The sequence below is a fragment of the Manacus vitellinus genome, unplaced genomic scaffold, assembly GCF_001715985.3.
Source record: "Manacus vitellinus isolate BGI_N305 unplaced genomic scaffold, ASM171598v3 scaffold_7_pilon, whole genome shotgun sequence".
NCBI lineage: Eukaryota > Metazoa > Chordata > Aves > Passeriformes > Pipridae > Manacus > Manacus vitellinus.
The window spans coordinates 3,940,850-4,056,004 of NW_021940813.1; the positions used below are offsets into that span (position 1 = coordinate 3,940,850).

Consider the following 115,155-nt stretch of genomic DNA (forward strand, 5'->3'; position numbering starts at 1 on the left):
AGACCTCATTGCTCTGCACGACTCCCTGTCGGGAGGGTGTAGCCGGGTCGGGGTCGGGCTCTGCTCCCAGGCAACTAGTGACAGGAGGAGAAGACACAGCCTAAAGCTGTGCCAGGGGAGGTTTAGGTCGGACATTAGACAGAATTAATCCACATAAAGGGTGATCAGACATTGGAGGGGGCTGCCCAGGGAGGCGGTGGAGTCACCGTCCCTGGAGGTGTTCAAGGAAAGACCGGACGTATCACTCAGTGCCACAGTCTGGTCGACACTGTGGTGTTGGGTCACAGGTTGGACTCGACGCTCTCAGAGGTCTTTTCCAACCTAATTAATCCTGCGACTGTGTGCCCGGAGGAGCGGAACCAGGAGCTCCGATACCCCTCACCCAGCCCGGCTCCGTCACTTCACCTTCCCCCAGGCGTGACGTCACCGCGCCGTGACGTCGCGGGCGGGGCGGGGCTCTTTCGCAATCCGTTAGCGCCGGAAGCGGCGCCGCGCGGCAGTGACGTCACCGCTTCCTTCTTTGGGGGGCCGCACCGAGGTAGGAGCGGCCGGCCGCGATCCCGGTCCGATCCGCTTCCATCGGTCGCCCCGCGCCCGGCGGCACGGGGGCTGCGCGACGGGGCACGGGAGCGCAACAGGGACCGGCTGGTCGCTGACGGGGCTGTTCCGTGTTGTCCCGCAGGGCGCCATGGGACGCCGTCATCGCGGGCAGAGGAAAGGCGCGGCTCCGTGTTCGGCACACGTGAAGCACAGGAAGGCCGGCCAAGTCGCGCCGTGGACTTCGCCGAGCGGCACGGATACATCAAGGGCCATCGTCAAGGTACGGGCCGGGCCTCTGCTCCGCTGGCCGGGTTGTCCCTGCCTCCCGGCGTGTCCATGCTCCCGGCGTGTCCCTGCTCCCGGCGTGTCCCTGCTCCCGGCGTGTCCCTGCTCCCGGCGTGTCCCTGCTCCCGGCGTGTCCCTGCTCCCGGCGTGTCCCTGCTCCCGGCGTGTCCCTGCTTCTGGGGTGCCCGTTCCGGGATGCCCATCCCTCTGCTCCTCTTGTGCGGGATCCCAGCCCAGCCCATCTCTCCGCTCCTCCCGAGGGGTATCCAAAGCCTTTCCCGCTCTCCTCAGTGCCCTGCGGCTATTCCTTGTCCTGGCCATACCTTATTCAGGCCGTACCTTATTCAAGCATCTCTCTTTTTGTTAAATTAATCAGGTTCCTCTGGAAGTTAAACTACTTGGGATTTATGGGAGCACCTAGGTAAAGGTGGCAGCACGTAGCCAGCAGTAGGATATTTTTGTTGGAGCTTTGCTAGTGTAGAAATGTCAGATTTTATGTAGGAACATCAGGTTTTCTGTAGGAAATATTGTGGTTTTATGTTGTCTTCAGAATTCCCTGTGCCTGGGAAACACAGGTGGGGAGAGGTGTCCGTGTAGTTGATTTCACATTGAAAACCCCAGTTTGAAATCACTAAGAGGTGTCCATCCTCTTGGTCTCGAGCAGTGGGGGCAGGGCAGTACTTTGGGGTGTGATACAGTGGTTCAGGTGTGCTGCAGGTACTTTTTGGGTGTCAGTGACTGCAAACAGTGCCACAGGTACCTGGTTGGGTGCTCTGAGCATCCCTTCAGCTTTGTAGGGCACCGTCATCTCCAGGCTGTAGAGAGAACTTCATTCACTCTCACTGTAACTAAGGTGGTGATGAAAGGTAGGCAGGGAAGCTTGACTTAAGCAGCAGAAAAAAACATCAGTACTGGGCACCAACAGCATCTGAGCTGTCCTGGAAAACAGGCACATCTAAGAGGTGTGTCACAGTCACTTGTCTGTAAATACATGGTTGTGTGTTTTAATCTCAGTGTACTCCAGGAGCAGAATTGACTTGTTTTTCCAAGAGTAAAAGAAACATTAAGTCATTAAGCCTTGTGCTTCCTGATTTAGGAACTTCTGTAACTTTGTTGTACCTGATATTATAAAGGTTAGAAACACTTTCACTCTCAAAAAAACACATGGAGAAATCCCTGCCTGTGCCCAGCTCTGTCTCTGCCCAGAGGTGACTGGGCAAAGTGAATTTCTCAGTAGGAAAATAAGGAATAAAACTGTTCAGACAGGATTAGTTACAAGCAGCACACTTAACCAGGGTCATTCTTTTGTGATCACACAACAGTTTGGGTTGGGCTGGAAGGGACCTTGAAGACCATCTTGTTCTACCCCTCTGCCATGGGCAGGGACACCTTCCACTATCCCAGGGTGCTCGGAGCCCCATCCAGCCTGGCCTTGAACACTTCCAGGGATGGGCACCCACAACCTCTCTGGGCAGCCTATTCCAATGCAGGACCACCCTCACAGTGAGGAATTTTTCCCTGATGTGTTGATGTGATGCAGATATTGGAGGTTGCATCCTTACAGATGTGAATCTTCAGCTCATTTGTGTCGGGAGGAATCCAGACCCCCTTGAAAAGCGACAGTTATGTTGGAGTACTCATCTCCAGTTTTCCCAGTTGTTTGATTTGTGCAGAACCCATGGCAAAGGCTGTGTCCTGCTCTGAGGCAGCTCTGCATTCCCACAGGACATCATCCATGACCCAGGCCGGGGCGCTCCCCTGGCCAAGATCGCGTTCCGTGATCCGTACCGGTTCAAGAAGCGCACGGAGCTGTTCATCGCCGCCGAGGGCATCCACACCGGCCAGTTCGTGTACTGTGGCAAGAAAGGTGGGTCTCGGGGGGGCTGCCTGGGCAGGGGCAGCACGTTGAGTGTCCCAACACCTTTCTCCACACTGGACATGGAACAGGTGTTCCAGGTCGGACCCTAAAATGTGCCCCGGCCGCTGCCGGAGGCTCCGTGCGGTGCCACCCTCTTGTGCACTGTGTTAAATAGAACTGGAACTCCAAGAACCCAAATGAAGCTGTGGCTGCTCTGGTTGCTCTTTGCAGCTCAGCTGAACATCGGTAATGTCCTGCCTGTGGGCACCATGCCAGAGGGCACCATCGTGTGCTGCCTGGAGGAGAAGCCCGGTGACCGTGGGAAGCTGGCACGTGCCTCTGGGAACTACGCCACAGTCATCTCTCACAACCCTGAAACGAAGAAAACCAGAGTGAAGCTGCCCTCTGGCTCCAAGAAAGTGATTTCTTCTGCAAACAGAGCTGTTGTTGGTAAGGAACAGAGCTATGAACTTGTCTGGTCACTGAGCTGCTTGTCACCGCTAAGGAACCTTTCAAACTGGGTCCCAGTTTGTAACAACCATCTTGAAAAAAAGGGTCATTTGCAAGCTGGACCCAGAGTTACACACCAGCATAGTCTGTGCTCAGGGCCTCCTTGGTTTGTATGTTATACCTGCACTGCCTTTGGGTAGTGGTGACCTAAATTTGGAGGTGGTGTGACCTAGTGAGAGGACAGAACAGTAGATGCTCACTGTCCTCGGGCTGTGGTGGAATTGCTCAGTCTGTAGAATCTGCAGTCCTTGGGGAAAGACTTCTGTGGAAAGTGGCATTGATGCTTTTGGTACAGAGTGAGCCTGCAGGGCAGTGCTGGAGGTGGTGTCAGGTGGGTGGAGTGTTCTGGAAGGTCTGACAAGGAATGACAAGACAACTTCCAAAAAGCAGAGGCTTTACCAGGTTTGTTGTACACCTGACTGACAGCTGAGGTGGCTGCTGGTGTCACTGGCCTGCTTCTGCGTAGAAGACACCTAATTGAGGAATCTGGTGTGTTACTCTGGTAAAATTGACTCAATAAATAATGAAGTTGGTATAAAACTCAGAGTTCTTCATAGCCCCCTGAGCTCTTTTGATTCATGCATTATTTGCAAAATTGTTAATGTTGCACAAGAAATTTGAGCAGTAAAACTGGCAGTGCTTTAAAAACTCTTAAACCTGTGTGAAGGGGTTGAAAAGCAGTATCTAAAGAGTGTGTCCCCTTGCAGAGCCCTCAGTGTGTGGCTGTAGCTCGACTCTGATCTCATTGGCGATGGCTGGAACTTACTGGGTTGAACCCAGCTGGGATGGCTTGAGATTGGTCTTCAGAAACTCAGTCTTAGAACTTGAATGTCATTAGGGATTAGTCTCAAACACTTTATTTTGTTCTCTTACGTGTTCTATTTGCGTGTTGCCATTCCTGCTGTTCCCTCCAGGAATTGTTGCCGGCGGAGGCCGTATTGACAAGCCCATCCTGAAGGCTGGCAGGGCCTACCACAAGTACAAGGCCAAGAGGAACTGCTGGCCACGTGTCCGTGGTGTGGCCATGAACGTGAGTCTGTTTGCAGTCACTGTCCTTCCTTGCACTTTGGAAAGAGTTTGTGTGATGCAGGGGCGAGATAATCACTGCACCACATGAAAAGCGAAGCAGTTAAACTTCCTGTCCCCTTGAGTTACTGCTGTTAGACACCCTTTACTTGTTTCTGTGGTTACATTGCTGGCTTGCCTTCCCTCTCCACAGCCTGTAGAACATCCCTTCGGAGGGGGTAACCACCAGCACATCGGGAAGCCCTCGACCATCCGGAGAGACGCTCCCGCCGGGCGCAAGGTCGGTCTCATCGCTGCCCGTCGCACGGGCAGGCTGAGGGGAACAAAGACTGTGCAGGAGAAGGAGAACTAAACAACCTCTGTGGAGGTTACACAATAAATTCGTCCCAACAGAGCTTGTGTGAAGTTCGTGGTGTCTGCAGCTGCAGTGGGGCTAAAATAGGGATGATAAACAAGTTGTGAGTGGAGATAAAGGGTTTTTTTCCCCCCTTGCCTTGAAGAGCAGGGGGATTCTCTCAGCCAGCGGTTTGTCTGTAAGCTGGTCCTGCAGGCTGGAGTAACACTTGGTGTGGATGCTCTTGTGCCCTGGTGTGATGCTAACACTGGCCTGGTTATGGGGTTGCTTAGGCCTGACAAAGCATTACAGACCAGTCAGGTTATCCCTTGGTTACCTGGCTTAACTTGGGAATTTGGATGAAGTGGTGAAAGGGTGCTCAGCTTCCCAAGTTCATAGTCTCTTTAACATAATGGTTTTCCATTTTTATCTGCTCTGTTTCTTTGGAGGAAAAGCTTGAGAGTTGGAGAACTCCTTACAGAGGGAGTGTTTCAGCTACTATCACTGTAAGGTTTGGGCTTCCTTTTGGAATCATTGGGCTCCAGTCAAATCAAAGATGCTCCCTTTGAGCACAAACTCAGAAGTTTTAAGGTATCACACAACCTGCCCCTTTACTCATCAGTGTTTAGAAAGGGCAGACAGCTTCAAAATTCTCCCCTGTGCAAGCTGTTCATGGTGGGATGTTCCAAGGTGCTGTAGTAACATGGGCAGTAGCACTGAAGTCCCACTGGGAAGCTGTGTTCTCATAAGAACAGCTGTCCTGTGCCAAGTCAGCTTTTTGGAGGGCAGTGAGAGAGAAGTCATGAGGTTTATTGCAAAATGGCTTTATTCACAGCTTTTCTGAACTGGCCTTTGGAGGGGAAAAAAAGTACAAATCTCAAAGCAGCTGAAGCTCATTCACATCTGAGCACAGCTAAAGCCAGGGCTCCCACTGATCTGCAGCAGCTCTGGCTGTGCCACAGGGGTCAGTGCTGAGGGCACTGCAGCCAGACCTCACACATGAGTGACTTACATTGGTGGGAATCCAGTGGAATGCAAAGCAAGAAAAGTAATTTCCTATATCCACCCACAAAACCAATATTGGAGCTCGTCACATGTCTATAGAGAAGGAAATACCCTAGACCACACACCTTGGAAAAAGGCATCAGATCCCCTTTGGGGGAAATAAAAAAAGCAATGACAGGTTTTGTTTCTGTTTATACTCTCCCAATACCATCAGAGTTTGTAAAGTTCACATCTCATGTTTTTGCCACGAGAACAGAAGCTGTTCATGTGCCTGTGTTCTCCTGACATGGACCTAAATATAACATACCCTCCAAACACCACCTGAAGAACAGGTGCACTATTTAATATTCCAGAACAATTTGCATTAAATGACCTAAAGGACTCACAGAAACAATGGTTTCCAACCACGCTTGGACCCCTTAGACTCCATATATTTTCTAGGGAAGGGGGAGATGGTTACTGACACTCGTCACCTCTGCTGCTGATCCCAGGCTCTGACAGCATCCCACAGGTGTTCACAGCCAACAGCCAGGGGATCAGTGCATTAAATCAATGGGTAGGAATAATTGCACAAATAAATAAACTAGCACTTTTTGGTGCTGAGGGCAGCTACAAACATTTAATGTAAATATACAGGATGCAATGTTCAGTCTCTTTAAATTCACAGTGGTATGAGGATTTTGGAGATTTTGGTACAATCACCAAACCCGTGTTGCGAGTAACTATAACAGTACAGTCTCCTGTTACAAACATGAACATGGAACTTAAAAAAGCCACAGTGACACTGGAAAACAACTACAAGATAAACACTCTCTCAGGGCAAAATTCTGTCCCCTAGCACCTCAGTGCTAAAAATGTATGAAAAATAGGAGGGAAGAGCAAATTAGATGAAGTGAATGACTGAAAAATCAGAGGCTTTAAAGAAGCCAACCTAAAATGAAAAATTGAAGTAAACTGAAATATATTTTCCAAAGTGAGGGTCTCATTTAAGCTCCAGCAGGTTACCTGACGGGAAGTTAAAGAGAACTAACAATGCAACAAGAATAATAAAATACCCATAAAAATATACTGTAGAGTTCCTAACAAGCTGGGAGGATCTGTGGAAGTACTGAATGTGAAAATGGGACTGAAGTGAAAGTCGGTCCTTGGCCTCTGCAAGGGCTGAGTGGAGTGTCAGGAGGTTCAGCTGAGCAGGGCAGTGGATCCTTCTGAATCCAGAATTTCTGTAAAAACCAGAAATTCAACAGGACAGGGACACTGCAAAGCAGCAGGGAGCCTTCCTCTACAGCCATGGCTGGTGAGGTGGGCGGATGTCTGAGCTCTACTGAAGAAGCTTCAACACAAAACCACTTTTGCATGTAAATTAGCAACATAAACAATGTTGCATACAAAACACATGGGACCTTAAAGATGATCTAGTTCCAAGCCCCCTGCCACAGGCATAATTGTATAATTGCAATTATACTTTAATTATATATCATACCCAGGAACCTCTGGCTCAAACGAGCAGTTCTCATCAGCGTGACAGAACACAGTTGATTTGCTTATGTAGTTTCTGTCCAGGATACTTCACAGATGAGTGTCTCCATTCCCAGCCCTAATGCTGCACAGAGGACATGAGCTACTACATGAGTGGTCAAATACAGCCGTGCTTATTATCAAAATAATAATAAAAAACTTCATGTAAGGATTAGCATGGTTACAGGGACATCAGAAATCTTGAAATGAAGCCAACTCTGTTTTAAAGACAGATGTGAAGCGTTCCTGCAGAAATTTCAGAGGTTATTTCCAGTATAAGGCTTTGTTTGCTAAAAGAAAAAAATTAAAAAGAAGGAAAAAAAAAAAGATACATACCAGTGAAGCACTAAAAGGTCTTCCTTTAAAAGGGCTTCAAATTCCCACCTACGGAAAGACCAAACAGCATTTTCTTTACACTTTTACACGTATCACAAGATCTTTCACAGTAACAGAACCCTCTCATTAACATCATTATCCCCTTTCAACGCCTCCGCAGCCTGAAGGCTCCTGCGCAGACCAAACATTTCTACCTTGTGCTGAGACTCACACGGCAGGAGCAGGAATTCACCCAGGGATGGGGAAGGATCCCTGCTCCAGGGCTTTCCACAGCACCATCTCCCAGTCCTTCCTGCCCACCCTTGATAAACCAGAAGGGGGGAGCAATTCTGGAGGATCCACAATCTGCCACACCCCTGGTGCAGGGAGGGAGGAAATGCAAAAGGAGATGCAAGGAAGCAGTGTGAGGTAGAAAAAAGTCAGAGCAAACACATCCAGAGAGTTTCTGCAAAAAAGATCAGAGGCAAACCAGCTTCAGCAATAAGATAACGATGCTGTTATGCTGAAGTTACCAGGTAAGTATCTGTCAAATCTAAGGAAAATGCTTTGGGCTGTATTTTCAGCTAATGTAAAAACCACAGGAGCCCAAATTCTGAAAGGTTTCAAGGAGTCTGGTGATCAATAAATCATTATAGCCTCCATAGAAGTTAAATTAAAAAAAAGGCTTTTTTTGTCCTGTGGCATTAACAGTTTCTCAGAGAGATATGTGAGAACAGAAACATTTGTAGGAGTCACTTTGCATTTTTGCTGCCTTCATCAAAAGCTTTCTTCTCCCAGTTTACAACAACCCCCCCCCAACCAGTAGTGACCGGTTGGGATTCATCCAGAGTGTATCCTGAATTCTCATTTTTGCTAACACGTGGATGTCCAAGAATTCACAGGCAGGTCCCCTCAGATGGGTGACACTGACTGAACAGACCCACAAACTCAGGTGTTACAGAATCACAGAACTGTTGGGGTTGGAAGGGACCTCTGGAGATCCTCCAGTCCAGCCCCCCTGCCAAGGCAGGGTCACCTGGAGCAGGTGACACATGACTGTGTCCACGTGGCTTTGGAATGTCTCCAGAGAGGGAGACTCCACGACCTCCCTGGGCAGCTGTTCGAGTGCTCCACCACCCTCAACACAGAGTTCTTCCTCATGTTGAGGTGGAACCTCTTGTGTTACCTGCTTCCATGATGTCTTGTTCAAACAGGTTTATTTAATGTCAGTACTACAAATTCCCAGTAATTTGCATTTTCATTTACAAATCTTCAAGGGCAAACACAGAGAAGCAGAGGTTTCCCATAGCTCTTTCACACCCACCTCACATTCCTTTAGGTGATGGCCTTGGCAGAGCAAAGCAACTGGGCAATGGGCACCTTGTGGAAACAGGGTAAGAGCAGCTCTGCAGCAGCTGCAGCAGCTTCTGCCAGCCTGGAATGTGAGAGGATACCTGTCCCTGGAATAACCCCTCGTTCCGAGGAGAGGCCGGTGCCACTCACGGAAGCCTTTGGCCCTCAGCAGGCATGAAGGTGGGATGATACCCAGGAGCGTTTCCATGCATCCAGCTCTTCTCCAGCCACTACAGCACAATCAAGCTGGTCCTCAGGTGCTACAACAGGTTCAAAGGCAGCAGCAAACCTGGCTACTTTCCCAACTTGAGGACATCCCAGCTATTATTTCCCTGTCTTCATCACAGCGAGTCTCCTCCATCAACAACTTTGTTAGATTGTATTTTAATAAATTCAACACAAGAGGCCTCCACTAGCCCATTCTTCAATTAAGTCCACATTTTATTTATGGTTTGCTGTTGGTACTTCAATAAGATTTATATATACATAATCTAAAACCTACATCAAAACCATGTTGACTGCTCTGAAGACCGAGAGAAGTGACACGATTGAAGTTTTCTTCCACAACTCTATGGTAAGTCTACATTCCCACAGCAGGTTTTTGGTTCAGGTTGCAGAAGTGTTCAGAAAGCCAATGCCAGGTCTCTCTCAGACTCGGAGTGGGAGGGTTACACAGTTCTCTTTCAGCATTTCAGTCTTACACACAACCACAGTAGCAATCAGAAACATTTTTTTATTCTAGATAAACACCTGGGTTGATCTGCAGAACCCTGGCTTTTCACACTCCCACATCCCTCCCTTTCTAAACCCAGCTGGAAACCCAAGTTCCTCCCTACAGTTCCATTATTTGAACATTAGTTGTGAACGGATTTGATGCTACTCCACACGGGAACTGAGGCAGCACGAGAGGCTGAGTAAGGAGTGTTTGTGAGTCCATGTGGTGCCACCTGAAAAATGCCAGTTCCTCCACTTTGATGCAAACACAGGTACCCCAAATGATCCCGTACATCCCCAGGGGAGGCAGGGACTGCCCGTGCCTGCCCAGCAAACAGCCCCACCAGGTCTTTGTGCACCTGTGCTGGCCCGACCCACAGCAGCTCCCGCGCTGCTGGAGCCGCTCCCGGCGGAACAGCCGGCAAAGAACGTCAAGAGGTAGAAAGTATTCACAGAGGCAGCTGGGGAAGCCCCTCACTCAGCCCACTCCCTGTATTTGCTCAGAGGATTCGACTTGGTACAGATCTTAAGAGGAGAAAAAGGATAGAAAATGCTTTACATGCTACTTAATCTCAAGTTCCTGCCAGGAATCAGCTCCTCGGTTCCCGGGGATCCTGTGGTTCAGGACAGTTCACACCGGGAGGGCTCACAAGCTGCTGCCAGTGGGTGTGTGGGGCCAGAGAAAAGCCCATTTCCAGTTCCCCAGGGATTTCACAGAGCATGACCTCTCCCTTCAGGGAAATACTCCCATTTCTGCTATTTCACCTGTCCCTAACCACGCACAGGGGAGGCTGATAGAATTTCTATCACTAAATCCTGAAGACCTAGTCTTCACATTTCTAAGCTTTAGAATTTGCTTCCAGAAGACCTTCTGAGGACTTTAAAGCACCTACCAGATATTTAAATACAATCAAGTATATTAAGTGTCCACATTTTCAATCAGCCTTCTTTTCCAGAGTAGATTCCAGCAAAACCTACTGGTTTTGTTCACCTGTACAAACCAACTGTTCAAGATAGAAAATGAAGGGGGAAAAAAACCCAACCAACTAATCAACTGAAGAAACCCAATAAGCCACAAGCTATTAGAATTCCTGGCTGCCATCAGTAGCACAAAGCTTTCCAATCCCACACAAATTACGAGGAGATTTGAGAGATGACAAAGCCCACCTGGGTCAAGGCTGCTGCTACTGCACAGTAAAAAGCTCTGCTTTGGAGGCTGCCTGGCAAGCATTTTTTTTTTTTTTTTTGCAGCAGCAAACAGCAGGACAACAGGTGTAAGTAAAAGAAAAAAAAGGAGGTAAACAACATCATGGCAAGTGAAGGGATTTGATTCCAAGAAAATACAAAAATATTAAATATAAAAATGACCTTTACAATCCAGAGCGGAAAAATTCTGTAAGAAAGAATCACAAGAAATGATGGACAGGAATTTAGGGGTGGAGGGACAAGAACTGAGCAGCATTTCAATAAATAAAGCTACGAAAAGAAGGCCGATACCTTTAAAAGCTGCACCTACAGAGGTGTCACTACAGCAAGGGAACAGAACTGCTCGCTTAATGGCTCAGGTGAAACCACACTTGGAAAGCATTCTTCCAGCCCTGGGCATTGTATGGAAACAGAAACAGCACATCACAATGGAAATGTGGATTTGGGGAAAAAACCCAAACATTTAAAGGCTTTCCTCTGGTGAGGACTAAACCCATCAGGATGCTGCAGACTGTGCAGCTGACACCACTTTGGGCAACACAAACCAAGTTACTGGGATAGCTGTTGCAAACTTAAGAACAAAAATTAACACTACCAGACATTTTGAATAGTACAGAGACAGAGAAGAAGGGAACGATCTTATTTTTCTATGATTAGATTTTGGACGAATTCACAGACCCTTTTTTCTCTTATTTCCATTCCTCAAGGTTAGCTCATGGTTAAAGACTAGGAGACATTTTTTGCACATTATTTTGACCACTGAAGAATGACCCTGTCACTTCAGAATTGTGCTGATGTGATTAAGGCTATATTAATTCTTCCAAGGAAACAGCCTGTAGGTCAGTTTTATTATCAAAAAGTGGCTCTAAGGAATTCTAAAGCTAAAAAATACGGAATTGGGTATTTAAAAATCCAATGAAAAGTTAGCCCTTATTCAGGAGAGTGTTTTTCTCCTTCAGAAACTCATTCCCTCGTTCTTGTTTTGATTTCACTGTCTGCAAACAAGAGAGAGATCTGTCTTTTGTGCCACCCACTGACTGATCTGGCTTGACCCCTGCAACACGTCACCAACTTCCATTCCTGCAGTGCTTAAATCAACTGAACTTGCACAAATGCTGTTGAAATCCAGGGATCCATCACAACTTGCATTAGAAAATCAGATTACAGGATGAGGATTTCTGAATTTAACGGCTGGAAAATACATCAACACAATTCCACGAACAGCCTACCCTAACACACACTGCAGGAGTGGGACTGAGCAGTTGCTCCAGTAGAAAAGGACAAAGGAATGGCTACTGACACTTTAAAACAGTCACCCCGAGGGAGCTGACTCAGAAATAAAAGGGCATTTATGCTGTGAACCTTACAAAGCTCCACAGTGTGAAAAGTGACAGTGCTGGGGTTGGTTAAAGCCCTTCCAGCCCAGTACAGCTGTCCAGGCTGGAATAGAGGGCAAGTCCCAGTGTAAGTGACTGAACTGACATGACAATCCCCAAAGACCACGAGAAGGCAGGGACATGGACACCCTGGAATGGCACAGAGGGCACACACAGGGAGGTCACTGCTCCAGTGTGCTCTGATCCCAGCTGCAAACCAGGAGAAAGTGCACTGAGCCTAAAAGAGGGGCTTGCTGTTGTCCTCTTCATGAGACCACCTGGAAGAGGATCAGAAACCCTGCAGGAGGAAGCAGCTGGGTTGCTCTGCCCTTGCTTTGTTCCTGCAGCACCACTGTGCAGCACACAGCACGTACAAGACAGCTCCTACTGCTCCCCAGAAAGCCTGTCTTGCCTGGCCCTATAGAAGGCAGGACTTTGTTCCCAAGACCTCATGGCTGTGAAAAAAGTGGTATCATGAACATGATGGAGAGCATAGAAAGTAAGAAGATGGGGAGCCAAAAATTACTGTTGTCCTGATTACACTGTGCTGAAGCTGGGCCATAAAAGGGAAACTCCCTCACCTGTCTTAAGAAATGTGAGATAAGCATCAGCATCTCACCCTCCCAAAAATTAAGGTGTGTGTCTTTGATCACTAGGAGGAATTTGCTTTCAATGTGTATTCGCAAGTGTGAACTAACAAGGTTTAGTTAAGATATTTAAACACTTAATTGGTTACTCTTCAAATTTACTAACATGCCACTTGTTCCCCTAATTTCTACAGTCAGTCTTTAGCTTTCATTTGAAGTTAAATCCATTGCACTGAAAGCCTCCCTGCAATGCCCAGTAACTGCAACTCACACCAACAAAAACATTGAGCCACTTTGCCATGACACAGTTTATCAGCCTTTCTGGCAAAAGACTCAGAGGTAGACAAAATTTATTGAAACCAAAAATGGAGGAAATTGCTACAGCAGCCAATTTTTGCCCATTTTAGCTTTGGCAGAATGGCTAATCTCATTCTCTCCTGGAGCTCAGGAAATATATAGGAAGTTTTGGAACCATAAGTGCTTTTTCATGATACATATGCTAAAACACACAAGCTAGGCACAACAAAGTGGCTGAGAAGGCATAACAGCAATTATGATAACACAAATCTCTCATGTTGTCTGAAGTTTCACTTTGGGGAAAAAAAAAAAAAGAGAAATGTCATTGGGGAATTTATTTTCTTTCTGGCTCCATTTCAGTAAGATACACCAGCTTGAAAAACAGAGAACTCGAATTTTCAGAGCTGGCAGTCAGCAGGGAGAATAATGTAAAAAATTCCAAGTCAAGCAGAGTCCTGTTCTGCTTGTCCATCACCACGAGATCGGGTCCTGCAGGACAAACAAGCTCTGACTGAACCCTGAGCCATCTCCTTGTTGTCAAAGGGTAACACAGGTGCAGGTGACCAACTCTGTGACTGAAACGTAGCACATTTACTGATACGCCAACAGTGACTGAACTCCTTTTATATATGGCTGTACTATTTTTAACACTGACAAGTAGCAAGTGTTAAAAAGCTTATTTTAGTCACTAAACAACCACAATCCAAACGCACAAGAGTAGTAGTAGGGGTTAAGTTTGACCCTTGAGGTCAAACTACACATTAAACCCCATTTAACATCACCTATGGATTCTCAGTTTCTATGTATTCCGTGTTACACTGCCAGGAACACGAGTAATTGCTTTACTATTTATTGGCTCGTTTTATGGAAGACCAGAGATTCCCTAGAAACTGTTCTGAACAGAAAAACAGGACTGAAATTAGTGAGGGGGGAATTAAATCTTTAGGCACTTTGAGGACGACTGCTTTAAAGTGTGTGCCATCACCAACGAGGTATCACCAGGTGTGTCGCCTGAAAATCACCTGCCAAGATGCTGCACCAGTAACATGCATATCAAACTTTTTGCTTGTACAGTATTTGTTAAGTACAATTCAAAACTGTTTTGCCCAGAGTGAAGAAAACATTGCACCTTACACCTGTTCTAAAAGCAGCAGCTGCAGCAAACAAGACGGGCTTATCCTTCTTCACGTCACAAAGATGCACAATATTCTCAATTTGCTGCCTCAAAAAAACAACTGCCACTGCAGCCATTCCCAGTTCAGGGACAGGGGTGGGTACGGCTGAAGAAAGCCACAGCCTTAAAGTGTCACAGGTTTGACATGTCTCTACAATCATTGCACTATTAAAAGCAAACACATTTGGCAAGGCTGAACTAGCACATTATATATTTTACCTATATAGTAAAAAATATGTAATAATTGCCTCTGAGATAGCTTGTTTAACAATTACTGGTCCAAATAAATATGAACTATTTCAACTTGAGAACTCAGGGTAGAATTTTTTTTTAGTTAAAACCTCCAACAAGCATTCCCAAACATAAATGGGAACACTTTATTCAAATTTACTAAGTCCAGGTAAAATGGTGTTACTAAAAAACTATGAAAAAATCTGAATTAATTTTAGCACTAGGAAAAACATGGAAGCATAAAAGTGATCATCACTACACAAGCATATTCAAAAATCTTCTGTGTCCCTCCCTTGTTACACTAAATGCCTAAGAATGCACTTGCAACTGGATTTGCCATTGTTCATTTCAAAACTACAGACCTTTAATTTGATAAGCAGCTTTGTTTCTATCAACTCATTTGTAAAAAACACCATCAAGCTTGTGCTCTTAAATATATATATGTATATATAAAAACATACAAAAAGTACAAGATAAATCACATTAAGAAACTTTTACAGTGTAATTGTCCTGATTATTTTATTCTTAAGGGCCAATTTTTTTTTTTTTGTGCACAGAATCTCAATGTGACTGTTGTTCCAGAATTCAGCATAGTGCCACTGCACAGAATTCACCTTTCTGTGCAGTCCATTAAAAAACAAAACCCCAAAAAACAACACACACCACAGGACAAAACATTCTTCTTAAATCAAATCTATTTGTGAATTCAGCAAAATAATTTCTATAAAATAAAACAGCAAAATATTTAAATAGTATAGGGTGGGCTGTATCTGTTTTGCAGGGGTATTTGGTTTTTAGACAGGTTCCAAAAAAATTACACACATTCAAGTTACCAATTTTCATTTAAATACAGTATTTACTGATGCGTTTCTTTAAGTCTTTAAACAAATGTTTATTCTGGAATAGAGATACCTCAGAATTGTATTTGACTAACCAGTAGTTTCTTTTATCTTTAAACCCTGCTTCTAATGTTAAGATTTTCTGTATAATGGATAAAGAGCTAAGACAATTCTCGCTTTCAAGTAGAACTGTGAACGAGCAGAAAACCAGCAAGTTAACTTGGTGCAGTGGCACTCACAAGTACTCTGTGATTTTGTTGACTTCCACTTCACTGGGATGCAGTAGAAGGAAAGTGTTAGAAATTTATCTAATAAGCTCTACCAAAGAAACAAAACAAGCACACCAAATACAGTCTATTATGCTCCAGGCATCCTGGCATAGCAAATTTTTGCATATTTGTTTTAAATCTTTTAAATTCCTATTACTGAAAACTAAGTGTTCTTTATCCCACCCAGAGAGAGAACTGTCAAACATCAGATGTGAGGAACATATGTGAAACTGAAAACCACTTGTTTGTCACATTTTCCCTCCCCATTTTATAGTCTAGGTGTAAGAAGAAAAAGTTCTGAGCAATACAGTTGTCACATTGGGACAACTGCTGTCACGTTTGTTTTTGTTTTTTTTTTTCCCCTCATTGGCTACACTAACTTGGTGTGAAGCCATGCTAAATGTTACAGCATAACTATAGCTTCAAAGTGATTAACCTAATACCAGAATGAAAAAGGCAATGAAAAAAGATCTAGAAACAATGTTACATCACCAATTTTCCACATCAACCAAATAATTAAAAGGTTACCAGCCATTACGTTGCTCATAGTAAAATCGACTCCAGTGGCAAAGAATTAACATGAAACTATTTTTGTGGTTGACATGGATAGGCTTTTTCATAAAGGAGTTGATCCAACTGCCATGAGGCAGGCAACACTGGTTGCAGAGCGCAGCAGATATATCAAGAAATTATTTTTTTGTTTTTGTAGATCTGTGAGTCTCATCAAGACAAAAAAAAATGTTTCTTGCTCAAGAATTAACAGTCAAACATTAATATACTATATACACCTTTGCCATTTACACATTAGCATCAGGCCATTTATTACAAAACACTATACACTTTCCACTGCAGGCGGGTTATATATTGACAGCAAATTTTCTGCAGATAAGACAGTGAATAGACTCTCCACTCCATGTTGATTAGGAATAGTTTTTCTAGTTTTAAATATTAGCCAGACACAGAGAAAGGTTGGACTGTAAGGCCTGGGTGCACAGTCTTGATGGAGCAAGTTAATTGATTATGTGCATTTCACTAATCTTTTGTCTGAGGCGGGGAAACTTCTTCACTGCCTTCGTAGTTTTCTTGTGCTCGTTGGCCAGTTCGCTGAGGGTTGTTCATATGATGTGCTGCCGGGCCCGTATATGGCTGTCCATGCACGTGGTTATTCTGCAAGAAAACAGAAACAGTTTAAAGGGGCTTTAAACTTGTGGGATGTTTCCTCCCTTGTTTGCTTTCCCCCTTTCCATTCAGACCACTGAACCGTATCCTCAAGCACACCGAACTTCTCCTGTGGCAACGTCAGTATGAACACACATCCCAGCTTCTTCATTCCTCTGATCCACACCTTTCACTTACCTTTCTGATTTACACAGAAGGTAAACAAACATTCAACTGTAAAGGTACAAGATCAGCTGAAATAGCAATCTCAGCTTTTGAATAACAAACAGTTACATGCAAAGCAAAAGTAGCAAGAAAGAAAGAAAAGGAGACGAAGAGAGATTGCCTACGTGCTGCCACATTAAACTGTGCATATATTTTATTAACAGATTCAATCAGCTTGATTTTTTTTCCTAAAACAATGGAAAAAGCATACCTGTATTTATGCAGCACACTTTAATTTTTAAGAGGATAAATTCAACATTACAGAACTGAATGAAATCTAGACCAGCAGTCTTCTGCAGATGCTCTGCCCCAATTTAAGAAGTCATACACAGATCTGGCCAACAAAAACACCTCATTTATCTACTGTTCTGCAGAGTTTGTGGAGAAACTAGGAATATGAGGATTGTGTGTGTTAGTGAGAAATGCCATCTCTTGCAAGAAAGTGAACACATCACACGGATAATGGTGAGGTTACAGAATGTGTCCGAACTTGGGAGCTCAGAAAGGAGTGGGAAAATCTGCATGACTTACCAACTGCTCTGCTGAGAACATCAAGTAAGGAAAGCAAGATGGAGGGGAAAATGGATTTGGGCAGGAAAGGAAATTAAATTAGCAGATTTGGAATATATAAAATGAATTGGAACAAAAAATGGCAACTAAGTGCAGGATCTAGTAATTAGCCAATTCGATAAAAAAAACCCTGGTAAGGATTTTTTTCAGATCTAGCTTTCCACCAGAAAATATTAACAAAGCAGGCATTTAACGTAAAAACAGATTTAGATTTTGTATGTACTTAAGATTTAGACATCATTGTTCATAGCACAAAGCCATTTGCTTTTTTCCAAAAGCCTTCCAATTATCCAAACTGAAATTCAGGCTTTGAGGCTTGATTTTATATTTGAAAACAAGTAAGCAACTCACTAAATATTATCAATGTCAATAAATATGACAGAATCAAATTCAGTCACTGTGATGACATCAGTCCCTCAGGTCTTTCTGTGGATGATTAATCCCTGATCTGATAAAATTCTCATATGGTGTAACTGCTCCTGGCAAAATGGAGATGTACCTTTATCTTTATCCCTCCAAGTGTGATATTTGACAATAATATGCTTCTGGCTAAATGCCTATAATATAAGTTACCACAAATGCTAAAGAAAAAAAAAACAAACCTGAAACTCTGAATAAATGGTTCAACTCAGAGCTTTTACCTGTTGATACTGGGAACCAGGTGAATGGGGATACAGTGGGGCATCTTCAGGTGGAGAAGACTCATGTTCATCTGGGGCATCAGGATCATCTGGTTCCTAAAGTTTGAAAAAACCCATTTAATTTACTTTGGTAAAACATATTACAATTATTCTACCCAGAACAAATCCTATGTGGAAGTGATTGTTTCAGACATGCCTGGAGAAAAATTCCACTCCACAGTGTCACCTACAGCTTGTACTGTACTACATAAAAACTCCCCTGTAAATATACTACTGGAAATACAGACCCATTCATAATCTACTTTAAGTGTTCAATTCCAGTTCCACATTGCTAATTCTCCAAGTGACAGATGCCTACAGAAACACTAATAAAAGCTGAAAAATACACAGGAGTATGTAACTGAAGTCAATAAAAATATAAATCCGCATTTAGAAAACACTTATGAAATCTGTTGCCTCTTCAATGACCAGAGACTGTTGCTAAGCTTAATTGTTTACAGAAGCATTTTACTCAATTTTTTTACTGAAGTCAAATTAATTCTTTACCTCCTCTGGGCAGAGTTCACAAGCCTTTGCAAGAGTCATTCTAGCACTGTGTGACCTCTCTAGGAAGTAGCCATTTGATGTTTCATTGCTCTGTATTGGTGGAGACCAATTATTGTAGGTGTATTGGGGATTGCCAGTGTATGGTCTACGCTCGAGCTCATCTCCAAGCCATTCTACTGCCCAGGTCCATTTTCTCTTCAAATCTCCATTGCTCTGCAGATGGAAAAGAAACAATTCAAAATTATTTCCTTTAATCTTGAAAAGAGAAATAATTTTCCTTTCTTATACATCAGCTATTAGAGAACAGGCCACCAACCCATCTGCTGCTGTTTTGAAAGAGTCCCCAGATATCCTATACTGCACAAAGAAAACTTCAAATTTGAAATGAAGTCTGTGGATTTGCAGCTGCATCACAGAATCATGAGTGTGAATTTAAACAAATTGCTTTCAACCCCATATACTGACTTTCTAATACAGGAAGGTTCAAATGAGTTGTACTTCAAAGTTGCAATTTCATCAAAGTGATAAAAAACGAATAATGGTGGGGTTTGTATAATGGTGGGGTTTGTTTTTTTAATTGTTAAATTTTTTTAATTTTAAAACCCACAGCACTAGGAAAAAGCAGCAAGAAACAGAATGAAAGGTATCACCTGAAGGATCTGGTAAGCTACAGGACAGTTGCTGAAGAGAGCTACCATGCACTTTATACACTGGTAAGCTCTTTTCTGATAATGATTCTTCGAGCGCTGAATGGTGTCAAATAGTCCATCCCTGTCATCTGGGATTCCCTTAAGTGCATTGTGAATCCTACAAAAAATCAAACCAAAACAACAACAACACTTCAAGTGTTAAAGAGTTTCAGTGTTTGAATTAAGGCTCCACTTATATTGTAATTATAAAAGGGGCAGCTTGTGTTCTGACTTCTGGTGTTAGTCAAGAGGTTTTTTTAAAATCAGAAGACAAACTTGACATATCATATATGTAACATTTTTAGCATGTTTGGTAGTATTTAAACTAACAGAACAAGATATATATAAAAATGTAAGTATGATTAATTCTAATCATAGTAATCAACTGTAACTGGTTAATTTTTACTACTTATTTTAAAAGTATACTGCATTTGCAAAACAGTCCTGTTTAACCTTACAGTCCTTACAAAACTGGAACAGTTAAATCCTCAACAGAATGGTTACTTACACTTAGTTATGCTTCTCAAAGATGCACTCTTTTACATGCAGTTCCTCTGAAGAGGAACTGGTACATATTTGTCCCTGGGAAAAAGGGACTGGGGCATTCCCTGGAACTAAGCCCAGTTTCTCTGCCTTCTGCTCTCAAACAGGGGGTAGGGAAATTAACTGCCACCCTGAAACTGTGCAAAAACTGAGAACTGACATATTTTTGGCTCTGAAAAAGAAGTCTCAAAGAGCTACGTTCATGGTAGGAAAAGCAACTGCCCTCTTTCCTCACAGCCCTGGCACAGGCAGTGAATAGACTGCAGGCAGCCGTGAGCCCAGGCTCCATCCAAAAGCCATGACGAGCTCTACTTCAGCTATTTTAACTTAACGGCACTTGGAACATTATTATCCCAAACTAAGCACCTGAACTTGTCAAATCAAGAAAAATTTAAGAGAGTGGGTCTGACGCCAAGGAACAGCAGCAGTGACCTGGCAGTGCCAGAAGAGGAGGAGCACCGAGGGACACACACACTGCCTGAGGTCAGATGATGTTTGTTTTCCAGGAGTTACAAGACCCCATTTACCATGGACAGTTTTGCTGTTTGTTTGGTGGTGGCTTGTTTTTTGTTTGTTCTTTTTAAAGAGAAGACAAAGATCATTTAAACTCTCTGATTATCACAGCAAAACCAAGAACAGCACCAAACCAGTATTTCAGTCAGGGGATGACTGCAGGTGGCCATTTAATACTCCTCTGCTGAAGCCTAACACAATTCCATACAACAGTGCTACTCCTCAGACTGCAGTCTTGAACATGGAGTGATGTACTTTTCCAGGGAAGCCACACTATAACATTCAACACCCTTCACACCCTGTTACTTTAAATGTAGCATTATCCACAACAACCATTTACTGATTTCTCACCTGCAGTTAAACCCTAAAAATATACTATTTTACTTCATATCCACTTAAGTACGTCCATCCTCCAGCATTCTGTGGACTTAAGACACATCCTATGGAAATATTTGTTTATCAAGAAGAAAATATAAGCAAACTGCATGATATGTGCATTACATACACATATACATGCAAAACTGGAAAGCCTGTGTGTAAAGGGTATTTCTGTCACTTTCCTAAACTGTAATTCCTCTAAAGAAAAAGAAGAAATTCCTACAACTCAGTTGTCATGTTCTGGAGTGTGGTTAAGCCAAACCACCACCCTCCCTGACTCCCTTCTAAACTAAGGCCAGGCAACTGATAACATCCTAAAGGAGCAGTCTAATTCCACAGGTTAAGGACAGGAGTCCACTTCCATACCTTCACTGCACACAGCAAGTGTGCTCTTACTTCAAGTATTTTAAATGTCCTATGAGACACAGTTGGAAATTATTTAGTAAATCCAATACTACCTATAACCACTTATTATGAAACAGTGACACTCTGAAATACTGACAGGTAGCATGTTGATGACATTTATTTTGTGTTATCTCACCTATGTCTTTTATGTAAAACTTTTGAAAAATGGACTGTTATCACAAATAGCCAGTATTTACAATAATTACATTTTTTTAATCTCAATTTTGAAAAGCTTTATTCTGTAGACACATAAAAACTAGGTTTCAAATTGGATTAATATATAATATGTTGAAGTTAAAATTCTCTTGAAATGTGACCACACAGAGAAGACTTATGTAGGAATGCTCTGGTCCCACGTTCACACTTTATACATCCCCTGGCATCACTCTTGCAACTGATGTGCTCCTTAGCAAGACCAGGCTGGGATTGTTTCCAAGAATCAATCTAGGCACCAATAAGTTTAGCCTAAACTGCACATTCTTTTCTATATGAAAAATCTTGGCTTTATAGGACTGCGCAGCAAATGTCTCAATAGTAAGGAAGGTCAAGGTGAAAAATAGTACTTATCTCAAAATTTGTGAGAAAAACAAGAAAAAATGCTTCATTTGTGTGTTTTGATTTAGGATTTATTTAAAACAAACCTCTTAAAGGATTAGTAACAGAACCACTGGAAAAACAATCTGTACAAAACAATACTGAATTATAAAAAGACAGGTAAATACTGACCTGTGAGTTTGCCAAGAGTCCTCAATTAACAGGATTTGCAGAAGCAGATCCAAATAAGGTCGAAGCTCATATGTATATGAATATGCAACCTTAAAAAGGGAAAATGCAGAGAATATAAGAAAGCATTTCTTGAAGCACTGCAGTGTACATGGTGCAGTACAAGAATAAAATTAATACGAAGATTAATTCAAGATACAAGACTTTTTCTAAAAAGTGCTGATTGTGGCGGGAATTTGGGGGGTTGTGGTTTTGTTCAATATTTGTTTTGTCTGTAAATATATTAAGTTATGTAAAGGACAAAATGTTTCCTCATGACTTCCTTATACAATTGATCTGGTGCCCCAAGCATGAGATGCTGAAGAAACTACCTTTAAAAATACCTTCAGAAAAGCAAAATTGCAAAATGGCATTTTGCACTGGTATTGCTACTTTTAGGCAATGTATTCAAAGGTTATCTTCAAAGGTTATCCTAAAATGTAAAATATATGGCTAGCAAAATATCAGTAAAGTGATTTTTATTATGATTCTTTCAAGTGCCAAAAAAAAAGAAGACATATTGAAATGTGATGTTTACATGAAAAAAAAAGGGGTGAATAGAAAGATGTCCTAATAGAAGTCAAAAATTTTATTGGGAGTGGAAAAGTGTGACTGACCTCACAGAGATTAGAAAGGAAATATAACACAGACCTTGCTGTGTTATATTTCTTTGCTGAGGTTGAAGCCAAGTATGTTCTGCAAAATTGTAAAAGAGAACCTTAAGAACATACTTGAAATGAATACAAGGGAGATCTTAAAAAATTAGTCTAGCTCTCCAAGTAATTTAAGAAGTTCTTTTATGTATAATGACAGAAAGTCTTTAGGTGATACTCTTGGAATACATAAAGACCACCACGTTCTACTTTCCATCCTTAACACAGCATTCCTGACTCATTAAAGGTTGATTGCTTTCCTAAACTAACAAAAGGACTTCTCTTAGTACTTCAACATGATGTACAGACCTAAGAGTGTAAATACTGTCAGAGGATGCCATCTTAAGGAACATTTATTTATCAAGCACCCGTTCAGTATTCAATACAACACTCACATCTAAGTACAGAATCTTATATCATACACATTTATATTCCCATCTTTCTCCTGGCTTTTTATTTTTACCTGCCAAAGTAGTTCACTGAGGACTGTGGAAGAGAACTGAGGGTTCTCCCAACAGCAGAAACGAAGCAACTTGATGGTCTCTTCAGAGTTGCTGCAATCTTCAATAATTTTCTTCACATAACTAGTTCTCACAAACAGAATGTCTGCTACGTTCTGCTGAAGTGCCATTATAGGCTGAGATAAATTAGGATCACCATAAGGGTTGGCAAGTGGGGGATTACCTAGAACAAACAGTTATTACAGATTAAAAGGTACTGAAGTACTCTCAAGTGTAGTCACTCCAAAATATAAATTGGTGTAACTCATCAAAAACAATAGATGGAGAAAAAGCACAAATCCTCCCTTCACAGATGATTTTCTTTGAAAAAAATATCATATGAAATAACTAATTTTCATGATTGTGAAGCTTGACACTTGCTGCCTGAGAGAGCTACTTCTTCCTCTTTGATAAGATTATGCAGTGACAATCAAAGCAGAACAGCTGGAGACATGTTCATATGCCAGAAGAAAAATCATTAGTTTTCCTCAGTGAAATCCTCTTATCTCCTGAATTTATCTGCTTCAGTGCTTGTGTAACACAGCCCAAACCTGTCATACTTTAAGGACACAACATCTATTTACTCCATAAGACAATGCAAAACTGTTCAGAGGAATATCTATGTCAGAACAGTCCCATCTGAATCTCTGGAGTGTACTGAAGTAATACACTTTCGAAAGAATACAAATTAATGCATCTTATTTAGTAAGCTTTGTTTTGTGTAAGGAAAGACTGTTGATTTGCTCCTGATGTTTCTGAATTTCGCAGTGTTTTGAATTATTGTTTGAAGATGCCCACAGTCCAAGGGAGAACTTCTCTACCTTAATATGCTGAAGCAAAAAATAACTTTATTCTGCAAACGGTAATCATAATTAGTAGCCAGAATGATGTTCAGACAAAGTAAATTTTTTCACTACAATGTCATGAATACAGTGAATATACAATTATTTTTCATAGGTAGAATATCTTTTCAGTGTAAGCTTCATATAGTGCTCTGGAAACAAACCCGATCAAAACTGCCAAATGATTCTGAAGCTTATTATAGCACAGTAAAATTTTCAGTTCATTAATCTCACTACAGCACATTCTAGCCTATTGACTTTATAGCCTGACACATCAAGCTGTAATGAGTTTGCCATTAAATAGCTTCTCTACAGATTCCTAACTAGGTTTTCTAAAATATGCTTAACAGAACATGTACATATACAGGCTATAAAGTCCACATGGCCCAATATTCTGTCACCATTTCTCAAAAATAACTGCACTCTATTCAGCCACTGGAGATATTAATGATTTACACTGTGGTTAATCAATTTCTAGCTGATTCTTTATCTTTCATAAATTAAAGTGCTGACTTCCATTTGTCGTCTTGAGTGTGAACAAGCACCAAATCATATTCAAGAGCTACCCACAACATTGCAACATCTCTTCATGATAAGCATTATTAGCTATCTCAGAGCCTGCTATGGTGGTTTTCCTGTACAGATTACTTTTATAATCTATTTTTCATTGCCTACTTGCAATAAAAGTATCTTTATGCAACTCTTTACAATGTGCTTAAACTATTCTAAAACCATTATTATTTTGTAATCAACAACCTCCTGCTTTATGAATCAGTTATTTTCCTGTATCTTTAAGGAATAAACCATGCAGCATAAAATACAGAACAGATTTCTGTCCTGGGCTTTTTAGTACAGCAAATCAGTTTTGCTTATGAGAAACAAATTTCTGCCTTTAAATGAAAGGAGTTGCTAAAACACAAAAGGAAAACGTTTTTCCAGCTAATCCACTTTACAAATAATAGCTAACTATGCACAAAAAGACATTTACTGATCCAGTCAGTTAATCTAAGGAAAACTTAAAATCCACTGTACCATTGATAGAAGACTGCATCCTCGATGACACGTTGCAGCAACGGATCAGTTGTGACACGACTGTGTACAGCTTCCCCAGTTCAGCATACTGGTATTTAATTGGAGGGCCTGGACCTTCATCCAGAGCCACAAGCATGAAGGTTGCAGGAACATTTAGTTTCAGAAGTTGTGTCTTCTCTGCTACACCTTTACGGGGCAGGGAGAAAGAAAAATACCTTGTTTCTGGCACTGACAATACTTGATTTTTAGAATTTTTTTAAAAGAAAAAGAACCAGTGTTTACACGACTCGCAACTTTTCACTTCATGGGTTTTATTAAACCATCACTTATGCTTTCTGAGGAAAAAATAATTAAATCAATAAAGACGCACACGAAAATTATGTTCAGCTGAAAAATCACACTGAAGCAGAGTTGTAAATTACTATAATTTCTTCACAGTGCTCATTAGCACTTAAGTAACTCACTAGTAGCATCTGTGTTAAGAGCAAAACCTCAGAGAACTCTTTTGGACAATGAATTCATGCTTTTATTTTGAGGGCCAGGATAGGATAAACATCCCCCCCATTGTATGTTATGTTATTTTCCCATCATGTCCTCGACAGATCAATTAGAAATGTTCGAAGTTTGTAACTTGCCATACGCTGCAATAAGTGTAAATAAGCAAAACCAATGAGAAAACCTCCAAAATTAACCAAAATCCAAGCCCACCAGAAAAATCCAAACATAAACCTAGTTTAACTGCATGAATACCTTGCACATACTACACAAGTACTTACCAGGAAATTCCCTATGTCCCTTCTGATCCTATATTGTGTTTCTTATTTTGGTTAAAAGTCACAATTTTCCATACCTTTCCAAGCTTTTTCTTATTCTAAAATATACCTAGACCTTCCCTTCTATCTTTCTGATAAGGAGGAATCCAAGAGCTTTTATTTATGGTATTTTTTTGATTATGCTAGATAGTTTTGTAGTTACATCTTTTGTAGAACTGAGTTCTCACTTTGATGTAATATATTATTTGACTTCTCAAAATGTCAGACAATTTAATCTTTTACAGAGAACTTGGGATGCTGCAGGAAAGATGTTATTGTGGCTTTTAATGAATGAGGTCTACATCAATACAGAAGCCTTCAGGTAACAGTAGTAAGACAAGCACAACTGCTTAGCACTGTATTTCCAGGTTTATCTTTGCAAGTAGATTGTGAAAATTATCAGATCCACACATAAAATTGTATTTTCCCTGGGTTCTGAATGCTCTCCTGCTTGGAGACCTCAACTGTACTGACTGACTATGAAAAACTAGTAAAGAAGAAAAGAGAAGGCAGAGCAGAAGAATTGCATCTTTCTTCTCTGTATTGACTTTAAGTCCACTCTGGGGGTCATGGTGGAACATGCCTGACAGAGAATCCTTTGGTAGACAAAGTATATGAAAGCAACAGATGTTACAGGTGTAATTAGATTAACACAATTGTCCAGATTAATTTTACAGATAGGAAATTAAATTCCTTTTAAAAGTGTCTACCTACTTGGAAGAGCTTACAGAACTCTTGTGTCTGCGTGTGACAATCCCATGTGGGAACTCTGACATAGCTACCTTTGGATTGATACACTTAATTAACACTTTAGCCACAAAGTAATCCAACATTTATAACTTCCTGCAGGAGCTGATAAACAGCAATGGTCAAGGACTTTTTAAAATGTTACCTAACCCCACCCTCTCTCAGAAGGACACAGTCTTATTGCTCCCACCTTCCCATGTTTATCTTCCAAGGATGGCAGGAAGACTAAAGCCCCAAGCTCCAAACTGGAGGAAGACAGACGCTCTAGGGAGCATTTATATGACATATAATGATAACAATCTACTTGAGGATGGAAAACTGGATTCTCCTGCTGTTACACCTCTGTAAATGACCATTAATCAAAAACCAGTTTATTACAGTGCCATGAGTAGAAGTGTGTGCAGTGTCCTTACCTAGATTGGCATACATCACAAACAGGTTGAAATACTGCTGCAAGTGGCGCCCGTGTTCAGATACTTCCCTTCTTAGCAGATTTAGTACCGCTCTCAGTAAATGATCACTTAAACTTAAGTTATCATAAGCCTATTGAAAGAAAAAGTTTTAATGTCAGTGGTTGAACATATCTTTATTTAGTTTATACTTTCTACTACGACAGAAAACAGAACTGGTTTAAAGGTATGGGATCCAGACAAGCTCCAAAATACCAGCAGCTGGTTAATCTTCTGTACCTCACACAAGACAAACAGACACACAGGGAACAAGACTCCCATCACTCAGTACCATGTTAAGTCCAGGAAATTATGCAAGTAGAGAAGCTTTTAGCTGAGTTTTTTCTCCAACAGCAGATAGGCTGAAATAAGAAACACACGTGCAGTTCCACTGTCAACTTCACACACTCAGACAACCAAATCACCCCTACAGGTGTATCTCTAATACTTCATGAAACAAAACACTGCTAAAGCCTATGTAACTTTAACTTAAAACAAATTCTTTAGCTGGATATAGCAGTGATAACATTCTGAGAAGGTAAGTGGAAGTGTACAAATCAGAAGTATCTTGCTGTAGACAGTAAAAACATGATTGAGAAAAGGCTCAAAAAGGTTCATCTTCTAAATTTTAATAGAGTCCAAATAAAAACATTGTTATGACAAGTATTACATTAAGTTATAGGTTTTTTTTTTTGTTTGTCAGTTCTAGGTGTATAAAACTAGGCAACTCATTGCCTACTCCTCCTCAAAGTTACAATTTTAACTGTTGCAGGATACAGGATGAAAACTTAGGGAACTCCTGCAGGTTTTCAGTTATATTATTTTTGTTTGCTTTTTTGTGGGGCTTATTTACTTGTTTAAAATTCTAAATGCAAAGCAAGGGTTCACTTCTCTACACATTACTTTAGTAAAAAAGCCACTATTTCACACTTGCAACTCGAAGTTCTCACTGCTGAGTCTTCACAGAGATTTACAAATGAGGGGAAACTGAACCCCTCTGACAGCATCTCTCTCACAAACTCGTGGAGTTACATCCTGCTGTAGTGCAAAATGGCCTGCAGAGATTTCCAGTCAACACTGATGCATCTACTCCAGAATTTATTTAGCATTAAATGCTTATAAATGAAGAAGTAAGAATAAGTTGAAAAACCTTTTTGTTTGAAGATTAAATACCTGACTGGAAGGTCCAGGAGAGGCAAAAGGTGATGGACATGGTCCGTCTTGCAATGAAAAATGTGCAATAAATACTATAAGTTTTGCAAATGCACCCCTCACTTCTGCACTAGGGCATTCCAGAAGGTACTCAGAGAAGCGGTTTGAAACATTAAAAAGGACATTGTGTGCAAACCAAAAGCGTACATTCTTGCTGTGACGAAGGAGGATGCACAATGCATCATACCTGAAACAGAAAATGGCACAACTGAGATTATGACCACATGTAGATATTAATGAATTTGGCAGATGTGTTCTTTTGCAGAATTTCAAGAAATCACATGTTAAAGGTGATTCCCAAACATTAATGCTTCCAATTACATAAACTGTACTTTCTAGAGTGATGTTCTGTTATGTGCAATCACAAATTAAAGGTACACTCAATTAAAACCTAACATTTAACTGAAGCATTTTACTTCTGTTATCTATAAGAACTAACTAAAGAACCCCCAAACTCCTTACTGCTCAAAGGAGGTCCTATTTTGGCAGCCACTCTTCCCTCTGTACTAGAACTGGGGTAGAGGGTGAGCAGCAGAGAAAACAAGGTGGATTTTATGAGCTGGGTATGAGACAGGTAACTAAATATGCAACCTAACAGGAATTCACACTCTCATTTACAGATCTAAAAAACACACAAGCCAAAAAAACCAATACCCAAAGAGTAAAGTATCTGTTTCAGACAGGGCCTTGCATGAATCTGTCCTCCTTCCTGCAGTAGTATTTGAACTCTTCCTGATGTCTTAAAATAACTGGAGTAACTCAGCTACTCTGGAATCTGCTATTGGAGATATGTATTTGCCCTGTATTACAAAACTACTTACTAGCAGCTGGTAAACTACTGCTCACCATGAATACCAGATTTTCTCTTCAGTTTGACCAGTAGTAACCCACACTTCTCCCTCTAGCACAAAATAACTGAACTTAAAGACTAATATGTTGTGGTGCAGTGAGTATAATTTGTCTTGTTTGTTGTACTATGGCTTTGAATTACAGGCCCTGTAGCAATGTACACAAAGCTCTCTGCTAACAGGGTCTCAGAGACTATACACATTACACAAACAATACAAATATAAGCTGCAACAATAGATTCAAACCAGCTTTGTTCAAAACTACTCAAACAATGAATAAACCATTCTGAATTTGTCAGAAAACATAACCTGTTAGTTTTGTGCTACCGACAGCTTCTAGTCCTTTATTTGTTTTACAAGACATACAAAAGGTAGATTTAAGCTGTGTCTGAAAATGAATTTTGAAGATGGTCACCTCAGGAAGTTTATTTTAAGGTTCAGTTTCTTCCCAGTATTTTCTGTTTAAATTTTCCCCCCTTTTCACGTGCACCTTCACCACACATTTTGTGAAGAGGAGAAAAGAAGACAGACCACATACACTTTTTACTATCATAAGTATCTAAAAGAGATCTTTTAACAGATATCAAACTTCCAAAATTGTAAGTGTTGTTAAAAGACAAGATACCAATCACTAGCAGGGCCACGGACTATTTTCTTTGTATGAAATCCTGTGGTGAAGAGAAATCTAGCAGCAAGCTGAATACTAATCATAGTTATTTCTTCTGCTTCAGGCAACAGATGATCTTGTCCTAAAGAAAAATCAAAATACTCACATGTAGACAAAATAAAAGCAACTTATAATAATGTAACTGATTTTGTCTAACATGGTGTTCCAATTTTAACAAGAAACTTGATCAAAACAGCCTCTATCTTCTATAAGGCATCATTTGAAAATGTAAGCTTTAAGACAGGTACCTGGATGTTAACATATCTCTGATTCTAGAAATTCAGCATCTCACCTTGAGAACTGTTTTCAGCAGAACAGCCCCCAAACTTCAGTAGTTTAACTTGACTTAGTACATAAGCTGAGTAACAGCTGACAGCTTATCAAAGTATTTTTTCCTAAATATTCTGGCAACTTATCCCTTATGAACAACTCAACAGCGGATGTTTAACTGCAGAAGTCCAGGAGGACAGAGTATTCACAGCAGAACACACAAAATTTTCATTGGCTTGACAAAATATTGACCACACGAATCAAAACTCTTCTTGCAAGAAGTTAATCCATAATTATCACAGTAACATACTAACCTGGAGGAGGATTTAGGTAGACACTATTACAAGTAAGCAACTTCTTTATGAACTGGAAATATTCCAGGCTGTACTGCATCCGATTGTGCATGAACTGCACGTTCTGCTTCCTCACACTTCGCTCGATGGCTGATGGCATTTTAATCTGATGGGGTTTAGTGGTGATAGCTATTTCTGAAATATATTTTATTAGTTCATTGTCTTTGTCTATTGTGTCCATACGTTCATAAAAAAGAATGTAAGCGTTCCACCACCTCTTCTGGCGTCTGTAGGACATGCGCTTCATCATGTGATCAAATACTTCTCCCATGTATTCTCCACCAAAACACTGATTTTTCATTTCTTCATCGTCATCCATTTTACACTCTGTCACATCTCCGTCATCAAATTTATACCACCGGTTCTTCTCACCGTCTCCACCGTTCCTCTGGATGATGTAGGAGTAGTAATGTCCGCCGCTGGCCTGGCCGCTGTGCACAAGCACACCCACAAGCCTGTATTTTGTGCTCCCAGAGTGTTCGTTTTCCGACTGTTCATTTTGTATTATCTGATTTTCAGGATTCACGTCATCCCCTTCCAATTTTGCTACACCTGCCACCGTGTAAGGCTCCATGTCCAGTTCTCGTGGAAATTCAAAATAATCATTGAATTTGATTGCACATTCCCTTTCCCAGTCATAATCAAATCGTTTCAACTGGATGGCAAGAACTGGAGGCAACTTCTTAATCAACAAGCGTTTCACTGTATCAACCTAAAAAAGGACACGAGCAGCTCTTTAAGTTTCCATTCATATACTATCACCAAATACCAAATTCAGTAATCAAAGGGTGACTTTTTCCCCCTGAACACGAACTAAGACTGAACTTAGTACAGCTGTAACATCACAGTTGTACACAAATTCAAAACATAAGGAATCATTACCTTTTTGTTGCATTTTTCACAATGATACGCATTTGCACCTTCCAATAAATCTCCTTTGACGTACTGTTCCAAAGAATCAAGAAGGTTTTGGTGATTTCTTATATCTACATTCAGAGTTGTGAAGGATTCCTCACATTCATACCTACCAATGAACAGGCAAATGCATGAGAAAGATAGAAATATGTTCTATTTTCATGTTTTACATGTGCTACAGTGTGAAAGCAGTAAAAAAGGAATTGAACTCTTTTTTATTTCATTCTTCCTACAATTACATTACAATATGTGCACACTGTATTTTTTTCATCTGCACTAACTATAGTTACTTTATGAAGATCATAAAAATGACTTGTATGTCTCAAGTTCACTGAAAAGATCATGGAAGTTGATTTTTTTAGCACATCACATTTTTAAAGCAGCTAAAGTAGCGTGACAGACTCTTGGCAAACCAAGCGAGTAGGAAAGCACAGAGAGCAGAGCAGAGCACTTTTCCATTGCTAATCTTTACAGTCAGGAATTAGACTGATAAACACAAATACTGTATCACATCTAATGACAACAGTTCAAAACAGATTCCAATTAAGCAAACAAACAAACAAAAAGCCTTTGTATTTTCTATCTGAAAAAAAAAATGAATAGCTGTCTTCATAAAATCATTTTGCATATTTATGACTGCCTTTGACGTACTGTGTTCTAATATAACCTTCAAACAAATGTCTAGCAATGAATCAGCAATGCTTGAGAGACAACCAGTTGATACATCTTGGAAATATGTTTTTGTTTTTAAAGATAAAGAAGTGATGAATAAATTAAAAAAGTGGCATCTATTCCAACATAATCCTGAAAGGCTTGTTCCTCTGACATGCAATCAAGCATTCAAGGATGAATAAATAAATATTTAGAGACGCTTCCACCAACAGTAATATACATTCACCTATTAAATAACTTACAAAATACAGAAATGCTGTTAATTTGTCATACCCAAATCCACAGTTTACTTATCATCAGTTTTCTCCTCCCTAAACTACAAGCAGGGTAACATTTTTATTATTAAGTACAATCATGCAAATCCAGTAGAGTTCTAAAAAGACAGGCAATACTTTAGGATAGTACATAATAACAGGAACGACTGGTAATTCTTGTTGCTTCAGATCTGTATTTGCCATTTAATTACCCACTGCATATGAAGTAAAATCAGTGCTTTCATTTATCTTGCAATATTTCAACTTAATTCTAGTCACACATTTTAACCCATGAAACTGAAGATGTGCCACTTATAAATTCTTCTAATTCACACATGAGCTCAACCGAAGCTGAAAGATTACCACAGTATAATCCATTTGTATCATTTTCCCCTGTATTTTAATTGCTAACTGAAGGCTCTAGTAAATAGCAAATTTTCACAATAAAGAGGATTTGCAACAGTAATGTGCAGAGATCTATATTTTTTAAGAACCACACATGATCTGAACAGTAAAGAGGCCAACTGATAGTGAAATGAAATCAAACACAATAATATAAAAGCAACTGCTGAAAAAGAACAAGTTCACCATTAGGTCATCCTGAGTCTTGCATGCCATTTTAATCATCCACCTGAAAAGGGATATATGATGGGATATATAGGGATAGGTGAAAAAGTCTAGGGAATTACAACTTTACAATGTCTGCTTCTATTCCTTCACTAATCACCATCACCAGTGAGCTACAGACTTGCAGTTGGATTTGGTATGAGTGTGTTTTTACATATCCTGTATGAAACTGAAATTCAGTATTCACATTTAAAGTTAAATACAAATACAGCAGAAGCCTTAAGAAAAAGATTAACCTTCTACACCATTCTTCTTAATTACAGGTTACATTGTGAATATGAACAGAGTTTACTCATTGGAACTAAAGACTCACACTTGGGTCAGCTCTAAACACACAGTATGGAAGACTGAAGACAGCGACAGTTGTTGGCCAGGTCTTAAAATTTTCTACATTGCAATTGGTCCCTAAATTGTTTTCACTTTTAACATGAAAAAGCATTATCTTTTTCTGCCCTGATCAATACACAATGCTTCACATACAATCTGCAAGGTAGAAGCAATAATAATTAAGAAGGCACTTGAACACAAATTAAGGCTATAAAAAAATAAGAAATAAAAGTCTATTAGCTTTAAAAAAAAAATCCAACACCCAAATCACACAAAACCCCCACTCTTGACTCTAATCACTTTTATAAGAACACAAACATAGGTGGTTTTCCTGTAAAAAAAAGAGAAAAATCTTAAACACTTACCGATGTGGGCATCCTTGACAAATCTTCTGGTCAGCAAAGGACCCTCCTAAAACTTTACTTAACATTGCTGGATGGCCCAAAGCTTTTAAAGCTTCATCTAAACTGTCCACCAAGGAATTAAAAAATTCTAAAGCATCATGTTGTTCACGTAGATTTACAGGTTCACCCCAAAGTCTGAAAATGAAAGCACAATCTTGTCAAGTATTTTTTGTTTAGTTCTTCAACAACTGCTTTTCTAAAAAAAAATAAAAATATTCAAGCTATTAATCCCTCCTTACTGAGGGAAACTATTTATTGGTTTTTGATGTAGTATATCACCTGTTACTCTGTCCCTAATACTTTCTGGTAAGTAAAAAAAAAAAAGCTTTTGTGTGTAACTTTACACTTAATTCAGTCTCAATATCAATGTCAAGAACTGCCAAAATTCAAAATAACCATCCTGATGTAAACTTTGGTTTATTAACAGACTTTTACAGAATGGTGAGAAGGCAGGGTAACAAATACAATGCTGCACAAGTTCTGCTAATTTACACCTTAGATCACTGTAAATCACATATGCTTTACATCACCACCATTTCTGCTACTGATGCAGTGAACAAACATCAATATTAAATTTTCTACTTACCTAAATTGTTTCCAAAACCCTCTTGGTACATAGTACTGTAGCCTGGAAGCTGCTAAATGACCAAAAATTACTTGGAGATGCCTCAAAACTCCAATATTGTACTCTTTCCTATCTTCTGTTTTACTCAGTGCTGGTTTGTCTTCATACTGATGTGGGTACCCAAACACATCATCTCGTGGGTCAACATTGCTCTGAAAAGCAAAAGAAAATTTGTGCCATTAACACTGATATGTAGCTGGCTCAAAGCTTGTTGTATCTCTTGTTTAATTTGACAATCTAGGATGTTTCATACTCTCAGCTGAAAAATCAAATACTGTCTTTGTATGCATTAACAACGTTCTGGTGGCAGCAATAAGACACGTTCCTTTCCAGTACAGATCCATGAGGAGGAATTCTGCAAACCTTGCTGCTTGGATCTTCTGAACTGCCCCTCTGGTAGTGAGCCTAGTCAAGTAAGAAATATTATGCTATTTTCCCCACTGCTATCAGTGGAAATCAGTGATTGATTAACAACTGAAATTTGCTATAACCTTTTCATCAAAAAAGAGTTACTAGTTAAAGATAAGCCAGTTCTACATAAATAAATTTACCTCATTGTCCTGCTTTTCATCCCCAGACATGTCATCATCTACATCACTGCCTGTGCCTTCAATGGCAAGAATCCCATTCCTGATGGCTGGAATCATGTACAGCTGCTGAATGACAGAATTCATGTAACAAGTGGCACCAGCATTTTTTAGCCCTACAAATCCCTTTGGTGGTCGAGGCCCAACAGGTGGTAGATATTCCCATTCTGTAAGAGCTTCACAAGCTAGAAGAAAAAAGCAGAATATGATAAGGGAACTATTTTGTTATAAAATAAAGAGAATATCAATGCAACATAAAGGGCAGTTGCATAGAATTGTTATTAGTCTGTATCACACTGCAGTTTAATAAAACAAACGTTTCACCAGAAAACTTAACTGCTAAAATCAACACAACTTCTATGAAGGACAATTCTATTTGCAATCTTGACATTATATAATTTTCTTCTATTGCATAACTAAAGAGGTGTCCAGGCAAAAATTCAAGTCTATTTAGATATGAAACAGAAGTCTTTCCTCAATACCACCAAGCTTCTTAGCCGAAGAATTCAGTTGAATGAATCTAGAATATATAATCAATTTATAAGCCTTTAAGAAATTTATAATCCTTTTAAAATCATTTAAAATTATTTCACTTAAGCCTCACTTTCCATTGCCAGGATGGGAAACAGTTTTAGGAAATGCTATCTTTATGACTTGTGAGGGATCTGAGAGAGAAGACTCGGGAGGAAAAAATATGTATCACATCTCTTCAGAGTACATTTATGATCACAATTTCCTAGCTAACCTGTAGCCCTGTAGTTTTAACACAAAAAATTCTGACATAAGAGAGCATGCATGTTTGCAAGCAAACTTGGTATATGAATCACACAGCATGCAGAGTTCATACATGTGTTGTCTCCTCTCTCTGACCACGGAGATGTGGTGTTCTATCGTGCTTACCAAATACTGGAGTAGAAGGAAATGTAATGAAATCCTTCTAATTGTGAAGTGACAAGAAACACACTACTTCCCAATAGAAAAGGGTGAAGAAAAAAGGATGAGGCAGAGGGGAACACCATAAAGCTGCCCTGTTCATTTATTGAGATGGAATTAAAAAGGAAGAGACTGAAAAACCTCAAATGACTCACTGATGGCACCACCTGAGCAAGTAGCACTGCCACTGTGAGGGGTAACGGACAATTCCCTCCTTGGGACACTATTTTTAGTTGCTCACAGTTTGGTTGAACCCTCTGAGTTTAAACATTCTGTTAAATCACACAATGGCTTGGGCTGGAAGGGACTTTTAAAGATCTTTTAGATCCAAACCCCTGTCATGGGCTTCTACCAGACCAGGTTGCTCAGGGCCCCATCTAACCCGGCCTTGAACACTTTCAGGGATGGGGCATCCACAACTTCACTGGGCAACCTACTCCAGCATCTCAGCACTCTCATAGTGAAGAATTTCTTCCTTGTGTCCAACACAAATGTACTCTCTCTCTCTCAGTTTAAAATCATTGCCTCTTGTCCTGTAACTATAGACCCTGGTAGAAAACTCTCTCTTTCTTATAAGTCATGTTTAAGTAATGGAGGCCACAATAAGGTACCTCAGGAGCCTTCTCTTCTCCAGATAGAACAACCCCAGCTCTACCAGCCTTTCCTCCCATATGAGTGTGGGCTTGCTTGGTTTGATGGTGTTTGGATTTTTACTTATTGTTGGTGTTGAGGTTTTTTTTCTTTTTTCCCTTTCCCTGTTAATATTACAGCCAAAATGGTTTCGTTATCCCACTCAGGGCTGGAGAAAATATTCTCCTCTTTGTTCACTTCTAAGAAAGTCTTATATACTTTTTACTGACAACAAAAATCCATGTTAAAGTATGAGCCTTTTGCCATCTTTGTGAAAATTAGCTCAAGTTTCATCTGACTACTAGCTTTTGAAGCACTAATCATTATCATGGCTAGGCTTCGTGAACAAAGATTTGGGGAAGCACTAATATTGGCAAGTTTTTGTATATACTGCAATTGCTATAATCTTTCTCCAGTGAGAAGGAGAAAGCTCCTTCAGTGCAGAGCAGTGCTGAGACAAGGCCAAAACTGAGCAAACAAATGCTTGAAAAAGGACTATGACAACCAGAGAATGAGTTCAGAACTAAAAAGGGAAACAGGACAGTGGACCTGTGTCTGTGTGTGGAAAACGATGACAAATCAGGTGAGCAACCAAGAGACTGGCACTAAAGCTGAGCCAAAGATACCTGATGAGGTTCTGGGATTGGTTAGGCAGAGCCTGAAACGATGAGACAGAAGTAGAAGATACAGACAGAATGAGGTTCCTGGGAGCTGGCATGGACAAAGGGGAGTAGTCAGAGATTGGGACAGGAAGGGTCAGACAGTGTAAGTGGCTGGGGCTGGAATTTGGATGCAACTATGTAATGCAAGTCAGTACATTTACTGCATAAAGAAGGACAATAAAGGCTACACTGACAAACTTTCCTAGATTCTGACATCCTGATTTTGCAACATTAAAAGCAGACACAAACCACAAACTAAAACACTCAGCATTTGCTTCAGTGCATAATAAACAAAACCTATACATGATATATATATTAAAAAGTAGAAAATAGATAATTAAAAGTATTACATACTAGTGATTGCTGTACCTATGTAATACATTTCAGTCAACGTGTCTACTATCTGTTTGAGATTTCGCACACATCCAACTGCTAGTGCAACTAGGAGCTCAAAGCCAGCATTAATAGTAGCTGGTGAACTACAGACTGGTATGGCCTGCTCAGCAGGCAATTCTCCATTTCTCATGTATTGTAGGTAAACATTGGATGCTGGGAAGATGAAATCATCTATCAACTCCTGAAAAAAAAAGAAAATAAATCACCTGTTACCACGGAAATGCACACAATTTTATAAGAGTGTAAGAGTTATTACGTTAAATGAACGTCTGAGAACCAAAGGGGTACTTAAAAAAAAAGTGAGTCAAAATTGAGACCAACACTATAATGAGCTTTTAAATTTAGAACTGAGTAACTCCATTCTAAAGTGGTTCCCTGCAAACTCACCTCCCCACTGCAAGTTAAAAATAAATTTGTACTATTCTTGATTGGTAAAAAATTTCTCTTGCCAAACCAGTATTATCTAAAAAGCTCTCTATCAATTACTGCTGAAAAAAACCAACATTCCTGCTGTATAATATCAGAGGTACAAAGAAAACAAGTCTGATTAAAGAGGTATTCAGATGTGATGCATTTGTTCAAACCTGCTATAAGTATTAATAGCACTAATTAAGAACATGTGCAGAAAAGACAATACGGGGTAATGAAGGAAAACAGTCTTGTATCCAGCTCACTATCCTAGTGTGATGTTTGTCAAGTACTGGAATACAGTAAGAATGAGAAAGCTAAGTACAGTTTATGAACAAAACACGTAATTTTCAAAATTATTTTTAAAGAAAACACTGAATTCCAGAAGCACTTTTATGGATACAGACCACAAGATGTAAAGCTTTCTTTTTACTTACTTTTGGGTAAAAAAAGACCTAACAAAAAAACAAACACCTTTTCTCTCCCCCCTCAAAAAACCCCACCTAAAGACAAAAACCCCTCACTGGTCAAAAAACTTCAACTTACTTTAATGAGATTAGCACCTCCTTTTTCACAACCAATATGGTATTTCTTCTCAGGTGTCTGGAATGCTAACAACTCTTTTGTTACTCCAAGGTGACCCTCTAAAATAGTTTCTTCAACACCTGTTTCCCCTGTTCTTTTTACTTCATCCTGCCAATTTAAGAGAAAGGATACTCCAAGTAACACATTTACCAAGCTTAAAACTGTACTTTACAACAAAGTAGCAAAAAGCTAATTATTGGGAATAAACTGATCCTAAGACTTACCCTAATCCTCTTAAGCCAGTCAATTTCATTATTGAGAAGAACTTCAGCATTGGGTACATTAATATTACTGTTGTAAGCATAGTTAAGAAGATGTCTTAGGAGAGTGAAGTAGTCTCCAGAATGCTTAGCTCTCTCTCTTGCAGTACTCTATGTAAACCAAAAACAAATGATAGAGAATTCATACATTCTTCTACTTACAGTGCAACACCAACACATCTTCCCTAAACCTGGCAGTAAACATGAAAGAAAAGTAATTTTTAACCCTTCAGAAGTTTACAATTGTATTTAGTTGTTAATGAATGAATACTCGACTATTTTAGTAGCAATTTCTATACCTGAGTGGGAAAAAACAAACAGTGAAGTGATCAAATTCAAGAGGGCCACAAGCATGTGGAACAGAAAAGCCCCAGCAGGCCCAGTAAGAGAAGGCATTGACTGTAGGTATCTCTCTAATCTGCTAATGATTTTTACTTGAAGGTCAGCATTCGTTAAAGGTCAAATGCAGATATTAAAGCTTATTATTCACGTTCTTATCAGAAAATACAAAAAAGTCCCCTTTCCCCTCACCTGATTCAAATGGAAATCAACTGTGCTGCTTGCCTGTGGGTCAAAAGGAATCTCTATTTTAGTGACTGCTGCCAATAGCAATTTGTCTTTTCTTGCAGATATTTTCTCCTGTTACTTCACGTTGTACTGAAGCCTTTATCTCTAAAAACTTACCCCTAGAACAGTAAACAGCAGGGTAATGAAGAACAGGAGAGGTCTCTGTCCCATGCAACACCTCGTAGCCATTAAAAAGAATTGCTCCTGTGCCATCTGACGAACAGTTCTGGAAAGCATTTAATAGAAACATTAAATTCAATCTCCCTATCCAAACAGGACATTAAAAAAAAAAAAAGCTTATCTGCTTAATGTCATTTCCTAAAGCTGAACACAATGTAAGAAATGGGAATATTTTAATTATTCACAGCCCATCACATTGTTCCTCCTTGAAGTGAAATTTCAGACATGTGAATTACTATTACAAAACCTGTTCCACAAATCAAATATTTAAAGGTAAAAGAAGCTTGGAAGCATCCAACCATTACAGCTTTGCAAATGCCAGCAAATATTGCATAACACAACAAGCAATTTGCAACCCTAAATAACTCTTTCTTTCTAATCAAGCACCAGTTGTACCCGACAGACAAACCGAACTACCATAGTAAAACTGCTCTTATGTACCACTACAGCATCTCAGCATTTGCTGAGCATCTCTGAAGTGATCAAAATTTATCATTAGTAAGAAAAAAGATGACCCTCCTGAAAATTCAAGTAGTTTTAATTAAAGGAAATTTTCCATCTCAGAACTTAATCTAATCACAGGAATGGATAAATATGTTTTTTACTGCAGCTTAAGACAAATCCTATTCTTTCAAGCTGTAATATCAATTGTCTGAGCATTATGTCTTGTAAAATCTGTTAGGAACAACTCTGCTTGTGTGGGAAGAGACTACACATGAATGCCATGCTTTATGAAAGTATCTCAACATATGAAAAACTGCATTTTGCAGTGTCTGGTGTGGTTGTCGTTGTTTTCTGCCCAGGAGGTCAGTGTGGAAAGCACACCAAAGAATCCCATTCCCTTGAGAGTTCTTTCATGTGTGGTTAACTGTGTTTCAAAGATACACAAGAATGACCTTGAGGTCAGAGCAAAGACACACCTGGCTGAGCACCCCGTCTCTGTTATCAGCCACAAAGGAAAGTGCACAAGAAGGATGAAGATGCAGCAACACTTCTCCAGAATCTTCTCTCTGCTTCTAACAGTTTGTGGTTCAGGAAGACTACCAAAAGCAGTATTTCATAGCCTTCACTGGACAAGTTCATGAAAGAACCCCTCAAACCATTTCCAAACTGAAGGTTTACACTGCTTAAATGTTTTGCTCAAGAAGGTCTTACACAAAGAAATAATGTTCTCTATTTGTTCTCCCTTTGCTACTTCTGATTTTAAGGGTCTCTGTGGTATTCTCCTCCCACCATTTATCTCTCCTCCAATATGAAGTGCCCCCAGCTATTCAGCTGTTCCTCAGATGGAAGTAATTTCAGAGCTTTGATCTCCCTTGTCACCCTTCTCTGATCTTTACAAGTTCTCCTCCACTGCTCTGAGCTGCAGAGGACCATGGGGTGGGGGAGCTCTGTTTTGTTCTGAACAATAACCAACATTTCATGGGACCCCACTGCTGAGCTGACGTTTTCATAGAACTTCTCACACAACTTTATTTTAAGATACGATCCTTCAACTGCTTTGGACACATCACACAGACAGTCCTGAGGTCCATGCATGTAGATGCAGAATGAAATAGATAGAGGTGGCATTTTCCTAAAGTGAGAAATGTGACCTAGCAAACACATACCTCTGAGGAGTATGCACTATTTGAACACAAGTATTATATTTTTGTGAGGCTACAACAATCTAAGAGTTCTTAAGGAATCATGAATGGGAAGCTGCTGCCTAAACACAGGCCTCCCATGCTATATCAGACACAGGACAACAGCACAGAGCTGGCACACAGCACACAAGTTGCAAGATGAACTCACACTCACCCAGTAAAACAGCTGGAGGTCAAGCACCTCCCTCCTCAAGGCAGGCAACCTGAATCCTGTCCTACTGAAAGCTCCAGGACACAGATTTCTGCTTAGTTAACAGAAATCAGCCTCTTCAATAGGTCTAAGGAGCACGTCTTTACACTGGCACACAGAATTTTTATTTATTTGGGCCACAAATAAATAAGCACTTTGCACTGAGCACTTTGCAGAGATCAGTGGAATACTTCTGGGTTCCACAATTATTTAGGACTAACCGTTCAACAATCCACTGTTGACTAAGCCAGTCTTGCATTCAGGGGACACCATTAGAAAATCAATTACCCTGGAGAGGAAGAACAGCTCTAGTATTTAATACCAAACATGCTGCATTGTTTCTCAATGGTTATGCTCTGAGGAAACAGCAAAAGTCTCAATCTCTGAAAAACAAGCAATCCATCTGATCTTTTCCAGAAAGATCCTATTTGTGAGATCTGAACTTGATCATCTTCCTTCTCTTTTATGGTGCATTTTCTCACATGTGTATTTTTGCTCACATTGTTCTCTGATTGAGCTTAGGAGATTAGAGAACAATAGTTGAAAATGGAAGGATATTCAGAATTCTGTCTGGTATTTGCTAAATTTTCTCTCTCTGCAAACATTAATTTGTTTCCGCATTAATTCAGAAGAGGAACTTTTTAGCAACTTAGTTCAATTTCTCCATCTTCAATCACAAGCAGTCTCCTGTTTCTATCATGTTTATGTTATTCTATCATTTAATAATGAAGAGATGCACTACTCTAAATGAGATTATCATATGTATCACAACATTTATGAGCATATGAGAGAAAAGAGCTCAGTGGTAGCTTCTTGTACTGACACAATGAACTATTTTTCCAAACAATAAGTGATACTAGCAAGGTTCAGTGAAACTGAAAATTCAACACCCTACACCAGAGGCTGCAAACTAATAAAGTTTGTGGTATTCTGGTAACATTCCACAGTTTCACCAACGTGTGCAAATTGTTCATTGTAAAGAGATACTCTGATGATCCTTTTGAATATTCCTGAATCTAAGAATTTTCAACCTGTTTATCTAGAAAAGTAAAACTCCAAAACACGGTGCTGAAATTCTGACCCCATTCATCTGAGAGCACCACAAATAATTTGTTCTAAAGCCATCAGTAGCACATTATCAGACACCCATCCATCCAGCCTGACAATATCCTCCTTATGAGTACAAAGAAAATGGGATTGATATTTAGAACAGGTATCCAAATTAGATTTACAGTGCTAAACAATAATTAAGACAGCTGCAGAGAAAAATCACTTAAATAAGAAGTCACTGCTTTGCATTTAGGCTTCATATGAATTTTGAATTGTAAAACAGTAGATGTGATTAAAAAAAAAATCAAAACTTACTTGCTGTGACAGTGCAGCAGTAAATCAATGATAAACGTCTGCCATGCCTTTTCTTTACTGAGTGCATCCAGTGCCGTTGGAATCAAAGCAAAACACAGGGTCATCACCTCCAGTGCTTCACAGCAAACTTGTTCATCTTCTAGGTCTGGTTCATTTCCTGCATTTGTCTGTGAAAACAAACAAGAGTGCACAAAGTGGGTATAGAAAAAAATCCCAAGAAACCCAACTGGCTCCAAGGTATATCCACTAAATACAAACACAAACCACAAATTTGTACACTAAGTGATTATCATTGCCAAGTATTTTATGCACTGCACTCAGATCTGAGTCAAAGCACTGTGTAGGATGACTTGAACTTCCAGTACTGTGCTTCTCAAAGGAGGATTCCAAGTATGAACTGAAGGAGCCAGAAGTTAAATAGGAAGCTTGCAAGCAGAAGTTTCATCAGTTAGTACTGTTGGAGTTGTTTGTTGGTTTGTATCTGGGGGTTTCTTTGGTTTTCTTTTCTTCTGCTTTTTTTTAATACTCAGAACATGGAGTGTAAAGCATGGAAAACAGTTACTACTTAAGCACAGAAAGGCTACAGTGCTTTATAATCCATCATTAAATCCAGTTTTACAAGGCTTTGACACTCACAGCTTATTTGACCAAAAGCTTCTTAATACTACTAGAATTTATTCATCACTATTTTTCAGAAACATGAGAGAGCTGAACCAAATTTCAAACATAGCTGTGTGGTGATTTTTGAAGTAGAAAGTAATATTATTGCTAATGGGTACAGAAAATCAAGTGAGTTGATTTTGGTACATTTCTCCAAAATAAATACTCTTAAGAATAATGGCAAGCCCTCTCCTCCACCTAAAAGTAATTATCTTCAAGAAGTTCTGAAGAAACTGAATGTGAGCAGGTCTCCATTCACCATTTATAAATCATGCAGGTTAGTAACATTTACTAAAGGCATTAATTATTTGTTTTATATGTGGGAAGGCATCAAGATTAAGTAGGCAGAAAGAAGGGATTGCAACGCAGGAAAGAGAATTAATTGTGAACAGGCCAAAGGATGCCTCAGTCTGGTAACAAACACTACTTAGTCTTTGCACAGCAGCTAAAAAATCAGAGACAGTCACCACACTGCAGTGGGAGGATGTGGTCACTCTGACACAGCTCAAGATCCTAAAGCAAACAGAGGTGCTTCCAACAAGTTCAGGATTGCACCTGCTCTGCACTGCCCCCTGTTCAAAAAGGACAGTTATTTCTGCATTGCTGCAGGGCTCCAGGAGAACAGCAAAGTGCATTTTGTACTCAGGGAAGTACTTCCCTACACTCAGGCACCAGGAGCTGAGGGGTCTGTCCAAGTAGCACATCTGGAGTATTTCTGGTGTCCAGGATCCTTCTCTGAGCTAATGAGGCAAAGGCAGTTGGACACCACTGGTAGCTGCAAAAAGTCATCTTCAGCCACAGAGAGGATTCTCACACCAGAACTTTTGGAGGCAGGAGGCAGAAGAGACTCCATACAAGTTATGCTCTCAAAATAATTTAACTGGGCTTTAAAGTTTAATTCAATTCACCAGTTAAGTTCAGAAGCTTCTTTAGGTGCTCAGCATTCTTTCAGAAGTCATTCTTGATGGCGCTAGTCTGAAATGCCTCTTAAAAAAATAATTTCCCATTGCAGTCTTTGATGTTTTCAGGAATCCTGACATGTCATTCTTGATTCCACAAAAATGAGTCTGCTTTTGTTCTTAAACTAACATTTAATGATAAATCTCTATTCCACACACTTAGTAAAATACTTCTAGGACCTATGAGTTAAAGTCTAACGTTTAGTGGTTAACTTAGGAAACTGAAAGCATTTTCCTTAAAATACTTTTTCCTCTAAAAGCCATCAGTATATTCAATCTTTATAAAACCATCATAAAAGTTACTTCCTGTCATCTATAAGCAAACACAATTCTCTTAAAATAAGAATGTGACCTTTCTTCCATGATGTTCCTCTATTTCCAGGATACTTTCCTCTTTTTTATGTTACACTAGCGAAGAGTACCTTCTCCTCCTTCTTATTACCTCTGCAGTTTCTTCCTCTTTTTAATTTCAAATTTTTCCCTTCAATTTTTATTCCCCTTTTGCCTAGCATAAACCAAATGCAGCTGCCATTTATCAAAAATGTCCATATAAGTGTCAATAAGAATAAATAAAACAAAAAACCAAACAGAAAACCCATAAAATCCTTTGGAGGATGACTGCTTTCAAAGTAATTTTACCAGAACTTAACTGCCAGAAAAATGTTAGAAAAGCACACTTAGCTTTATTTTCTTTCAGGTGTATTTTCTCCAGTGCACTGCTGTTCTTAAAACATCATATGTGTAGATACAAGAGCATATGTTTGTGTGCTTGGACTGTCACACTAATGAAACCATGTTTTATATGCCAGTTTATCACCTAAAAACCCCCAAAGCCCCAATTTATTTAGTGAAGAAGTCATGCTCACAGCAATAGAAGCAGAAGCCACAATACCACTACGTGAGGTAAATGTAAAGGTGTTGCATTTTGCTGAAGTAAATGTTCTTCTGACTGATCACCTAAGCACAGCAGCTAATCCTCCAAGAATAAAGCCCCCTTACAGATTCCTTTCTTTTCTGCTCTTAGACAAGCATTGACAAGTCCTAAACATGATTTTTTTAAGATGAACAAGAGAAGATGCTCAGAGAACAAAAAGATACTTTTTAAAAAATCACTGTCAAAATACATATTACTATTTCCTGTAACTGTAAACAACATTACACACAAAGTGTGTGATACTGCACCGATGCATAACCCCCAACTCCAAACTATGTGTGTAAACCATGTGTGAAACCATCAAGATGTTTTACATATCTACCTAATAAAAAGAAAAAGGTCATACAGGATTAGCAATTAATTTTTTTCCAGTGCTAGTTTCACATAAATTAGCTCTTGGTTTTCATTCTAGACAACACATATGTGTTAAATCAGCTTTTGGAGAACAGACCTTTTAAGTTTGAAGACCAGAAAAACTAGTATTGCAAGAAATACTTATTCCTTATTTAGATACAGAATCTAACTGGGCTGAAAGCATGTTAGAGCAGCTTACAGAACTGGTGCACTTTTGAACTGACACCAGATTGAAGCTACAATTAAACAGTTACTGAGAAAAGTAATCTGGAATAGAACAAACTGTGGTATGACAAAAACCTATACTGAACTCTGAAATATATCAACACCAGGGTATACACACCTAAAAGCTCAACACCCTAAGCCTGATGTGGTCAACAGACTCTTTTATAAACAAATGAACAGTTTCACAAAAAAGCAGTTACTTAGGAATTCTTACCTTTTCATAGATTTTACTAATTTCCTCATTTGAGCTGAAAACCAGCTGAACTGACCCACAGCCTGATGCCCAGACAATTTTTTGTACTGCCCTGATAACACAGATATCAGGGATGTATTTTGAAGCCTGAAAAAAAGAGAGAAATAAACCAAAGCAACATTAGAATGCAGCTGCAAATAACATTACTGTGGAGTCCAAATTCTCACAAATGAATTTTATAGAAAATTTAACACTTAAAATTTCAAAATTTAATAAATGCTGCTTTAAATAGAAAAAAGAGAGATGATGTATCTTGAAAATATTTGTACTCCATTTAAATAAAATTTCATTTTTTAACAGAAAGTAGGATTCTGATACTGACTAAGGTTTAGCAGAAACTACCAAATTCAATGCTGAATTTCTCAATTTGGGAAAAAACCCCAAGAAACCACCAAACATGCATCTGGAAGGCAGCCAGCCTCTTAAGCAATGCAGAAACTTATTTCAGGGTTTTTCCTCCTCATGGTATTTATTGTGCTGGCTGATAGCAAGCTCCACAAACTGACGCTTATAAAGTATGTGATCATGATATAAAGGGACTGTTCTACATTTAAGATATACAGGTTTTAACGTTAATAAAAACACAGCTCATGCATCTTATGAATGCAGAATCACTCTTCAGTATTTCGTGCATGGACTGAGTTAGCACCAATAGCTTTTACTGATATACAGACATTACAAAACATACTACAACTTACTATTTATAGTTTGCATCAACTTTAAAAAACAACACAAAACACAGCCAAGGTCTGTATTCTACGTAGAACTGTCCAAAAACTAGGCAACCTCTAAAAGCAGATGGCAGACAGTTCTCAAAAATGTCAAGTTCCATATTTCTAATGTTCAGACTTAATAAAAAAGGGAGGCTGAACTACTAAGCTCTCTGCATCAGGAAACCTGAACAGTGTCCATTTGTGTACTGATACGAACATTATCTGGAGTTACAAGAAAAGTAACAGGTATTTCATCTTTGTCACAAGCTAAGCAACCTCAGAGCAACAGCATCACAAGAAAAGTAACAGGGGTGTTTTTTTATCTCATTGGAGTTTTAAAATCTTCAAGTATCAACATTTTTAAAAAACGTGAAAGATTCCTTTCTCTGCAGTAGTCTTCTCTCTGGCCTGTGGAAATCATGTTGGATTTATTTTTTAAAAAACTGTGTGGACAGTTAAAAAGAGTCAGTCTTTTGGATGGAACATCAAAACATGAAAAAGAGAAAGAAAAAACCTTTCAAAGGCAAACTGTGATACATATGAAATTTAGATCTACAGCAGTTTTCATAATACCAGAAATTTGCAAATAAAACTTTAACAGCAATACTGTTAAAGAAATTCAGCCTTTGTTTGCTTTGACATGCCTGGTGAAAGAAAAATAATGTATTTATTTATTAGAAGTCCTCCAGGAAAGACAAAGGCACAATTAAAAAACTTGCTTCATACCTCACCTCAAAAGACATTTCTTCTATGGAAGCAGTTTAATTAAATTGAGTTCAACTGGCTGATTTCAGGTACAGATGCAACACCACCACTGATCTAAGGCAGATGGGTCAGCCTTGCAGTCTAGTACATGGTGCTTTCCTTACACACAGTCCTTTGTTCTGCAGGGATAGTGCCCTTTTCAACACCAAGATGATCATACAGGCTACTTCTACCTAGATACCTCAGAAATGTTTTGGAGATGGTTTTGCAGATGTGCTATACAGTACAGAAACACCATCTTCACTGCTTCCACACTGGGAGGGACCCAATGCACTGTGGAAGAGGAAGTTACAGCAGTTCTGATTTCAGCTTCTGCTGATTTCAGCAGAATTCACTAATATATGTTATTCACTGACTCATGATTCCACATCTAAACAGGGTTTGGCCATACCATATGGATAAGACTATTACATTTTCAAAGCACATTCTTTAACACTGCTGAGGTCCACAATCCAACTTCTCACTTGCAACATTAATCCATTTTCAATATATATAGATACACTGGCAAGGATTTGAGACTTTAATCTCTCAGCATTTAAAAATAATGCTCAATACTTTAAACTTCCCTTCCCCTTTCTGTTTTTCTCCTCAGGAACAGAGTGTTACTCAGAAACCAAAACAGAGAAGACCAAAAAAAGAAGAAAGTATCACAAAAAGTGTTTTCAAAATACCCATTAACTTCTTTAAATCTATTACATCCATTTTCTAAAGTTCTGATCTAAGGATAACAATATTCACAATCCATTAAAGAGCTTGTTCAGAAACTGCCTCTTCACTAAAGCCTCTTTATGGTATTAGACACCAAATTTCATTATGCATATGGAAACAAAGAAATACTTTTAATTAATAGCTTATTGAATCATATGAAGACTACCTAAAATGTTTCATGAAATTTTAAAAGGAAAATCCATGTTTTATAATGCAATAAATTTAAGGATTAAAAAAAGAGGAAAAATGCTATAGGAAAAAAGGTGAAAGAGAAAGGAATTCACCAACCTCATCAGATATTTGCTGTGCAAGACGTATTGCTACATTTCTTAGCATGCATTCTGAAGTTGGATTAGGAATGTTTTGTAGGGCATTTTGTAGCACCACTGCCTGGTCATGCGTAGCCTGGTTTATCTGGAAGAAAGTACTTCTTATACTTACTTTTACATAGGGAAAAAAGCAAAAAGATATGAAGATCTAAAGTTACTTGGAAAGGTTTGGCAGAAGTATGCAAGATCGTGGAAGGAAAACTACTTACAGAATCTGCAAACACCAAGATAAATCTCATTTTCAAACAGATATCACATTTGAAGACACTTTATGCTGCAGTGTATGATCACAGAGTACAAGCAGTTAAGAGGAGAGGCACTTGCTCAAAATTTATTAGGTTTGGAAGCTTGTTTATTGATCAGATTACTGATCAAGGTTATTCATAACAGAATGTTTACAGTTACGCCTCCTTCCCTTTCTGTTGATGTAGGAAAGAAAGGGTTTGGTTAAACAATTGGCTCTCCCTCTGGATTAGGTAATAGTGTCCAGACAGTACATGGTTACAGTGTTCATTATACTGAAGTACATTTTAAACATCTGAGTTAGAGCACTACTGAAGAATTCTGTTCTGAATTATCCCTCCACTTTTTCTATGGTATTTCCATAACAAAACAGTAGCAAGACAAGTTTTTATCTTTTCTGTATTGGTTTGAGCATACAGTTCCCTCTCCCTGGGCTGCAAGACCTTCACAGTTATGACAGTTCAAATCTGAAACAGTTGTTTCCTTCTCACAGACAAACAAAAGACTGTGGGCTGTGGTTACAAGCTAAAACTTCTTCAACAAAAGAGTTTCTTCATTTTCTCTGTACCATTTCATTCAAAAAAGCCACCTCAAATGCTGCTCAAAAGACACACTACTGTGAAGTTGCTGTGTAACACCTGCCTTTGATCACACCCCTTGCTTTGTCAGCTTCACTAGGACAGTTGATTTAGGGAGCAAAATTACAGAACCCCCACCAAAGACTAAAAGAGCTTCCACAGTCAATTAATTATTGGAAGCAGGCTGGAAGTGATCAACCACAATATACATGGGACAAATCAAGTTCAGAATACTGTGTTTGACAATGTTTTTAATTCCACCTTCTATGAAAACAAGGAAGAAAAAAGTAAAAATTTAAAAGGCACTAGTGATAGCAACAGACTGATAACTGAAAGACTGCAGACACATAACCCTGGCTACCTCATTTCTCTCAAGTACTGATGGAAAGCCAAGACAGAAAGCTACGCTTTGGTACTTATGCTTTAGATAAGGCAGATGAAAGTTATTAACAAATCTCACCTCCATTCCAAGGTGTAAACTTGTTGGTGCTGCAGCAATAACAAAAAATATCAAAGTCCTTCAAACAGGACGATGATGACAGCAAGAATAACCATGTTTGTTCCAACAAATCAGTTAATATTATTAAGTTAGATGTTTGCAACACCAAACAGTGAATGCCAGTAATCATGGACAAATGCTACTACCTCTTAAGTAGTCAGCATAAATATATTTTAAACAGTACTTCAAGACTCAAATGATGATATCTGTGTTCCAAACTACCTTTTAAATAATTGTTGTAAGAAATTATTATGTTGTGAGGGCAGTAAAACTTACTCATTTAAACAGAACAAAGGACAGAGTGGCAAACGTGTCTGCTTTAAGATGTTTCTGTTATATTCTAATATGAGACATGAAAAGAGATCTTCACCTCTGGAAAAAAGAATTAATCATGTATCTTCCAAGAGATGTAGCTAACCATAATGGATATTTATTTTTCAGACCTAAGGGGAATGTACTTGTCTGCTTCAGAGATGGATCTTAGTCAATACTGTGGAATAAAGTACATTGAAGTGGGACTCTCTATGTATTCTTGAGTACAGACTGAGAGCTCAAGCAACTATTTGGGATGGAACCTCACAAAAGGCAAAAAAAAATAGCTAAATAGCTGGAATACTTGTGAAGCAAATGTCCAAGACAAACAGCAGCAAAGTTTACTTTTTGGGCTCTATGCTGTCCATCTACTGTAAGAGGACACAAATAAAACCTTGACCCAGAACATATTTGTCTAGATATACAAAAACTAACCTGCCATACTAAATATCCATAAAATCTACTACAGACATGTGAGATCACAGTTCAGAATACCTGTGTCAGACTTTTCCCTTTCTAACTGAGAAATCCTAGGGTAGGACACCTTTCAGCCATCAGCACTTAACTTTGCAATGTACCTAAACTGTTCTCTGCAAGAATCTTCTACAAACAACACTCAGAATTAGGACTAGCAATCCAAAGACTTGTCTTTATGTAGACAAAGGGCTGGCATGACTCAACATCAGTTCTGTTCGTTTCTGCTCTAATAGATACAAGAAATTCAGAGGCACATCCTTCAATAGACTCAGCAGCTCAAAAGAATCAGAATTCTTTTTGTGAACTGAATTTATGGGATAATGTACTTAGAAATTAAAAGTTACCTGGCACTGACAATCATGCAAACCACTGAAAATCACATACAGAGCAAGTGCATCTCACACTAACTTTTTATAGTCACAAAGAAACAGGATTCTTTTAGCAAGTTGATCTCTTTTTTAAACAACATTATCTGAAAGTAACAGGAGTTCTTGGCATGCAATGCACTCAAAGAATAGACTGTTAATGAAGAGTGGAGAGAAGTTGCTGCAGACAACATAAAAACCAGAGCCCTTTGCAGGAAGGAAGGTTCATATTACCGGTGAAATTGTACTTGTGCCTTCCACAACTGGCTGACAAGCTTCTGCCACAGCCCGAACGTGGCCATATCCAATGGCTGTTAGCAACAATTTGGCTATTTTCAGAGCGTTAAGGTAGGCACCCCTTCGAGTTTCCATATCTGCATTTGGTAGGAAGTTATTTCTGGTCAGCATGCTCAACACAAGAGGCAAACCCCCACTTTTTAAGAAGTTGTATTGGAAGTCACTGGCATCTTCTCCCAGGGGTGCACTGGCAGGCATTAACAAGGCATAAACTACCTGTAGAACAAAATACAGAGTTAACTAACAGCAATGCCCCAGCTTGGATATAGATACTGAACATGAGAATATGTAGGAACACTACTTAAACAATGCTTTTGACAGCATTGGTCATACACATGTTTATTCCAGTAAATTGTTAAGTACTTTTGATTGCTAATTTCAAACCAGAACTTGATCTTAGACTTGTATAACATTACAGAAAGGACTGCCACAGGGAGAGCTAAAGATTTTTAAAGAACAGGCAAAGCATCACAAACCTCTGTTAGGTACAGCACTTGTGAGGCAGAAGGACCAAAGAATAGCGAATCAAGGGATGGACTAAGGCTGCTTTCCCCAAGCTTTGCGTGATCTAAACAAATAGCTCTTAGTTTCTCAACTGTAGTGTTATCTGCAATAAAAACACGACTTGTAAGTGTTTTGTAACAAAACTACTCCACAAAAAGCCAGTACTATTTACAAATATAAATCTGAAAAGTTTTAAGTGTATCAGAACAGTTGCAAAAGGCTACAGACAACATCAGACTATGAAGTGTTCTGCAATGATTATTACAGTCAAAAGTGATCCTGTTAAAGCAGTGCTACAAAATCATTTCAGAATACAATACTTCTCCCCATTTTCACTGCACTGTGGCACTGAACCCCAATACCAACGGTAAACTATGCAACTTGATATAGCAGAGAAGAAAGAACTATTTGGGAAAACATTTAGAGTCCTAATTAGGATCAGTCATGAATTGTAATATCAATAAATTACCAGAAAGTAGAAAATATTCCCCTATCTTCATTTTTCTATAAAATGAAGGCAAGAAATTATTATAGAGGATATTACAAGATAAAAAAAGGATAAAATTAAGTTTTACCTGGTGGCATGAGCTTCATTAGAACACGAGCTCCATCTCTAAGGGGTGGCATATTTAGGCTACTGCCCAGGTCTGCAACTTGCCAAAGAAAAGAGATGTACCGAGGATGCAGTGACATGATCTTAAAATAAGCAAATTTTAAAAAAAACCACACATTAAAATTCCTAGTTAGAGACAAAGTATAAGAAAAAATGCATTTAAACTGCTAATTTCAGAATAAGCTTACCACTCCAGGCAAACAGCTTTCAACTTCTGGATTTGGCCCATCGCTGTAGTGATTGCCGTGGTTGCCCGGAGAACCAGTTGAAGAGTCAGAAGAACTATCTGGACTTGAGGGCATATTAGAATTTATCTGTGTGAGCTTAGCCGTAATTAGCTGAAAAACACAATCACAGTTTTAATACCATGCATAAATTAAGATTCCTTATTAAATAAGCACCTGATATCATGTTAATGGCACAATACAAGGAGGAAGAATGGAACTATTTCACAAGAATAAGTGATCCTGTGCACGGTACTTTTCAAGCATTTACAAAAGGGAAGCAACATCTGAATTGAGGTAAATAATCAGCCTGCAACACTCACCGTTTTGTCTTTGAGGTTCAGCTGCCCAATGAGTTTTCTGTCATCTGCAGGGTCCACCAGCTCCCCACCAATGAACAGCTCCACTTTCGTGTGTGCACTGTTGGCTTTGATGCGGTTGAGGATGCAACGCCGCACTTGGCCAATGGTGTCGTTCGTGTGAGACCAAATGTCCAAATCTTCCACCTGTCGGCCTTGGTTGGGAAAACGAACTACCAGGGTGATATGTTTACCACGGAAAGCTCTGAAAATAAACACACCAGAAAAAGTTATTTTTGCCCTCATGAAAGAGATTCTTTTCCCTGCTGTATTTTGTGTTGCAGGTATTTCAACACTGAATCTTTGCGTATGATGATATTCTCCAGCATGAGATTTTGTGAAGGCCCCAGCAACTATGCAAACAATACACACAGAATCTTTCAAGAAGCCAAACTTGGCACAAGTATGTTAATCATATGGTCAAACTTACAGTCAGGTTACGAACATCAACAGAAATTTTAGAATTCTCTTATAAAGTTTAGATCTTTTCTCTGTCTAGCAACTTCCTGACCAAAATGTGCAAAGATCAATCAGACTGGCAACGACATTTTGTTCTTTTAGCAAAGCAACTCAGCTTTGCTTTTAAATACACTAAGATCAGAAAAGGCCTTTAGGTCACCAAGTGTTAATGACTTCTGTCAAAAGCTGTTAGAAGTTTTACATTAGAATTCCAATTTTTAAAATCACAATTACTAAAAAAACAATAAAATTGAAAGGGATCAAAAAAGGAAGAAACAGTTTCACATTAGCAGTGATCACACTTCCCACAATGGCAGGGAGCTCATTAGGAAAGATGTGCCCAGATAAGCCCAACAAAATAATCCCATGCAACAAAAAAGAAAAAACTCCTCAGAAAGCTCCTTGCTAACAAGGCCTCTGAAAGATTAGTCTAATCAAACAAGCAGCCCATATAAAAAAAGATGCACCCATAATGAACAAGAGAACTTCGTTAGGACTAATCAATCAATCAACAAATACAATAAAAAAGCTGTAGGAACACTGCAAATTTACTGACACACCATGAAGAAACAGCAAAGGGCATTTAAAATAAGGGATGACAAACCCCTACCATGTCTAAAAATATTTTAGTTTTATCATAAATCTATAGCAATCATAGTGTATTCCTGATGTACTTTTGAGGCTTTCTTCCCACAGAGAGCAACTATTAACAGTGGAACATTTAAACAGTTTTCTGTTCTGCTTTTCTCTCCTCTCTCAGGAAATATTTTGCTTATGAACATCTACACAACACTGGATTTAAGTGTTTGCTTTTTCTTTATACCAAAGACAAAGTTAAGGAAGAGAGTGAGGATTCAAGCTGAGTTTTCATTGAAGGACAAATACAAGAAGAGTGAAGGTATACAGAAAATAAATATACTTCAAGGTACTGTTTTCTTCTTCCCCCTCTTATGAGGAACTTACACAGACTATTTCCCTTAGAAATAATCCCAAATTTAGGCTTGCAAAGTAAGATAAAAGATCTCTGTAAACAACTATGGAGGGTGAAAATATACATTGACATGTTTTTTGTAAAACAGGAATACGAAAAACAAAGCTTTGACGATGCTAATGTAAAGAACAGTATTGCTTTTAAGTAATTATCTGAAAACAGAACTATATCCAAAACAATCGAGCATCAAGGTACATTGTGCTAGTTAAAGAACAAAACACCAGCACAACAGGTTTACTCTCAGGTCTGCTGTCCCTTTCATGTATATCTGTATTTGCCTGATCTTTCAAATTAATTTTTTTAAAATACAGTTTCATGTATTAAAAAAGAAAATGGAATTCTGAAACTCTGTAAATACCATTCCCTGAATAGAAACCCTTTAGAATGCAAAAATCACAAAGCTATTAGTAATGTTTTAGTTTAACAAAAATCAAAATCACAATACTGCTTTTTCACACATACCTTGACATAGGTAGAATAGTTCTCTCTTCATGGTAATCACTGTCACATTCGTTTATATATTCTCTTAAAACAGTCAACACTCTCACCATCCGTATTGCTTCTTGTCTTGCACAATTTATACTGTCTTTATCTCCATCCAACACACATAAAGTATCATAGGAGGCTTTTAGACGATCGAAACAGGACTGAATGAAGTCTTCATGAATCACTACCTAATTACATTAAGAAATTGGTGCAATTACAAGAAATATTAAAAATCATCTTTTCAGAAGGAAAATTCAATGGTAGAAGTAAAAAAAAATCCCCCAAACCAAACCATTTAACCAAATCAACAACCACTGATAAAACAGCTCTAATTTATTGTGGCTTCAAAAATCTTACATGTCATCAGCAGCTGTAACTGTACAGTGCAAACTTGCATGTAAATAGAAAAAGTGGAAGTTTGGACAAAGAACACTCAACTGGACTTTCACTTCATCATTTTCTCAGACTGCTAATGAATCTTTAGCTGACTATCTAGTACAGGTTGACTTACTTAACACTAAGACTGAACAAAGAACATTTGCAAATCCTCAGAACAACTACCCCGGCCCCAGCCTCCAAAACCACATAACCAAGTTCCAGATACACTCATTTCCTGCACAAACTCAGAAACGGATTTTGAGCTAGATTCAGCAGAGTGGCAGCTGTAGCAGCTCTCTTCGTTCTGCCTGGTATCTAACATTTTATATCTGACATCTAACATCCTTGCTCCTGACCTAGACTGACACATAACCTAGAGAATCACTGTAAAAAATCTGCAGTGTCTCCAGGTAAGTCTGCAACCAAAACACGAACAGTCACAGCTACTGCAGCAAACCACAGTCCAGCAGCCACTTTCCTTAGAGGCAGCTCAGGAACAGAGGAGTTGCCAGCACACTGAATACTTGTGTGCATGTTGAGTCAATCCAACACTTCTGGAATTGTCAGATCTAACCATGCACAGATCGATGCACGGTTAGTAAGCCCAGACCTATTGCAAGAGAGAAGGCTCCAGCCATCTGCCACTGCAGTCAGATACTGCTTGAATGGCTGTAAATGCACCACCTGGAGCAGCTGTGCTGGATCTGGCAAACAGGCAGCTTTGAAGACTCTGTGTTTTTGAGGACAAGTATGAAAATTGAAGTCTTAAGAAATACAACCGGCAAGCTATCAACTGGAGATTGTCCAGAGGATTGACAGGAAGCTGAACATGAGCCAGCAGTGTGCCCAGGTGGCCAAGAAGGTCAATGGCATTCTGGCCTGTATCAGAAGCAGCACAGCAGCAGGTCCAGGGAAGTGATTCTTCCCCTGTATTCAGCGCTGGTGAGGCCACACCTGGAGTGCTGTGTCCAGTTCTGGGCCCCTCAGTTCAGGAAGGACATTGAGGTGCTGGAGTAGGTCCAGAGAAGAGCAACAAGGCTGGTGAAGGGACTCGAGCACAAGTCCTGTGAAGAGAGGCTGAGGGAGCTGGGGTTGTTCAGCCTGGAGGAGGCTCAGGGGAGATCTCATCACTCTCTACAACTCCCTGAAAGGAGGTTGTAGCCAGGTGGGGCTACAGGTCTTCCAGGCAACCAGCAGTAGGATAGGAGGGCACAGTCTTAAGCTGTGCCAGAGGAGGTTTAGGTTGAATAGTAGGAAAAAAATTTTTACAGAGAGAGTAATCAGACATTGGAATGGGCTGCCCAGGGAGGGGGTGGATTCACCATCCCTGGAGGTTTTTAAGAGAAGACTGGATGTGGCATCAGTGCCATGGTCTGGTAACCACGGCAGTGTTGGATCAAGGGTTGGACTTGATGATCTCGGAGGTCTTTTCCAACCTGGTTGATTCTATGATCCCTCCACCAAATCTGTGCAATCATTAAATCATACAATGTTTGTGTCAGAAGGAACCTCAATTATCAACTAGTTAAGATCCCCCATGCCATAGGCACACTTTCCACTAGACCAGGTTGCTCAAAGCTCCATCCAACCTGGCCTTCAACACTTCCAGCAATGGGGCAGCCACAACTTCTTTGTGCCAGTGATCCTCACAGGGAAGAATTTCTTCCAAATATCCAATTTAACCCTACCCTCTTTTCAGTTTAGAGCCATTTCTCCTTGCCCTATCACTACATGCCCTTGTCAAGAAGTCCCTCTCCAGCTCTGTTGCAGCCCCCTTTAGGTACTAGAAGGTTGCTCTAAGGTGTCCCCAGAGCCTTCTCTTCTCCAGGCTGAAAAACGCCAGGTCTCTGTCTGTCTTCACAGAAGAGTAGCTCCAGACTTCTGATCATCTTCGTGGCCTTCTCTGAACTCAATCCAACAGATCCATACCCTTCTTATGTTAGAGACCTCAGGGCTGGATGCAGCACTCCAGGTGGGGTCTCATGAGAGCAGAGCAGAAGGGCAGAATCCCCTCTCTGCTTTGGATGCAGCCTAGGACATGTTTGGCTTTCTGGCCTGTGAGTGCACATCAACAGCTCATGTTGAGCTTCTCATTCCCCAGTGCCCCCAAGTCCTTCCCCTCAGGGCTGCTCTCAATCCATTCTCCTCCCAGCCTGTACTTGTGCCTGGGATTGCTCTGACCCCTGTGCAGCGCAGGACCTTCTACTCGGCCTTGTCCAACTTCAGAAGGTTTTCACAGGCCCACCTCAAGCCTGTCAAAGACCCTTGGATGACATCCCTTCTTCTGACCTCACAGAAATTCATTCTCTCTTCTCTGCCCACTGAAATGCAGCTCCCAGCAAATATTAAGGCAGGGAGATAATATCTGATTTGCTAGAGCTCAGCTTGACCATTATATAGGGAAACTGTGACCCTTTGTAAGGGACATGACAGAAAAAAGAGATTACATTAGCTTATGACAACACTCCACAGACCCAGCCAGGGAACATGCTGGTATAAATAAGTGCCACAACTGAAAGTTCCACAAAAGGTCTTCCTAAGTATATGACATTAATTGTTTTCTGAGTAGAAGGGTCAAATACAACAGACAAAGTTAACATGAAAAATTTATCAGAGTTCAGTCTCCAAATACGAGAAAAAACTCTTTAATTCTGCATCTGACCAGAAACTGATGGCTGGACTCAGGAGTATACTCTGCAAAACACGAAAACTATTCTCTGTTTTCGAATCTTTCAACTATGAAAATATCACAAATTGAATTTTATTACTGTTTTTCTATCATATTTCAGTTTTCTTGTTGCTTTTTTTTTTACCTGATTAACTTGTAACCTTGGGCCAAGATTAGTATAGATCTCTTTAAGAAGGTCTATTGCTCTGTTGGCGATGTCATCATTTCCCTGAATCACAACCTAGCATAATTTAAAAAAAAAAACACAAAAAGCATTAGAAATCTTAAAACTTGCTGGTATAAAATTTAAGAACATAACTACTACATAAGTATCTTTACACAACAGTATGTTTAATGATTTTATCAGGTGAAAGTGATTAAAATGTTTAGATACAAAAAATAAAACAACTTACACTAAAAGTAATTATATAAAAATCATGGTTAAGAATTAGCTAGTTTTAAAGGAGTTCAGACCAAAAAAAAAAAAGCTGATGTTTTATAAACAGAATAGAATTAGTGTTTATATATTCATCTTCACATAATATTCCAATTTTCTCTACTTTCAGAGAATAAGAAAACTATTTTTTCAGGTGCTTGAACAGCCTGCATCACCAAAGAGAATTTTCAAATATGTAAATGGCTGTGAGAGGGTGGAAGGGGAACAGGCAAATGAATTCTGCTTCTTATGTGATAATCTAAATTTTAATTACTAGTTACCAGGTCTGAAGCAGGTTTTACAGACAAACCCTGCAGGATACTGAGCTGAAGCTTAATGAGTTTTGTCACGCTGACCAGAGTAAGGTGATTCCCAACACTAAAACATGCTATCATTATGTGGGAACTCTGTTCACAAACAGCGTGAATTTATTTGTATACAAATTGTGATCTATTTTGGTTTTAACTATTATCACCAGGATTAAAATACCTAATCCTTCAAAAAGCCACAACCAAAATTACTGCAGACAGCTGCTGTACATGTTTTACAAAAACACAGCCATGATAATCATGCCACAGTGCACCACTGTGGGTTTTAACACAGCTCTTGAGAACCAGGAACACTCTGAAAAAATTACACAACAGATTAGATACTGATGTTTTTCCCCAACAGACTTGGCAAGCTTCAGAAAGCAACAACCTTCTTATTGAAAAGGAAGATTTTATATGTATAAACAGGTGGCTATATAGAACCTGTGGATCCTGCATAACAACCATGTTTAGGCAACAGGTTGTGGTTATAAGAGAAAGAATCAGACCAGTGGTCAATGGTCTAATGTAGAATCACCCCAGTTTACCACACCACAAGGAATGCAATAAAGTAGCTCATTAATGCACGGAACAAAGTTTAATTATAATGTGCATGTGAAAGAAAAGAGAAATCTACAGGTAAATCACCTGGAATGATCCTTTCTTCTTCAACAGTATAGGCAAATTTTTAATTTCATGTGCATGCATAACTATACTTATGTTTCAAACAACTTTCCATCAAGTATCAGTCTGCAAAGTTACCAGCTTGTACACTTGCTGGGAAGACAGTGGAGTCAAAAGTCAAGCATTTACTTTGAAAAAGTAGATTTTTGTAATTTCAATATGAAACTACACATTCCTAAAAATATTAAGAGACTGAGAAAGACTCAGCAATTAAACTTTCAGATGTTTCCTCCAATTAACTCACCCTCCAAAGGTAGTCTAATCCTATTAATTCCAGATCATCCATCATGTAGGCTCTTCTCTTTGCTACTAGCTTTCCTTCCCGACAGTTCACAGCTTTGAAGAAACGTTCAAAACATTTCATTCCATTTTCTGTTAATAGGGAAGGATCCAGCTGAAGCACATTATTTTCAAAGAAGTCCTTATTAATGTCAGGGTCTAAGTCTGGTTCATCCCCCATTAGTTTGGAATACCATTTAAAACAGGCTTCGCGATCACAAAGATAAACCGCATTTTCAGCTAAACACTTCCATATTTGCTTCGCCTGAGGGGCACAGAGCCACAGCTGACCATCCTTCAATAAAAATCTTGAGCAAAACAGAGAGACAATTAACAGCACTTCTAACACACATCCAGGGTTACAATGCAGTAAAAAGCACAGGCACAAAGGTGAATATATATATGTAATTCATTTATGTATCATAAGCATGACCTTGAAAACTTTATTTACATCATGAATACATTTATTTACATCATAATTAGCCCCATGATTTCTTAGTAAGTTTGAACGAATCAAGACTTTATATTCCAAATAAAAAAGGAATAAGATTCAGCAAAAAATGTCTTGCACAAAAATATCAAGCATTATTTGCATTTTATACACAAAGAAATGCACATCTAATGTAAACTATTTAGTTTAAAAGTCACGACATAAGAGAATAAATTAATTCTGCGATCACTCACAATGTTTTATAAACACTTGCTTTAGCAAAATTGCAAAAAAAGTATCAACTCTACAGAATAAAGTCAATGAACTGGAAATTTTTCCTTTTATTTAACCAAGTTTTTCATTTGTGTTAAATTATTAAGACAGAATTATTAAGAACTTCAATTCTGAGAGCTAACACTAAGGATCTTTCAGGAGGAACAAATGATAAAGTTCTTTACAATAATTTTTTGGATTCAAAATCTCTTCTATGTAAAAGAAAGGAGGGCCTAAGTTATGGCACTGCTTTTCAGAAATTGCTACATATTCTACATTTGACAACCATGGGACTTCATAAATTTGTGTATATAGTGAAGTTAAATCTAAGGAAGTTACAATATTTAACACGCAGGAGTGATAAATTAAGCCTATCCATATGCTATTGTATAAGTTCATTAACCATTTAACACTTAAGATTAATTCATAAAAATTCTTGGTAAAATTTTAAAAAGTAAAAAAATCTCCCCTAGAAAAAAAGTAAAGAATACTTCAGAACTTGACAGTTCAAGTATTTTTACTTGTCTAAAAAAAGGTTAAAAACAACTAAGAAAAAGTCAAGACAGCCTAAAAAGCATCAACATACAGCAGTTCTATGATGAGCAGAGATCCTTTGTTTTCTCAAACAGCAGCTGGCCAAAAGTCATCCAAATAATTTTATTCCAGTGTCTTTCTATGGCTCAGCTGCTGACAAAACAACATCAGTGGCTGACAAAAGTATATGTCAGGCTATGATTGTGGATTTAAATCTGGTGTGGTGCAAGAAATAAGGACACGTGGCCATATCCCTACTGGGAATGTTTTAAACTTTCAGATAAGTTACTCCAACAGGTATGTAACTGTATCCACCTGCACACTGTATTCAAGTCAGTAGGGTTCTACACACAAACAGGAAAAAAACCACACAAAACCTAGTGCAGAATGAGAGCCTTGGATTGCAAAGATCCTAATAAATTTTATTTGAATATTCGAACAGTAGCATAGAAGCCCTCTGGGAAAAAAAAAGAAACCAAAACAAAAACATTCAGTGTATTTTTGCATCTGAGTTTTGAAAGAAGTTAACACAACAACTTAAAGCTGTAGAAGAAAAAGAAATGCAAAGGGTTTCTTTTTCTTTAAAGTATTCAAAGTATTCTTACAGAAGTCAAACAAATATTCAAGTTCAAACTTACCGTAAGAAGTTGAGTCGCTCCTGTACTTCCTGCACGTGACTGTATCTGCTTCCTGGCCTTACAGTTTGAGGATCATATTCCCCATGCTCTGCAAATAAAAGACAAGACATTCAGAAAAGGCATGCTGACTCCACAAGACAGGGTGTGTTTGAAGACTTGTTATTCTGAATATAATCAAAACCACTCAAAACCCAGAAAATTTTCAGTAAGGTGTATAAAAAGAGTTTTCACCAAGCTACTACCTGTTAGTATTTCATCCCAGATTAAAAAGAGTATAGGCAAAGACCACCGAGGTATATAATCAAATACACAATTAGGTGCAGATACAAGTGCTCACTGTTCAATGAAAGTATTACAGAAAAATTAGGAACCTGCATTCTTCTACTTCAAATCAATTTTTCCTAATGTAGGTAGTCAGTTTGAAGCCAGAATACAGTTAAAAATGAAAGTACACCAAGCATATAATTCAGATTATCCAGGGGGTTTTTTTCCTGAGGATGCTTTAGTTTCCTTACAGAACATCTTTTCCAAAATTTAAATTTTCCATTTTTGGACTTTTTCCTCTCCAGAGGAAATAATTTCTCCATTTCTTTAACACCTTTATAAGTAGTTATGTACACAACATCACTCAGAGGAAGAAAATAAGACAACTTTATCTACTGCAAGTTTCCAAATACAAGACCCAAATGCCTGGAATACTGACAAGCTTGAAATAGAAGTAGTAATTTTAAAATAAGGCAAGAAGTCAAACTTCTACCTGCATTTTGTCAAATCTTAGCATAATATTTTGCTTAACAAACAGCTGCTTGCTTCACGGGAACACAGGTGTTGGTGTGGTTTTGTTTGGTGTTAGGTTGGTTGGTTGGGTTTTATTAATTAAAGAGATACAATCTAGATCTCTGCACACATTGCTTTCATCTGTACATACTGTATTTCATCATGACACATGTTCATTATGACAGCTCCCTTATAAACTAATTAATGCTGTATTTCTTATTTGCAAAGGTGTACAAATTGCCTTTAGCTAAGATGACCCAGCCATGACAGACTGTATCATGACAACATCAAGACTAATACTAGAATTTATCTTCAGAGCTGAAAATCAGTATCTCCTATTATATCAGGGAGGGGGAAAAAACCCAAACCAAACCAGTCTAACAGCTGAAGTCCATCAATGTTTCAAAATTAAGAGAAAAATTATTGTCATATTGCTCTCTATATCCAAGTGTAAAAGGTGCATTACCTTAAAAATAAAATAAAAGGGGAAACAGAAGACTAGTAGTTAACTGATGTCTGCAAAACTGGAGACATTATGTTCACTGGAAATCCTTCAAAAAATTTGAATTATAACCCTAATGAAGTAATCATAAATGGGTAATTATCAAAAGAAGAAATGTGAAAAAAAAAAACCAGAAGAAAGAATATAAAGGTAGCCAAACAAAAATTACTTCAGTTTTACAAGCAGAAAACTGGTAAAATATGTTGTGCCTCCAGAATAAGAAACAATTAGGGTAGATAAGCATATTGCAGAGAAATTAAAACTAATTACTTGAAGTGTTGGGCGTTCTGGGTGGGTTTTTTGTTTGATTTTATCTTGTTGAGGGGGAGCTGGTGGTGGTGGTGTTCATTTGTTTTCACTGTGGGGACTATCTGGGATTTTTTTTCCTGACTGGAGTTTAATTCACAGACACAACAACATCAACACTGGCAACGACAGAAGAAGTCAAATATTCAAACCCAGCCAGTTGCCCAAAGGCAGTGTGGATGCACTTCAGAATTCTCAAACACTCTGAACTACAAAAAAATTCTGTCTCCCTAAATATTACCTATATCACATTCTTTCTACATCTGCCAGATTTATTTTCTAATCTGTGTATCCCACAGCAAGTCCAAGTGTGTGTGATCTCCTTAAAAATTGTTTTTACATACTGGAGCAGAAGAATGAACAGAGAAATTAGCGATCAAAAAACAACTGGTTGAAAATTTAAGTCTAATTAGTGATAAACACACATGGAAGATCATATGGCACAATTTCTACAAATAATTACATTTCATTAACACTTTGGATTTTTTTATTACTTCAGAAAAACAGAACACAAAGGAGAACTGACTAGCAACCTTCTAAAATTTTCAAAAGATCTTTGATAAATCATCAGAAAGATGAAACTGTGACCTCCTTCAGGACTACAAAATGCAATAGCAGTTGTCTCATCTCATGGAGGACTTTGCAGAGTTGGAGAAAAGGGTGAGTTCAGTAGAAGGGAAAATCAAAAAGCGTGGAAAAAATTCAGAAACATAGATTAGGCTTCTCTTTAAAAAGGCAAACATACAGAAGTGACTGTCACAGAAAATACTATGCATTGGTGAATAACGGGAGAATAGGAGCATTGTTCTCCATCACAGAATGCAACTATGGAAGCCTTCAAGGAAAATAAAAATATGGCAAATTCAAAATTAATTTAAAAATATCCAAAATTACACAATAATTGCAGTGTTAACTGCCAAAGAGATCTGTTGACAACTGGATTCTTCATTTCTATGGCATTTGTTTGACTTGTGCTGTCTGGATGTTTGCCTTGAATTTTTTCCCTCTGTCTCATTCACCTTCTCCAGCCAAGCTTAATTCTACAGCTTCCAGTTCTTTCTGTCCTCACATGCATAATCTTTTTTCTCCTTTCATTTATTCCCTTTCATTTATATGCCCCCCTGGCATATTCCTCCTCCTCCACTAAGGCATGGAAGACAAACTTCACAGTGCTCTATGTTCTGCTCTATTTAGTATATAAAGCTGAAAATTAAAGAGTTTTTGCACAGGAACTGTGTCTTATTTAGTACAGTATCTGGAACATTAGGAGGTATTTTCTAGTTGCCCTCAATAATGTAATAAAGCATCTAAAAAAAAAAATCCACACTATTATTCATCTGTTTTTGTTCTCTGATGCAAATGAGAAGTTCTGCAACAGCTTTGTCTCAGGAAAGCATAATTTAATTGCTTTGTAATTAGATTAAATTTAAACCCTTCACACACATGTAATTCCTATCACACTGAAGATGTTCATATTCCTGCTTAACTGAGTCATTATAGCTGGGGAGGGGCAGGGCAGTGGGATGTGATTGAAATGAATGAAAAATAGTTCATACACCAACAGCATGTGTAGGCTATTTTTGGACAAAGACAGCATTGCTTTAGAATACAGCTGTTCATGATGTTTCCCTGCTAACCCTGAGGCCAAACCCCAGATTTCACAGCTGGTCAAAGCCCAAGAGAAAGAAGAACAGAATCACAAACTGTAAGATATCAATATAGTTAAAATGTGAAGTTCATTGCAAATAAAATGGCATTTTTGCATCATGTTAGCTCCAACAGCTCACTAATACTTGTTCTATTCCACCTTCCTGTGAAGACTAAGGCTAAGACACTATGGTTTGAGAACAGACCAAATAATTTAGTATCATTCTAACACTAATTAGTGCAAGGCTATCATTAATTATGGAACTTAAATTAGGGTAATAGCCCCATGTATTCCTGAACAGAGAAATGTATTTGCAGTGTGCAGATTTAACTAAATGTCATTCTCCCTGACCTATACCTGGCAGGAGTGACCATCTTCACAGAGCACCGCTATTCACACATATCCTCAAGGACATATTTTCGGTATCTTTTATATAAAATATATATACTTAGTACTCCAAAATTAAATGAAATCCAAAATTAAAGGTGTCTAGGCAACCTTTCCTAGTGGTGTAAGACACAAACTTCAGAATATGCAAATATCCTGTCCTCTCTGGACTGTCTACACCGAATTCCTCCACAACATACTGTGCCCTATCTGAGAAGCAACTGAAAGGCTGGCAGGATGTTATGATGCCAGGGTAGAAAACAGTCCCTGGTTCCAGTCAGTAAAGTCAGTGGTGGAGAAGGAGGGGTGTAAACCTCCTCCTTTCACTTCTGTTGGTTTAATTTTATATTAAAATACCGTGGTCTAGTCTAACAAGGAGTTTCCTGGTCCACCATTATCCTTCACTTCCACGCTTCTACCTCAGTAGCTAAAAGTTAATCCAGAGTATGAGGGTAAATTCATCAGTGAAGGGCTGAGTTTAGCCTAAAATATATAAATACTAACACAATGTGCTGACAGTAACAACTGCAGTGAGAAAGGAACTGAACAGATATGGGAGTTACCTTGTAAAAACAAATAGTATCCCTGTGGTTTAAAGTCCTTCTCCCTGACAAATTCCAAATACTGGCTTCAAAAGGAGGTGATTAAAAAAGCTTCTCAAAGGAGCCTTCAAAAATTCAAAACTAGAAGCTTTACTATTAGGATTTTCCACAAAAATTACTACCCTAGCCTAAGTAGGGTAAGATGATGTTTATCAATCCACAGATAAATGAGAGCTGCCACTTCCACATGTTCAACTATAAAACACACATTTTCAATTATAAAAAAGAAAAAAATAGCATTTTAAGCTTTTCTTATGCAGTCAGACACCACAAAAGCTTTCAACCCCACAGACACCTGAAAATTAAACAAATAAACTTCATAGTTATTTTATTATGGGAATTTGCTTTTAACTCCATTTTCAACTGGAGTTTTCATACACTCTGTGAGGCAAATTTTTTGTTAAAGCTTACCTTTAGCATACTGCCTCATGCTTTCCATATAGGCAGAGAGATTTTCTGCAACCAATGTAACTAGGGCGTGATTGTGCTGAAGTTGATTGATTAAGTCATGTCGGTAAAACACGTGGGGACTTCGCTGAGTTTGACTGAAAATAAAATACAAATGTTAGAGGAAAAGCAGAGAAGTCTTGCACCTAACAGTTCAGAAATCAATTTAAGTAAATAATCTTTGATGCAAGTTCTTAAAGGATCTTGAATAGAAATCATATTAAGTTTCTGACAATATTTTTCCTTTTTTTCTTCTGACATACCAACAGTTCTTATCAGTTACTAAAAGCAGTGAATTTGTGAGGATTATACAGTTACAATATGTATGAGAAATATCAAAGTGATCTGAGTAGCTCAGTGTGCTAGAGGGAGAATATCTGCAGCAAGACAGACCAGAAACACCTGCCCACAAAGTGCACAGTAATGACAGAGACCCTCAACTGTAGTGTAACTACAACACACAAAACCCAGTTTCTTCCTCGGCCATCTAATATTTTCTATATTTAATATTAAAACACTAAGTAAAACCTGAGACCACAGTGAAAGAACACTAGCAAATAATCATAGCAGTTAAAAAAACCTGCAAACGGTATTGATTTTTTTCTAACGATATCTGGGAAAAATGTTGGTGCAAACAAAAAAAGCAGACACACAAAGCATAGAGCCAAAAAAAATTCCAGAAAAGTTCAAAAAAAGAAATATCCTAAATAAATAATTAGATCATAAGTTCAAGACCTGGCAAAAAATGCTGCTCTTAAACAACACTAGACATATTTAGATTACAAAAGTAAACTGTAAAAGAAAATAAAAAGCTTGGGTCTAAGACCCACATGCCATTAACACTATCAAATTCTAGAACCTGGAGACTCATCACCTCTGCAGAACACCCTCAAAATGTCTCAACTGCTGTAGCTGCAGATCAGAGCACTGATCTGGACTGCATAAACAAGGCAAACTAGTGCTGCTCTTCCATGGTAAAGAGAAAAAAAGAAAACAAGTGGGTGTCAGGGGGAAGAGTGACATTCCTCATTAGCACTCAGCTGATCCCATAGCCTGCCCTGAGGAAAGAAAAATGCCATTTCAGAATTGTTCTCTTTTCCTTCAACACTTCAAAAAGTAGACCTGAATGGATTACAGGTAGGAATCCTCATCCTTCCTAGGAAAGAGGGTCTCCATACTACAAGACCTACAGCACTCTACAGTATCCCCACACCTTTAGAGAACAGTGGGGAAGGCAAAAAATGCCAGTTCCAGCACCAGCTGACAATGATCTTGCAGCTGATAACCACATTTCACTGTAGATGTAACAACAACAGATAAACTGATTCACTGGACCAAAGATCATTGCCAATTTGGGTTTAAAAGACAGAAGCCATCAACACCCTGCCAATAATTTTGTTAACTGCAACCAACATAATTTGCCCTCCTAAGCATTGTGGTCTTCAGAATATTGAATTTCATAATATGCAGAATTTCCTAAAACAGTTTGAAAGGGGCACTTAAAACACAAATTGTGTTAAAAAGAAACCCAGAAACTGAGATCTCCGTCAGAGAGAAAACAGAATGGATGGACACATAAAAGAAAAAGCATACAGAACTTCATATACTCAAAAAATTCTTTGTTTTCACTTCAAGAAACTTTCCAATTATGTTTCATTCCATCTCCACCGACCCTCCTTACTCAGAATAAACCAGCAGCAAACACAGGAAAAGGCTGGATGTCTCTATGTTAGTGACTACCCAAGATGTTACCTCTAGACAGAGAGTTGCATTCACAAAGGGTAACAGTAAATAAGAACACTGATTATTTGGGAAATACATATTATGAAACAACTAAAGGAGCAAACAGAAGCAAGATGGAGTGTTTTGCAGAATCAAGATATTGAAGTGTATATTTATACTCATAATATTAAGCATTTGTATCAATCTCACAAAGTACAGCAACACAACAGCTTTACCAGCAGAAGACTACAATGTTCTGTGTTAGATATTATTTACTTCTCTCCTTTCTCAACGACGTGCACAAACAGTAAATTTGCACACAGATTCACCTTGGTTAGCAACTATTTCTAAAAGTTGAATAATTGTAATAACTAGAGTTATGAGCTACGAGTTGTGAGCTGTTACACTGTGTTTGTGAGCAACATTCAAGATGTTATTTTGATCATCTGTTGGGATGAAGTCAAAGGCAAAATTACTGTCTTCAGGCACAGGAAAAAAGCTGATCTGACAAGCTCTTTTAGCATGTTTTCTAGTATTTAAGCAAATTCTACATGCAACTAAAATTCTCTTTAAGCATCTAAGGTTAGACTGTATTATGATGTTGCCATTAGAACACATTCGTTTAATGTGTAATATTATTACACATTAGTTACTACACACTCATTAATGTGTAACAACTGAGGAGCAAGAAAAGTTGAAGCTAACAGCAAAACTCAGATTTTCATTGTGTTTCTACTAAATGGATACCCAAAGCTAATGTATAAAAAGAAAAAATAGCATTTTGAAATGGATGAAGTAGTATTTTGGCAATACAACAAAAGACATTTCATAGCCAGAATGCTTATTTGCGAGAAAAATAATGGCAAATTGACAAAGGCAAAATTCCAAACAACTTAATTTAAACGGATTAAAAAAATTATTTATTTGCACATATATCTTGCCCAAAATAATTCTGCCCATATAACTCAGCTTTTGAAGATGAGAGTTGTTTTGCTAAATGAACAAATGCTATGTACCATTAAAAATCCAAAAGCAGTGACTGATCCCAGCAAATTCTACTACTTAGGCTAAAAAGTGACTTGAAGCATCATTGTTGCCCTAAAGCACTATCAAAACCCCTGAACTGTCAATGCTCAATTAATTCTTCTGGGCAAATAATTTAGGAGATGGATCTCTTACTGCTCAGGTAGATACAGGTCAAACTTAAGTGCTTGACATTAGTCTACAGGAGGCTCTACCTCCATCAGCCAACGCAGAGAAAATTAAGATGATTAATTATCTGTACAGTAAAGATCAGCATGTTGAGTAATAGACTCTTTCTCAGTATTCAAAAGCATCCTTGCACCTGTAAGAGTCCTTGAACTTACATAAGAATTATTTTCTGTTGTAATTCTGGTTAAGCTGAACTTCCCCAAACATGTAGCATTTCTCTGTGGTCAGGGAGCTAAATTTTGCCATAGCAATTGTACAACGAATTCATCACTTTGTTCAACTGCATGAATAACTAGCAACAATTAAAACCTCCCTCCCAAAAGAATTTCTACAGTGCCAATGGCATAAGACAATTTATACTTAGTTTTGCCAAGGATCAGCAGCCTTTGCTGTTGGACTGAACCTTTCATTGCCACTGCCAATCAACTGGACCACCCCAAAAGAGCAGCATAAAGAAAATGGGACTACTGTTGCACACAGAAAGCTCTCAGACATGTTTTTCAGGCAGTAGTCACATACACCTACATTGACCTGTTTTCAATCCAAATGCTAGAAGGATGTTAGGTATTAAAGTTTTAAGTTAGATAAGGTAAGGTGATAGAAAGAGGTATGGGAGGCATAGATTACAATTTCCAAACCTTATCAACAGTTATCAGAAAACTAGGCAGGCTGGAAAGTCAGTGATTATTTCAAAATGATGTTTTCACTCAGTAGGTTTCCCAGCTACTTGGGCAGTAATAATATCTGACTAAAAAAACTCCCTCAACAGTATCTTGCTAACAAAGGATGCTCCACAGGAAGAGGTCTTTGTAAGTCCCTTGATTAAAACTTTCAATTCCAAGTTTACTTTCCTGCCATATTTGTTTTCAAATCCTGCATAAATACAAGGTGTTATTACACACTGCAACGCAGACTGCCCGGAAATCTGAGGATGAGATGGTCTGATAAACAAAGACGAGAGACATTCAAGCCATCTAACTGGACACAGACCATAAAGGAAACCTAAACTTCCTCCCAAGATTACTTCAGAGCAGAAACTTAAATCAGTACCTTGAATGAGCTCTGCTTCAATAATTACTTAAAGCAAAGCATCTTTGTTAAAGGCACTGTGTTAAAAGCATTCAAATTGAACAACCACTCTGCATGATCAGGTAGCTTGATTTGCCTGGATCTTACAGCATGAAAATAGTTAAGGACTCCAGGACACAAAAAACAAACTTTTCTGCTAATTAGCAGGTGACTCTGTGACCTTGTTGGGTAAACCTCAAGCAATCATTAATGTGAAACTGTAAAGGATTAAAATGTTATGAAAAAGCTGAGAAATATGTTGCAAACTAAATGAATAAAGAAAACTCTAAAAGCCAGGAATGCAGTATTATCACAGCTCCTGAATATGGTATCAGTAAGAAGATAGTGTTGTGCAAACTGAGGCTTATTTTCCTTAACTTTCCCTGACTTGATCTTTGTTGTAAACCAACTGTAACAGCAACACTGATTTGAATAGTTTATCTGCTCACAAGTTTTAAGACAAAGCAATTGTGCACCCCTGATTTGTGCACCCCTGATAAGCAAATAATATTTTTCAGGAGTCTGTAAAAATTCTGATGTGGACACAAATACTGTTAGGGGCACGGAATTTCAGCTATTTCTGCAGTGAGAAGACATTTAAAATAACTAAAACAAGCACATACACTTTAACAAGTCCAAACAGACAACTGCTTTTCATTTTTATTTCCTTTTAAAAACAACCATCAAATGAACCCCCACAAAACAAGCAAACTCCCTCCCCCCAGTAAAACAATTCCGTTCAGGAGAGAAAAATCAGTAGAGTATTTTTCCCAGACCAAAAAGTCACCTTTGATTTCAAGCATATAAACTAGATGACCTGCATGAATTTGTCATCAAAGAACAGGGATGGGTGGGTATGTTTGTGGTTTTGGATGTGTGTGCATATATCCATACAAAACCATAAAATATACTTATACTAAGTAAGCTAATTCCATTGTTAGGCAAGGAAGTCTAAACAAACTCAGATTTTCCACTAGACTACAATTATAAAAATTAATAAAAGCATGTTTGAAGAAGTAGTTAATGGTCTCTTACTGAACTTAGCTGCCTGAATTTTCAGAGGTTATTTATCCATACTAAAACAAACTCAAGAACATCTTCCAACACAGGTTATGGTTTTACCTAAGTTTTACTGACCTTTTGTAAAAAAAAAAGTTAAATTTGCCTCATTCCAACCCATCTGCCTTTTGGCAGAGGAAACTTCATTTGCATTCAATTCTTACCTCAAGTTCTGTGGTGCTTCACCAAACAAACTGCAAATTTCTCTAATTTGTTTCAGTGCAGGAATGACCCATTTATCATTTGTGCGAAGTTCTTCTATAAAACGATCTATCCACTGGATCTTTTGTGTATCTCGATCCTTAAAGAACAGCAGTTCATAATCAAAATCAAGTATACTGCAAAATTATAATTCCCTCACTGTTTCCAAGACAGAACACACATACAACACCAAACAAATGCTAGATCACCTGAGTTCTGAAGCATAAGGAAAGTATCTGAGCAGCACGATATGCTGGCAGAAGTCACCAGCGTGTTAAAAAGTCTGTGCCTTCAAGCACTCAGTACTTAAGAAGTGCTTAAATAATCTGCTCTCTCTTAAAGCTTTCATTTATTTCTACTCACTGTTACAAAATACCAAAAAACAATGACAAACTGCTTCTTCACTCAACAAGATGGATAATGGATTAATTTTGGACCATAAGGAAGCACTGCTCTGGCAGACTTCCACAGAAGTTTGGGTGGGGAAGGAGCGTGTGTAGTAGTTTGGAAAGGACCTTTGCTAGGTCCTTTCTAATATTATACAAGACATATAAGGACTTACTGGGAAAAAAAAAACAAAACACCAAAACAGATCAGTATAATTGAGTTTGGGAAAAAGCAAAGACAGGAGGAGTGGGGCTGCTTTTCCTTTCTCCCTATTTACTTTGGCAGGGTCCAATTCCAGTTCTTCCAGTGTGCTCATCAGCAATTGCACCAAGACAGGCAAACTGATGAATTTCACTCCCTCCAGTTAAAACACTAACTGTGTTAATTAAAATATGTCCCATAACATTTTAAAAGTACCAGGCTGTCAGTACAATAATACAAATCTATGATAGGGAACACTTTTGCTAAATTACCAAATCCCTTCAATTTTTCATGGGGAACGGAAGGAAACTCAGTGACTTCTTTCACAGCACAACATACCAGATCACTCACCTGTGAACAGCTGTAATCTAAGATTTTAATATGGGCACTAAGAGCCTGGTCCATGATATCAACTGGTACATCATCACTGTGAGCCAAATTCCACAACAGGTTCAGCACTTTGTGTGCCATCACACCATCCTTGTCATCCTCTGCAAGGCGGCGAATTAACTCAAGCAGTTTCTCACGCTGTTTCTTGCTTGCATTCGTCCAACTTGCCTAATATTTAAAAAAAATATTATAAAAAACAGTCTTTTTTTTTTAAACTCCACACATAACCTGCACTGTTAACAAATGATGCAACAAAGAAGTGATGCAACTACATGGAGAACTTCCATTTCTTTCATTAAAAACAAAGAGCACATTAGAGCTCACAGTACATAAGCCAGACACAACTGAAGAGCTCTTCTAGTGTTTACAACTAAAGTGTATTCAACTTGGAGTTTAAAAAAAGGCAGCTCTTTGTTTAAGATCATACATGTTCTTGTAAAAGTTAACATTACCACTGACAAGTTCACCAACGGCCAGAGTGGACTCAGCTGTTTCTTGCAAATGCTTTCACAAAACTCCTGTGCTTATTCTTTAAAAACTTCTTAGATAACTTATAATTACTATGTGAGTAAAATTTTAGTATCATGTGTGCCTCTGAATCTGACCAAAACAAATGTCCTCTGAATTAAATTAACTTTTTTCTGAGAAAGTTTTCAGTATAACATCACTTTATATCCATCTCTCAAGGTCTGAGAAAAAAGTTTACACACAGAATTTCTGAGCACTGAGTTCAGCATCTGAACTACAGAACATTAGACCCATATTCACCAAACTACAGGACCCCATTAATGAGAGCACAAATTGCACATAAGCCAAAATATGCCCATAATGCATTTATCTGAAAAAAGAAAACAGAGACTACAAAGCTCATCATGTCCTAAAAGTGAAACAGCAGATCATGTCCTGAAAGTGAAACAGTAAAACAAGCCAGAGAGCCCCACTACTGGAAGCTGTAAATGTTAAATGTTATACATAAAAAGCCCGTGAGTAACTGAACTTTCAGAAACAAGTTGTTTTGTGATTTCAAATCAAATCATTATATGTTTATAAACATTCAACTTTATCTTCCTGGGGCTGTGTCATTCTGTATGTGGGCTAAACAGAGAAAAATCGTTACATGATAAAGAGGAAGTTGGCGGAGTGTGGAACGGAAGTCCTTGATCTCCTCCACTTAAAGATCAAAAGTAGCACTGCCTGGTAAACCTGACAAAACCTACTCTAATGCCAGAAGAGAAAACATCATTTACTAAATCACCAACATTTATTAATTTGGAACAAATGTAAAAAGGTATTTAGGATAAATAACTTATTTTATTTGGCATTCTATATTCCTAGGATTGCTAAAGGTAACTTTAATATTAATAGGTAACTTTAACACGTTAATACTTGAATAGATGTGCATGACCCCAAAGTGTTCAAACCAGAAAACAAAACTGTCTACTAAACAAGCATCACTAGCCTTTGTTTAGACAGGAAGTAAATAGAAAATGTCACAAGGAGTGGTCATTAAAGAAAAGCATTTCTAGAACTGAATATTACAGACTGTTGCTACACACTAAGAAGTCTTTTAACACACGGAAAACAACTATCTAAAATAAGTAGAAAGTAAGACACTGAAAAAGCCACAAATCTGCATGAAACCTCACAACCCATTTCCTGATTACAGTCAAAACACGCATAATTACCTTAAAACAATCAAATAGGTGATCAAGCTGTTCAGGAGAGAAATCCCAAGCTAATTTTGCGAGGAGATCATGTACATTTTTTACAATGGCTTCATGTTTTCCTGCCTGTCCAGAAGAGAAAAAGAATCCACCATTTGTAGCAATTCATATTTAAGTCAAGCAGCAAGACATCCAACACCATTTTTACAAGCAGACTGTCTGAGGTGGCCAGCAAGAAGAGCTGATGCTGTGGGAGCAGCATGGCAAACTGAATACTTGCTTCACTGGGAATTCACAGTATTTAGATTTCCCTCGTATGTGTAAGTATTTAAGTGTCCTCTGCGTGTGTGCACACAAGTATTTATTTAGAATATAAATACTGCAGCATCACAATATTTATTTTTTTGTTGCTGTTACAAAATTGAACCGGGACAGTGAACAATAAAGTCTAAAAGGGTATTTTAACTTACAAATCAGTATTTTAATTTAATGTTGTTTTGTGTGCTTTTCTTTTTTTTTAACAAGAAAGGACTCAAAATCCATTTCTGCAATGAATTTCACTGAGGTGTTGTAACCTGTAAATCAATTTTTAGTATTTCCATGTAGTTTCTCAGGCTGAAGTACTTCCTTTGTGATAGTGCATTCACAGACAACTAAAGCTTTCTATTACAAACAACTTGTTGGTAGACCATATTTGAAAGTCCAGCAGCTTTTAATCTTAAAAATCTAACAATTAAAAAGCTAAGGACAAGATGTTCAGTATTACACTAGACATCATTTCAACCCAGAGTTTGGTGTACAAGACAATTCTGACATTTAAGGAGGAGGGTAATGAGGGGAAAAAAAGCATCCTGTACTTTACATCTGCACTCAAAACGAACAAATTTGGACTATGTGAATCAACTGATTCACTGTAGAAAATTTTCCCGTAAGCAAGGAATAAAAAAAATGCAAACCAAATACCTAGAATACACATTCTGATGTAATTAATCTTTGTACACTATTAAAAATACATGTGTAAGCAGTTTTGAAATTCAATTCCTTCTAAAAGCTTGCATCAGTAATTCACTTAAAAACAAAAAAGAGACTAATAGCTTTGTTACATGCTGTGCCTTAAACTCTTTATAGTGTGCCATAAATTTTCATTTGAAATAAAGTGAATTTAAGTAGTAATGTTGGTTTTCATGTTATGGGTAAGATTATGAGAGGGGGAATTACTAAACCCATTCGATTCTGCAAAATATTGTATAATTTCTTTCTCTTATCAGACCATTTCCTGGATAGAAAAAACCTGAAAGCATGCAGGGCAAAAAGAGCATCTATAATATAACAAATAAAAGCAGAAGTATGCACAGCTCCTGGGGGGAGCAAGGAGAATAAGAATAAGGCACGTAGCAACTCTTGTCTTGGGAGGTTTCTGACAGACATGGGGAAGCACTACCAGACAGTGGGAGGAGAGAAGGAACATGGTGAGTGACATCCCAGCTTGCTGTGCAGAAACAAGGAAGTGCCTGTAAAGTTCCAACTAAATACTCCAGAATAATAAGACCTCAACCTCTGCCATTTTGTGTCTTGTCCTGCTGGATCTTTCCCTGCAACTCCAGAGGCTGCAACTTAATGCTTGCCTTTAAAGACTTCCAGCATTACTCTCTGAATCAAATACCCTTCTGTATTGTGAGCAGTGGCTTTGTAAGACATGAAAACACTTTAGTAAAATTAAAACTCAGGTTGCCTTCTAAAAGTAAAAGCAACGTGACTGTATTACTTTAATAAACTACTTATTTTTATTCTAGTTTTTAACTAAGATTCTCTGGTGCAGCAGCACAACGACTTGAGCCCAAAAGCAAAACCTCACCACTGCTGCAGAGGCCGAGCTAAAATAACCTGCCTGTTACATAAAGCTACACAGTAAATCAACTCCTCGCTACTGAATTTCATGCTCCAGCTGCTCTTACAACAGTCACTTAATAAGAACTCCTAAAAACTACTGTACACAGGGAGTAGTGAAGTTGGTAAAAATCATTCTGTACTATTCTGTACTAGCAGATTTCAGTATTCTTAATTTTTAGTCTATTTTAATTCCATAGCTAAAGCCGCAGTGAAACCACCTACCTGAATAAGAATTACTTTCTCACAAATAAATTTTTCCTCACAAAAAAATACAGGGCAAAACTGCTATCAAAAGTGAGGATCTAATACAGCTAAAATAAGCCTACTAGCAGCAAACTAACCTCTCAAAGTTTCTTTTTTTTGCCCCACAGACACCTTGTAGTCTGGAAGTATCTACAGATCACAAGCTAAAAAGTAACTGTAATCACAGACCCTAATTCAAGTAAATCTGTGTATTGCTCTGCTACCTGATGCAATTTTCTGAACAGGGCTTTGGGATAATGGAGAAAAGACTTTATTGAGTTTCAGCCTGTGCAGTTACTATCAGGATGGAACTGAAGTCTAGACATTATGAATTTAGTTGAACCAGTCCCAAGTGTTTGAAGTGCAACCTGAAAGTAGTACAGGGACATCTGGAAAAGTCCACTTAAGCCAAACTGTTACATTTTCAGAACAGCATGAACACATGTAAACTATGGATATAATACCACCCAACTCCTGTATTAGCTCTTGTCATGGTGTAACTCCAGCTGCCAACTGAGCTCCATGCAGCTGCTCACTCACCCTCCACCCACAGCGGGATGGGGAAAGAGTATCAGGAGGGTAAAAGTGAGAAAATTTGTGGGTTGAGATCAACAGGTAAATCTTTTGCCTTACTTACACAGTTATTACAAAAGCCACTGTGAAGAAATTTAACTCTGTCCCTGCCCAAACCAGTACAGCTCTCTGTGTTGTTAATCAGATTTAGCCTTCCCAGACTTGAAAGACTGGCCTGAGGGCTTACTCCTACAATCACTTTCACTACCCATTATTTATGAAAAAGGATCTATGTACTTGTGCTTGTTCTCTATCCTAAAATGACTTTTTATTTCTGTATTGTCAATAATTCTAAATGATTCTGTCTCTTCAGCTGCCCATTCTGTGTATTAAACTCATGCAACCTGCAGCTAGGAAGACCAGCTTCACCAATCATTTAAGTAAACAAGTCAATACTGCAAAATTTGTAATTTTTCAAAAATAATCTTTACAACACAAAGAAAAGAATTTGCACTTAAACAACTTCTAGAACAGTCATTATTATTATTATCATCATTATATTATTATTTAAGTCTTACTAATCATGCTCTGCCCAGGAAAAATTTACACAACTGTGGTGAACTCAGAGATCAACAACACATAACTTCATATTTTAAAATGCATTAAGAGTATCATTATCACGTCTTTGCTCGACACTGCGGGTTCCTTAATACTTAGAAAGAGTAACTTTTGCACCATGTTCTGAACTGTTCCTTTAGACTTTCCATATGTGTGCAGCTGATCCCTTCCGCTGAAGACATTTGAGAAGACAGTTTTGAGATCCAGGACCCCAAAAAAGAACACTATTTGATTTCAATTTTTTCTTCAGTTTTGTCAAACACTAAGCAAAAGAAGCCCAGGTTGTCTTCTCAATACATGACATACAACAACATCCCTCTCGTGCAGTAGCAGACGAGCAGCTGAATTATTTACCTGTGCAGCCCAAATGTTGTCAAGATCCTGCAAAGTAAGGGCTTTCTCTTTGATGACAAAACGGAGAATTTTCTCTAACTTCTCTACATATTGAGGTTGATGAAGACTATCTCTCAACACAATTGATAAAATATTGTTCTGCTGGATCCATTCCTGAATATAAAAAAAAAAAATAGTGCCATCTCAAATTATTCAGGTGCCATCATTGACATTTAAAGTACAAAGAAAAAATTCAACCTGTTACAGATTAAGCAAGAGAAATATAGCACAAGGGGAAGGTATTTATCCCTAACTTTAATTTCCTCCTAAAAAAAAAAAATCAGCATTAAAAATAATCCATTATGCTCATCACTGTGATATCCTAAGGGGAAATTTTTTTCAGGCATATTAAAATCATGAACTCAAAGTATAAAAATGTTCAAACGACTTCAAACATAAGAAGTCAATGTGAAGAACAGTTAACGCCTCTATTCAAGGAACAAAATTTTTACATTCCAATTCAGTCATTAAATATCAAAACCAAACTGTTTAAGACACTTCTAACTTTACTGCTATGCCTACAGCATATCCCATAAAAAGGACATAAGGACTGAAATATAAAGATTAGATTATTTCAGTGCTGCCACTTATAGGCTTTGAAATCCTTCTAATTGAATTAGAGACAAATATTCAAGTCATATTTAGGAAGACGCAATTTTTTCAGTGGTGTCACTGACACGGTCAGACTGTTTTGTTCCAGCTGAAGTAAAGGAGGGTTTGCTGTGAACACCAAAAGAGAAAACAAACATCCACAGCACCACAGCTTCCAACAGTCTCCTTGATTACAGACTTACAACATTCAATCTAGAGTTTCATGAAATACTTAAATCTACAAGTTTTCATTTAAAAACACAGGCCTTGTCTGAGATGCCAAACTGTAGGGAATACGCAAAAAAGAGACCTATTTCCTCCTACTGCTTTAAAAAAAATCACACTGCAGTTATTCTTTCTTGTCAGATGTCCTTTTGTAAACTACAAACCTCACAACAGGTGGCCAGTCACAGCAACAGGGCAGAACACTAAAAAAATAACTTAACACGACTAAATTTCACAAAGATGAAGAGAAAATCATTCTTAACTTTATAAATACTCATTTTCATAGTTCCCTATGTATACATTCAAGCAACAGTATTCAAAATATGTAAAGACTAAACAAAAAAAAATGTGGTATCTAGAACTTTCTGTACCACAGAATCCAGTTTCCGAAATATGAAAAGCAGAGTAGTCACTTGGAACTCTAAAGAGAAAAGGCTGGACCACAAAACTCGGACTATATCCTTATTTAAATGACCATTAAATTTCCAGTTACTGTGGTACTGAAGTTTCAAAGGAATCACACTTTTTTTTTTATGTAGGTTTGTTTGGGTTTTTTAAAACACTATATAAAACACACAATACTCAAGGATCTATCTTTGAGGAATGTTTTTAGCAGCAGCTTTGACACAAATACAACCTTTTTTTCACAGAAAGGCTACTATTAAAACGACTTATTACCTTCACATGACACCTACTGTTTCTAACACTAGATATGAACATAAGCAGTGTGTGCTGTATCCACAGTATACAGCTACTTCTATAATTAAAGTAATAAGGAGAAACAAAATCTATTCAATGAACTTCAGTGAAAAGGAGAACTTACTGCCATTCTTTCAGCTGTAAGCCACTCTTCCTCTTCAGGATTACCATGTCGATGAGTATAGTATGACACACTGGATATTACTTTGTTAACTTCATTTAGTGCATTCATTTTACCATTGAAAGAGGAAATTTGTAACAACCTGTGAGAGAGATTTAATGTAAGAAGTGTGGAAAAAAATGTCAGCAGTGGCATATCATATTAGAAGTAGCATCTTACCTAAGTATCATTTTTAACCTAAATATTTCTAAATTTTTTACAGTTTCTTCTTGTCCTGGAACTCTTGAAGCTAAGTTCTTTAGAGATTTGATTATCATTGACAGAGCATCATTTTTGGCTTCATTCTTTGCTTCTTTTTTCAGTTCATCATCTGTTAAATTTTCTAAAAATTGTGGAACCATTTCTATAATTGGAAGGAAATATTTCTTCACTGTATGTAATGTTAGAAATTCAAAACATTGTCCAAATGGCCTAGAAAAGAAAGAAAAAGGGGTAAGTGCCATAATCAGTACTTGTGTAATATCATGACAGTACAGTGCAATTAATTCAAGAAACTCATGTCTACTTAGAAGTACATGAAACGGTGAAGGTAAACACAACCAGCTAAGAGATGGAGTGAGGGGAAGTGCTTCAAAAAAAGACTAAGCTTTGTGCTAACAGAATATTTTTTTATTTAAAAAAAACTTACTTGATGAGAGCTGCAATGATCTGAACATTCAATGCTGATCCACTCATGAAGCGATCATGCAAGATCTGAAATCCATTTAATGTGCCAAACTTGTTGATGAGATCTACAAGCCAACCCTGCAATATAACAAACAATTATTTTCTGACATTTACAAATTACCACCTAGAAATACTTACAAGTACCTGTTAATAACAAAAATTTGCTTTAAAAAAGTCTTTACACAACAGCTTTCATTTTTAAGGAAATGCTTAAAAACAGGCAACAAGATCTTTCCTGTTATCATGTCAAAGAACAGATGCTGTTCAAAGAAATTTATCAAATACATAGGAATAAAACTGACTATACTTCAGGTTCTGCTTTGGCTGCTGAGTTACTAGAGAAAGCATGACAATTTTGGTACTTTCTCTTGGCCCTGGATGTGATAATGCCACATATAAAGACATTAAAAATGCAAAATAACATTCTTCTAAACAGCACTAGCAATGCCAGGAAGTCCTAGTACTTCTTTATCTTTGGTTCTTACATATTAACAGCTGGTAGTTCTACTAAGGAAAAAAAAAAAAGGAAGAAAGCCAAAAAAATGTAATTAACTCCTGATGTCATATCAATGCCACTTGGAGCTCAATTTTGAAAAAGTTCAGAGCCAGGAACCAGAAAATTGCTAATCTGCACTGCCCATTAAAAAAAAGCAAAACAAAACCCCAAGAAACCACACCTACAGAAACAAACAAACAATCACAACCAAACAAAAACCTCAAAACCAAACCTTCATTCATACCCACCCCAAAACCCACAGACACTAGCATCCCATGTCCAACTAAAAACATTTCTCCCATCATTGGAAACTATTAGAAAATGCAGAGAAAATTCCTACTTTATCACATAATCCCCTCCTCAAAATGTGCTATCTACAAAATCATGTTAAGTGAGAAGGCAAATCCATCAACTGGCAAACCCAAGCAAGCCAATTAACACAGTGGGAATAGCATTCCAAGAGAGCTGTGCCAGCTTATCACAGAAACACATGGCACAATCTGATTGTGGACCAAAGATGGGAGGAGTTAGAAGGGGAACTGCACCTTAAATCACTACCAGGAGTCATAAGCAGAGGAACATCTCAGAGATAAAGAGAATAAAGGCAGCTTTTCCCCCTCTCCCTCTAAAAACACTTCTCTACAGCTACTGTGTCATTAGTTAACACTGCATGAAATTAAAACCACAGTCTGAAAAGGCTCTCATACCTTTGGTGATCGTGGGTCAGGAGGACGGGCATAAAGTTCATCTTCAGCGAGCTGGACTCCTGCAGGAACTGTTTCTGAGGGACGAGTACCATTATATAGATGGAATTTGCAGTGAGGATTTAAGGCCATGGCAAGAAGTTCAAGAAGGGGAAACCAATCTTGGGACAGCTTGGCCACACATAGTTCCACTAGTCGATGAGTGTTGTTAATAATACATCTCTGTTAAGAAAAAAACAACAACTAAGAACATGGCAGGTGACTGTACAATGAATATGAACTATAAACTCTGAACCATCTGTACCTAGCATGCAAGAGTTGCACAAGAGATTTACAACACTGTATTTTAATTTGTACTTCCTCCAACAAAGGCTTTAAACAAACTTGAAACTATCTGTTTTCAGCCAGAAATTAAATTTAGGGAAAAGAGACAAATGTTTTTGGATGAGACATTCACACATCACCACTGTACTATTAACTTTTCCTTTCTTCTCCCATTTTTCTTATAGATTTTAAATTTGCCTACAAAGATCTTTACAGTTTCTCACTTAGCATGTATCTAGCTGTCCAGCAGGTAATTTTTATGTTCAAGCAGCTGCTACAAACACTCAGGAGTCAGCAGGTTGCTAAAACCTTTATGTCCTAGCACGTATATAAAAACATCTGGCCAAAGACAGCCAGCCAAAAAGAGCTGCACTACCAAACATACATGGTTCCATTCCTCCCCGTATCATCTCTCATGGTTTTTTTCTTTCCAAAAACACTGGAGGCCATAAAGTGAAACAATGACAGAAAGGTGACTCCCCTCTGCCTGCCCCTATCCCTGCATACAAGAGTCTTCTTACACTTCACTGCTGAGTTTCAAAAGTGAAATTCAGATTTTACAGTCTCTTTCCCTATTTAAATTACCATCCTTTTCAGAAACACAACTTTAAAAACTCACATGAATCTCAAACTTCCAGCCGCTCACTGCCTCATCTGTAAGGATTTTTGTGAAGGATATTGTTAACCCATCTCGAAAAAATCGCTGGCATGCTTCACTTTTTACATCAAGGCCTATTTTAAAATAGAAAAGAAAAACAACAATCAAAATGTGGAATTTCAGTAGCTGTTACATGGACTTTTTAAATGCTGAGAGAAGAGATCTGGTGTGCCGGTGTTGGTTTCTCCACAGTAGCTCCTACAGGGCCGTGTTTTGGATTTGTCCTGGAAACAGTGTTGATAACACAGGGATGTTTTTGTTACTGCTGAGCAGCAATAACAGAGCCAAGGCTTTTCCTGCTTCTCACACCACCCTGCCAGCAAGTAGGCTGGGGGTGCACAAGGAGTACAGAGGGGACACAGCCAGGACAGCTGAGCCTTACTGCCCACAGGGATATCCCAGAGCACATGGGGTCATGGTCAGCACACAGAGCAGGGGGAAGAAGAAGGGAGGAGGTGCATTTGCAGTGATGATCTTTGTCTTCCCCAGCCACCATCCCCTGTGATGGAGCCCTACTTTCCTGGGGATGGCCGAACACCTGCCCGTGGGAAGTGCTGAATGAATTCCTTGTTTTGCTTTGCTGGCACACACAGCTTCTGCTTTACCTCTTAAACTGTCTTTATCTCATTCCACGAGTTTTCTCACTTTTACCCTTCAGATTCTCTCCCCCATCCTAGCAGGGGAGAGTGAGCAAGAGGTTGTGTGGGGCTGAGTTGCTTGCTGGGGTTAAATCACAACATTTGGACTTCAAAGGTTTGGTGTTTAAAGTTTCAGAATTAATTTTTAAAAAAGCTTTCTGTGAAGACAAACTTACATAAGCTTGAATGGACAAAAAACTTGATGGATTAGTGTTCTAGTAAAGCCATCTCAAAAAATTACACTCCTTTATATGATTTTTAAGTTATTTTTAAAAAGATGTGATGGGGGTTGGGTTTTTTCTCATGTTTGCAACATGCAGATACACTAGCAAAAATAACAATAAGTACAATCTTTATCCTCCATTCTTCTTCATATTATCTCCTATTTACTTTTTAACAGTAAAAATCAGTGAGTGAAGAGGGGTAAAAACAACCATTTCAAGGAAATGCAGAAGATACAGCTTCAGAAAGGAACTCGGAGTGGTTCCACAGAAATGCAGATGAATCATCTGGAAAGAGATGGAGATAGTCTTCAGTGGATGTTGGCAACAACTCCTATTATTGGGCTGCCTAATTTTTGGATGCACATGCACACACTAATTATTTTTTTTTTTGGCACTAAGGCCTCTCTTTACCACTCTGTAAACCTTTGTAATTCATCAAAAACACAGATCTGGGACCAAGTCTCAAGGTTTACGCTGTGCAGTGAAGTCTCTTTCCAGTTTAAATAAGCTACAAATTCCAAAAATTGCCTTGCATCTTGCTTGAGTGTGTCACATTGGAAAGTTCTGGCAGCATGTTAAACACTGAGTGCAAACACTAGGAGTAATAAAATCCTTTTGAAAGAGAGGTCTATAAAAAACAAAAACCCTGAAACAAACCAAACAAACTTTTTCTTTTCGCTTTAAAATTTATAGCGTCCAACTCACTATGACCTTTATTTCTGGAGCAAATCTCATTACTGAAAACACTCTGTAAGTATTTCAGGACTGTTGTGAGGATAAACATCAGTTTTGCTATTAAATAGTATTTTCCAAATAGGTTTTCTTCTATAAGCAAATAACTCCAGACTATTATTTGATAGTCTCATGGCTTGTTTAATGACGAATAATACGTTGATGCCTACACATAAAAAGAGAATTTTCCATAAATAAATGCACCTGCCAAAAATAATGCGAGTCACAGTCTAGACAGGATTTATGCTACTCTGTCAAATTTGCTCCTTGCACTTGCATTTAATTCTCACTACTACCTTCAATTAGTTCAGTTATGTCCCTTTCAATTTTAGTTCCTGGAAAGATTTAAAGAGGATGCAAATATCACTCATTTTATAGACAGGGTCACAAAGTAGTTACCCAGAATCACTCCAGAATGCTGAGGGCCACTGGCTGTGTTAGGAATAAAAGCTATTCAAGAACCCTAATCACCAGAAAATGGTGCTTGACAAAAAAACCATAGTGGGCTCTTTCTAGGTTCTGTTGTTTCACAATTTAAATGAGATACAGACTGAAATACAGAGCTTATGTATTTCAAAAGCTGGTTATTTTTCTATTTCTCCTTTCAGTTCCTCCTTTTTGAAACAGAACTCCTCGGAATATGAAAAATTCCCACAGACAGGTAGCAAGGTGTCCAATTTTAGATCTTACCCCGGTAATGGAACACATCTTCAATCTATTAAGAAATGTACACAACAGAATCACTTCTGTTACCTCTCTATACATACACTGCTCTGACACAGGGTCTGCCAAGTTCTGAGCTACCAAAACAGTGCCAGTTACACCAAGTGACGCCCTATCATATTCCTTGAGAACTGGAAGTTATTTAAAAAGAACCATCTTAGCCATCATGTAATTTCAAGTAGCAAAGAAAAAATAAAAAATCTAGGAGGTAACTGTAAAGATAACACAGTTAAACAACTACTTCTAACAGCTTTCCTTGTTTTTTCCTTATCCAATAATCCTTGCATACGTACACACATAGGAATTCATCTAGAGGGCAGGAGAAAACATAATTAAATAGCAACAGAGAAGTACCTTTTAGATTTGGACACCAACAACTTAATAAAAATTGAAGTGCATAAAGCATATGAATACATTTCCACTGCTTTTAACAACTTCAAAAGGAAAAACAAGGTTTTTGTTTGGAACTTTCAACTAAGCCAATGCTTTGGGGAAGTAAGTTGATGTTAGGAGTAGCTAAAACTCTCATTTTGCTCTTATTACTTCATTGCATTGACAGTTTCTTGGTTTTGATTTCTGTTTTTTTAAAGATGACTTAACAGCTGGCAGAACATACATCTCCTCTCCCGCAAATCACAAGCAGAGAATTTCTCTTTACTGCACTGTTCCAACAACCCAGACACAAAGGTGGCTCATTTTCTCTCGGTAAGCTGGCATTTCTTTTGCTCCTGAACAGATGCAATCACTTGAACATCCTACACTCGCCTCAGGATTCCTGCCAGAACCAGCTACACATAAAGCCCCCGATGACAAGCACAACTACGGCTGATAAGTCAGCAGCGATGTCATCATCCTGTGTTGGATCATAAAGATGCACCCTAAGATTTGTTTCTTCAGAGAGTGCTCCAAAGCAAGAAATACTTAACAATCAAAATAACCCAGAATATCATGACCACAAACAGCTTTTCTGCCTTAAAATTGTTTAACTTTTATTAACATGGAAATGAAGTCATCCTGGGCCAGCAGCATGCAAAAGTAGGAACAGACACTTTGTATGACACTATATTTGAGACACAACTAGATGGTAAGTGCAGATAACCTAAAAAATTATTTTTATCTACTTTCAGTATTACTCAAGCACTGGGGTAACAAACACTAACTGGAATAGGAGACCAAAGCCACTTCCCAGGAGGACAGCACTTTCCAGAACACATGAAGAACTTGTCAATCTGACTTGTACAATTTGGCAAACACATCCACAGTCCTGATATGGAGCCCTCCTACTTCCAAATCAGACATAACAAGCACTGGTAGGACTATTAGCCTAAGCCATGCTGCTTAAAATTCTAAATTTTCTCTAATATTCTCAAACGTAAGTGCATGCCAAATTTGAACAAAAAATTACAGCAGGATATTTGAAAGTTAGACGAGTAACTTATATTAAAAAAAAACAACAAACAAACAACCAGAATTCTTTGAGTTTCAGTACCTGTTATAAAGACCAAACCCACTAAGTCTGATATCAAAGTGAAAACAGAAAACAGGTATGACAGGAATGACAGGATTTTTAGGTCTATGAGCTTATTCAACTTTCCTACTCATGCTAAGGCACCTAATTTCTAACTACATTAATGCCTTCCTAAAATTTCTGATCTGTGAAGGTTTTGCATAGCAATCTAACAATCTTCAGGGTAAGAGTTGTAACAGAAACACTGAATTTATTAAGAATTTTTAAGCCTCCACTAGGGCTTCAAAAGATCAAGAAAAGACTTTACACACTTGTCCAATAATCATTAATTGTCTTTTCAGTTTACCTTTTTTACTTAGGTCAATAGCAGCTTCTAGAAGAACTTCTAATTCCCCCTTCGGCAATACAGGTACAACCCATCGAGGCCTAAAATCAAAAACAAAATCAACCCAAATTTCAGTTGTGCTTCTGAAAAATCAAGAATCCTTGACCTTTAGTAATGCTTTTAATATCGGTTAAGTATATACATTTTAAAGTCCTGATGAGTACTACACTAAAAAAATCCAAACCCAACCCAAACAAAATCCTACTCTGCTTTGAGCCTTTCTCTTTACAACTTTAACTCAACTAAAAAAAACATTTCAAGAAATCCGGAGAAAGAAAGATGTAAAAATCCTGATTCCACTACCAAGCTATTTGCAAAAATAATCTACACCCTCTGAAGACAGTGTGAAAATACCTGTTGATCATGTCATCCAACTTTGCCAGGTCTGTGTGTGGAAATGCAGGCTCCTCATCTTCAAGCTGGGGTGGAGCATCAGCTTGGCCCTGCTCATCAGGTGGGGTAGCTGGGGAGTTCTCATTGGAAGAATCAGGTGAAGAAGTCTAAAATTGGTAGGGAAAATACTTTAAATACTGCCTGCACTTGTTTTGGCATTTTTCCTTCATATTGTGTTTCAAAGATTCATTTGAAGTAAGCACGTGTCAACATAATATCCTTCGATTTCAGATTTGTTAACAAAAAATAGAGCATAAAATGTGCTATATATGCTTTCTATGCTGATAGTTTAAAAAATAAGCTACAATTCCCAGTGAGGAAAGTGGGGTATATTTTAACAGACTTCTACTTTCAGCAGACCACCTATCTAGAAGGTGAAATAAATACACGGGAGCTCCAGTTTGTACAAATCTTCTGCAGAAAAGATGACTATTTTAGGCAGAGATACAACCTTGAGCAGCAGTACAGAGGAAAATAACAATGAAAAACACTTTCTTAAAAGTTTGCTAAAAATGAATGACCTACTACTGTAATTGTCTACTAACCAACCTTCAAGAACATGACTAAGTCAAGTCCATTTTGATGGGCCATGCAAAATACAATGTATTTTACAGATGTCATTTATTCACACATACAAATAGTATGAACTGACAATAATAAAGGTTCAAATCAGAATAGCAAGATTTAGGAGGACAAAACCTCAAGTACATTTTCCACCTGTTGTATCACATCTGGCTGGCACGGAGTGTATTTTCTTCACAGCACCTTTCACAGTGCTGGGTTTTGGATTTGTGACCAAAACAGCAAGGAAAACACATCAGTGTTTTGTCTGTTGGTGAACAGCACTGGCATAGATTCAAGGCCTTGTGTTTCTCCTTGTTAACTCCTGTCAAAACTCAGACACAGGCAAGAGATAGGTGAGATGGAAGCAGGGAAAGGCTACCCAGGATGAATAAAGAGACGTTGTCAGTGTACGCAGAAATGCAATGAGGAAGGTTGAGGCCCGTTAGGAATTAAATCTGGCTAAGGATGTCAAGGATAACAAGAAGGGCTTCTTCAAATACACCAAAACCAAAATAAATACTAAGGAAAATGTGGTCCTGCTACTGAATGGAACAGGGATCCTTGCCAACAGAGGCTACAGAGAAGGCAGAGATACTGAACGCCTTCTTTGCTTCAGTTTTCACAGCCAAGGCCAGTCCTCGGGAATCCCTGAGTCAGGAGATCAGGGAGGAGGTCTGGAGGAAGGAAGACCTTCCCACCTTGGTTGAGAAGACTGGGTTAGATAAAGACCATTTAATTAAACTTCACATCCACAAGTCCATGTGCTCTGATGGGATGAACCCCAGTGCTGAGGAAACTGGCACACACCACAATGAACCACTCACGATTATCTCTGGAAGATTGTGGCCATCAGGAGAGGCACTCGAGGACTAGAAGAAAGTAAATATCATCCCAGTTTTCAAAAAGGGCAAGGAGGACCCAGGGAACTACCAGCCAGCCAGCATCACCTCAATCCCTGGAGAGGTGATGGAGTAGCTCATTCTGGAAGCCTTCTCTGTCCATATGGATAAAAGAAGGCAATCAGGAGTAGTCAGCATGGATTCACTTAACGTAAATCATGCTTAACCAACCTGATTGCCTTCTATGATGAAAAAACTATGTGGATGGATGAGGGGAGAGCAGTGGATATTGTCTGCCTGGACTTCAGCAAGGCTTTGACATTGTCTCTCACAACATCCTCCTAGGAAAACTGAGGAAGTGTGGACTGGATGAGCGGACACTGTAGTGGATCAAGAACTTGTTACATGGCAGGTCCCAGGGGACTGTAATCAGTGGCACAGGGTGTAGTTGGAGGCCTGTCAGTAGTGGTGTCCCCCAAGGTTCAATACTGGGCCCAGGACTGTTTAACTTACTCATCAATGACGGGTGAAGTGGGAGGTGCCTCCTCAGCAACTTTGTTGGTGACACAAAGGTGGAGGAGTGGCCAATACCCCAGAGGGCTGCACAGCCCTTCAGAAGGACCTCAACAGGCTGGAGAGATGGGCAGAGAAGAACTCTCTGAAATTCAACAAAGGCAAGTGCAGGACCCTGCAGCTGGAGAAAATAACCCCAGGTACCTGGACAGGCTGAGGGCTGACCTGTTAGAAAGCAGCTCTGTGAAGGACTAGAGGGTCCTGATGGACAACAAGCTGTCCAGGAGCCAGCAGAGTGTCCTGGGGACCAAGAAGGCCAATGGGATCCTGGGGTGCATTAGGAAGAGCATTGCCAGCAGGTCAGGGAGGTGATCCTGCCCCTCTGCTCAGCCCTGGTGAGGATCACCTGGAGTGTTGTGTCCAGCTCTGGGCTCCTCAGCACAAGAGAGACCTGGAGATCCTGGAGCAGATCCAGCAGAGGATGATAAAGATAATTAAGGGACTGAAGCACCTCAGAAATGAGGAAAGGCTGAGGGAGCTTGGCCTGTTCAGCCTGGAGAAGAGGCAACTGAGAGGGGAACACATCAATGTGTGCAAATATCTAAAGGTGGGGGGGTGCCAAGAAGACAGAACCAGGGTCTTCTTGGTGGTGCCAAGCAACATGACAAGAGGCAACAGGTAGAAAGTGAAACACAGGGAGTTCCATCTGAATATGAAGAACTTCTTTACTGCGTGGGTGACCATTCACTGGAAAAGACTGACTAGAGAGGTTACAGAGTCTCCCAGATTGGAGATACTCAAAAGCTGCCTGCTCACAATCCCAAGTAACATGGTGAAGGGGATGCTGCTTGAGAGCAGGGAGGTTGGATTTAGATGACACCAGGGGTCCCTTCCAACCTTAACTATCCTGTCATTCCCACTTTGCCCCCACAGCAGTAAGCAGGGCAAGAGGCTGGGAGTGGACACAGTGGGGAGAGCTGACCTGACCTGACCAAAGAAGTGCTCCATGCCATGTAATGTCATGCTTGACAATAAAACAAAGGGGTTTTTTCCCTGAGGTAGCTGTTGCTTGGGGATTAGATGGGCCTCCATGAGCTGGTAGTGAGTGACAGCACTTGCATCACTTGTTTCCCCCTCACCCCTTCATTTATAAAACTGCATTTATCTCAACCCATACAATTTCTCACTTTTTCCTTCTGATTCTCTCCCCCATCCCACTGAGGCAGAGGGAGTGAGCGACAGGGTGGAGACTTCCTTGCTAGTCAGGGTCAGCCCACCACACACATTGCAAAGTACAATTTATTCTCAGGAAGAAGCAACCATTAAACCTTATGGTATTAAAAAATAATGATATATTCATACTGGATTAAGTGACAAAGTGTCTCTCTTCTTTTAAACGCTTTTAGCTGCACTGTTTAAAAGTGCCTTTTCTGGCATTTTTTTCCTCAACAAAAAAGAATCATCACTTTATAATATAGTATATAAAAGCTTTTGCTTGTCTTTTGAAAGCTAGATAACCCGTTCAACAGAAACACACAAAGCTGTTCAGGAAGTCTTGTACAATGAACAGAGACCTGGATGCAGCTGCTCTGGAAGAGCTGACACCTGGATGTAAGCTCTTGTATCCAGAAAGTGCTTTTGCAGAACTGAGCATGAACCGAACTCACAGAGAGTAGTTCTGCCAATCCGTGGCAGGTAAGTCAACAATGCGGTTCAGAGGAAGCTTCTGGTATCATTCCAAGGAGGCTCCTTATCCAAAATACATATGCTTGAAGGAACTATGCCACTGTCTGGAAAGCGAGCATTTTTTGCAATGCAGTGTCTAATTTGCCAGTAGAACTGCCTTCATCCCTCAAAATGTTTTTGTACTTCCAGACACACACACAAAAATATCTAACTTTACTAGACATCTCCAGGAATATACAAATTCAAATAATTCAGAAACGCTATTTCCAAAGAGCAAAATCCTTTATTTTTAGACAACTTGATTGTTAATACCGTACCTGATTCTGCTGGAGGGGAGGCTGGGACTGTCCATCAGGAGCCTGGCCCTGGCTATCATTCCCTCCTACCGGAGAGCCACGAGTCGTGGCTGTCATACTCGACACAGGGCAGATCTTTGCAATTTTGTCTGCTTATGTAGTTGATGTGAGAGAAGAAATTATAGTCCACTTAGTTAAGTTGAAGTACCAGCATATGCTTGCCTTAAAAAGCTCCAACTCAAGAACATGACATCTTGCAGAGACCATTGCATAACCTGTAGGTGGAAAAAAAAGAAATACGCTGTATTAACACATCCATATAAACATAATCCACACCTGGAAAATAACACCATGAAAACAAATACACTGCTATAGAGAATCTCTTATTTTAGATTTAGTATTCCTCTTTATAGAATATAACTGACAAAATCACATTTGACATATTTGACATGATTTTAACGTTCTGAGTAAAAATTACACTGATAATCACCTTTACACCTCTGAGAAACTGATACACATCAAAAATGCAGCTGTTTACTCTGACTGTTGTGCCTGAATCACTACAGTAGATTTTCAACTTGAATTCTTGGTGCTGCTCACGGTCTATGGTAGAAATGACCTGGTTACAAGCCTAAAAAGCCAAATTTGTCATCTTTTCCAATATCTTCTCCTGACACTGCTTAACTGCAGATGTCTGAGAGTTAGAGACTGATTCTGCCTCAGCTGAGACTGACACCCTGTAGCCAAACTTCCATTAGCACATCAGTATTCACCCAGGGAATTTGACCTGTATTCCCTTTCTCCAGCACCTGCCTACCAAAGCCTGGGTTCTCTGGCCTTGCAGCCCCACTGCAAAGCCCACCATCTCACCACCAAGCACTTTAGCAGATTATGTGAAGAAAACTGTGACATCAGATTTGTTGAACTTGTAATCATGATAGCAAGAGTTCAATATTTGTTATGTGTTTCAACTTCATTGCATTATATACAGACAAAAGGAGCTGAATTAAGTTATAAGAGCAATTTCACCCTATAACACCGGGCATTGTGTAATTCGTAGAAGATGAGATGTAATTTCCCAGAGCAACTCAGATTTCCAAGCACCACAAAAACCAACAACAGTACTCTGAAAGTTAAAAAGCCAAGTAAAGTGGTAGAAAGAGCTGTATGAGCTTTCAGCAAGAGGCATTTGGCAGTGCTAAGCTCCTGATTCAAACAGCAAAATTCTGTTGTAACACTATGCATATTTATAAGTGTTTTATTGTGATGTCTCAAGTTAATTTTCAGTTATCTTCCTCCAAGACACTTTAAAATCCTTTCTTAAACTGTGCAAATTCGCAAGGCATTACATATACAATAAAAATTGACTGAACACATTGTACCTACCCTGCCCAGTCTCCAATACTCACAGCACCAACGAATTTAGAGAGCTCTAATAAGGTCACTAAAATAATGTTCACTTTTGAATAAAGTTGTGTTCTTTGAAAACACTCAACTGTAATCCAACTCTAACCTTCAGAATTCATATTCATAGAGCTTAGTAAGACACTAAGTGCAGAACAAATGCATTACCAACTTGAAATTTTCTTTAGGAGGAAATGACTTTTTAAAGACAACTTTTAAAATTAATGTATTTGGCATGTAATTGGAGCTTTTTAAAAAATGCCTTCCTGAGTATTTAATTGTTTTCTACTGGTTTAGAAAGATCACTTGGAAGAAAGTACTAGCAAGACTAAGTTTCCTGTCACATACATCTATACACACACACACTGCAGTCTACTGCAGTTCAATGCAGTCAGTTCCCCTGCACTACCTGATGGAGGCTTTGAGGTACTTGTACAAACCAGTGAAATCAAACTGCTGCCAACTTACACTGCACTTTCAGCAGCCCTAAGCCAACCACCACCACAATAAACCTCCTTTAACCACCACCATTCTTCCTTAACAGATCTGGTTCACAACACCACCACATGAAAACTTGTGCTGGCACAAGGAGTAAGATAGCAAAGTCCAGAAAAAGGGCAAAATTGGTCATTTCAGCACCAATCCTGGTCTAGGTTGGCTTTAACTGCAGGAAGAAGTGTCCACGGACTGCTTACACCACAGTGTAAGTGTCCACAGTTGCTTACACCAAGGGCAAGCTGCTCCATCTCATCCCTTTCTTATTCTAATGCTTTGGGCTGAATTATCATGAAATGAGCTGGTTTGGAGTAGTAAAAGAAACAACAACAAAAACCCACAAAACTTACAGAGACTGATTATTTCCAGTTTCTTTAATTGCTTGGAGTGGTACACTGCAAGGGCAGAGAGCATTCATCCCAATGCCAGCCAGGGAGCCAGGATAAACTCCAGCTCTCCTGTCAAACTGACTGACACTAGAGTGGATTTACCTTGAGATTTGTCTCAAGGGTGTGGGCAAAGCATTCTTGCAAATTCCATTCTGCTCAAGGCAAGTAACACAATTTAACTAGGAAATACATGAAAGCTACTACTGAAATATCCAACTTATTCAAAATCATGCAAATTCACAGAGTAAAGCAAAGTTCTGTATATTTTCCTTATATTTTGTTGATACTAGTAAAAAACGTTTACATAAAGGACTAACCTATCATTTTCTTCCTCTTATTTAGTGATTGTTTGCTTAAGAGTCTAATCATGACTCTCCATGTATATTACTTAAATTATATTCCCAGAAAACTGTATTTCAGGGCTTCCTCAGAATTTCACTTGGCTTGGCCATGTGCATAACACAAGGCCAACTTCAGGAGTTCATCCCTTGTCCCTCCTCAGAGATACAAAAGTAACTTCCACTCATTCTGCAGCTAACTAAAAACACTCCATCTCCAGTAAATTGATTGTTGTAGTATCTGCATATTCTAAATTGCAAGGATATCCTTGCTCAGGTATTTTCCTTCTAATTACAGAGTATATAAACATACTTCTGTAAGTGTAATCATAATCCAATTTATGCATTTTAAACGGTAGGAGAAGGCAGCAGTTTACCAGTCCTGTTTTCAGTCACTCATTTAACCATTTATGTTTCAGAGAAAACATCAAACTGCATGCCCACAGAGAACATGCTACTGCTTTAACCTCTCTAGTACTAATTAACCACGAAACTTTGAATTCCCATCACTTAATTCAAACTATTCAATTCCAATTTTTTGGATTTGCAACACACCAAGGTACAGTTTGGCTCAGCTCAAGAACAGCCTTCACACCTATTTCTAACTAGTTTGATAATGTATAAACACATGTAAACCGATGCAGTGACACCTTGGTTTGAAGCACAGAGACAGCCCAACAGAAACAATTCAAACTCCCTGTATCCAGCTGAATTCTAATGGATACTCTGCATTAGTTTTTATATACATCTCATTTCTACTATTCCTGATTTTGGATTCAGCATGGTAAGCCACATTAAAAAAAAAATTAACACCTCTATCCAAAGCTTTGAATAGATGTTTTGAAACAGGGTCAAAATGGAGACAGATACCTGTTAAATTAGAAACTAACTACTCAATTGCTAATCAAGCCATGTACGAGGCTATGAAGGCTGAGTCAAATGAATCCCACTGACATTTGCTTTTTGATTGCCAGTTGAGCAAATTCCCATTTGCTATGCTTTTGCCATCTCCTTGTGTCACCCTGATTTACCAATAAATTATAAGCGAAAGCCAGTTTTTGCTTCACCTGACTCCTTGGAATTTTAATAACACCAGGAAAAGACAACTGCAGTTCTTCTGACTCCCCATTTGGAAGGCAGCACCCAGTGCAAGAAGCACTCCAAAGAGTCCCAGCAGCCTGAGGACACTGAGCACAGCACTGTCCTCAGGAGGGGCCTGTGCTTCCAGGCTCCAGCACCCAGTACAGCTGCACACGTGAGCCTCACCTCAGCTTCCACAGCCAGCAACCTCATGCTGTGTGGCAGAAGAGGTTAATCTTGTTTTGGGGAGAAATCAAGCACCTCTTCAAAAGCCAGAAATAAAAAAAGGTCAGACCTACGTTCCTGGTAAGTGCTAGGTACGAAGCAAATATGGGCACATTATCCTGTTACAGGATAACATGTCACAGCAAACAGAAAGGATGGCATTTTAGCATATAATGATGAAAGAGCAAACATAATTTTCTAATACAGTTGACTTCTAGAACAGCTTTCATTTGAGTTCTCAAAGTCTCCTCTTCAAAAACAACTGCGATACCCCAATACTTACAGCCTTTCTCCTAGATTGGTTACTTAAAATATAGAGCCTCAGAAAAAAGCAAATGCCAGGTGACAGAGGCAGACTTCAAAATGCACTTTATTATTCATGAGCATTACCTAAGCCCTATCCAGGGTCACAGACCTATTCTGCTTTTATTTGAAGTACTCTGGTTACATACAAATGAGGACATATGCCACAAAATCTACTTTGCCATGTGGTAATGGTGAATGCCAGAATACAAGTCTACCCACCATGTAACAACAGAGCTTGTTAACAATCACACAACTATTCATTTATAGAATGACGTTTCTCTCTAAACAGGATCTCACTGATGTGCTTTTTCACCACAAGTGCTGTACTGCAAAAAGGCTTAATGGCAGCAATACAGTTTTAGGGTGAAAGGTATCACTGATTGGTTTCATACAGGATTCTAGGAACTGCCTTCTTAAAATCTTAATAAGTACTGACTCACCACAAGGATTATGACATGATTCTAGCCTAAAATTCTAGTCTTGGGAATCTAACCTTCTACCCTACTCCTTTATTCCAACCAGAACGCCTTCTCATCTAGAAACACCTCCCCCAAATCTGTAACACTGACCTAATTCAGTAGTTACAATCTATACACACCCCCACACACTTACCATTTTCTTTCTTCTCTGTCTTGTATCTTTCAGGAAGGAGGAAATTATATATATAATCAGAATAGAGAACTGGTGGTCCCAGCAATTTGCTCATTAACACTGACATGCACTAAAACTGAAATGCATTCAGTGATTAATGAAAAACTTGTCATTAAGCTACTATTCAGTACAGCAAGAAGTGTCTAACTTCCAATGTCTAAAAAATACCTGATAAGCAGCAACCAGAAAATGTTATCTTGAATAGCATATATTACAAAGAAATGACTTAAGGTTCCTTCTCCTAGTAAAGAAGTGAGTATACATGACACTTAGTCAGCTGCATCAGGTTCCAACACATTATTTCAAAGCAACAATTGTCTTAGTCTTACAGTAAAAGACAGATTTTGAGTAACTGTAACTGTTATGATCTAAAACCATTCTCACTGAAAACCAGGTTACTTCCAGTAACCTTTTTCAGTGATCCTTTCACATCATACATCTGAAATGAAGACACTTGGCAGCCTAAGTTTCTGGAACATTGAGTACTTCCATTCAAACATATAATTCTATTTGCCCTCAAACTCATATAACAAAATAAAGGGGGACTGTCCTGAAACATACTGCAGTTCCTTCAGGATTTTTTTTCTTTTTAACTTCAAAGCTTAGGGTTGAGACTAAGCTTAGCTAACCTACATCTGCTTAACAGTATCCAACTACACTTTATCAGAAATGCTCCTACACCCAGCACTAATATGAATTTAAACAAGCAGTAAAAGTACAGAAAGTGAACTTCCAAAACTGAGCTTCCAGAATTGAAGCCCAAGAAATTCTAATCAAATCTAACAGCATTCAAGTTAAGGCTGACAACAGTATTTCGCTCTGCATGTCAAGGCAACAGAACAGATGTATTTGAAATGTATTAATTTTTTCTTTCACAGCATCATCAAATGGTTTGGGTTGGAAGGGACCTCAGTGATCATCCAGTTCCAACCCCCTTCCATGGGCAGGGACACCTTCCACTAGACCAGGTTGCTCCTTTGGTCCAACCTGGCCTTGAACATTTCCAGCAATGGGGCAGACAGAACTTCTCTGAGCAACCTGTTCCAGCACTTCACCACCCTCACAGTAAAGATTTTTTTCCTAATATCTGATCTAAACCAACTCTCAGTCTAAAGCCATTCCCCTTGTCCTGTCACTACATGCTGTTGGCAAAAGTCCCTCTCCAGCTCTCTTCCAGCCTCCCTTTAGGTACTGGAAGGGGCTCTAAGGTCTCTTCAGAGCCTTCTCTTCTCCAGGCTGAACAGCCCCAACCTCTCAGCCTGTCTTCACAGGAGAGGTGTTTCCACATGGAAGGACCTCACAAAAGACTTAATGAATAAGAGGAAATCCTTTATATAACTCAAAGGACTGTCTTACTTCAAGGCAATAATCAATGAAGGCCCAAAAGGGAACTGGACAGCAGCAACAAGTGTCTTTTTCCAGAAAACCATTCATCTGCCAATAATAGGTGTTTACCAGTCAGACAGTGCACCACTGGTTACTTAAAGTACATGAAGCTTTTCCACAGATAATGTAACAAGAGGACAGGTCTTCAGATCACACACTTGCTTCTGGCTACCAAACAGAAAAAGCCAATTTCAGTTCCTGTTCTGAAGGAGAAGTGTTTTGCTCATGTGACAGTGAACAGAGACGAATGCCAAAGATCCAGCACCAAGTCAATGCTGCACATAAAAACCCAGCAAATGGTAAGACAGTTCCCTCCAGGGAGCTGTGCCCTTGCTGCCATCCTTTTCCATAGGGGCACATCCCAGGCTGCTGCCATGGACAGAGTGCTGAGCCAGACTGTGCCTCTCACCCAGGACAACCATTCCTTCACTCTCAGGAGTTTTCAGGTTCAACTGGTTGGAAAATGCATCTTCAATGATATTCAATACATCTCAGTGACAGAAGGAAGAGGGACATAAAACTTACAGCCCCTACAATTCTGTTGTTTAAATTAATGGTTTAAACATTTCCAAGCAGTTAAGAAACTACATTCAAGGCACTGGTGAGTAGCTAAATAATGTGGGGGTTTATAGAGAGATGGAAATTTTGGTCATGATGGTAAAACAAGGCAGACTTTGCACGAACAGAATGAAACCTTGTAAATATAAAGAAAACTGGTAAATGCATGCACTATAACCTAAGAAAAGTAAACTTACCAAGTCACTTCAAGCTGGAAAATGCAAAAATCTATTTTAAAAGATGTTCTTGACTTTCACTTACTATGCAGCCCTTTTCTTGACTACCGAATTCACATGCAAAGAAACAGGCAAGACTTCCTTTTACCTTGTATTAACAGAACGAGCTAAAACAGGAAACAACTCCAAAACTAAAACATTAAAAAATAAAATCAAAGAACTTCAGTATGTTTGTTTGTTTCAGCCAAACCCAATCTCATGCTGTTATGCTACACTTGTTCCCAATTATGCTGCAGTTTATGCAGGAGGTGTCTTTCTGCAACCCAAAAACTCTGTTCTTGGCAATAGAGCCAATTAGGATTGAGTTGACTGGACTGCAGGTCCAACCACAACCTCAGTCCTTCAGAAGCAGCTGCAGAACACTACAGGCAAGGACAAATCATGGCTTAATGTCTACATTTAGGTAATGTTCTGGATGAAAAGGAATGTAGACATTTGCAGTTGATAATTATCATCTATGGAGTAGTTATTATTATATCACATATATTTATCACTACTTCAAGAAGTAGTTACATCTCAAGTTTGCACCAAAGACTGATTAAATGCTCTTGGTCCCTTATTTCGGATTATTAAAGCCCTAGTTAGGTCATGGCCATATCAAATACTTCAAACTGTTCATCCAATTCTAAGATGGATGTGACAGCTACACCTCTCCAAGCTGCACAGCAAAGTTCACTGTCCAAAACACTAAGAATCCTGTTTGTTCCCTAAAGCATTATCCAAATGCCAATAATTGCAATATATTATGCTATTACACTTTTTAAAACAGATTTCATCTTACTTAATTTCAAAAAGGGATAATTAACTGCTGAATGTTACTTTACATTCAATGTGACTGCTCTGCCTTTTTGCTCCAAAGAACATTATTACCGGATCCACAAAAGTCAAAGGGAAAAATCACAGTTCTCAGTATTACAATAGCAAAAAAATATAGCCTTAATTTCGCTTCAGCAATAAAGACCTTTCTTAACAAAACATGAATTTTTACCACAAAGTGCTAGGAAACAGTAGAAGTTTTAAAATTTTTGAGCACTGAGGTATCAGTGGTTTCCTAGTAGGAATGAAAAACTTTGGGAATCTGCACAGTGGGATGTATTACAAAGCCTGAAAAAAACAACAGACCAGACACCCAACTTCACACAGTAGTGGTCATCTCCATGTTTTCTCTGGATGAGAATGCAGACAATGAAGCCAACCACTCTTGCCAATTAATATGATCCCTAAGAGCAGACAGACATAAACTATATTCCTGTACTGGCACTGAAAGCTTTCGTTTTTATTATAACAGAGTCTGGCAGTGGTTCAGAAAACAACTGGACAGTTCAACAGGTTCAGCTTCCTAATGGAATGAGTCTTAAAAGCTGTTACAGGAGAACATACAAGTTTATATGCTAATGCAGATAGAAAACAGCACCTCAGTTTTTCTTGCACTTAAAAATCTAATTTTGGATAAACTTACTGTAGTGTACTAACAAAACAGAATGATATCATTTTTTATGCAATTCATTTAATACATGGTCTCCAAATTTATCCTAATTGATTATCCTTTTTCTTTAGCTAATATGCATTTCCTAGTACACAATATGATTACAGATCATAATTAATATATTTTTAAAATCCTAGCAACCACCATGTAATATTAAACAAACATTAAACATCTCAGTCTCTTCTGCCATTGTATTAAGTAATATCTCTGCTCTGAATTTAAACACAAAAAAATACATCAGTTATAACAAAAAACTCAGTTTCTAATAATTACAATGTAATATATTAAAATTTATATTAATTATTTTTAAATCAGAAAACCCTGATAAACTGCACTCAAGGAGTTTTATAATATGATCAAGAATCCAGAGAAATCTGCTCACTAGACTTGTAAAAGATCTTGAAAAAGGGGATATAGCCCAAAACAGCATAAAAAGGAACAGGGGGAAGAGAAGGGGAATGAAGAAATCCAACAACCATCTCTGAACATAAACCCACTTAGTGAATCTCATAACCACTAATGCAACTTCCTGCAGTCTAGTAGGATCAATTTAATACTTTCCTTTATCATTAATGTGAAAGATGTTAGTGACTATCTGAATTTCTGTACTTGTCTGACTAAATTCACGGGGGGAAAAAAAGAGGTTAAAAAAAATTAATCTCTATTGAGTGAAAACAGAATTATTAACAGGATTTTAACAACCAAGGACAACATTCCTAGCCAAACACTTCATCTCTCAATTGTCAATTCCATACTATTCAATATTACCAATTACTAAGACGAAAGCAATTAATTGTAAAATTACTAATCTTGCACATGGCACCCAAACTAATGCAGTGATAAACAATGTGACCACATCACAGAGTAACAGATCTGGTAAGCTTGGAACAACAACATGTGCACTAACACAGGCAAGTGTCAGGTCACTCCCAAAACAAAAGGACCTACAGAAAATTTTGTACATATTGGAGAACATGACTAGAGCGTGGCTACTGTAGAAAAGTAACTACACACAAACACCACAATCACATGTTTGTAGCAAGAATAAATCTCAAGACTATTGTGTTTTTTACAGAATCATACAATTCTGATTGCAGAACTGGTAAGAAGCTTGTGAATTACAGCCTTTTACATCTAGAAAAAAAAGATGCAGCTGAAAAGTTACACCAATTAACTGCCCCAGTGAGATGAGAGTGCAATGTGATGACTCAAATATCTGAGCCCATTACAAGTCTAGCCACAGGACAGAACATCAGAGATGATCCACTTCCGAGGCTGCCAACTGTTCTGGGAAATAAGAAAAGAAATAAGGATGTCCTTTAAGAGTAGTATTTCTACTCTCTTTGACTTTTGGGCCTATCAAAGAAGAAAAAGAACCAGCAGGCAAATACTATACAAACTGTTCTTGTAACTGGCATTTTCTTTTCAAAAACACAGTAAGTGCCCATCAGGCACACACACAAAATCAGGAAAAGCAGGGAGGACCTGACTTTTCCTCCAACTTTTGAGAAGAGGAACCCTATTTTCTGCACATGACACAAGATCTCCTCCTTGGTTCTGAAGCCCCAAGCTATAAATACAATAAGGTATTATTTCATGCCAAGAGCTTTTAAGCTGAAGACTTCAAGAACAGAACCAAGACATCTAAAATGTGTGTTTTGTGGATCTTTAGCCAGTCATGCAGGAAAACAGTTCTTGACTGCTTGAATTAGCACACAGAGCTAAGAAGAGCAGCTGATACCACTATCACCTATATATAGCTACATTTTCAATTAGAAGCAATGTACATACACAGAAACCACATTTAAACATAACTCTTGAAGCACACATAATAAAGAGCAACATATTCAGTAACAGTGTTCTTCATACCAATGGAGAAGGGAGGATGCTGAATGCATTCCCAGAACACTGGGTAACAATGAAGTAGTATTTCCATCCATTACAATTCTCCCACTCAAAGGGGTAAGAAATTCTATCTTCTAACATAAGAAAAACTGAGTCCTGTGACATTGTTATGGTTTTGTGTTGGAAACTAAAGCAAACACTAGATATAAAGTACAGAACTAAATAGGAAGGAAGGTCTAGCTTTTCTAGGTTTGAAACAAAATCATTCCTGTAGGATGCAAAAAAATTACTACCATTTCTACACAGGAAAGAATAGTGACGAGTTCTCCAGCATTAAAACACAGAGCCAAAAAAAGTAATGCATCACAGGCTCTTAAAAGGAGTTCAATCATGCCAGATAAAGGGCAGTAAACACCTTTTTCACCAAAGTCTGGTTTTCTTGAAAGCAAGAACTCAGAAAGAAAATCAGCTTATACAACCCAAGAAGTATACCAGCTCCTACAAGGTAATGTTAAAACAAAATCTGATTCTGTTACCATGTAACCTTTTACACAGCTTCAATAACCTAAGAACATTTACGGTTTTCTGTTGACCAGTATCCATTTCTGAAATACTACAGTCAATTAAAACAAGGACAAAAATCTTATTCATAAAAAGCTGCCACTTTTTTGTTTCATCTTTGAAAGGAATGTCATCAATACTACACTTTGCAGTAGCCTAAGCCAACTTGATTTTGTGTTAGAACATTCCATATGTAACAGCAAAGAATGTGGGGGGGGTTCCATTTTATTCAGATTTGCCACAGGTCTGCAATATTCACATCTGGGTTGAAAAATTAAACAAAATGTTGATGCATCTACACAGATTTTTCTTCCAAAATGCAAACTCCAATTTCTTAACCACTCCAGAAGTTCCTTTGATTCCATCTTCAGGAATGGATGCTCCCTTCTTCTTTCATGATTAAAAGCTTTGGGGTTTGTATTGAATATTGTGAGGGCAGTGGTGAAGCCATTCATACACACCCTGAACTTCTGTTCTGCAACTTGTGCAGGAAGGTTTTGTTGTTATTTCAGGCTGTGTTAGATTCTATGGTTTCTCTCTAAATTGGGTCCTATGGTTAAATAGAGAAGAACATGAGTTTTGTAAATTCCAAAAAGTGTCCACATAGTATCTCACTTCTTTTTGTGAGTGATGCTCAAACCCTTAGTAATTGCTAAGAACTTTTATCCCCTAGATCTAGCAGAGGATAAACCTCTGAAACTTCCTTAGAGAAGTTGTTTCTTCTTTTGCTGCAGGGCTCACAAAGAAATCTCAGACTTTTTAAATCACAATTTTGTAGGCAAGACTGATGAAGTTAAAATTATGAACTATCTACTTCCTCCTCCAATTATAAGACTATTTAAGAATGGAATTATTTTTTTCAGTTGCAAGGGACCTCCAATAATTATCTAATCCAACTGCCTCAGGATTACAGATATTAACTGCAGACAGAAATATAAAAAACTTAACTAGAAAAGTTTAAAACAAAGCACTCCCTTTGATCTGCTGTACTGGAGCAATTAAATGTTGTTCACAACTTCAATTCTTCCTATGGAACAGAGTGAAAAAGGAAATTACACTTCAACATTCCATCCTTGGAAGATCCCACCTAACCATCCCAATGTCCAAACCATCACTTATCTTCAGTGGCATCCCTGGCCTCTGTTCCCCCCTCAGAGACATAAACACATTGTGGCTTCTGTAATTTCTGATGAGGTCCAAACAATACCAGGCCTTCATTCTTTCCAAAGCACCTGAAGGGAAGGGTAATGGCATCTTCCAGGTTCACTCTACTTGTGGCTTTAAAACATGAAGTTATTTATAGTATACTGCACTTCAGGCTTTGCAAAACTCAGCACGATAAATACTTGAAACGTTGGCTAAAGTCATTCAGCCAGTGAATTACGGATATTACTCCAATGTTATTTTTACATGTTATCTGTGCACTATTCTTTCCTAGATCATCTCTTGCACAGCACCCGATGTCTCACATAGTGAGCAGCACCCAACACCACCACTGCAATCACACTGTAAAAGACTCTGTACGAAAAGTGAAATTTAAAGCTGGCCTGAAAAAATCCAGCCCTTCTGATTCCTTAAATTCTCCTGTGGAGAATTTAATGCCTTCTCTAAACTATGTTAAAACATTACACTGAAGAAAATTATTTAATTTATTATTATTAGTCTTTACCTCTGGTACCCTGGGACATTATCAATACATCATAGAATTTTCCCCTCCAAGTATAAAATCAACACAACTTATTGCTCTGTTAACTGCAAATAATTAAAGCAGGATACAGCATCTAACACTGACATTTAGTTGGAAGCAGTTCACATTTTTGAATCATGACAAAAATAACTGAAATATCTAGATATTTTGAAATGTGTGTAATAATCTAAGCATTCCCATTACTGTACTAGCATTAATTTCACTTTTTTTTTTTAAAAAACCTCTGCTTTTCACGTGATGTTTAATCAGCACAAACTAAGCACAGGAATTCAAACTCTACCATCATCAGCAGCAAGAGTAATTTAAAATATCTCTAAAACAGAAGAAAGTGACAACAGCATTAAAATTCACATTTCAATAAGCTTATTCATAACTGTTCAACAAACTTAGCCAACTAGTTTTCAACGTACCGACTGCCCAGCTCAGCCTGGCAATTTCTGTACTGTTCCCTGCCAGCTCACTGCATGTAAACATTTTGCCATTTCCTGTTGCCTTATAAGAATTTCAGTCAGAAGATACTTGGTTTGAAAAGTCAAGCTTGCACAAGCTCCCTAGAGGTGTTATAAAGTGATAGCTCATTTTTTTATTATTGTCTGCCCTAAACATGCTCCTCCATTCCAACCAGATTCACACAAGCCACCTGCCTAAGCAGTCTGAATGCTCAAGAAATCACTGAACACTACCTATCTGATAGATAGGGACAATTTGTGTAACAACTCCCCATAAAAATCCAGGCCCTCTACAGAGAAATAAGAAGTTGCAACAGAACAGCAATTTTGTCTCTTCATGCTCCTCCTGCCAACAGAAGGAAGGTTGCAGTTTCATGTAAATGCAGAAAGGTAAACAGGGAGGAGGTTGGACAGGAACAAATAAAGAAGCCCCTAAAAAGTACATTAAGAACAAAGCAGGGTTAGAAACAGAATTACTTCCACTGTACCCACTCCCTCACCAATGCAAAATGTAACTCCATTGTCCCAGAAACATAATATTCTTGGAGCCATAAAACCCATCAAAAGGCATGCCACAACCTTCTTTATTGAGAAATGCAGGAGATAATGACCAACTACTACCACATCCTAAGGACTGAGGATGGGTTTAAAAACTCTGTTGCAGCTCTGTGTAAAAAACAGAAAGCCATTAAAAAACAAAAAAATCAACCCACCACACACAAAATAGAAAATCCAAAACACACATTACTGCTGCTCTCCCTGAACTGAAAATGGTTATCTGCAAATCCCATAAACTTTCCTGCTAAAGAGCCCTCCCTTCAGTCACAAAACACACTGTAAAGATCCCACCAAAGGGCCAAAAGAGACAGGGGAAACGTTTTAATTGTTCTCCTCAGAGACAGTGCTTAAACCACTAGCACCAAGTGACAGTGACAGAGCTCTAATAAGGTAGTTGTGCCACCACAGTGTGTACGTGGATCTCTGCTGCTTCCATCTCACTGAGAAACAGCAATCTCATTCCCCACTAACACTATTATATCTTGATAAATTTTAGAAAGAGACTTTCATTTTAGAAAAGGAGTTTCATTGTATTTCTGCATGTGGACAAGCCTTAGCTGCAGGTACACAGTCCATTTGAAACCAGGGATGTCTCCACTGTGAGGAGAAGGGAAGGAAGGTGATCCTGCTTGCTTCCATCCTAACCACCACTATGGAATGAGCCCTTGCATCGCATCTCCAGCCAGATCAAGAAGCCAGGCTGGCTGAAAGGTAACTGGAGGAAAGGAACAAAAATCATTTTAGTTTTCAGCTGCATCACATGCCCTACGAACACTAAAAATGGCACAAGAAACAGGAAGAACATATATATAACCATGGATAGGAACCACCTCCTTCAGCATCAGTGCAAATCTATCATGGAATACACCCTGAAAGAGGAGGGAAAGGGAAGGAAACAGAATGTGGATAATCACAGTTAGCACATGTGATCGAACCAGGGTTCACATACATTATTGCACAGATGAGTCTTGACAACACAGAAGAGTCATAAAGACCAACATTTTTCTCAAATATAATGGGTATCACAGGAAAATGTACACAGAGAAAGCTGTTTAGTGTATGATAAATGCCAGGAATGTCAGTTCATGAACAGCACAAGTTCAGTCATGAAAGAAATATTAAGCAGCCACAGCAAATAAGGCCAAGTTCAAGAAGTCTAAGAAGGCAAAGGCAACAAACTGTCTTTGTCCTGGAAATTATGATAAAGCCAGTGGAATACTCAGGAGATGACAATGAGTCAGGAAAATTAATTTAGCAATAAAACTTTGAATAATCTGGCTACAAGCACACAAATTAGTGTGACAGAGCTACAACAGGTAATACAGAAGACATAAAACACAGAAGGTGACAAAGATTTTACTTCTCCAACAAAAAAAAGGCCAGTTATGAAACTGTAAACAAAACTGTACAATTTGTACAATTCAAACATTACCTGGAAATTCAGGTAAAAAAAACTGGAACTAGAGATGACAGAGAATGAGTAGCTGAGTACAACAGCTGTACCCACTGTGACAGTCAACATCATGACTCTTCCACAAAAGAAGTTTTCATTTAACAAAATTCTATGTCTGCATGACAGACAGACAGAACATGCTCTCTGCATTTGTCAAAGGCTCAATTTGTCATTTTTCTCCTACCTAATTGGAATTTTCAGAGTAATCCAGTTTCCACTGTAATTTCATTTCCATCAAACTAAGTCCCCTGGGTAAACAGTAATCAACTGAGGCACCAGGAAGAAAAATTGTCCATTCCTTATATGTTACAAAAGTTAAATAATGTTTTATAAGGAAAGAAACAGAACTGCAGAAGTCAAAGGGAAATCTCTGGGTTATAAGGCAGTAATATAGAACTCCCAAGAAGTTAATTTTGTCTGTGTCTTGTTCATATACGTTGCTGGAGAAACTACAGGGTTCTTTTCAGAGTAACCTTTTCATCCTCCTCTCAGTCTTCTGGGTACTGAGACAAAGACAAAACCGAGGAAGAGCGAGGGAGCACAACAGCAACCTAAGCCAGCAAAACTGTGTCTGGAACACCTGAACATCCAACAAAAATCCACTGAAAAGCTATGACAAGAGGTACTTCTGAAGTTTTCAGCCTCTGCACCTCAGTTCTTTCTCAATAAAAGACAACACAAGCCTTTTGATTAATACTTGGGTAATGAACGGGGTGAGAATTAGAGAAACCTAAAGAACCTATCCAGTTTATTAACAGAAGAATAATTCTGCTCAGTACACGATTTAGAGTGATGTAACACATGCATTTACAGAAAGAATTCCAAAGATAAAATACTGAATGACAGGGCCAGGAGTTGGGCTCAATGATCCTGATGGGTCCTTTCCAACTCAGCATATTCTATGACTTTATGACAATTCAATTCCATCTTTCTTCCAGACTGAATAAGTCAAGGACCCGATAGAAGGAAGAGTTCATAATCTGGGGGGGTGGGAAGGGGCAGGGAAACACTAGTTTAATAATAAGTTTCATTCTCCTATTTCCCCATTTTCAACTTTGATGTGAACTTAGAGGAACTTGGAGTTCAACAACACCAAATGCAAGGAGCTGCATGTGGGTTGGAGCAATCCCAAGCATAAATACAGGCTGGATGGAAAATAGATTGAGAGCAGCCCTGAGGAGAAAGATTTGGGGTTGTTGGAGGATGAGATGCTAGACATAACCCAGCAATGTGCACTCACTGTCCAGAAATCCCAAAAGATATAGGTCAGGGGAGGTGATTCTGCCCCTGTTCTCCTGAGACCTCACCTGGAAGTGCTGCATCCAGCTCTGGGGCCTCCAACATAAGGACATGTTGAAGTGGGTCAGGAGAAGGCCATGAAGATGTTCCAAGGGCTGGAGCACCTCTCCTGTGAAGAAAGACTGAGAGAGCTGGGGTTGTTCAGCCTGGAGAAGAGAAGGTTCAGGGGAGACCTTAGAGCATCTTTCAGTACCTAAAGGGGACTACAGGAAAGCTGGAGAGGGACTTTTGACAAAGACATGTAGTGACAGGACAAGGGGGAATGGCTTTAAACTGAGAGTAGGTTTAGGTTGCATATTAAGAAGAAAATCTTCACTGGAGGGTGGTGAAGCACTGGAACAAGTTGCCCAAGTTGTGGATGCCCTATCACTGGAAGTGTTCAAGGCCAGGTTGGATCAAAGGATCCATCACTCTCCCCCATAAATGGTAAAGTGTTATACAGACCATAACTTGCTGATTTTTTTTCCAAGGCTCTTTGCCTCATTTGTTTTTCACTACGCACAACTTAAAAGTAACTTCACTGAGCCATCTGATAATTTGACTCAAAAATGAGTAACAGAAGCATTTTAAAAAACAAGCACCTAGTTCTGCTCAAGAATCCCCTCTAAAATACTACAACCCCCATGTCCTGATGAAAATATATGTACTTTAGCTGGAAAACCCCAAACTTTTCAGTTGTATTTATCAAGAAATCTTGCAAGAATAAGGTACCTTCAACATCAACCTCACATTTAAAAACTGAGCAAAGCAAAGGAAAACACCCAACTGATTACACACACCCTGTGATAAGTTGTTGTCTGTCAAGATGACACTTTCTTCACAGCAAGAAAATCTCTCCAAGGTATACAGCTAACCTTACCAATTCTGGTAAAACAGAACATTAGCTACCCAGAAATAGGAGAGACAAGGTAAGTCTTCTTTAAAGCAGATTACAAACATCAGACCAACCAGGCAAGTAGAGCAAACTACAAAAATTTAAGCAAACAAACAAAAAAACCCTTATTAAGAGAAAATATCACAAAAATAACAAAAGTACCTTAAGAGAAAACAAACATTTCTAGAGCCTGTGTAAGAAGCAAAGTTTTTTATACCTACAGAAATGTACCCCCAGACTAACATCTTCACAATTCCTTTCACGGGAAAAACAACTGCGACCTAACTACTTAAACCTTAACACGGTGGTTCAGGCTTTTCTTCCCCTCCCCCCTATTCCCATTTAAGGCACCAAATTCTGAGAAAAGAACTTAAATTCATCAAACACATCAGAGAAACTGATAATGTCAAGGATATGGAATAGAGAATTCTAGTGGACAACTGCCATTTAGAACTTAAATGACATATATCATATAAACTCTCATTTAAAGCTAAAGTTTGCTGTTAGACTAATCGAAAGTAAAACTAAAGGGCTGGTCTTCATTTCACGTGAACTACCACTATTTATCGCCTTTTCACACCCACAAAGAACCGCAGGGGCTCCTCGACACTGCAAAACCCTCAAACTGTACTTCAGGTGTAGCACAGTGTAAGCACATACTTAAAAGCATAAAGCAGGAGAGATTTTGATTCTCTGCTCTCAACTCTTACTTGCTGCTGGGTCTATGTAACGCACATAACTTGCACAACATCTCAACCTTCCAGTGTGATACTCAATCCTAAGTAAATATAAAACATATAAACATACAGTACATAAGTATCAAGTACCATTTCAACTTTAGAGAAAGATGATCTTCTGAAGTACTGCCTAAGGATCAATCAACACACCGGAGTTGAGTCTCCAAATCAAACTGTTATTTTGGCTACTACTTGCCAACAACAAAACTAAACCAACCACTACCCTCCTCCAGTCGCCTCCAGGCAACATATCCAAGTTGTTGCTGGTCCTAAATATTCATACCATTACCAGCAGAGTGATATGAATTAAAAGGAAAATTCATGACAGGATGGCATTACCAAACCCTCTTTCATGTGGTCAAAAATCCCAGAAAGGTGCAGGTAAGTGAAAAACTTCAGTCATACACCTGCTGACCAGAGGCTGGTACTGATCACACTGGGGTTTTTCCAAGGCTGAAGACACATCAGCTCATAGCAAGGTTTCACTACCACAGAGTTCACAAAAAAATAACTTTGTTTTTCCAATCCTGGAAATGGAAGGGAAAAAATGCCACAAGGGAAATTCATGTTTCAAATTACATCTTCACTAGACACATAACAAACTGTCAAACACAGCAATCTGGCTGAACTGCTACAAGAATACGAACAGTGAGAATTTTCAGGCAATCTGGAGGTTGTGTTCCTGCCTAATTGCCAGAACTACCATGAAGACACCCCAACACAGCAAGAGAGCTATAAAGCCTTTAAGAAATCTGACATTACACCTCACCTAGGGAAAAGTCAGTGCATCATCCTAGAAAAAGGCCCCTTGCATGAGTGTGTGCCCACGTGTGTGTGCACATACACAATTAGAAGCATTCAGGGAAAAGCACCTGGGATTTTAAGGTCCCACTGTGATTAATAAAACACTGTCTGAAAGACAGGTCAAGACATATGCAGGCCTGTTCAAAACTCGAGACTGAAACTGTAGAACAAGCCACTAGAGTTTCATCTTCAAGCTCCAGAGGATTTATGTCACAATTTAAAAAAAAAAGGAAATCCTCACAGGTCAATAATTCAGGAAAACACATTAAAAGGAAATATTGGAAATCACTGAACAATTAACATTCTATTTCTGAATCATAAATCTACAAAGTCTAATATAAAATATAAACTATAAATTAAGGTTTTAGTTCATCAAAATTAAGCTAAGCAGAGACACCTTTTTTATTTGACTTTAAAATTCATGAACTTGTCCTGTGAAAACTTACTCAAAACCACAATGAAGCACTTTATTGCTAAGACAGCAGACAAAAATAAACACCAAAAGATTCAATGCTCATTTACCAAGATGCCAGTATGTTTTGACAACAACATTCACACTCATTTTACATTAGAAAAGTAAGAGACTTTTCTTTCCCTCACTGTCAATTTTTATTTCTGGACAAGAAACCTGAAGTTCCACCCCCAGCCAAAGGCAGGCCTGTTCCCACTATCCCACACCACAGTGCCAGCAAGGACACTCCCCTGCAACCGAAAAGCCTCCCTGGTAACAGAGGGATCACACCTGACACACACCACTGGTTTTTTCTTACTGAGCACATTTCTAATTATCTTTTTTCCTCCTTTCACCCTTTCATATCACTACAGCTAAGACCACTATAACACAAAACAAACGGTTTCCTCTTCCCACAACTAGTCCTGCAGAAGCAGGTTAAGCACCAATTAAGTGACTTAAGGACTGAAGCCCATGGAATTCACAACATACATTTTGCTGTCATTCCATGTTGCCATTCAGCTGTTAGAAAAAGTGCTGCTTGTCTTAAAGGCTCTTCTAGGAACAATTTTCTATTACTTGAGCTTTGGGTATTTTACATGAAAGCTTAATGAAAAGATAGCCCTGAAATTCCCTCCAAGTACTTTTCATTATTTTGAAGCACTCATTTGAACACTTCTGTTAAAAAAGTATTGGGGAAGCCTTTTGCAATTTACAGCAGAAAGAACAGGATATGAGGAAAGAGTCGCATATTTGTGTCTTGTCTTTGACATAGTCTTGAATCTCAGCTTAAGAACAGAATTTGGGAAAAAAAGCACAGATGTACATCCCTGAGGAATGATGCAATGTGGAATTCCCCTCTTCTGAGTAAATCCACAGATAAATGCTAACTACCACACAGTATGATTTGCTGAGACGTCCATGAAAAGATCTATGTGCATGAAAATCACATTTTTCTGTTGGCAGTTACATGTGTAAGGAAAACTAAATCACCAGACAGGGTTACATAGTGGTTTTGCAAGCAGATCAAGGATGCTACAAATAAAAGCTTCCCACAGTAACATTCCTGATAGTTATCCATTATTTCTAAAGCAGTCTTCAATTTAACTTTATGGAAAAAAAAGGCTGAAAATACCAGCATTCAAAATACAACTAGATCTTAAATCTCATGGATCTCTTCAGAGACACACTAACACAAAGTTAACCAAAAGCAAGTAATCATTCCCACAGTTCATAATAACTAATACTTAAAGAAAACTATACATCAACAATGTTCCTTTAGAAAGCAAGCCTGGGAGCACACCTGCATCCAAATGGTTTTCATTCCCAGCATTATGATTTTTATTTGAAAACACGTCAACAGCTGGCAACCAAAAAAGTTTTGATGACAAGTAGACTGAATTCACCTCTCAAATAAAATGAGCAACTACTGGTTTCTTGTAAAACACTGCAAATATCAGAAAATTCACGACAGAAAATGCAAAAGGATTTTATCCTAAATCACAACCGGCCACTTTAACACCTTCTTTTCCCTCTCCTCTCTGGGGGGGACAGTCATTAACAGCTCTCCTGTTAACATCACCAACACTCCATTTTTAAGTACTTTACCAAATCAGATCTACAGAACATACTCAAAGCACCAGTGGGCTCAAGTGGATACTGTAATGTTTCAGAAAGGCAGCAGCTGACATTTTGAGGGTGCAAAGTCGTGACAGAACAGTTTTCTGCCACTGTCTATTCAAGACTCTAAACAAGAATATCCAAGTCAAAACATGGTTCTAACCTCTGTTAGCCATGTCCTCAAGTCACGTTCTAGCCTGAAGCACAACAGAGACAGCCAACACAATATAACTGTTCTAAAAAGATAACTCACAATGAATTACAGTTTTGTAATAACAGTGTGAGAATTTTAAGATGTCCTTACACTAGCAAGAAAACAAAAACTAGATTTAATACATGAAAATGTCACTGCATTTCTCTAACATCTGAATCTAAAGTAGCTCAAACTTCACAGGTACAAAAATTCAAGTCCCACTGCATGCAAACAAATGCTTATGAAAGACCTTCTTTCCACCCCTCACCTCTACTATGGAATAGCATAACAATGCTCAGCTGTGTCAAAAAATAAAAGGAACTCTGTATTTATACACCACAAACATTATGTGTGATATAAGACAAGTCTACAGGAACAGCACACAACATTGCCAGCTTTGCAAAAGACAAGGACTACAGCGAAAGGCAAACATTATCGAGCTGTATTCCCAAAACATACCCTCCAGCACAGCTTTAAATTTTGAACTCTGATTTTAAACAAGTGCGATAAAGGTAATAAAACTGGATGCAGGTACACAGAGGTGGAAGAGAAGACAGATCCATGTTGTAAGAAAAACTTAAGATACAAGAGAAACACGTCCACGTGTTCGGATTAATATTAATGCAAAACATCCAGGAAACAACTGTCTAAAGGACACAAAAGCTTTCACATGGACAACTTTTCAAATGAGCAAAAAATCGAGCACAGTTTCTTACATCTTCAGACAACCACCTCACATTGGTCTCTGCAAGTGCTGGATAAGCAAGGCTACCGGTTTGATTAAACAACTGCTTGTGATTACAAGAGAAAGAACTAAAGGAAGCACAGTAATTTCAGATGTTTTGTGGGATTTGGCTTGTTTAAAATCCTGTTATAAGTTAAAAACAGTAAGGGACACCTTTGACTCATTCACTTCACAAATGAGGCTATCCTGATCAGGATGTTTCCAAAATGTACCCACAGCTTCTAGGTCTCTTAGAATATAAAACAGTATTTCTAAATTAAAAAAAAAAAAAAGTATGCATGTAAAAATATGTATCTATATGTATATATAGATACCTACACTCGGAGTACTGCCTAACACAAAAGTACTTTCCATTCAAATACCTGAAATAAGTTCTGAACTTGTCTAAACCAGAAGGCCAGAAAAACTTTCCATATATTTTCAATACACACCTGACAGAGATAAAACTTCAAAGCCATTTAAAAGTATTTTGTTCAAACTGATAAATAACTCAATTCCTATCCAATTTTACCCGAGGTTGCACTCATATTGGAAAGTCCTAAACTAATTGCAATTTCAAGTGTAAGATGTCTTAGAACTAAGGTATTACAGGCACCTTTATTTTCTCAGAAGTCTATTTAATTTTGCAACATAGACACTAATGCACTATTTTAGTTTACTCTGAGTCTCTCTTCTAAGAATTCCAGAATATTAGTAAAATGCATAAACCTAAAAGTGTGCATTTAGAACAGAGAGCAGTTGCACTGGTCTATCTCTGAGTACAAATGCACCACAATGTGGGGAAGAAAACGTTTATGTAAGGGTGACAGTGTTCCACGGAGACAGAAAAATAGCTTTGCTACCACTATCCTTATTGATTACCACCTCCAGATGTAGTCTTCCTGTCAGTTCCATGGGCCTAAGCGTTGCCAAAGGGCAAATTCTGCAAGAATTTGAAACAGCAGCCAGGAAAGATTAAGAGAGGAGATACCCTAAAGAATACCATTAACACAAACTACACAAAAGAAAAGTACAAGATATATTGGAGAGGGAAAAGTTACTATGATATAATCTTATATTTATTTCTTGTTCATTGCCCCCTGCCCAGCTCCCCATAAACATGCTGATAACTTGAGTTTCTTCCACTGCAGCTTTATGATTATGTTTATGTTTTTGTTCACAGCTATCATTAAGCATCACCGTTGTCCAGAGTATTGCAACAGAATAATCAATACAGGTATTTTATACACCTCCCTGAAATTCTTGGTATTAGCTACTGTAGCTTGTCAGTTCAAAGAATAAACATTACTTCACCTCCAAGAATCAAAACCATTATTTTAAAAAGCAAAACAAAAAAGTCCAAGCAAACAAACAAACAATAAAACCCCAACTCCCTCACATATGATTTGGGTTTTGCTGAAATAAAAAGGTTACTAGATCAGCAACATTTATGATGGGGAGGCCTGACAATTTCTCTAAGTAAAACCTTGTCATATCAAGAATAAAGTCAGCTGCCTACAGATTTTAGTTACTCCTAAATCTTTCTTACTAGGGACATCGCTCCAATTCCATAATCAATAAAGGTCAATCCCCCAAACACCAATCAGTAGTCCCTTCCTAAACATAAAGATCTTACCACTTATTTGTCAGGCACTTGAGGAGCTGCTGAAAAGCACAGGTTACCCAGTCCCGTCTATCACAGCAAACGTTGCCACTGGTATACTAAAGAATGCATAATAATATCGATATCCAACAACTTTTTACAAAAATATAGGCCCCAGTTCTGCAAGTAGGTCAGCAAAAGTGGGCCTTACGCTGGCTTTGAGCCTGCGATTTCAGAGGGTCTTTAGACTGATACAAACACCCAGTGACACGAACACAGCTACAGAACTGGGAATATAAACCGAGTTGTACAGATAGCACGAAGACAGCTGAGACAGACACAATATGTCTGCAGTGAGCCTGGGAGTCCTTCGAGCATTTAATTAGAACAATTCTTTTCTGCAAGATTTTTATTTTCTCCCTGTACAGTTGTGTGTTACTGTGAATCTTCAAAACACTTAACTCGACTTCTGAGGGAGCAACCTGAAAATGAAATATGGCACCTTAAAAACCAGCTCAAGATTTTTGGATGCTCCTAAGAGAACAAAATCACTTAAAAACAAACCAGATAATTTTCAAAGGCTATTCCCTCTGTATACAAACAAAGCTGCACGAAGTGGAACGGCACATGTTAACACAGCGATAACCAACACACAAAAACCTCAACAACCCAAACAAGTGGTGAAATCCTGTTTTCTCGAGGACAATAACAGGGAATCTCCGCGGCCGAACCCCACGCAACTATCCCTGCGCACACCTTGGGGAGAGGGTTGTAGTGCCTGGAATAAATCGCTACAGACAAGCCCTAAGACACGGCTCCGGGGAGAAGCGGCACGGCGGACCGGAGGGATCAGATGAAAAAGCCACGAACGCTTTCTTCGTGCACGGCAGCAGGGCCGCTGGAAGCCGAGGCCAGAGGAGTGGCCTACGTGTTCGCAGTGTTTACAGCGGGCGTGAGCGAGCTGCTTGCTGGTGGTTTTCATTGAGACCGCCGGGAAAGCGCCTCGGCAGGGCCTGATTTCCAGGCGTCGCCCGGGCCTACGCGGCCCCAATCACTCCACCTCAGTA

General features: G+C 38.7%; 2 protein-coding genes across 6 annotated transcripts; one reads left to right on the forward strand and one right to left on the reverse strand.

The window, feature by feature from the left end:
• Positions 1–647: 647 nt before the first annotated feature.
• On the forward strand, positions 648–4,613 carry RPL8 (ribosomal protein L8). Its single transcript, XM_029964720.1, has 5 exons — positions 648–820; positions 2,551–2,692; positions 2,915–3,133; positions 4,108–4,223; positions 4,413–4,613. Exons 1-5 carry the CDS (start codon positions 689–691, stop codon positions 4,569–4,571), a joined length of 768 nt encoding a protein of 255 aa, XP_029820580.1. The 5' UTR covers positions 648–688; the 3' UTR covers positions 4,572–4,613.
• A 4,551-nt stretch (positions 4,614–9,164) lies between these two features.
• On the reverse strand, positions 9,165–90,930 carry USP9X (ubiquitin specific peptidase 9 X-linked). 5 transcript variants are annotated; one of them, XM_018084000.3, is made up of 45 exons: positions 90,677–90,930; positions 86,719–86,864; positions 86,326–86,405; positions 82,156–82,268; positions 81,216–81,434; positions 79,975–80,090; positions 79,506–79,757; positions 79,290–79,428; positions 77,612–77,764; positions 74,015–74,119; positions 72,291–72,497; positions 71,315–71,451; positions 66,054–66,187; positions 61,421–61,508; positions 59,511–59,853; positions 57,984–58,079; positions 54,769–54,980; positions 52,821–53,061; positions 52,462–52,611; positions 52,236–52,356; positions 51,633–51,763; positions 51,094–51,372; positions 48,345–48,470; positions 45,832–45,957; positions 42,486–42,652; positions 39,222–39,330; positions 39,069–39,101; positions 38,502–38,648; positions 38,239–38,385; positions 37,258–37,465; positions 34,628–34,848; positions 34,038–34,228; positions 33,413–33,586; positions 31,135–31,276; positions 30,214–30,964; positions 29,588–29,711; positions 28,076–28,301; positions 26,867–26,996; positions 24,895–25,080; positions 22,984–23,204; positions 21,832–21,920; positions 19,228–19,384; positions 18,578–18,790; positions 18,032–18,127; positions 9,165–16,604 (listed from the first exon to the last, which is right to left on the reverse strand). In XM_018084000.3, exons 1-45 carry the CDS (start codon positions 90,770–90,772, stop codon positions 16,470–16,472), a joined length of 7,677 nt encoding a protein of 2,558 aa, XP_017939489.1. In that variant the 5' UTR covers positions 90,773–90,930; the 3' UTR covers positions 9,165–16,469. The 5 variants fall into 5 exon arrangements, with proteins under 5 accessions (XP_017939489.1, XP_017939488.1, XP_017939492.1 ...); XM_018083999.3 differs by having other exon boundaries at positions 37,243–37,465; XM_018084003.3 differs by lacking the exon at positions 48,345–48,470 and having other exon boundaries at positions 37,243–37,465.
• Positions 90,931–115,155: the final 24,225 nt, after the last annotated feature.

Bases quoted from the DNA above. Each gene is read 5' to 3' on its own strand.
- RPL8 (XM_029964720.1), top strand. From the start codon at position 689: ATGGGACGCCGTCATCGCGGGCAGAGGAAAGGCGCGGCTCCGTGTTCG. The intron at 2,693-2,914 runs GTGGGTCTCGGG...TGCTCTTTGCAG, and splicing joins CGTGTACTGTGGCAAGAAAG to CTCAGCTGAACATCGGTAAT. The intron at 3,134-4,107 runs GTAAGGAACAGA...TGTTCCCTCCAG, and splicing joins TGCAAACAGAGCTGTTGTTG to GAATTGTTGCCGGCGGAGGC.
- USP9X (XM_018083999.3), bottom strand. From the start codon at position 90,772: ATGACAGCCACGACTCGTGGCTCTCCGGTAGGAGGGAATGATAGCCAG. The intron at 71,452-72,290 runs GTGAGTGATCTG...CTGTTCTTTAAG, and splicing joins TAGATTACAGCTGTTCACAG to GATCGAGATACACAAAAGAT. The intron at 45,958-48,344 runs GTTGGTGAATTC...TCTTTTTTTCAG, and splicing joins CACAGCAAATATCTGATGAG to GCTTCAAAATACATCCCTGA.